The sequence below is a fragment of the Paramormyrops kingsleyae genome, chromosome 2 (assembly GCF_048594095.1).
Source record: "Paramormyrops kingsleyae isolate MSU_618 chromosome 2, PKINGS_0.4, whole genome shotgun sequence".
Classification (NCBI taxonomy): Eukaryota; Metazoa; Chordata; class Actinopteri; order Osteoglossiformes; family Mormyridae; genus Paramormyrops; species Paramormyrops kingsleyae.
This window is the reverse complement of record NC_132798.1, coordinates 26,933,881-27,077,052: the sequence shown is the minus strand read 5'-3', so window position 1 is coordinate 27,077,052 and position 143,172 is coordinate 26,933,881. Positions and strand designations below refer to the sequence as shown.

Here is a 143,172-nt window from a genome sequence, read left to right as displayed (position 1 = left end):
GAAAAGCCTCCATTATTCCCAAATAAGAAGAACATAAAAGGAAAAGCTAGAAATGGGTCTCCAGAAGTTGTGTCGTCACCAGAAGAGGAGCCAAATGATAAGCATGTTGATACTATGGATGAACTCCAGAACCTGGTTGAAACTGTATCTGAGTATCTTGCTGAGAAAGAAGAAGAAATCAACAGCTATGAGTCCCTGCATAAATCTGGGAAATTAGGGAATTCAAATCAGAGCAGCGCAAAAGCTGGTTCTGTTGAGACTGATAAAAGTGTTATGCATGAAGATGTTAATAAGGAATCAGCTGCAATAAACGAGGAGACTCAAATAGAACAGGGCATCACAGGGGTAAAGAATGTGATGAGTTCTCTCTTTAGTTCTCTCACAGAGAAGCTGGTTACTAACAAGGAGCCAGATACTCTGGAAATTCGGCCTGAGACTCCTAATACAACTTCAAGTGCAGAGTCTAGTCTATCCAAGTTGTTTTCTTTTATTCCCAAGTCCACTGGTGCTACACCAATAGCCGTGGTTCCACCAGCATCTCAGGAGCCCCTATCAGACAAATTCTCACTGCAGTCTCTTCTGCCTTTTCAATCATCTGAGGCTAGCAAAAAACTGGACAATGACAGTGAAGCTAGTCAAGCTGGAGGTGATGCTCATATTAAAAACAGCAGCAGTGATAGAGCTGCAGAATCCACTGCAAGCCAGACTTCTTCTATTGTGGAGTCCATGTTTGGAAGACTAAACTCCTTAAAGCTTTTCTCAGATAAGCTGTCTACAAATGATGAGGTCCAGTCCGAAGAGCAAAATAAAATGCAAGGAATTACTGCAGCAAAAATGGATGCTGTTCATCAGCTTACATGCAATGAAGGTACATCTGATGAAAAATCTGAAAACTTGGATCATAAGTATAAACCTAATATTTTTAACAGAGGTGAGAGTCTGTTAGGGGTGAGATATGGATCTCAGGATGAAAATGAAAAACAGTCTGAAAAGGAGTCTAATAGACAGAGGAAAGAAACGCTCTGGACAGAAGGTTCAAACAATGCTCCACAGGAAAGTAAACCAAAAACAGAAATAAAGTCAGCAAGACAAGAGGAAATGGAAGAAACTGGTTTCTTTAGCCCTTTAAAGAAAACAATCACTTCTTTGATTTCATCAGCGCCTAATGAAAAACCCACTAAAGACACACCTGCCCCTTCCATGTTTGCATTATTCAAATCTGCTGAGGACATTGGAGTGGAAAACAATGGAGAAGATGCTTTACCTTTTGGTGGAAAATTAAAACTCCCTTTCCTTTCCGATGAAAATGTTTCAGACCCACACGTAACAAAACCCAGTGGGGGAATAATCCAGGGGCTTTTAAAATTTGCATCTGGAGAAGATGGGAGTGTTCCTAATAACAGTGGATCAACATCCGTTTCAAGCACCACAAAGACATCTGATAGAATACCTGATGCTGTTAAAGGTCAATTACAAAACCAATCTACTGTTTCAGAAAGCATACCTAGAAGTAATGCAGAAACAGGATGGTTTTCAAATCTCTTTAAGGTGACTGTAGCTGAAGATCACACATCTCAAAGCCAACAGGTCTTGCATGACTTAACATGTCCAAAAAAAACCAGCCCTAGTGTTCAGCCACAAATGCCACTGGAACAAATGCCCAAAGATGGAAATTTTATGGAGCCAAGGGAGGAACATGTATTAGTAGCATCACTGAGTATTGAACAAAAGCCTAACACTGAGCCACAACTCCAAAAGCCGCCACATTCAGAACCAAAGCCACAAACAAAACCACCTCCTCAGAGTTTACTGGCAGGATTGTTTAAATTAGATAAAGATGTGTCTATTACCAACAAATCTCAATTAAATCAGCCTCAACAAGGAAGTTTGTTTTCTGGGCTGTTTTCTTCCTCTCAAAGTGGGAATCAGGTAAAGGGCTCGAGTCCATTGAGTCAGTGTGCATCACAACAAGGAGAAACACCTGCACAGTCAAGTGGTTTGTTCTCTGGGCTATTCAGGTTTGCGTCTGAAAATATAACTGGTAACCAGAAAATGTCCTTCAGTGCCCTCAGTAATAAAGCGGAAACCAACAAACAACAATTTCAGGGGCAAAATCAAAATCAAAGCCAGGCCTCATTGATTCAGGATTCACTGGAGCCTGTTGAAAAATTCACCGAACATGAAGAACACATGCAAAATCTGCTTGGGAAAAATTCAAAACTTTCCCAACAGTGCCACAATCAAGCTGGAAGTCATCTTAGTGGGATTTTAAAAGAGACTGTCCAACCTCATCCATGTCAACAGAAACTAGTGGATGTGGATCAGCAGCAGCAAACACAACAAACAACCTCCAATCAACCAGAAGGGATGTTATCAGGTTTGTTTAACAAGTTAGCTTCATCAGCAAATATATCCCTGCAGCTACAGGAACCCAATGAAACACAGACTTGTCAAAAGGAAGTTAACGAGATAGTTACCTGTGGCCAAAATCAATCCCAGCAGAAACCTAATGAACAAGGAGGGTTTCTTTCCGGGTTGTTTAACTCAGATAATGTTTCGGGTAACTCACCTCGGCAGCAATATCAGACTCCCCTCAGTCACCAGGAAACAAACAGCCAGAAGTTACAAAATCCTGTTCACCCTCAGCAAACACCCTCTAGCCAACCAACAGGAATGCTGTCTGGATTGTTTAGTAAATTAACTACTTTAGAAAACGTATCGCAAAAGCCTCAGCAATCATCTGGTCATCACCCTGGTCTGCAACAAGAAAACAGGACAAGGAAAAATCAAATCCCTTCCCTGCAAGGCTCTAGCCAGCAAGGAGGCTTTCTTTCTGGGCTGTTTAACCTAACATCTTCAGATAATACTTCATCCAGCCAGTGTACTGCTGCAGAACATAAATTAGAAGCTTCTGATATACAGCAGCAAGCAAGTAAACAGCCTTTGCAAAGACCAATCCAGGGTAACTCGCATCAAAATGTAGCTGTAGAACCAGCACAAGGAGGTTTCTTGTCAGGGTTTTTTATCAAGCTACCTGGTTCAGAGAATGTTTCCCATCAGCAGCAATCAACAGAAACCAGTGAACACAGTCAGCAAACTCTACACACAGCAAATGCGACAGGGAAAACTGAAACTACATCCCAGCATGCTGCATCACCTAGTCAGTCAGAGAAATTCCTGTCTGGACTGTTTAAGTCGGCTTCTTCAGATAATGTAACAACAACCCAATCTACTATACAAACCTTACCAGTACCATCTTCCATTCAAAAACCAAGCAAGTTAGATCAAAATGTCTCACAAAATCATGGAACACAGCATCCTAATCAACAGAGTGGTCTGTTTTCTGTTTTTTCCAAACTGACAACCTCAGACAATAAAACCCAGCAACAACAAGACCTATCTGATAAACAGGTGGATTCGCAGTCATCTAAGCCTGTAGAAAATCAAAATTCTCAACAAGATCAGGGAGGAATGATTTCTGGGTTATTTAATAGATTGGTAGCTTCCATTGACGATGCAAAAGTGAAGAGTCAAACTCATACTGGTCAAAACCAGCAACGACCACACTTTGACAGTATACTTGGCCATGGGCAGCCAGAAACTCAGAGAAATATGAAGCTGCAGATACAGTGCACTAAAGATAAGAAAACACCTGCTCAGCAAGGTTTTATGTCTGGACTCCTAGGCCAGACATTAATGGGGAAAGCCTCTTCGTCAGAGTTGGGGGTACCCATTGTACCACATGAAAACACTATACAGAAGCTAAGCAGTTGCAGCTCCCAAGGTATATTCTCCAGCATGTTATACACAGGACATAACAGAAGTAGCACATCAGCAGACACTCTAGAATCTAAAAAAGGCACCGTAGTTCTTGAACAACTTATTCCAAAGGACAATGAAAGGGGCCCCCAGAACACTATGATTTCAAGCAGCTTGGCAGGTTTTGTCTCAAGGACATCTGATGAAAATGTTACACCCTCATTCACACAGGTTTCTTACACATCTGATGGAAATGAGATTCCACCTTCACATTACAGCAACCAGCTATATCACCCATTGGCACCTGAAAACTTCAGTCCCTTCAGACAAGAAAATCATAATTCCGTTATGTTTTCTGATCTGTCAGAGGAGTATCAGGCACTGTGTGGCCTACCAAATGAGTATAATTATCAAGACCTGTTATATTCTTCTGCAGACTGCAGAGCAATTTATGGTGGAATTCGTGAGCAACAGTTTCTTGTAGATGATCTATGGCAACAGTTAAGTGAAAATTCTTTGCCTGAAGCCAGTGTTACACAGCAGCAAGGTTACTACTTAACAGATGGATCACTGCTATTGGAGACCCCTCAGTGGGACAACCTGAGACATTTGGATCCCGATCAGTATTACATTCCTTCATACCCAAGGATGACAGCATCCCAGTCCCCAGATCAAATTGTCTTCCATGAACCAGAAGAGGCGATTGTTTTGTATGATATGACTTTGAAAAAAAAGAAACTGTGGAATAGCTGTGATGATTTGAATAGTATCAAAAGCCAAAATATCAGAGCTGATTATGTGCCTGCCCTGGATCTTACCATAACAACAGGAAATGCAAAATTAAGCAGGTGTCAATCCCTTAACGAATGTACTATCTATAATCAGCATGATTCCTCACTCACTGATCATACTTCTAAGGATCATGGTTCTAAAGATGGATGGCCAGCAAAGGGAACGTTTGATTTGGATAAGTGTCTTAAACAACATTTAGATAAAAGAGGCCCAATTGATATGTCTCAGCGTGCTATAGACTTAAGCTCCTCTGCTGAAGTGAGCATCGACCTGGATGATGATGTGTACCTTGATGAATATGAGTGGTTTCACCAGTGGTTGGCTCTGTTGGAAGAAGGGATGTGGTGGCCAGCTGAAGCTGGTGACTGTGGGTATTATGTGTACACTCATGAGGGGTATATATGCTCTTTGTTAACTGATGGAGCTGGGAAACATTTATATGCAGCTCTGACAAAAAACTCTGACAAAGTGACCCCAGGATTATGGCAAGCCTCTTGTCAGAAAGAGAAAATCACTCTGTGTGGGTTCAAAATTCCTCTCTATAATGATGATGAGTTCCTTTGGTTTCCAGAACAACATCAGAGAGACTTACAGTTCTCCAGTACTCCCATGGACCTCACAGCAGCTTTCAAAACAGGTGACCAAATTATGAACATGAACCTGAAACACTTCACACAGATGTTTGAGGAGTCTGTCGTTGCACAAAAAGAGAAACCTGTAGACTTTAGCATGTATAAACTTAAGAAGATGAAAATTGAGTCTACGGCAGTTCATCTAACAACTAATCTTGAACCATGTGTGGAAGCAGCTGACCTGACAATAAAGAAGCGAAGGGAAAGCTACAGAGGTTCTTTTTGGAAACATCAAGAAATAAAGGATTCATGTACAATTGCTAGAAGCACAACTTTTGGTCTAACTGGACAATACTATCTGTCACAGGATCATAATCCAGTTCCTGAAATTAGAATTACCCAGGCTGATGAAAAACCAAGTGTGACAATGTGTTCTGAGCAGAAAGAATGCCAGATAATCCTGAAACCCCATCCCACTTCCTCAGAAGGACATTTCGTAGTTAAAGCTTCTGATTCTAAATTAAACAAACAATTTTTTTTCTCAAAGCCAGTTGCTGCAAAAGTCGATTTATCTGTTTCTAAACAGCTTCCAGATCTTACCACACACTTAAGAAAACTTTCAGAAACTCATTTATCCCCTAAGAACCTTTCTGGACCTTCTCAAGATAGTTTCACTATTAAGAAATCTGGTCTCATTCAAAAGGTACATAGAGTACAAGTTGAGAAGGGGGTGGTAGTTGACCAACAAGGGAACTGTAGTCAACCATTGCAATTTCAGGATATAAAGTCAAAGACAATCAAGGATGATATTCCATTTTTTGATAGCGTTCTTGAGCTTAAAGGGCAACAATTATCAAAACCAACAGCTGTTTCTTCTAAAACTTCTCCTGTGGTTGGATTAAAACCTTTGTCTAGTAATTATCCAGGACATTGCATGCCATCATTTCCTCATAGACAGAAAGAAGTAGATCATTCTACTGTGCAAAGACTAAACACTTTGAACCTGAACCAGTCTAAAAACACTCCAGTGAACTATTCTGTAAAAGAGATTCAGAAAATAAGCAATGATGTTGATATTTGTCAAGCTCCAATTTTATTGAAGAAATTTGCAGGAAAAAAAGTATTAGCATCAGCATTGCAGCCGGTCACTGTGGAGCCTCTCAAGGCCTCTGAGACTCAAATAGAAGCACCCAGGAATCATTCATTTGCTTCTAGTGTGGATGGTACCACCACTGAACTTAAAGATGACTGTAACTTCTATGAATTTGTTGATTATTCTTTTAAAGATGTACTGCCACAATGTGAAGAGAACTCTCCCAAATTAACCCTTTTATCATCTCAGTCAGTGACTCAAAAGCAGTTAGGAATATCAGAGATGAAAAATAAACAGAACATACACACATATACAGTGGACTCGTACCAGAACATGCTACTTATTCAGAATGATCAGTTTTGTTGGGTTCCAATGCAGCATGTGAAAGATTCCCAGCACAAAAGCAGTCCTCTGGACTTTTCTACAGTTAATGTTGATACAAGCATGACTCACAAAGGCTCTCCCAAAACATATGATGTAAATATATTACAGCAACCATTTGACTTCTCAAAGTATAAGCTAAAGAAAGTACGAATGGAGAAAAAAGGAGACAAAGATGATTCTAAAAGTTCAGCTGTAGATCTATCAGTAGATAGAGAAGATGATGATTGTCCTGAATGGACTAATCAACCATTGTTTTTTTCTACTAGACATATTCAACAAAATCATCCTTCCTGGTCAGTCAAACTTGGAGCAGTAAGCCACTGCGTGAGCCATGTCAACTATCTGGATACTAAGACAGTAGTCAAATTTAGTTACAGTCAGAAAGGTCCATTAAATTTGTCCAATACAAATGATACATTTGCAGTTGAAAAACTATCTGAATTGACTGCTGTTATGGACTTATCCAGTCCTAACAGAAGGATGGAAACACGTAGTCATACAACACGTTTGGAGAGAAATGAATCTGTTAAGCCAGCTGGCCTGATGAAAGATAATAAATACAACTCTTATCCCTTTGAATCAGTTATTAATTTAAAGTGCAAAATGGAGAAGCAGGTGCCTGAACAGTGCTCTCCTTGCTTAGTATTTACACAAATGCAGTCAATCATTCCCTTGCAGTTAAAAGCAGAACAACAAATGCATCCATCCAGCCAATTTCAAACCGCTTATCCTGCTCAGCGTCGTGGATCAGAACAACAAATGAAAAATGAAACTCAGAGTCGGCATACAAAAGATCCTGTAACACATCAGAAAATCTCCTTTGTTGATAAACATGTAAAAGATTCACGGCATAGCAATATTCCTTTGAATTTCTCTAAAACCTCTGCAAATACTGACAATCAAAATCCTAAAAGCTCTTTCCAAATGATGAAACATTTAAATTTACTGCAAAAAGGACAACCTATGGACTTCACAAAATATAAACCAAAGAAAAGTATGTTACAGATAAATCAGCAGGGAATGCGTGATATTCACAAATTAGGCACAGAGGCAGTAGATTTAACAGTGGAGAAAGAACATGAATATCACAAATTGACAAATCATGGAAAGCAAGAGGTTTTAACCCAGGAAGAAACTCCATTCTTATACTCCACAGCTAGAGGATCGTTGGAGTACTGTGGTCCACAACAATGTCAATATATAACTCCAGGTGAGGCAGTTCAAAGGAAACAATGTCCAGCAAGAGAGTCTGCCTGGTCAAATACAGCACAAATGCAACCCAGAGAACAAATCATTCAAACTAAGACAATACCTGTTATAGCTGGCAACTGTTTCAAAAGTCCAGAAACATCTAATGTATCACTGTCATCTCTCTATCCAGTCCATATGATTTCTCTATGTAAACCAGCAGAGAAAATGCTACATTCTACTACAGAATTTCTGACACAGTTGGAACAACCTAAGTCAGAACCTGCTAAGCCTCATCTAGTTGGAATGACATCAGTGGATAAAAATAGTTCTGTAGTTAATACAGATGTTGAGCTTCATGCTGCAAATACAAATTTTAACAAAGAGAGAGATAATCCCATTTTATCTGTTAATGATTCCTCCAGCACTAAACATCCATCATCTGAAAAACGATATGAAAAAATTTCCACCTCGCATATAAAATCCATGCATTTAGAGCAAAAGCAGGGCAGTCAGCATCGCAGAAGTGAAATAATCAGACAGTACAGTATTGCAAAACAAGAAAATATATCAGAAGACTATAATTATACAGTGCAAGTATCCTCAAGAGCTAGTGAACCTATTCTTTCTTCTCAGCCTGAAGTAGGGTCAACACCCGAAGACTCATTCACTAAAGTAGCTACTCCATCACAGCAAGAAACAACTTCCAGAAAAACTCAATTTAAAGGAACTGCTTCTATCTCTAATAAGATAAAATCACTGGAAAGTGAAGTTACTCTGTCTGAAGACTTTGCTTTACCTTCCACAATAGCTCCAAAAAGTGTGGTACCTCAAAAAACTGACAAAACTACCCTCATAGACATACATCAAAGTGAAAGTGAAATTGTTTTCAATGGGCACACTCTGAAAGTGGTTCAGTTTGATGAAAATGATTCCAAACTGTTTTGTTCTGCTGTCTCTGAACTACCTAAACCTTTGGAAATATCCCCGGCAACAGATGAAAAACGTGTTTCTGGTGAGATTTATATTGATCCAACTTTGCCCAATAAAATAACGATTGAAGCTACTCTTGGTAAATTAATGGACTCAAGTCAAATAGAAACAAATTGTATGCCCATCAAATCACAGAACAAAGTATCGTCACCTGAATATATATTGCCTGAAATAACGGCACCTTTAGAGATGATTTCGAATAAAGAAGTATCTATACCTATGTCACAGGCTGTCGTAAATGAAATTGTACAAACTTTTGAGGTGGCTCCTTCAAAAGCAGCAATTGACATTGAGGAACCTCCCAGTAAAGGACTTTCAATTTCATCAGTTATGCCTACCAATTCCTCAGCTTATAGCTTACCTTATGACAGGGCTGCATCCATAGTGGAATCTACAGCTGATGCAGATGTAACTGTATCTCACCAATTCATGGATAGAAACAAATCCAGCTCTGAGGTGACCTCTGAAGACCAAGCATTAATAGCAGAGAGAACTCAGCATGAAACATCTGTTCATTCTGGTAAAGATCTGAGTCTTTCCACTGAACCCCTGCGTGTTTCAGTTATCCATGGGTTGGATTCAGAAGAGCCAACAAATATACCACCAACAGGATTTCACCCTCAGTCTGTTTCACAGGAAAATGCATTCCTTGATGTTACTCTGCCTGAAGCAGCTACCATCTCTGAAGAAGTACTATTAAATAAGGTAAAAGAGTTGAGGACTTTTACTCCTCACCTGATTTCAAGTAAGGAAGAAATAACTTGTGAACCTCAGCCATTTACAGTTAAAAGTGAGTTGGCTTCAAAGGAGCCAATAGAAGTACCAGCAATGGAAGAGGGATCTGTATCTATAGAATTTCAGGCTCCGCCACAAAAAAACCTATCCTTTAAAATAACTCTCCCTGAAGCAGCTGTCCTCTCTGAAGAAGTGCTGCCAAATATGGTAAATGAGTCTATTTCAAAGGATTTTAGTCATTATCCAAATGTAGATGTAGATGGAATAACTCCTTTTGCGCCTACAGAAGCTTCTGCACCTAAAGACTGGCCAGAAAAAGGTTTATTGTCAATGTTCAGTGTGCCTCAACAAATTTCCTACCAGGCAGGAAATTCACTTCTTGGTGGTTTTCTGCCTGCATCACAAGTAACTAAAGAAACTTCTGGAAGTGGAGGTTTATTTTCTATTTTCAGTAGACCTAGCACCCAACAAACTCCTAGTCAAAAAGGAGCAAGTCTTGGAAGATCTCCAGGTGCATACAAAGAGCTACCAAACAAAGGGATATTTTCTGTGTTTGGGAGGCCTGCTTGCAAAGAAGTTCCTAGTCAAAGAGCTACAGTTCATGGGGGAAACACTGAGGGAGTATCTGTGCCAAAAGAGCCAGAAGGCAAAAGCTTGTTTTCTGTGTTTGTAGGAGGAAGTTCTCAACATTCTGCATTCTCATCAGAATCATTGGGTCTTAGTAGCATTCTCCCTGGATCAGCTGCATCCAAAGATACAACAGGAACAAGTTTATTTTCTATGTTTAGTGGTCTAAGCTCTCAGTCAGGTCCTGCTGAACCCAGTATGACTGTCAGGGTTGCTGCTTCAGGAACAAATGCATCTAATGAAGGCAAAGGTTTGTTTTCTGTGATCACTGGGTCCACTACTCAAACAAATGTAAATAAGGATCACTCAAACCTAGCAGGGAAACCAGCAGAGGTAAAAAACTCAAAGGAGACGGAGAGTGCTTTTACCAGGGCAGGTGATGTTGGCATCCTAAATATGCCCTTCATACAGGACCACAAATCAGAACTGTCTAAAGTTCAAAATATTAAAACTGGAACAGATGTACTTCAACCTCCAGAGACAAAACAAAACGCTGAAGATATTTTGCTCACTGAAAAAGGTATTGTACAGGAAAGCATTTTGGGAGAAAGTAATGAAAATCACTCAGAGATCATTCCAGTGATAGGCAGTGAAATGCTAGAGAATGATCCAGACTGGATTGCCAAATCCCCACATTTTGCAGAGCAGAAAGTTAACACTAGAGTACCTGTTAGTATTTTTAAAGAAAAACAGCACCAGACTGATGCTGAAAGGGAACTTGTTCTAAACAGTAAGGAAGTTTTGGTGACAGATAGATGTTCAGTAGGAGAACTATGCTTTGAAATAACAGAATCACACTCCACAGAACAGTCTACAATAACAGAATTCATAGCAACGGGAGTACTTCTAATACCAGAAGAAGATGTGACATCAGAACAAATGAAATGTGATGTAACTGAAAAATATACTATAAACGAAATTCCAAAAATGGAGCAAATTTTTGAAATAGAAGAATCTCCAAAAACAGAACAGATTCCAGCAATAGAGGTAATGGAGAAAACTTTGGCAACAGACCGGCCACCAGAAACAGAATCATCACTAGAAACACAGCCATTTTTAGAAAAAGAACAAGCAGCAATAATAGAGGTATCACTACAACTTGAGCCAAATCTAGAAGCAGAGTCATCAACAGAAATTTATTTACTACCAACTAATGAATCACTGTCATTGGATACAGAGCCAAAATTACTAAGAAATCCATTAACAGAAACAAATTCACAACCCAAAACTGATAAAACAATAACCACTATACAGCTGTTTGTAGAAGAGAAAATTCTTAGTACAGAGCAAATACCTACAACAGAACCAGAGAAATTGCTATTAAGAGAGTCACAGAGGTCCATTCAGCCGGAAAAGTCTGTCTTTGACTCGTCAGTAAATATATTTTCTGGTTTGATGTCTAAGATGTTCCCTGGACCGGGTGCACCCTCAAAGCCTCAGACCTCGTCTTCCTTCTTTAAATCCTCTGCAACATCTGCTGCTCAGTTACAACAAAAAAGCACTTTATTTAATCTTCCGAGTAGTCTGCCAACTGACTCCTTGAAAACTGAAATCTTTGGTATTTTTAAAGGACCTGAGCTAATTAAACCTGCAGAGAATATGTCATCTCTGGCAACTCAACCTCAAAATGGTGTCCATCACGGAAAAAAAGTAGTTAGAGATACAGCAGTTCCTTTAAGTACTTTCTCAGAGTATTCTAAAATAGCAACAGAAGATCAAGTGAAAAAAGTAAGTGAGAAATCAGCTCTGGAGGAAAATATCATTCCAGAAGAGATGAAATCATCAAAGACAAAAGGTCTTCCTGGTGTTTTAAAAGAGGAGTTAGTTAAATATGACCAGAAACCTATGTCAGAAGAACCTGACTTACATTTGGATACCTCACAGGATGAAGGAGAATCTGCAAGAGATAGTGAATCCATTATTGAAACAAATGAAGGATGTTTGCTTACTGAGGCTACATTGGAAGACAAAACACTTGAGGCAGAGGCCTTACTGAGAGATCCTATTTTCAGTATAGGAGAATGTGAAAATCTTCACAAAGCCAGTTCATTATTAGAAAATATTCAGCAGATACCTACATCCAGTAACCCATCTGTAGCAGAACCTCCCACTAAGTCTATGTTTGACATGCCTAGATTGTCTACGTCCAGATTTGGCTTCATTTCTGGAGGTAGTGACAGGGGTAAAACCTTTGCGACCTTTATTTCTTCTTCACCAACCATTGCTAAAGTACCTCAGGTATCTCAGGTAGGAGGAAGTTTCATCTCTGGTTTCAAGAGTTTCTCAGCAAGTTTATTTCAAGAAGAAAAACCAGCTCCTGCAAAAGAGGAACCACCAGAAGCCTCGATGAGGAATTCAGGCTTTCCAAGGCAGTCATCCCAGATTAGCAAACTACAATCTATTCCTGTCACCTGTGAACCTAGAACAGAGGATATTACACCTATTGCAGTTGATGCTCTTAGTGTCACTGAACCAGACAAAATAACAACAAATGACCCTGAAAGCACTGATAACACTGACACAAGTGAACCCAAGAAACCTCTAGAAATAGCCCAAAGTTTAGATGAGGTTCAGGATGGGATGCAAACTCCTGAAGAGATATCTATGGTTTCCATTGAGGCTAAATACACGTTGGCTTCTAAAGATGAATGTGAAGGATGCATCTCACAGCCAGAGCGTCCGCTACAGGACAGAAATGAGAATGCCATCTCTGAACCCTTTCCCTCATCAATACCCACTGCAGGGCCCTTGAAGATGGATGTTCCTCAAAGGCTAGTAAAAGCATAATAAATGGCAGATACATGCCATTTATATTATCCTGATGTTGTGAATAGATATTAGGAAGTAAAATCCTACCCCCTTTATACGGTGCAATTTCCTCCTTTTTGCTATGTGTTTTTTGTTGCTTTTATTGGTTGTAGTAAACCTTGCTATTTACCACACAGTTTTATATAGTGCCATGACATAGTATTTGCCCCCTTCTTAATTCCCTCTATTTTTGCTTATCCTTAACACTTATTAAATATCTCCAAATAAGTTTAATATAGTACAAATGGCAACTTGACTATATAACACACATGATAAACACAATGATTATTCGATTTATTGAAGGAATATAATTAATCAGCACCAATATCATCCATGTGACAAAGTAATTGCCACCTAAACTTAGTACTTTGTTGTGTCACTTTTAGCAGCAACAACTGCAATCAAAGGCTTGTGATAAGAGATCAGTCTTTGGAATTGCTGTGGATAAATTGTAGCCGACTTCACTCAACAGAATTGTTTTAATTTTGTCACATCAGAAGGGTTTTCGACTATGAACTGCCCATTTAAGTTTCCCACCACAACATCTCCACATCCCCCAGTATTCAAGTCAGGACTTTGAATGCTCTGCACACTCCACAACCTTAATTTTATTATTTTCCAGCCATTAAGTGGTGAACTTGCTCTTGTGCTTCGGATTGTTGTCCTGCTGCATAACCCAGTTGCACTTAAGTTTCAAATCACAAGGCATTCTTCTTCAGTACTTTCTGTTAGACTGCTGAATTCATGTGTCCCTCAGTTATGGCAAGTCACTCAGGTCCTAAAGCAGCAAAGCATTGCAACACCATCACATTACCTCAATCATGTGTGACTGTGGGCATGATGTTCTTTGTGTGGGAAGCTGTGTTAGCTTTACTCCAGATATAGCAAGACCCATGTCTTCCAAATAGTTTCATTTTTAACACATCAGTCGACAGAACATTCTCCTAATATTGTTGGGGGTGATCAAGGTACTTTTTTTCACAAATGTTAGATGAGCCTTCATGTTCCTCTTGTTTAGCAACAGTTTTCGCCTTGCAGCTCTCCAATGGACACCATTTTTTCCCAGTGTCTTTCTAATTGTGGAAACATGAACACAGACATTAACTGACTTGAGAAAGGCCTACAGCAGGGGTCATCAACATGGTGCCCATTGGCACCAGGATGCCCCCAAACACCATATGAGGTGCCCGCGGACCTGTTCTAAAAATAGCACAACTCATCAGCAAGCAGCGTTTAAAATTTAATTTTATAATTTTATTGATAAAATCATAAACGTGATCAGTGTCATCACATAGATGAGTATCATTAATCATTAATAATAAGCAAATTTGTTATTTAAGAAGAGCGTATCAAACTGGTAGCCCTTCGTATGGCTCAGTACCCATGAAGTAGCTCTCAGTTTCAAATAGGTTGGCGACCCCTGGCCTAAAGTTAGATGTTCATCTGGGGTCTGTTGTGACTTCCATGATGATGGGCTCTTGGAGTAATTCTGCTAGGTCAGCTACTCCTGAGAAGATTTGCCACTCTGCCAAGTTTTCTTCCTTTTGGAGATGAATCCTCTCACGGTAATTCACTGGAGTCCAAGGATTTTAGAGTGTGCTTTGTACTCCTTTTGTGACTGGGATATTTCAGTAACTATCTCAGGTCTTGAGGAGGTTCTTTTGATCGCGTTATAGTGTGCTGCGTCATGGTGTGCTGCCACATTGCTGGAAAGGTTCCATTTAAGTGATGTATAGATTCAACAGGGCTAGCAGCAATAAAGCTTGGGTGTGTTTAGTATGATTTAACCCTTTATCGTTTAGATTTGGTTCATTAGTTGATTGAGTAACTAAGGGGACAATTGCTTTGTCACATGGGTGATATGTGAGTGTTGGTGAATTTTTTTCCTTCAGTGAATTAAATGGTCATAAATGGTCAAACACTATGTGTTGTGTTTATTCAGGTTGTCCTTTGTATTATTCTGAATTTGTTTGGAGATCAAAAAATTTGCCAAAGTTTTTATATGTCAAATCAAGGAACACAGAAGACACATCGTAGTTGCCAGAGAAATGGCATGGAATTTTGCAGAATATAGAAGTGATAAAAAAAAAAAAAACGTTGACGTAGCAGCTGTCCCTCTTCTTCTCCCTGTTTTTGATATATTGATTTCTCTGTCAATTCAGCCCTGTGGACAGCAGCCATTTTGACTCCTCTGGGAACCTTAGTCAGACGAGTTCTCAGCTCTGCTCTGAGCCAGAGGATCACCATGACCGAAACTCCCATCAGGACTTTGAGAGGTCTATCAGCCACCATACCATCAAGAGGCAAGCTACTTTGGATGAAGAAGAGGAGAATGGGAGGGAGGCACAATTCCTGATGGAGCCATGCGTGAACCTCAGAAACAAGCAGATGGACAACATCTCTGTATCGCAAAGCACAAAAATGGAAGAAATGATGCCAGAGAATCCAAATGTCAGGTGAGAATGAAGCCAAAAGATCCTTCACTGCAAGCCAATGCAAATTGTTCCAGTACAATAGTATCTTGGCTGACTACTAATGTTTAAGATTTTTTATTCAGATTAAATAATAGCCATAATTCACATCACCCTGTTAATATATCTATTCCATATTTCCTGCCGATTTTCTCAGCATTTTTACCTCTCTGTTCTTTACCAGCTTTCTAGATGTGGGCCCACCCCTTTTCTCACCTTCCAGATTGCATTGGCTGAAGGCCATCAATAAAGTCAGAGTTCAGCTGCGAGAGGTAGGGGGGGGGGGCACTTCATGCTTTTTCCCCTGTTTTCATCCATTTCATCTCTCCTCTGTACTGTTGCCACTCCAGGTTTGGTGGAGTATCACTTCACGTTTCAGTGCCTATTGCTACTACGAGCTCATTGGGCAGTTTGTAGAAGAGGGAAAGCATAAGTTGTGTGGAAGCATTTCACATTAAATATGATAGTGGATTTGTGCCACTTAGCCTTTCAGAATAGCCTAGCCTGTGCTTGTCGTCACTTTGACTTAAATTATTTTGTTTCATTTACTTTCTATGTTTCCTGTTTGTTGAATCAATGCTAAAACAAAGGTCTGCCATGTTGCTTGGCTGCATCATTTTACAAAATACGGTACATAATAACCACATATTGTTAATTATTTTTTGTGAATGTATTGTGTGTTTTCGGGATGAATGAAAAAGTTCACATTACAATAGTTTTCACAATGTTTAGGAGCTGAAATTGAACTTTATAGATAAATAGTTCTTTTTACCTACCAACAAAGTCTGTTAATTAAGTTGGTGAGGTTGCCATGAGTTGTGTCAACTGGCACAAAGCATTGCTGACAAATCACTAGCTTGTGCTCAATATCGTCTCTATGGAGTACAAAACAGGGTGGTGTGGTGGCATAGTGGTTAGCACTGCTCCCTCGCATCAAGTAGGTCCTGGGTTTGGTCCCTGGATCAGGCATAGACCGTTTCTGTGTGGAGTTTGCATGCTCTCCCTATGTTTGTGTGGGTTTTCACCTGGGGCTCAAGTTTTTTCCCACGGTCCAATAGTGTGCTGAGTAGGTTAATTGGCCACTCTGAGTTGGCCCCATGAGTGTGTGTGTGCCCTGTGGTGTGTTGGCGACTGCTTAGGGTTGGTTCCTGCCTGTGCCCATTGTTCCTGGGATAGACTCCAGTGCCCCCACTTCGGATTAAGCGGTTACAGTGATGGATGAATGGAGTACAAAATATTTCCATACGGCAGCACAAGAATATAATTTTGTGACCATTTCTTGTTCGCTTTTCTCCTCTTCAGAAAAGAGGAGAATTTTTTTTTTTTCTCACACACGGTCTATGAGTGAGTCCTACAGCAAGGACAAGAGTGATTGTGATTGTCTTGGAGAGCGCACGCAGAGCTCGTGTAAAAGCAGCGGCAGTGAACTTTAGACGGATTTTTTGTTTTTTAACATTACTAGATAATGTTGAAAAGGAATCCTCATTAAAATTTGAAAACTTGCTAAGTTTTGTTCCTTTGATTCAGTAAAAATGTTTTAGCACTTTGGATGGTTTGAATCCAGCAGAGTATTGTGGTTCTTGCAATGTGACATTTGCATGTGCGTGAAATGCCATGTCAATATTAACATTGTGCAAGCCTAGAGGACAGCACAATGGCACAGTGGGTAGTGCCGTCACTGCACACTGCTGCTTTGTGTGTGTGGATTTTGCATGCTCACCTTGTGTGTGACTGACTTTTCAGTGAATCCTCTGGTTTCCTTCCACTGTACAAAAACATGCAATGTGAGTGAGCTGAAGTGCTAAATTGACCTTATGTGTGACTGAATGTGCACCATGCAATTGTTGACTGGTTCCTGCTACCCGCCAATTATGAAATACACACACACACACACACACACACACACATATTATATTTAAGCAATAACTCAATGAATTGTCAGATTAATCAGTAGATTACACGATTATTGGTATAATCCACAGTGACACCCCCCAACTATGGCATTTTTATTGAATATATGGATTTTTGCTAGTTGTGTGGATAAATATACTGAAGTAATTCTTTTCAATGAAGAAATCTATTCCTTTTCGAAGATGTGTCTGTGTTTGTGTGTGTGTGTATATATATATATATATATATATATATATATATATATATATATATATATATATATATATATATATATATATACCTACACTATGGCATGCCAAACAGGAAATATTTAATCATCTTTGATATATATGGAATGAAACCCGATATATATGGAATGAAACCTGATATAAATGGAATGAAACTCGGAATATATGGAATGAAACCCGATATATATGGAATGAAACTCGGAATATATGGAATGAAAGTCGATATATATATAATGAAAGCCGATATATATATATAATGAAAGCCGATATATATATAAGGAATGAATGTCGATATATACTGTATATAATGAAACTCGGAATATATTGAATGAATGTTGATATATATACAATGAAACTCGGAATATATGGAATGAAACCGGATATATATGGAATGAAACCTGATATATATAGAATGAAACTCGGAATATATTGAATGAATGTTGATATATATAGAATGAAACTCGGAATATATGGAATGAAACCGGATATATATGGAATGAAACCTGATATATATACAATGAAACTCGGAATATATTGAATGAATGTTGATATATATACAATGAAACTCGGAATATATGGAATGAAACCTGATATATATACACAATGAAACTCGGAATATATTGAATGAATGTTGATATATATACAATGAAACTCGGAATATATGGAATGAAACCTGATATATATACAATGAAACTCGGAATATATTGAATGAAACCCGATATATATGGAATGAAACCTGACATATATACAATGAAACTCTGAATATATGGAATGATCGAACCCGATATATATACAACGAAACTCGTAATATATGGAATGAAACCTGATATATATACAATGAAACTCGGAATATATGGAATGAAACCCGATATATATGGAATGAATGCCGATATATATACAATGAAACTCGGAATATATGGAATGAAAGCTAATGGTATCGCCCTTGGTGAACAGATCGAGTGAACGCTGAAAACTGCCTAAAAAGTTTTTTTTTATTATTATTATTATCTTTGTCGTTTATATGATGAACAATTTCTATCTTTACACCAAATCTCTGTAAAATTTATGTTTTTCAAAATGTTGAATGTACAGTTCTTCAAAATGTAAATTTTACAGACATTTGGTGTAAAGATAGAAATTGTTCATCATATAAACGACAAAGATAATAATAATAATAAAAAAAAACTTTTTAGGCAGTTTTCAGCGTTCACTCGATCTGTTCACCAAGGGCGATACCATTAGCTTTCATTCCATACAGTATATTCCGAGTTTCATTGTATATATATCGGCATTCATTCCATATATATCGGGTTTCATTCCATATATTCCGAGTTTCATTGTACATATATCAGGTTTCATTCCATATATTACGAGTTTCATTGTATATATATCAGGTTTCATTCCATATATATCGGGTTTCATTCCATATATACCAGGTTTCATTCCATATATATCAAAGATGATTAAATATTTCCTGTTTGGCATGCCATACTACACACACACACACACACACACACATATATATATATATATATATATATATATATATATATATATATATATACATGTATACATATATATAATGGTGTGGGTTGATTTTATGTGAACTACATGGTGTAAATGGTGACAGTTTTTTAAAGAAGCTAATGCAGTACCTTAGTCCCTTTGTTACTTGTCAAAAATGAGGTTGTTGAAATCCGATGAACCAAACAATACCTTGGTTTAGAATCTGCGACCCTGAACAGGGTAGGCATTCGGAAGACGGGTAATTGGATCTTTGTTTTCATACATAAGCAGAACCTGGCTTGGTGTTTGAGACTTACACTTTCCTATGCACTTGTAGTCATTCATGTACCAATAACAAATCAAGTTTCATTTATTTCAAAAGTTTGTGCGTGACAGTAAAATCTGAGCATATATTGCCTCTAGGGAGCAATTTCTATGAATTATGTACAAATCTACTTGTTACTTTGCTGAGATCCCCTATTTGCAATGACCCAGAAGGAGGTTGTGCCTCCAGAAATTATAATATGTGTCCCTTCCTTTCTAGCATCCATGTGGTACACAGAAAACTACATAAATTATCCTGCCCCAAACATTTTTTATTAATCGCATACTGTGCCAAGAATAAGGCTTACTTTATTCTTTATTCATCGTAATCATTCACTTATACAGTATATGTCAGTTTTGTCGTAATAAAAAATGAATTAATTTTTTTCCTAAAATTGTTATCCACTGGATAACAGAATAGATTAAATCTTTATGTCCTTAAAATGGTCAGACTGCCTGAAGCTCATCCTAATATGGTTACTCTGCCGTTTTTTAATGTTGTGGGCAAAAGCCATATTTTTTGGAATCAAACTGCATTGTATTTTTTTTAAATTACATCATCTTTAGTTACCCAAGATATATATTGCATAATGATGACAGGTGAGCAAGGAATGTTAATGTTTTTGGAAATTCATGATCCATCTTCATCATCGGGAGGAAAGACAGTGTGCAGAGCATATGTCTATCCAGAGAATATATGAAGTGAAATTTACGGTGGCGTGGAGGATACTTGTATTCTTGCAGTGGAATTGGGGTGTAGTGTTTTAGCTGAACATAACTTTGTGCTACTGCAGAAAAGTTGGTGCTATAGCAGAAAAAGATATATTACTGCAGGTCACGCTGAAGCATGGATGACGAAAATTGCTGTTCTAGTTTGTGCTCAGGAACAGACAGATGTGACCCAATTACAGTCTGCAATTCACCTCTGGATTTTGGTCTGGAACACATGTTATCCAAAGAATGAAATGATTGATAATGGAGGCCCTTTAGTCTTAGAATTAAAGGGTTAGTGCTGGATACGATAGTCATGGGAATTGTGTGACTTCATGATTAATTTTGCAGTTTTTAGGGTTGTGTTATTTGCTTTAAGGTCATGATTTAATTTGTTGGTATGCAGGTCTCTCGTGAGCAAAAAGGGGTTTTGGTTGTATGTAATTTACAGTAGTCTGCCTCTGTGGGTTGAGACACTGTGCCTGTGATTTGAAGGTTGCTGGTTCAAGTCTTGGGGCTGGCCAAATGATCAAATTAGTGGTGGGCATCCGAGATGCTGGCCCTTAACCCTGAAAACTTCTGAAGGGATGCCAGATGAATGACTGACTTAGTGCTGTGATTCCAGGCTTTGTTTTCACATAGGAGAGAAAGATGTGAAACAAAACTAAATTAAAACTTAATGTTCATCTACAAATGGAAAAATAAAGTATTGTAATTATTTATATTATATAGTTATCTGGAAAAAAAACATGATCCCAAGAATCAGACAGTTGTGGTTAATCAGTAGACCTAATTCAATATAACCAGAAAAAAGTTTCATTAAGTAGCAGTAATGTTGCATATTACTTTTATGCATAGGGTAAGTCACCTTCAGGAAGATGGAAAGTGCCGCAGCCAATTTAGTTTTGATATCATCAAGTGAGTGTGGCTATCTCTACTGTGGAAGTGGTAGAGATGATCAAAAGATAGCTCTGTCTGAATGAACCCTCTGTTTTTCTATTGTACTGTCTCTTTTTTATAAACATCATCTGCAAAAACTGATTCATGACACCATTGATTTTAATTTTGACAGTAATTATTATAAATAAAGGACCATTCTTCTTTAAAAATGCAATAGTCATTTTCCACTTCAGAAATGACGTTCCATGGCAACCAAGTTAGATTGCTATGGAAACACAATCTTGGAAAGGATTGAGATTATGGTAGCATTGCTATAGGTGTTTCTTAGCAAAAAGGTCTGAGTTAAACATGTAGTACCAGAATAGTATTAGTATTAATCTTTTTGAGTGTATTTTCATGATACATGCCTACACCGTTTTTTGCACAAACAAAGAATATTCATATTTATGGATATTCATGCATTTAATTAGATAAAATTAAACTGAATGAAATTTGTACTTAAAGGAGCCTAATAATCAATGTTTTGTAATTTAATGTTCTGTATTACACATCTTGGTTTTTCAAATTTGTTTTGTAAATTCTGTAAAAAACCATCATGTCTTTGGATAAAAAGAATTCACTGAACACCGAATGCAGCGTCTAACAGACTGTGTTGTAATGGAATGACTGCTGTGTTTAATATGTGATGTAGAAGAAAAGTTGTGTAAAGGTGGCTCAGTCAGTGGCATCATTGCCTTGGATTTCAATGCTGAAGATTCAAATCTCGCCCCCCATTCTGTGTGTGTGTGTGTGTGTGTGGTCCAGGGATACCTTTTAGTGTGTGGGACCAAATGTCCCCACAACGTAATAATAACCTGTTATTTTGACATTGTAGGGACCATTTTTAACCTCAATTTCATAAAAATCAGTGACTGCAATCAAAAAACTAATAATGCCAAAACACTTGTATTTTGTTTGGTTACTTACTGTATGGTTAAGGTTAAGGCTGGGTAGGGGTTAAGGGTGTCGTGATTGGGATTAGGGTTTTTCCCATAGAAATGAATGGACGGTCCCCATTTAGACCAACTTTGTTTGCTTTGGCTAACTGTGTGTGTGTATGTGTGTGTTTATGTGTTTCTGTTCTGGAATGGATTGGTATCACAGCAAGGATGTACAGCTGCTTTACGCCCCAAGCGACAGGCCCCCCTGTACTGCGTAGGTGGTTAGAAGATGGATAGACAGAAGTAAAAAAAAAAAATGTTTTGGTGAAAACACCGTAACACCCTGGTGTTAAGGATTGTTACGCCATTTTAATTACTTGAACAATACTTCAACACGAAAATGTTGGACTGCATGAATGAGTTAGTGGCTTGAAAAAAGAACAGATTCATTTTCATAACACTTATAGGGTAACTTTTCACTTAGTCCTTTTGTTATTGATTTTTCTTTTTCCCAACTTTTACCCCCTGGTTCCTCATTTTTAAATCCTGTGATGCTCATCCCAGGTCCACACAGTCCTCATAACCTCCCTAATCCTTGCATGGCTGCAGCTTTGCAGGTTACATTATCCCTCCCTGGTTTTGGGATTTTGACCTTAAGTAGCTGCTCCGCTCCCAAAGCTAGAAAGGGTCCGATGGCCCCTGAGAGCTGTGTGAAAGGCGCAGATATAAACTGGTAGTCAAAATGACAAGGTGCGGAAGCTGACCAAATTCTCCTGCGGCTTTGAAAATTTAATTGGAAGCACTGTGGAGCCTATTTCCGGTATTGGTCAAAGAAGCTACATGACTTATGGCTTGCAAACCGCTTAGAATTCAGTTCCTGCTGCGATAGACAACAAGCTAAAACAGTTAGCAAGTTATTCAACAGCATATAATGGAAATACATCAGTTCTTGATCTAGATATTTACTTAGATTTACTTCTGCATTTTTTATAAAGTACATTTTCATCTTCTAATTACTGTCGTATCTCCTAATTGCAACTCAACTTGGCATTCTTCCCTCTTAGTAACACTCTCCCTCATTAGTTACATGACTTGTATAAAGCCAGTAAAACATATTTGTTCTCTGAGATCCTGGCAGCTGAGAGTTTACCGTTTTATTTATCTTTGCAAATGCATGTCCTTTCTATTTTGAATATTTCCTAAACTGCACCAGATTTTCTTGATATAGAAGAAAATAAATAGCAGTCTAATTCATCTGTGAGTGTGTTTTTGTGTGTATGTGTGCATCTGTGAGAGGGAGTTGATGTGTCAGACTCGTTGTCAGCTGAGAAGAGGTTAAAGCAAGAGAGACAGAGACAGAGAGAGGGAGAGGCAGAGGAGAGCTTGTAAAATAAGAAATCTGCCGCTTGACAGTTTAAGCATTGTGCAACTAGCGGCACTCAAAAACAAAGTAATTTTAGGGGCGTCAGCTATATTTGCTATTCATATTGTGGTGGGGAGAGAGAGGGAGGGAGGGAGGGAGGGAGAGAGAGAGAGGCAAAAGAGCGAGAGAGCAGCAAAAAGAGAGAGATGTAGAGGGATGATGAGACTTGCTACATGTCTGATGCAGGACGTAGTTTGCTTTCTGCATGAAAAGAGTGGCTTCTTGCATCTCAGCCAGCTTTTTTTAAATTGGCAGTCTAAGGATTGCTTGCCACTTACCTTTACTGACCATGCTGATGGAGAAAATATGAAAGAGAGCCTTGTTCATTTTACCTGCCTTTCCATACAAGGCACCATGGCATTGTTGGTTAAGAGGATATAGTAAAGTTTTCTTATAAACTTTATTCAGTTAGGTGAATTTATTGTAATTGTTTTGCCATCATGAGGTAAGTTTGCATTTATTGATCATTTTCTTTATTTGCATACTTTACATGGTATATAGTATTTATACGATTAGTAGTAATGTTTAAACATAGTTGAGTTGGTGTGCTGTTTGTTATGGTTCAAAAATATGAATAGCATCCTTTTCCTCTCCTTATCAAAGCCTTTTTTGGTTTATATTATGTAGCTTTGTCGCAATAAATAAACAGTTTCAAATGACCCTTTATGAACATGTAAGTTTTGGCCGGAAAGCATATAGTATTTTCTTTACATGAATATATTTCAGTATTGGTACCTCTCAATCAAATATTCTCTTTGTTCTTGGGAAATTATTTAATACTTTATCGCAGATACTTTTAAAGCTTTAAAGTGATATAACACAGCTGATATTATTATGATACGTAATGTGTACTACATAGCCCTAATATTTTAATCATAATATAATAATTTAATTAAATTTTTTCTTCAGTTCTTCAATTATATAAAAAATCAATATTACTGTTACACAAATATAAATTATCATTGTTAATATAATTTTTGGACCATTATATAGTTTGTAAAATTTTTTGGCTATAGTGCTTGGTAGAAATTTAGATTCTTTGTTCCTTTCAGTGGTCACAAACAAAATCTTGTTGGTCCCCTGCATGTGCAGTTATTATATGAACAGAAGATGATGTGAGGTAATCAAAAGGTTGTACTGCCTGTTGTGAAGGAAATTGAGCCATGAGCCAACTGTTTCCAGGCTATAGAAATGTGTAAATGGAAATGGCCAAATTTCTCTCTAAGAGTTTTTCTACCAGCTATTTCCCTCCACTTTCTTCTGATTTCCTGGTGATTACTGACAATTCACCAGGCATTTGTTCCAAAAAAAGTATTTAGTTTGTTTATTGTCTTTTTAAAAAAATGTTTTGACAGAATGGTGAGTTCCAAAACAGCGGGAAATATGAAACGTCTGGCCAGTTGAAGTTCTGACTGTCATTTCATCCTTATCAGCTGTGACACATCAGCAGGAGTCCGACTCAGAAGTGGAATAAAAATGCTTCTTTAATCCATTTATCTTCATAAGCGTTTATCCAGTACAGGGTCACTATGAGCTTAGAACGTATCCTAAGATGCATGCAGAGTAAAGTCAAAGCCCATCACGCACTAAGGGCAATTTCGATGTACCTGTTCACTGTGTCTCGTTTGAGACGCACCCTAGCAGAAGTATAGGCCAACTCCTCACAAAGGGCACGGCATGTTTTTATTTATTCTTTGGTTTATACAAGTTATACATGTTTTTACTTACATTTAATTAGCTTAATTTGACAAGTTATAATGTTATATTTAGGAGAGCATGCCCCCTGGTTAGCACTGTAACCTCACACTTCAATGGTCAAGGAATTAGCGCTCTGCGTGTGTGGAATTAGCATGTTTGGTGTTGCAGGAGTGTGCGTCTGGGGCCATAAATTGCATATATTGTTTGCGGGTTGTGCTCTTTGATGAACTGGCATTCCCTGCCCCCTGTGTGGCATTGCCAGTCTGCTACCTACTGTCTGGGACAGGCTCCAGGCTCAACCTTACTCTGTACTAGATAAGAGGTATGGACATTGGTTTGATATACACTGATTTATTGTGTAAAACTTACCAATTGATTTAGCCTGTTCATTAAAAATGCAGTAAATTGTTACTTTTAAAAAGAAAAGACATAATAATTTATCACTTATTTTATTATGGTTGCCCAGGCAGGCAGCCAAAAATACCATTCCAAGAATTTCTCCCTAACTGGATTTTGCAGCACTAAAAATCAGCGATTACTGGCACATCCTATTGGATTTCGTTAACGGTTTCCTTTGACTCAGTAGGCTTCAGTAGTTCATAGCAGCATTTTTTTCAAGTGTCCAGAAATCTTACTGGAAAATGTGTTATAAAGCATTTCTTGCCAGTGACTCATAGTGTGTTTTCAAACAAGTGACTGCTTTGCAACATAAACAGAAGGAATTGCCCTGTAGCAAAGCCAGAACATTCATTTAGCTTTGAACACGGGGACAAAGGACATCTTTTTGGGAGAGAAAAAAAAATTCATTCATAAGTTTAAAGGAAATAGCTTATTCGGTGATTTTGTTAATGAATACAAGGAAAACTAAAGTTTTATTTCCTACAACTTGTCGCAATGGTGTGCAGGGATAGTTTTCCATAAGCAGCATCCTGATGTATTTTAGGAAGCATAATACTATATTAGTATTTTTTAAAGTAATTTAGAAAAGTTTCAGTCTGAAAAGTTATGTTTGATTTGAATTTGGTATTATTTATTTCAGTACATAGAAATATTGTGTTGAAGTGTATTATCTTTTGTTACTGGCTTAAAGAAAATTTGTGAAAACCTTTGCTTTAGTAGGTTGGTTTTACTGCAGTCTGTGGAGGAGAAAAAAATAACTGACTTCCGGAGATCATGGCAAGCAACATGGTAGAATATATCAACACTAATGGTTTCCTTAATGAGTGATATTTTACACTGTATGAAACATTATGGAACCAAAATAAAATACAACTCTCTTGTTCCCCAACCATTTCTTGACATCTTTTAGATCATTTATATGAATTTATGGTAACACTTTACTTGACGGGGCACAAATAATATATACTATTACTTATGTATTAATTAATCACAAAGTAACTCTTAGTTACATACTGATCTCATGTTAAATCATCATTAATGAATCATGACACATGTTTTATCAAGCAGTTACTGTATTTGTTACTATATCTGTTAATTCTGTAAGTTTTTGTGAATTACTGAAGGAACTATTGAAGGAAAAAGTCATGAATAACACAAGTGAAATACTGATATGTTTGTTCATTAATGAATCCTGATGCATCTTTTATCTGAAGTAGCAATTATATTTGTCCATGGCTCATTCATAATTTGTACTTCAGTAGTAAATAAGTTATTACTAAGTATTTGTGCCCTGTCAAGAAAAGTGTCACCAAATTTATTTTAAATCTTTTCTACATTTGGATGTTTATACTGTGTTCACTACAATGCAACACAGATACAAATATGCACTAATCAGCCATAACATTGAAACCACCAACCTAATATTGTGTAGGTCCCCCTCGTACCGCTAAATCAGTTCTGAGCCATTGAGGCATGGACTCCACAAGACCTCTGAAGATGTTCTATGGTACCTGGCACTATGACATTAGCAGCAGATCACTTAAGTCTTGTGAGTTGCGAAGTGGGGCCTCCATGGATTGGACTTACTTGTCCAGCACATCCCACAGATGCTCCATGTTTAGGTGGGTGGCACATATCAAAGCTACATCCACATGGTTTCCCAGCAGAGCATTGTATCACACTACTTCCACCGGTTTGCTGGGTAAATGATGCATACATGCTCATGCACCCGGCCGTCCACATAGACCAGGCCACCTTCTTCCATTGCTCTATTGTCTGGTTTTGACGCTCATTTGCCCCTTGTAGGCACTTTTGGTGGTGGACAGGGGTGAACATGGGCATTCTGGTTGGTCTGCGGCTACGCAGCCCTGTACGCAGCAAGCTGTAATGCATTTTGTGTTCTGACACCTTTCTATCATAGCCAATTTTTCAGGATTTTGTGGTGCAATAGCTCTCCTGTGGAATCAGAGCAGACGGGCTAGCCTTCACTCCATAACTCCAGTTCTGGTTTACCAGTTAGCCTTCCTTGGACCACTTTCAGTAGGTACTGGCCACTGCATGCCAGGAACTTTCCACAAGACAAAATTTAGTAGAAAAGCACCACCCGAATAAGGGTGTAGCAGTGCAAGCGATGAATCTGTTTAACGACAATGCAATTTCCACATTTCCGAAAAATCGAAAAGGAGGCAAAAGCGGCTGTCACTGGATAGGTTCCTTGTTAAAGTCACACAAAAAGAAAAAGATTCCAGTGAGCCAACATATAGCAGTGATTCCGTTAGTTATAGTGACAGTCATCGTACAAAAAAACCTTCCTCTTCTCTCTCTCGTCTCCCTCACACCATCCATGAAGTGCAGGTTAATTTGTTTTAATTAGTTTTTTGTATTTTACTTTATATTTTGTACTAATAATTTTTCTATGAATATGTTTGGGTTGTGGAACGAATCTTCTGAGTTTCCATTATCTCTAATGAGAAAATTCGCTTTGATATACGAGTGCTTTGGATTACGAGCACGTTTCCGGACCGAATTATGCTCGCAATCCGAGGTTTTACTGTGTGTGTGTGCGCGTGTGTACAGTATATATATATATATATATATATACAGTGGTACCTCGGTTCTCGAACTCACTAGAACTCGAATTTCTTGAAAGTCGAACAAACCAGTTTGACCTAGAACTCGATCTGAATATCAGAAGTCGAACCGTGAACGCTGACCTAATATAAATTGTACGCGCCAGGAAATTAGTCATACTACTGTACAATGCAATTCTTACTTGAATGCCATCTTCACAGACTGGACGATTAACCAAATAAAGCAGCGCAACATTACAGTAACTAACAATAAATAAACCACTAACTTACGTGTACTATTAGAGCATTTATGTCATTTATTTAAACTTTATTTTACCAGGTAAACTAATTGAACACCAGTTCTCACTGCTTTACGTGATATTCGGGAGAAATAGCAGATTACGTATACAACCGTCATGCATGTAACTAAACTCTTCAGCCAATAAGGGCAAAGGTGTGTCGTCACGGAGGCGGTTCCAGTTTGTGCAGCCGGGTGAGAGGTCGCAATGCATCTAACCATAATGCATTGCGTCAGGATCAGAATGCATTGCTTTAAGCCAGTGCTGTAAGCAAGTTGAACGCACCCAATGACCGGACTGGGGAAACAAACTGAAACGCGGACTTAATACAGAGGACTAATGACAACAACCAGAAACAGTGATTACATGGGGATCCCACACGAGGTTAACGAGGGGGCGTGGCACACGGAAGGAGCAGACGATCAGGGCAGGACAGGGGTAATGTTGGGATAAGATCTTTATCGTTTTGGAAGCCATTAAGAAAAAGATGTTCTTCTTGTTTTATCCTGTTCATTTTGTGTTTAAATGCTAAAAAAAAAAAAAAAAAAAACATATTTAGGTGTAATTTTGGGTGGCCGGGAACCAATTAATTGGTTTTCCATTATTTCTTATGGGAAAAATTCGATCAGAACTCGAACTTTTTAGGATTCGATCCGGAGTCCGGAACGGACTAAGTTCGAGAACCGAGGTACCACTGTGTGTGTGTGTGTGTGTGTGTGTATATATGTATATATATATATAATTATTTTTTTAAATAGACATACACACATATATACTGTGTGTGTGTGTGCGTGTGTGTGGGTGTGTGCGAGGATGTCCTGAGGATTGAGAAACACATGCCTCTTCTGTTTGTCAGAAAATAAGGAAGAAGCAAAGGCTAAACAATGTGGTGCATGTGAATTTAGTTAATGGAGCTTATAATTAAAATTTCAAGTACAATGTAAATAACTTTTTCCCTCTAAGACCTTCTTTAGTAAACCATACTGTATATGGTAATAAAAGCCAGGTAGTGAAAGGTTCCTTCTCCATTTACACTCCAAGCAGTGTTACTCTGTAGGAATCGACCATTCCGCTATCAATCTGCCAAACATAACAAAACAATTGTTTTTAGTGACCTTTGCCAGGAGTGTCTTTGTTGGAAGGTATGTGCTCCTAATTATTCTGCACTGTCTAAGGCTGTGTGGCCTGCATTTTTACTGTTTTTGGTGCATTGGATTTAGCTGTTTGCCTGCCTTTTTGGTACGTGGATGTCTGTGTATTTGAATCACACCCAGGAAAAACAGGAAGGAAACAATTGGCAGTTTAGAACTGCAGTAATTGCACAGTAACAACAGGCAAATGAATGGCCTGATTCTTGAAAATGCAGAGCTGCATCCGACATGCTCGTGCATTTGCATGCTTGATTGATTTTATTTTTAAACCAAAAATCTTATAAAATCTCATAATCTCCCAAAAGCTAAAATCTTTCCATGCTAGCACTTTTAACTCGTAATATATAGAAACTAATTTTTTTTATCCTTAAAATCAAATGCAGCTCCAAATGACAGACTTTTATTCCTAGTAGTAGTTGTCTTTGCTTTTCAGTCCAGGACAAAAGACAGCATTTCCCTTTTTTTTTTCTTTTTTTTTTTTACAAATTCATTGGTTAAAGTCATGTATTAAGAACATATTTGATATGACGTACTGTAGGGGAAAAAAGTTGAAAAAATACAAATCAAATTTTATCTTATATCACTTTTTGATTTGTTCTTTTCTTAATTTACTGAAACACTTATCTCATCATTTTGTTTTTCTTATCTTATAATATTCCAGTGTAACTAGAATGACATTATGGGTTTCAGCACATTAGTGGTTTAAGCCGTTTAATTATGAATATATGCGATACAGCTCTGTAAACAGGTGCCCTGTAGGGCCTAATGTGGGAATTACTGGCTAGATAATCATAAGAGACATTCTGTTCTAAAATACATTTTTATTAATTAAAGCATTTAATTTAAATTCATTTTCCGTAGCATTTGTCTTATACTGGCAACAACGGGCATAAGGCACGGAGTAACCCGTCGTAAGGCACCGTTCACACACACACAGTTTGGCAAGTCCAATTCTCCGTAGCATGTTTTTCAGTTGTGGGGGGCATCTAGGAAATGCCACGATGGCACAGGGAGTACATATGATCTCCAAACAAATACATGGAGAACCTGCTCACTCCAGACACAATGAGCCAGGGAACTGAACTCTGGTCTCTAGAGATGTGAGGCAATTTGAAATGTATGTTTTCTCATTTTAGCAGAATTATGCTTTTATTCTTTGTTGTTGAAGTATTTTTTATTATTTTTTGTATTTACTTCTGGGCTAAAATTATGAAAACCAATAACTAAAGTTCTATACAAACACAAGTATATGAAACATCAGAACAGAGCTGTATGAAATAAAGTCCTAAAAGCAATAGAGATGCCCATACTCCAAAATTATGTGAAACTTGTTTTGTTGCTTATCAAATAATTTGTGCTTTATTGGCTGTGTTCTGGAGCAATCAATGACTACAAACTAAAATAGTTCAGGTTGCTCATTTCTCCATAACATGTTTGCACACCACACATGTGATCTAGCCAGCTTGTGCTTCACAAAAATGCTAATAAATGAATGGAAGGCAATGGCACGGTGTTTTGACTTTAGTTTTTTCTTGTTACGCGCAGCTTGGCAAACCATCTGATGTGTTGTCCAGTTGAACATTTGCTTTGTGTTGTGCGTGTAACAAACAAAAGAATGAGGGGGTTTGTGTTGTATAAGGGAATATGTGAGGTGTATGCAATTTAGCTGCGATTGAGTCAGCTGAATTGCATTTAATGGCATTACATAAGGCACACCAGTAGACTACATACCGAACAGCTGGCTAGATTTTTATTCAAACAGAATGAATTATTCCTACTGAGAATCTGGCACAAATGTCATTTTTAACTATTTTATTTTATCCTTGCACTCTACACTTGTAATATAAAAAAGGTCTGCATGATAGGACCTTGAGCTCTTAATTATTTCAGTTACCTCTTTGAATGTAATTTCAGAACAAAATGTTCTTCATGCTTATACAGCATTTAATACCCTTTCTAAGTCCTCTCGTGGCACATTTTATAATATGGTGCATGTACTGCACAAAGAAGGCCTTGAGATTTTAACTATATTACTGACTTCTTTGGTCTGTCTTTTCTTATTCATCGTGATGTGGATTTGGTGATAATAAATTTTATAATACTTCCGTTCGGGAAACTTGCGGGTGACCAGCAAGTTTTGGTGTAACGGGTGAAAAATATCCTGCTTTGCAATTTGTGGGTATGGGTGCACTTGGAAATCAATAGTCCGTAGGTGGACTGCGAGTCTAAATAGCGATGCTTATTTAAAAAATATAATTTTTGAAAACGTAAAAAAAAAATGCTACATATTTATTTACACCGGCGTGAGCCTACATTTTAAACTGATGAAAATACGCTTGGTTAATTTACATGTCCTCCAATAACTCTGCTTGAAATCACATTGGGGGTTGTGAGTGCGGTTTATATCTCGGAATCTATTTGAAGCGGGTCGCAGCAGATATGTAATGAAATTAGGGCTGCTGTCGGCTAATGGGTCGATTGCAGTTTTAAGCACTGCAGGTTCATGCAGGTGCAGGTTTCCAAAACAGGACCCATGCAGGACTCAGGACAGGTTTGTTTTTCTACTATACCAGGAAGACTTGATGGGGAAAGGAAAGAAAATGCTATGCAGATCTTTTACTTTTTTATTTTTCAGTTGGCCAATAATATAACTGAAATTAACTTTAGTGCTAAAAGATTTTACTGTGTTGAACAGTTGAACAAGTAACGTATGATAATAATGGTCATGCTTTCTCTAAACATGCATTTTTTTCTGATTTGCAAGCCATCAGCCAGGGTTGGGCTCCAAAAGCTGTAATCTGCACCCCAACCATGAATTTTTTTACACAAATCATTAAAATACTAAGAGCAAGGATGCAGGTGTGTATTTGAGAGTGTCAGAGAAGCACATGGGCCACTGTTTGAAGGGATGTTCTCTGGAACCGACTTCAATGGACAGGATGGGGCGTGTATCACTCAACAGTCTGAGGGAAGTGCTTTCAATACGAAAGGTACACAGAATCTCAAAGCAACCCAGGATCCTTGGAGCAAGCATCACATCCAGGAAGGGGAGAAAGATACTGAACTGGACTTTGCATTATTAAATTCACAGACTGAGAAAAACGCTAGGGGGGTCGTCACCGGTGCTCAGTATTGTTCTCTACAGGGTTCCAAAGATCAGGCCCTGGGCACTCTTAGAAAATCTTGTGTAGGGATGGAGGTTCGGGTTATGGAGAACTATAACAAGATTCCTTGTTTTGTGCGCAATAATGGACCAAAAGTAGGTCATGCTTTTTCTGACTCAGTCAGCTCTAGTTGTTCTGGAGCCAAAGGTGAAAGATGGGCTGAGAGGGATGGAAACACCTTTCCCGGTGCTGGTCATGTTCCGGTCTGCTCCATAAATAATGATAAAACAGGCACAGTAAAGGAAGAAGAGAAGTGTGAGAATGAGGAAGAATCTAGTGCCGTCATTGAGCACATACTAAAAGAATTACGTGGCATAAATAAGATCCAGGAAGAGATTTCAGATTTGCGTGAGTATCTCACATCAGTATGGGGTTCTGTTGATGAAATATCCAGCTGTGTCGATGCCGTTCTCATGGAAATTGAAGGACTCCGTTCAGGATCAAGCACAGGAGCGGGGAGTAGTGGAGAAACTATCATATCCCAAAAACCCAATAGCCAAATAGGTTTTGAGGTACAGGAATCATGTCATGCAGTAACCCAGGAACTCATAAAACTGCAATCACAGTTTAGTGAAATGAATGAACATACAAAGAGTTCATCAACAGAGGGTAACTGGTTAGAACCTGCTGGGTCTACGTTTCGGACTTCCTCTGATGGTTATAACTTGATCAAGATTCCTGATCAAGATCCTTCAGAAAAAGCATTGGAATTACCATCTTGCTCGCTGTCTAGAAAAGTCAGCTTTAGTTTTCTAGAATTTCAAGAAGGCCAGAAATGCCCAAGCACCAGTTCCCTGTCTTCAAGCCATAGCTCAAAGTCAAATGAATATTACAAAGGGAAACATCATGTATCTACCATGAAACCTGACGACTGGAGAACTGTGGGTACGCAGCACAGTGTAATTAAGAAGACAGATGGCGACCTTCAACTTTCTTTTCCTCAAAAGAATATTACAGAACAAGAGGAGAATCTTGGAGAAATGGATACATGTGAACAATGTAAGCGCACAGAACCTGAAAACACCACAGATCAATCATCAGTATGTAGTCCTGAATACCTTGTGTTTGAGAGTGATCGTCACTATAATACCCCCGCTGATTCTCCCAGATCAGCAAATTGGCAGGAACTCGGATATTCTAACCATGACAATGGGGCATCCACTGACATGCAGATAGCAAGTTGTAGTTTTGAATATGATTATACTGCCAGCTGTATTTACTCTCCTACTTCTGGCTACCATTATCTAGAGACTTACAATCAAGGATATGTGACTGAGCCCTCCAGAATCCCCAATCACAACTCGACCATTTTAGAGTGTGTCGGCTGCCATGACTGTGATCTTACACCTGATGATCTGGAAGTGGGTATGGGGCAAACTGTGAACCCAGAGTGGGAAGGACAGTCAAACACCATTAACACAGTTGATGCAGCCTTACAAGGAGAGGAGGAAGAAGAAAGTGTCAACTACCTTCCTTGTATAAAGAATGAGGATGAGGAGGCTGATACAGGATTCAATGTGAAAAGGTTTGGAAAAGTGGTGCTAGATTTTAAAAGTGCCGTTCGTTGTGCTCTACATAAACTGGAGACCACGGGTCCTCAGTTCTCTGAGGAGGAAATTGAAAGCAAATTATCCGTAAGTCCAAGTAGAAGCCTGGCAGAAATAGACAGCACAGAAAGTATCCGAGAGGAGGAAGGAAATAGCTCCATAGAACATTTTCCAGAGGTGGACGGTGAAGCCTGTCATACGGATGCAAAGCCAAGCCAGCTGGACTCCCTGGAGGAGTGCCCTCATACATGTAGGACACAGGTTGGTCTGCAGGGATCTCCAGGTACTCTTATCTCTCATGAAATGACTGCCAAGAAGCTGGAAGGTACAGGAGAAGCCCAGGCCACTGAGGAACAGAACTCCACCAAAGCAAAACTTTCTGAGCTCTGCACTAGCGATACAGAACTCAGCCAGCAGGAGGCGCGGCGTCTTAAATGCATCAGTAACTTCCAGAAAATCCTGAAGGAGAAGAGGCAGATGCAGCAGAATCTTTCAAGGATGACCATGCACACCTTTTCTCAGGAGGAGAGCTTTCCAGGTACAATGAACTTTATTGACACTTTTCATTAATACTCATTCCTGCATTAGTATAAGTTGCACCATGATGTTACTATTTACAGTATAATGCAGATCGACATTTTACCAATACCTTGGCGACACAAATGGAGTCCTTCCATTTTATTTTCTAGCAGAGTAATAATCCATAAGCATTTACAAAACGTGCCCAAAATGTTTGTAAAAATGCACATTTGGGACTCATGTACATTTATATACAGTAACTCCTTTATATTTGCAAGGGTTAGGTGCAGAACATCCTGTGAATGTGAAAATTTGCCAATAACCCTAACCTCAACCCATAGCAGTCTGCTAACCTAAGCGATAACAGAGAAAGTCTATTTATTACCAGTTTTTAAACAAACAGTACTGTACTGTACAATTGCATGTGAGATTGCTTTGTCATTTTCAGTGTAGACCTTTTTATGCTAAAATACAATCCATCTAAATTATACCCCTGCATGAACAAAGTAACTATAGTGCTGTGTGCACTGGAAGCGCTACGTTTTGGACCTATTATTAAAAATACAAAATGTCAGCACTGAAAAGTTACTATGAGAAATGCTAGATTCACAATATGTATAGAAATTTCTGTTTTCTTCAAGTGCTCCCCCAGTCCATTAACATCATAAGGTGAATTCGAGTTACCAAATTGCATGTAGGTATGAACTTATGAGTTTGTGAGTGAACGGTGTGTGAGTGTGTGAGTGAACGGTGTGTGAGTGTGAACGGTGTGTGAGTGCCCTACGGTGGGTTGACACCCCATCCTGGGTTGTTCCCTGCCTTGTGCCGGTAGCCTTCAGGATAGGCTCCAGACCCTTCGTGACCCTGAATAGGATAAGCTGTTACAGAAAATGGATGGATTGATAGATGGATGATTTTACAGTATGTGATCCAGATCATTTTTAGTATTTTTTGGCTTACGCATTGTCTGCCAGTTTCCGCGATGTTTCTGCAAGCTCCAAAAATAACTCATTATTCACAAGCAGCTCCGGAATAACCAAAACTGCGAATGTCAAGTTTGCAAATGTGAAGGGGTTACTGTGTATGTGTGTGTATTTTTTTCCCAAAAAAACATGCTGGTCGTTCATTATGAATGCCTATTCTGTTTAGTGTAGATGTGACAAAATAGATGACGTTACATGGAAGAGCAAATTATCAAAAGGTAAAAAATGTATGAAATTGCTTTATAAAAGAGTAGGCCTATAAACTGCAGTACATTTCATTCACTGGTTTGTTCAGCTTGTTTTAATAATGTGCATAAAATATTTCTAAAAACAATATTTTGATATTTTAAAATAAAGTTGTTTTCTTACTCTGCTTTCTTGTTTTGCAGAAGGCAGTAGAGGAGTTGTCCAGCAGGTCACTGACCACCCTTAAACAGAAACATCTCTCATGTTCTTTAGTGACTGTACTTGTGCATGAGGTTTACCATGTCCTCATGTTTTTTGTTCTCTGTGTTTGTTTTGCTCTGCGGTCTGCTTGTATTTCTTTTGTTGTTTTTGCAGTCTGCTTAAAGGAAAACTTAATTTTTTCTCGAAAGGAGACATTGACTCATCAATAAAATGTTATGGTGCCTACTGTAATCCTTTGGAGATAATGAAGCTGCTTAATATGTTGTATTGCAGATGGAATCATTTTTGTTATTTTGATTTTTTTTTTTTTTTACATCGTGGTTTGTTTGCTGTTTTCAGATGAGGGAAAGAGATCCTTAGTAAATAATTTGGGAACAAATACAATTTTTTGCCAGATTTGTTGATACTTTGTATGTCTTTTGCAAAACCATAGCAGTGTAAATTATTCTAACAAGTTCAACCTTTAATCTGCAATTACTGCTGCATTCTAAGGTAAGCAGACATGTGAAGCATAGATACCAAAAGCCTTTCATCAGTGTGGAGTTTTCTTAATATCATCTTCTGACATTTTAAGAAACATTATTCCGAAACATAAATACTGCAATGTATGTTCATGCAGCTTTTTGTGATGAAGTTGCTGTAGTCTGTGTAACTGATCTATCTGCATTGCTGTGAAATATACATTGGAGCGTTCCTTTAAGACAGGGGTGTCAAACATACGGCCCGCGGGCCGAATACGGCCCACTATGGTGTCCAATACGGCCCGCGGGATGATTTGAACAATAGTATTAAATATCAAATCTTTTTTATTATCATCATTATTATTAGTAGTAGTAGTATTAAAAAGGAATAAGCGTGTTATTGAACAGTTTCTGAGGACTTGTTAAATGCAGTTTTACAGAATATAGTGCATTTGTTGTAATTTGATGCACTATGATTAAAAAAAAATAATAATAAATTCGGCACGCACATGGTCACATTTTCTTCTCATCCGGCCCTCACCCTAAAATGAGTTTGACACCCCTGCTTTAAGACATACAGTATGCAGAAATTCAGACCGCAGGTCAGTTTTATCTGTGCAGTTCTTGTGTGATTAAGCATGTAGAGAGATTATGTCCCTGATTACTACCTTGTCTCATTTGGCTTAGTGTTTTTCCACAGGCTCAATAGTGAAATTCTTTCTGGGCTTTAATGGAGAGTAATAAGCAGGATCTCTTCATGGCTATTTATGGATGAATGCTCTGGTTTCAGATACCCAGTATGACTTTATGCGTTATAGCGGAAGATCCCTGACAGGATGAGGTTAGCAGAGGGACAGCTGCAGTAATCAAATCCCCGCAGGCCGGAGTATCCACACGCCCAGACATCTCAAGCTGTCTTTTCATTTGCTGTGCTGTGACCATCACAAAACCTTTGTTTACGCTCTGGCACCTCTGTTAAGCATCCACTTTCTTATTGAGATGTTGTTTTTTATAGAAAAGAGAATACCAGTACTTTGTGGTTTGTGCTTTGAGCTTTTAATCATTGCAACTTTTTGATGTTTTCTTTTATGATGCCTGCGCACCATTACCTTCTGGACTATTACACTCCTCCTGCTGTTCCTTTACGTCCAGTCCTGCTTTCTTCCTTGTCCAATTACGTGTTAGTGTAGTTTTATACATATTTACATTTGGGTGACCTTATGTCTTAACAGACATCATTAAGTCACCTTTTAAGGACCGAATAAAAACTAAATTGTCTGTAGCACGCGATGCTAATGTAGTGGCAGTTATGGCTTCCACAAAGCTGAAATCTACCTGGTCTAATCTGTTCTGCTATCTTTGTGCTCCAGCATGCTTTTTATGAAGAAGACTTTCCTGACTTCATACCATGAGTCCATCATTGCTTTCTGGTCTGTCTTGTGTTAAACAGAACCGTGAAGGTAATGGCGGCATCAGCAAACACCCATGGCTCAAGTCTAGGTGAGTAATGAAGCATCTCTGTCCCCTCACAATGTTACCTACTTATTGCTAGCAAGAAACTTTATCATTTCTTATCTAAACAATGAATAATGGGAAGTGGAGCAAATTATTTTTTTCCCATAAGCCTTGAGCAAAAGTGAAATAATCCACTGTGCTTTTATTTGCTTAGCCGAAAACTAATTCAGATGAATTAAAATACTTTGTTCAGGAGACATACGAAGGAAATTTTTCCGTTTAAGAAATGTAAATGTGGGTCTGTATTGTATATCTGGATCCATAGTGGAGGGGATAACTTTGGGATTGACAGCATGCCTGATCTACGGAAGAAAAGGCCCATCCCACTGGTCAGCGACTTGGTGAGTGCTGGTCTCATCAAGGTCCTCCTGTGCAGTGGCGGCTGGTGAAAAAAATTCTTGGTGGGGCTGACGTACCAATAGATTTCCCCTAGTCCAGTATAAGCATTCAAATGAACAGTCAGAAAATGACAACAATTTCACAATCATAATTTAATTTCCTTCTCAAAATCAGCAGTTTCACAGATAAAGTAAAATAACAATTTACAGCTATTGTTTTATTTTGGGCTTGTCGGGTCCCAGCTCCTTAATGTGGATTTTTTCCACCATCGTTTTTCCACTTCTCGCAAAAGGGTAATTCAATAACGATCTCACCGAATTTAGTGGAAGCTGCCCCTCAACTGTGGTTGTCAACATCATCTCTCTCTGACTGACTGACCTGAGAGCAATCTAAAACTTTCCCTTTTTTTCTGTATTAGGGGCGAAATTTCCAGTGTCCCAAAACCACTTAATTCGGCAATGCTGATAGGCCAAATTTTTATTATTTTCGCCTAGCAACCATACACGATTGGCTATTTCGCTGTACTTCTGGGGTGCTTTGATGAGCGCCCAAGAAGAGAAATGATTGGTGGAAATCTGTCGGTGGAAATTCACTGTTGAATGAGAGTCAGTCGGTAGAAATGTTGTTTAAATAATTCAGATTGCATGTAGGCACACACTATTAAGTAAAACTGACATTAATAATATATATATTTTATATTCCTCCCACATCTGGGAGGGTGGTGCCTGAGCGCCCCCTATGGGCCAGCCGCCACTGCTCCAGTGTAATACATGCATGATTTCAAGGACAATCATCAATTATTATTATAATTAAATATCATGATTAGAGGTGTATTCACTGAATATGTCCATTGTTTCTGTATTAATAATCTAACATTTACCAGTACTGTGCATATGTTACTTAATGTCACATTAAATCATTGTGAAATAGGCAATTTTAACAATTGAGAATTGTTTATTAGAATGCTTAAATTAACTCTTTGTTATTCCCTTCATTGCACTCTTGTTTTATGTCCAGGCTATGGTAAGTGGATTCTTATCTTAGTAATTCAGTGCTCACGTGTTGGATTTTTACCTCATCCTTGTTTGTAATTTTCTTTACTTTTCATTACCGTATTGAAGAAAGAGATTTTTAAAGTCAATTTCATGCATAGTAAAAATCAACTAATTGTCAGTCATCTATAATGTGACCGAATAGCAGTTACTCTAAACTGGCCAGTATGGGAGGCCATCGATATAAAAAAATGGAATGGCTGCGATAAGCAGGCTAGAGCTTCGATTTTGATTTTCACCTGGCTTGACTCCTTGGCTGAGAAATAGATCTGAAATTGTCTAGTCTATTGCTGGATCGGCTGCACGACAAATAATGTGTAATGGAGAGTGGTAATGATTTTTTTGTTGTTGTAATAGATGCAACATGGAAGAAGAAAATTAAAGCTACCCACTCTGTACTTTATGTGCACCACTGATGCTTAAAAAAAGTTAATGTGTACTTTATGACTACTTAATGAAACTTTACACTCGATGAAAACCATTTTATGAAAACCATTCCCCTAAGACAACATTTTTTTTTTTACTATTTTCAAGTAAATTGCGCTGTTGTGATGCTAAGTTTACTACATAAACTGGGTTGTGTTTTGCATTGTCTGTGATTGGTGGAGGCTGACCTGTCATGTTGCTTGTCATGTGGCGTGCAGTCCCTTGTCCAGTCCAGGAAGGCTGGCATCACCTCTGCCCTGGCCACAAGGACCTCCCTGAAAGATGAGGACCTGGTGAATACATTGCATTTATTTCTTCTGCTACTGACTGACATGGAGCGAATATAAGTCCTCATGCATACTTTTCATGAACATTGATTTTTGCCCCCAATAATCGTAGGGCACAGTGAAATGTGTTGCTTTGAGCACTTGTTTTGTCTCTAATAATAATAATGATGATTCATGGGCTTGGAGGGGCAAACAATAGAATCTGTCTTATCTAAATACTAAACGGTGCTCCATATTTGTATGTTATTTTTCTTTATACCTAAAAAAAGTAATTCTTTCTTGCTCTTTATTTTCGTTCTCTTACATTCATCTCATGCCTCATGTCTGTCTGCCTGCCCTGCTGCAGAAGAACCATGTCTACAAGAAGACTCTGCAGGCTCTCGTTTACCCCATCTCCTGCACCACCCCCCACAACTTTGAGGTGTGGACGGCCACCACACCCACCTACTGCTACGAGTGTGAGGGGTTGTTATGGGGCATTGCACGGCAGGGCCTGAAGTGCTCGGAGTGTGGTGTCAAGTGCCACGAGAAATGCCAGGACCTGCTCAATGCAGACTGTCTGCAACGTGAGTCACGGTCTTACCATATATTGTCGTGGCTAGGGAATTCTGGGAAATCAGAAGAGTCCATCATCTATTCCATAGCGTAGTATCACACTGAAATCCAGTGTTTATAGCTATACTGAGAAGCATAAATATGTAAAACAAATAAGGGCAGTCAGATTGTTAATGCCGTATGTCAAGAATCATTTGTTTCTTCTGGATTTCTTATGTATAAATGTAAATCTCCGGAGCATTCTAGACTTGCCTAGAAGTAACTGCCAGAGGTTATTTGTTTGTAATATCGCAGGTTACACACTAATACAGAATAACTGATACTTAAATTCATTTGTGAATTTGTTTAAAAATTGTTTTATATGTCTGGATGAATCTGTTGTTAAATTACTTTTTTGAGAATGCAGTTTGTGTGTTTAATTTTCATAATGAATGTGTATTCATAATATTAAATATTAAGTAGTATTACAATTATAGCTACAATTTATAGTGTTTATTGTTTAAATGTCAAAATTGTTTTCTGTAGGCCTTGATTTGGATGGCATGCACAAACAATTGTCAGCTTCATTTGTCACAGATGCATTTATTTGTTTGTTTGTTTTTGTAGGTGCAGCAGAGAAAAGTTCCAAAATGGGAGCTGAGGATCGCACCCAGAGCATCATAATGGCCATGAAAGACCGCATGAAAATCCGTGAGAGAAACAAACCGGAGATCTTCGAGGAAATCCGAGACGTGTTTGGTGTTAGCAAACTTGCCCATGCCCAGCAGATGAAGGCTGTCAAGCAGAGTGTGTTGGACGGTACCTCAAAGTGGTCAGCCAAGATCACAATCACCGGTAAACTGATTTCACTAACAAAACTGAATATACACCATACATATGCAATGCTGTTGGATATACAATTTCATACAATCTGTAGACTTCTAAGGACATGATTTACCATTGCAGTTATAAACATACTGGGGGCCCAGGCATACATGTGGTACACACGTGTGGTTAGTCATGTTTGGGTACATGTTGTAATAGCGATTGCACTGTGCTTTAAGTCACAATGGTGAAACAGATGGCAATTAAAATCAATAACTAGAAAACATATGAAGTTTTATTGTGCTTGCCATAATTCATTATTGTTATGTCAACTGAAAAAAACATCATCATACATAAAAATGTGCAATTGCAGCTTAAGGTGTGCAGATAACATTTATTTTCACAGAAAAGGCAATATTCCAACTACAAGATCCTGAATTTTGCGGAGGAATAATGTAAAGATCTGGAACAAACAGTCCTGCTTTTGTCCTCATGACATTTCATAATGGTAGCTGTGTAGCATTTCCATGTATTCAGGCAAGGATTCAGCAAGCAAGACATTAAGTGCAATTTGTCATTTTGTCTTATTCTATACTTTCCCCCAGTCTTAATTTCCTATACGGTACTTTGTATTTTATCTTAATCGTTAGGTCATATTTACTAAACTTCAGGTATGCAGTGGATTTTAAAATATCTTTTCTGAAAAAAAAATCAAATTCCTATCATTAGTTTACAGGAATTAAGTAATATATAAGATATACTTATAATATTTAGGGTATGAATATACTAATATATGGGCTTGAACTACTACACTGTATAATGGGAAATGCTTCCTTTCTGTTGAATTGGAGTCCTTGCTGATATAAGTGAAACAACTTGTTTTCAACAGTGGTGTCTGCTCAGGGTCTGCAGGCCAAAGACAGAACGGGTTCGAGTGATCCCTATGTAACAGTGCAGGTGGGGAAGACTAAGAAGCGGACCAGGACTATTTACGGAAACCTTAACCCAGTCTGGGAGGAGAAATTTAACTTGTGAGTCACATCCTCCGTTGCCAACACATTGAGATTTCACGCCACAGAATAATGGTTAACCCTAACCTTTTAATATATGTCACACCTATTAGAGTACAGTACTGTTGCTAGTCTTGCAGTGATGATTTTTTCCAAACTTTCTTTAGCGAATGTCACAACTCCTCAGACCGGATCAAGGTTCGTGTGTGGGATGAAGATGATGACATCAAGTCTAGAGTGAAGCAACGACTCAAGCGAGAGTCTGACGACTTCCTGGGACAGAGCATCATCGAGGTCCGCACTTTATGTGGAGAGATGGATGTCTGGTACAACCTGGGTGAGTGTTCAGTCTACTCAGCTTCTAAATCAACTATGCCATATGTTTGATGAACACTGTGGCTTTCATGTGTCCACGTAGTTAGTTCAAGTTGAAAGTTCCTTCCATTGTATGGAGATACTTGTGGGATCCTTAGATGAATTGTGCTGGTTATTGGGAAAGATAGTCAGCCTCTTCTCATTAGGGCGTCACAGATGACAATGGAGATGGTGTGGGTTGGTGGCACTGATGCTAATGTCATGGTGTGGGTTGTTGATAGTGGATCCTTAGCTGAAAGACAGATAATTGGTGTTTTACAAGTATATCATTTTACAATGAATAATGTTAATGAAATTTGACGTATGTCATTTGTTTGATCTTAATGATAATCGTAAAAATTACTCTTTTTTTTCTGCTCAAACTTAGTAATTCTATTAGGATTTTATGTGCTGTTTGGTTTTATATTTATAAATAAATTTATAGCAGTGTTTAACTAGAAAGTTAGTATGATTGTGACTTGTCCTACCTTGTCATTTAATTAAAAGCAACATTGGAATTTAATTTTGCCGGGCACTTACTTGATTACTGGTGTAGCCTCATACCTGCAGAGGTTCAGCTTGGATTCCTGTCGCTGGGTCTGTGAGTGTAGACTTACAGTAGCATGTTCTCCCTGCATTCATTTCCTTTGGCTTCATTGTTTTCCTCCCATAGCTAAAGAACGTGTACTTAGGTGATATGGTGCAAATTGCCCAAAGCATTTGCCCTGTGATGGATAACTCTGTGTTCCTGGGGTTCATCTCCAGTGTCACGTGATCCGGTACTGGAGAAGTAGTTGGATGGATGGAATTTTGCCAGTTAAAATAGTAGCACATTTCACCGTGGCTATATAGGTCTCGAGTTATGTGTGTACTCAGTGTCTAAACACAGGAAGGAATCACCACATACTTAGAGGTGCCTTAGAGTAGGCATGACAATCATCATTATCAGTCAACCACTATGCTGTCTTTTTCTTTGCCTATTAACTCTGGAGGACAAAACACACTTTTTAAATATGCTCTCCTAAAACAAGCAGAGCAGAAAATGTTGATGTATTTACTAAATCTTTCTAGTCATTTCTAGTAAGTTCTATAACTTCCCAAAAGCCATGCAATTTTTTTCAGAATGTATTATTTAATAATTTTCTAGTTCAGGAAATGTGGCTCAGTTAATTAATTGTAGATGTTTATCAAGCATTCTAAATACTTTTCTATTTACAATTAATAAAACTAATCCTACTTTTTTGTGAAATTTAAATTTAAAGGAAGGTAACAGAATTCAGCCTATGTCAAAGATGGCACAGTAAAGGTCATTCAGAGCAGGTTAAATCAAACTGATCATCTATATAACTGGAATGTTAATTTGGAAAGCCAGTAAACATTAGTAGTACCTTTTATTTGATCACTTTATTAATTTATTAAGTTGCTTCATTTCCTAATATGGATAGTTTATACTTTGCACAAGCAGTGGTTGTGATATATGATTGGAAGAAGATATTCCTCAGCTTTCCATTAATATCAAAAAGGTACACTAGCTTTCCCCACCCACTGAAGCACAGTGAGAATGTAACATATTTTGCCATAGTATGGATTGCCAGAACCGGCTGTCTCAATGTGCTTCTGAAGTCCAAATCCCCTGTGAGGCTGGCTTTGGTACCTGCTGTCTTTTTCTGTCCCACACTCTCTTTCTCTTTTTTATTTCTCGTATTCCCCATAAGAGAAGCTCTTCCTTCAGCATCCTTGAGTCTGGCCTTTCGGTGTACTTTCTTCCCCCTACTCTCCTTGCTCTGTACCACACCTATGACTTAATGATCATTCATCCTTTCCATCGGTGCCCAATCTGCCGCCTTCCCTTCTACACAGGAGTAGCTCTCCGCACCTGTACATTTCTCTGGGTTGCTGCTCTCACAGTATTTTTTTTTCTTCTTTTTCTTCATTATTTGCGGTACTTACTATTACTATTTCTTGCCATTGTTGCTTTTTTTTTAATTTCATCCATCATCTTCTTCATGATTTTTCCGTCTCTTCCTTCTCCCTTTCATCGAGTGTACAGGGAATATTTACCAGTCATTGTGAAAATGTAACAAGCAAGGCAAAGACAGGTAAATATTGCAGTTTGGACGAGCGTGGGAATAAAAAGAACGATTACTGAGAAGGTATCATTGACTGATCATTTTTTAATGTGACTGTAAAGACACCGATCTCTAATTTAGCCTTAATTGAAGTCTGCTTCATTTTATCTGCAGAGAAAAGGACAGATAAGTCAGCCGTGTCAGGAGCCATCAGGCTGCAGATCAATGTGGAGATTAAAGGAGAGGAGAAGGTGGCTTCCTACCATGTTCAATACACTTGTCTACATGAGGTAAAACAATGTTCACCTATGGCACTGCCATGCCTAGTTTTCTGTTGTGCGCACACTGAAACACACACATACACAGGAGGGCATGGTATACCTAGTTCACTCAGTGCCATCTCTTAAGTACTGCTGTCTAGCCGAAATAAAGAACTGGACTTCTGTTTCTGCAATGACTGCATATATTATTTTTCTCACTCTCATCTAAAAACAATGTAGGTTGTTTTTTAAACTGTAAATCTAATAACATTTTTTTTTATAAAATCCACTTTCATACTGTATACACAGTATTATAAGGATATTTCATTTGTTGTTTCTGGTTGAGTATCAGTGAATAGTGCTTCCATTTGTGTCGCTCGGTGAGTTCTGTGTGCATTATGGGTAAATGGCACAGACTGTCTTTTATCCCAGAATATATTCCACCACTGCACTGCTGTCGAGGGCCAGGGTATGGTAAAGATTCCGGACGCTCATGGAGATGATGCCTGGAAGGTGTATTTCGATGAGGTGGCTCAAGAGATCGTGGACGAGTTTGCGATTCGTTACGGCATAGAGTCTATATACCAAGCTATGATGTAAGTTTTTGAAACATCCCATTGAACAAAGTTACGTCCGAAGTAGGTCTTTTAAATGTCTTTTTGAACATTGACAATGCATCCCCTGAGAAGCCAGAATGAAAGGTTTAAGCTCTTATGACGTCTTCAGAACGTGCAATATTCAGTCCTGCACCTGTCTTGCATGTTCCACAGACGTCCAAAAAATCTCCAAGCCAGACATTATAGACTATATAAATGCAAATGTGATTAAAGAAGAATAGCAACAGTATAAAATTAAATTTTAGATGCTGCTCACTGGTGAGTTGTGCTATTTTTAGAACAGGTCCGCGGGCAACTCATGTGGTCCTTGGGGGCATCGTGGTCCCCGCGGGCACCATGTTGGTGGCCCCTAATCTACGACATCTGGGACTAGGACCCCAAATGCTGTTTTTTGAGTCTAATGGTTCATCATATTTTCATCTATTTCACCTTTGTTTCTAAATACCCGGCTTTTACCTTGATTTTTCAAAATGAAGTATGTATTACTTGTATTGCCAGGTCAATCCAGCATTTATCATGTATTAATGCATTTATAAGTCAATGGATGAATCTGTTAAGGCGAGGTGCTTTAACAGCACCCTTTTCGTCCTTGCTTTCCACAGACATTATGCTTGCTTATCATCCAAGTACATGCTATCCGGTGTGCCTGCAGTGATGAGCACACTGCTGGCCAACATAAATGCCTTCTATGCCCACCCCACAGCCCCCACCAATGTATCAGCCTGTGACCGATTTGCTGCTTCCAACTTTGGGGTATGTCCTCTTACTTCTGGTCAAGACCACTGGAAATACACTTCATATAATTGGGTAAAAAAAGCAATTGGCTTGCTTCAGCCATGGATGTGTTTAGAGGGGTTGTTGTACCCACTCAATGTTTCAATTATGTAGTAACCAAATATGATTAGATAACTCACCTATTCTCTTGATTTTTTTTGTTATGTTTTGTTCCTAACCTATAGGTTCCAAACCTATACAAAAGTAGTTCATTTAGCAAGTTTTATGGGAATCTCATTATAACCTCTAGCTATATCTGTTCATTGAAGGGCACAGTATTTTCTGACTTAAAAACATTACAGCTGGCAATTAATACATTCCAGTGGTTTATCATGTAAAATTAGTGAGAGTAGCTGTAAAGGGAAGTGAGGGGGGGTGGTTATTTAAGTCCAAGCTTCGTATGTACATAGCATATAACACTGCTGGTTATGCAGTTTGTTTTCTGAGTTGAAGGCCGTTTTTCAGCCATAATTGTTTGCCATCAGTTGCAAAAAGGCTGTACCATGAGGGCCAGGGACCCATACCTCAAGCTCACTGCCTGTTTATCATCCTCCCTGCATTTTATTTCTGTCCTTATTTATTGACAGAAAGAACGGTTTGTCAAGCTTCTGGATCAGCTGCACAATTCTCTTCGTATTGACCTCTCATCATACCGTGTGAGTAAAGCACTGATGCTCATAACGATATTGATTGCCTGAATCCCCTTTAATGGGCAATCAAAAGAAGCATTTGATGAGAAGGTTGTCTACCAAGCAAAAAACAAATCTATATTAAAATATTAATAAATATAATGGGTTATTGTAATAAATGTATGTTTAGTGAGCTTATTATCAAATGTGCCTGGCCTGGTTTTTTGTTTGGTAACACAAAAAAATACTGTTTGCTTTAAATAATTTTTTCCTCCAACAGAATAATTTCCCTGTTAGCAGTAAGGAACGCCTGAAAGATCTGAAGTCCACAGTAGATCTTCTGACCAGCATAGCCTTCTTTAGGCTAAAGGTCCGTGTCACGTCCGAGTGTAAAGCAGCAACTATGATGACTAAGATGACTGATAATGAACTCTGTTTGCTATGTTTGTCTCTACAATGCTTGTATCTTTATCTATAATGTGTGTGTGTGTGTGTGTGTGTTCTACTACTGTTAAGATCAGAAGTGCTGTTCATTCTGTCTAATTAGGTGCTTGAGCTTCAAAGCCCACCACGGGCTGGACAGGTGGTAAAGGACTGTGTAAAAGCTTGCCTTAACTCCACCTATGAGTACATCTTCAATAACTGCCAAGAACTCTACAGTCGCGAGTATCAGACCCCAATAGACCCTGTGAGTACCATTGCAGTTATGTCTTTAGTCAGTATCTCTCTTCACTCAACTGTGTTTAACTGTGTATAACTTACGATATCGCCGACCAGTTACAGCCTCCCGCTTTTTTCACTATGCCACCATGTATCTATAGATCCATTGCTGTAGAATGTGTCTGCTTGTTCTTGTCAAGGCCATTGAATTTTTACAACGTTTCAAAATCTGTCTAATCTTTTTTATTTCATTTCAACCTTTATTTTTACTTGGAAATACATTGAGGGTAACCCTCATTTACAATGGAGCGACATGTTTACAGTGCAAAGGGATTGAATAAAAATGCAATTAAATGTGCCTGTTATATGGCAAAGTGGCTCAGCAGGCAGAACTATGACTTCACTGCTTCAGGCTGAAGATTTGATTTAAAGTCCAGTTTCCATATTCTTCCCTTGTACGTGCGGGATTTCTGTGGTATCCTGTGTGTGTGTGTGTGTGTGTGTGTGTGTGTGTGTGTGGACCCTATTATTGACTGACATCCCAGGGTGTCCTTTGCCATCTGCCCTTTGCTGTCATCCTGCTTTGCATCATGGGTTATGGAAGAGGAATGGAACTACCCACATACTTATATGTCAGTAACAGGTCTGACTGTTTTTGGGTCCTGTTTTTACATGGAAAATGTTTCATAAATATGTTTCCAGAAGAAAGAAGAAGAAACAGTAGAAGAGCAGGGCCCCAGCATCAAGAACCTGGACTTCTGGCCAAAACTCATAACCTTGATCGTGTCCATCATTGAAGAGGACAGGAACACCTATACTCCAGTGCTCAATCAGTCAGTGCACTTTCATTCAGCATTCTGCTGTTTGAAGTTGTGCAGTCACTTCTCACTTATACTGGTCTTTCTGCTCCAGGTTTCCCCAGGAACTAAACGTTGGGAAAGTCAGTGCAGAGGTTTTATGGACACTGTTTGCCCAGGACATGAAGTATGCCATGGAAGGTGAGGTCCTATGTTCAGTGATGTGTTTTGCTGTGCCTCTGAATTTGCTGCAGATGCAGACAGCCAAGGGCCCATGCAGGGTCACCAACCATCCACACAAACTGTTGAATCAATTTCATATTATTCTGCTAGGTGGAAGAAACCGCAAGTGCTTCGGTGTGTATACTTAGAGAACCATGAATATTTCTGTGCAGGTTTTGGTAAAAAGTCATATGAACCCCTTCATATCGCACTGGAAATCTTCCAGAATTCTTCATGGCTGTTATATATTTACCCTTGTACAGACTGTCCATGTCCACACTCTTCATTTTTTTTGTCGAGATTCAGATATTTCTGTCATTTTGCCTGTTGTTTTTCAGTTCTGGATAGCATTGACCGTTACCATGGAAAAAACGGTAAGGTGTTAGTTATTGTAAAAAAAATCCCATATAGCTGAGGACAGTGCAATCCATTTGTAGATAGGTTAATAACTACAATTTATAGTAGGTATGTATTAATAGCTGTAATGTAATTAGTGTGGTCATCATCAGGGTTCAATTGCTTATATATTAAGTTTCACAAATTTATTGGTAACCCGGGAAAACCTGCCGACAAAGCATCAGCAAGGTCTCTAAATCATACAAAACACTGAGAAAAGAAGATCTGTCACTGAAAATGCTGAGAAGCTGTGCTTCCAGCATCATAACACTAATCTGGGATTATTATAAGTATTACAGCTCCATGTCTACAGTCGATTCCTGAAAAAATGCTTGTATGGGTAGGTATGTGTATGTATGTATATATATATATATATATATGTATATGTGTATATATGTATATAGGTATATATAAAGAGGTTAGTCATGCTTGGCATGAGAGGCTGACAAGCAGTATTGGATGGATATTTTGCCAAAACAACCAACACAGACCAACATCTACATGTCCTACACCAAACAAAATGAAAGTGTGAAAAAAAGACACTACACTACACATAACTCCGTAAGTGACCCATCAACACGCACCAGGAGAGTTGAAAAGAAAAAGGTGAGCGGAGATTTACAGCAATGTACACAAGCAATGAACAGTGATACCCAAATACACCAAATCTAAATAGACTAGAATCAATGTGACTATAATCTAGAAAGGGTTAGGAAAACTCAAAGCCAGTAATTACACTACTACGTAACATAAAATAGTTGTTAGTGATTGAAATATTGAGAAATGCTGTATTATACCACGTTATGAAACAAACTATACTGGAAATCCCACTCCAGAAGTGATGTTATACATGTAGCCATCTTTAATAGATCATTATCAGCACTATTAAACAGTCTGCTGAATCCATTTTGGTTTATTTTCTTACTGCATTGTTGTTTTTTTCTGTTCTGATTTTCATTTTACTTGTCCCATCATAAGTTGTGTTGCCTTTTTTTCTCACTTCCATTTGCTTTGTCGATGTCTTTTTTTGTTTCTCCGTTGATGTGTGTGTTCTAGCCCCAGCCACATTCCGCATACGTAAACAAGAATTTTATGCTGGTAAGAGAATCGTGTGTGTATTTACTGTCCTTGTGTGTCCCACCCACCATCCATCCATTATCTATAGCTGCTTATATAATGCAATGTCACAGACAGCTTGCAGCTTATCCCAGGATGGACCAGGCATGCCATCCTGGTGGAGATTCCAGGGCATATGGCTAGATACTTCAAAGATCCACATTTACATAGAAATATCATCTGGAAGATCTGAAATATTTTTGTTAACTGTGCAAATGTAACATTTTGTATTCTGTTGTTGTATGTGCCATATGTGATACAAGTTCTAACTGAACAAAACCTTTCTTGGGGCACTGTGGACAGGAATGTCAGTCTCTTAGGATTTTAGGTGGGACAGAATAGTGAAAGAGGTGATGGCAAACAGCACAGAGATGCTCTTGGAGCTGGGCTTGTGCTTTGCAGTTAGGTGTTATTTCGTTTAGTTTGTACTTCCCCAATGTGAATTTCACAAACCAACTGCATACACGTAAGCAGAATCTCGGGATTTATCTCTGTGGGTGTCACTGACTGAATACTCTCATCTAATGTCAATCATTGCAAGTGATTTACCAAGAACATTGATTATTATGCATTGCCTTCACAGCTCATTTCCTCAAGCTGTTAATTCCCTCTCAGTTACAGGTCTAGATATATGCTTAGTGTAAAACAATCAGCCTAAGTCCCAAGGTTTTTGTTATCGCCAAAAGCAGCCTGTGAGAACTGCAAAAACCATTTTGATCTGGCTGGAACCCTTTGCTTCTTTCAAATTTACTGGCTTTTATGGAACATAATGTCTAGAAGCCTGACATATCAGTAAGATGGAAGCAAAAGGCTCTCTCCTCTCATATATATATATATTTTTTTAGCCTAATACCAGATATTCTCACGTCCTCTTCTGGGTTACCTTTAGGCACAGGGCTGGTGATCAGTCACCATGGAAACACCAAACAACACAAAAGATTCTGCAAGTGACAAGCTGTAGAGGGTAGCTGAAGAACATTTTGTAGTCCCTGTATTGCTCCTGCTGTTTCCTTCTTCGATATAGCGGTATCTGCGTTCTTATGAATGCTACAACCTAATCAAGGAAATAAGATACGAGCAGAAGTGAGAGAGGATCTTTTGTTTCCGTCTACAGAGCATGAAAAACACAAGCTGTGCAAAAGTGCTGACTACATGAACCTGCACTTCAAGGTGAAGTGGCTGTACAACGAGTACGTGAAAGGCCTGTCAGCTTTCCAAGGCATTGTCCCAGATTACCCATCGTGAGTGACCAGCGTACCGTCACCGCGCTCACAATATCTGACCTGTCACCCTCTGATTCAGGGTAATATGTGGGAGTTTGGATCGTGCTTCTACTATCTCTGCGTCACCTTCCCAACACACCGATTGTCATGCCTAAGGGACAGCCTTTCTCTCCCACTCCAAATCTCTTTTTCTCCTGTATTATTAGAATCTATTCTCCTCTCTCTCATTTTTCCACCCATATTATTCTTTTCAAACAAAATTCCAATATATTATATCGATTGGTTTTCGAATTTGCATGCATATATAAATAATATTAATGTTGGTATAAAAAGAAATCTTGAATGGATGTGTCATATGTGAGGATTGGAGGGGCCACCGCCATGGACTGGCCATCAGGAACTTCGGGAATTTTCACGGTGGGCCAGTTTTGTGGGGGCCAGTCTTCCTCACAACCCAGCATTGTTTAGCCTGCAAACCAGGGGTGGCCAACCTGTATATCAGTCTTGCTGTGTTTCCAGATCAATCACAGGAAATTAATTAATGGATAATGCTTTATTTTATTTGTGGCCGACTGGTTGATTGCAATCATGAATACATAACAAGCCCCCCCCCCAAGTTATCTGCAAATTCCTGGTCTGCTTTTTATATGATATACTGTATAAATATATACTCTTTTTGTTGCCAGTCTGCCCCAGGAGGGAGATATGGGTATTCAGAGGGTGAGGTGTACCCTGGGAAAATAATCCTCTCCACTCACCTGCAATCAGTTAATTTCTGTTTTTCCACCAGTGAATGAGAAACATTTCAGGTCTAGCATCCTACCATTCTGCTTTCTGCCTTTGATGTTACATCGGGATAAAATGCTGAATTTTCTGTCACTGGTTCAGCTGCACAAGTCTTTCGTGTGTTTTTTCTTCTTCTCCTCTTCTTCTCTCTGCAGGTGGTTCTTGCCCTTTGTGTTGCAGTGGCTGGCCGAGAATGAAGATGTGTCCATGGATTTTATGCGTGGGGCTCTAGAGAGGGACAAGAGGGAGGGAGTAAGTGACCTCATGAAAACTACTATTCTGAATGCTGAAAGCACTGATTTAGTTCTGATTGTTCTTATTGTGTTTGTGAAGAGAAATACTTCTGTTCTGACATTATTAGAACTTATTATGAATGGTGATTTCGGTCAAGTATCACACATTTCATTGCTTTTTGCATTCCTTGTCTTTTTTTATGTCTTGTACCACCCCTGTCAGTTCCAGAAGACTTCAGAGCATGCTTTGTTCTCCTGTTCTGTGGTGGACATTTTCACGCAGCTCAATCAGAGCTTTGAAATTATAAAAAAATTAGACTGTCCAGATGCCACAGTTGTGGCGCACTATAACAGACATTTCTCCAGGGTAAGTATATCTCTCACCTTCAAAGAGTTGGTGATTTCACCAGCACTGTCAGCTACTGGTCCCATTGTTCCAGCAGAGCTTGCAGATTAGTTACGTAAAATCCTAACTGCAGAAAGGACAATTTGATGAAAAGCGATAATGGCTTTCACATTAGCATTACAGGAAATTGAATTGTTCTCATTGAATAACAATAAGCAATAATAAAGACATCTGTGACACTGTTAAATGGCTCCACATAGGTATTAAACTTCAAGGAAAGTGTATTTTCAATTTATTTTTCAATGTGGGTCCATTAGTTCATAATTAATTTTGTAAAGCGGATCTACTGGATATCGCAAAGAATTATTGTTGGTTATGTCTGCAATTGCATTGACTGTCATCGCGTCGTTAACTATAAGTGTCACCTAGGTTAAGATGTATAATGATATTAGGTTCTTACCAATAGTATTTAGTATAATATGGAAGTGTCCTTTATAACGTTTTTTTCTACCTTAAAGACCATAAGTAAAGTGCTGCTACAATATTGTGAAGTCCTCACCAAGAGCTTCCCCTCCTACTGTGAAAAGGAGAAGATTGTAAGTCCTGAATCTCTGAGCAGAAAAGTTGTGAAAATGGTGAAATTTGATGGGATTTAAAAACTCACTGCTGTCACTTTTACTTTACAGCCCTGCATTCTTATGAACAACGTCCAGCAGCTGCGAGTCCTGCTGGAGAAGATGTTTGAAAGTATGGGTGGCAAACAGGTGAGCAAACACCTGCAATGCACTGTTACTGCTGAATGATAACAGTCCTTCTAGGCTTTGCTTATTTATACAATTTTTAACATCAGTTTTAATCATTTGTCCAGACTATGTGGAAATATATAAAATACAGCAAATTCAGTTTGTGGTTGTTAAGTTTTGTTACTTATGATGTGGTTACTTATAAAAGCACTTTGATTTAATCACTCCAGGAAGACCCTTACATGTACATTTACATTTAAATTTACAGTATTTGGTAGACGCCCTTAGCCAGAGCCCTTAGTCTTATCAGTGAATGCATTCTGATATTAATTCAATAGAACCCTGCTAATAATACTTGATGTCCCATTCCTTGTGGTTTGGGAATTTCAGGCTTTGCATATGCATTGTATACTGTACATATACTGATTTTGGATGTACTTGTTGGTGTACATTTCTTAGACGTTTAGGAGTTTCAGGAACAAAATTGCTGAGAATTTATCATAGGACTGAATTTGAAAATGTATCATTAATGAAAGTATTGTGGAGCATTTAGGAAGTAGTATGGTATAGAATCAAGAATACTTTTTACAGCAAGGCTTGTGAGTCAAAGAATCTTCATTTAAATGTAATTAAGACAACTTTTTTCCCCAAGGGGAGCCTGAATGGAACCAGCTGTAGTATATCCTCATCCAGAAGCTCGACATTATAATGCAAGCCTCACATTCAACATTCCCTTACATTTACTCCATTTGACACTCTTCCTCATTGAAAATAATGAGCCACTCAGAAAAATAACTGAGAAGCTCTTATCTAGAGGGGAAGGGAACCTTATTTGAGGTACGGTGTCAAGTCTGTGGTAGCTATATGACTGAGCTGGCTGGTGAAATATGGCCTTATATGCAGTCAGAGTCCCCACTGGAGCAGCGTACCTCTGGGTTTGTTTGGGATTACATGAGTAATAGGTTTTGTATTTGTTTTTGGTTTATTTATTTATTTTTGTAAATTTCTATTTTCAAAATTGAAATTGTCTTCTGTTTTTTACATATCATGGAGTGTACTGATATTGAATAGGAGCCAAGGGGATGTTTTGAATTCAGATTCGTTAAATCTTTGTTTATGCCTGATTTGCCTTCCCTGACAGTTCACTGCAGAGGTGGTAGGGGCAGGTATATAGCGGAAATGCACACATTGGAGTCTTTAGCACTGTCCTCATAATCACAGAGTTTTAAAGAATAAATCCCTGTCCAAATATGCACCCAAATATTTTGAGAATGCTCTCAGATATCGTACAGAGAATATCTTGCTATGAGACATATTTATTCCTATTATAGCTCAGCAGTTTTGCTATAGTCAAATGTTTGTATGTTCGGGGTGGGCTGGGAATTCAGTAAAGCCTTTAGGCTTGAGATTAACCTTAGAGTAGAGAAGTTGTAGTGTAGTACTATGTGGGTAGAATAAGAATTCTTGCTTGCAATAGCTGTTGTTTAATTAGAGTGTTTTTGTAAAACATAATGGCACTTTGCCTCACACTGTGCCCGCCTCCCCAGCTCAGCCAGTGTGTATGATTAATCAGTGCCAGTGCCATCACCTGCACTGGAGGAACCTTTGCAGCAGGGTTTCACTGCATCATCAAACAACAGTTTTGATGTGAGATTTTTGGTTTCTTGGCTTTCTTGAGTTGGAGGACGAAGAGGAACCAGAGGGATTTGAAGAAGAGGTGGGAGTGTGGGCATATCTTGTGCCAATGGATACCAGTGCACTCTGTATGCATTTAAAACTCTAGCTGTATTCTTACATTTAAAAAAGTTTTAACACTCGAGTGAGCAGCTTGAATAAATTTATAATTGAATATTGAATGGTTTATATGTTGTTAAATCCTACTGTGCTAGATACTACTGTAATGGAAGTCAATTGTTATTACCTAAGTCAGCTAAAGTCTTTTTTTCCTGGCCATTAGGGTGTCAGTGATGATGAAGGAAATAGTGGCACGGTAAGTATTTCTGCTTTCAAGCAAATGAATGCACATTAGGAAGTATGTGGTTGGCATTCAGCATTGGCATCAGGCATTGGCAATAGGTAAAAACATGCCTGGCGTGATCTAGAGGCAGGTGTAACGGGGCGTGAGTTGAACCACGCAATTTTATGTGCATGCCTTGAAGCAGAAAGGCAGATTTTATCGCATCTGACAGCTAATCTGCAATACTTAGCATACGTAGCATAGCCATAATGAAAAATTTGACTGGTGAATGATGGTTGAGCTTTGACGCTGCCTTGTTCCTGTTTATCTGAACAAGTAGTCGCGGTTTTTATGCAGGCTGATGTTTTTTTTTTTCAACAAAGCAACACAGCAGAGAAAATATATGGATATTCGGCCTTCTTATGGTGTGGTATAGGGAGATAACTTTTCCTCAGGTTATAAACACTCAGGGGGAGGGGTGACTGAAAGCGACTTAAAGCCATAGTACATTAAAAATCTTCATTGCCTGTTGTACACTAAACAGCATTAAAGCCATAGGTGCAATGAGAGCGTTTTAACAAGCTCTTGTTCACCCAGCCCCCCTGTCACAGCCATAGCAGACACCTTGAAGTGTCCTCTGCATTCTCTGTCATTATTATTAAGAGCAGCCCAGGAATAGGAAATAAAAGGCATCAAATGGGTGAATAATATGCAACCCAGCTGGACCAGATATTACACAAATGTCTGACAGTTTATGTATAATGAATAAATAACGAGGAATATGATGTTTTAGAATATGGAGTGCTTTTTTGTCCAGCAGTAATTCATTATCAACTCAGGCATGGATTATTAAAGCAGGTGGCATGTTCTACTCAGACGTTTAGGACCTGATTATAAATAGTGAGTAACTACTGCCCTCTAATTTAGTCCAGTCACACACAGTCTTAGCCATATGTAACAGGTAGGCTAATATTTAATAATTTCTTTTTATAAACAAAATTACAATCATGAGCTTTGGTCAGATTCAGCCTGTTCCTCTAGCCTGCGTGGTCTATGAACAGGTAGCGTCAGGAGCTGTGGGAGGGCTGCTACTCCTGAAAGCTACTCAGCATGACTCAAATGCTGTGAAAACTGAACCGATTTGGATTCAGCACTGGAAACCTAATTAGGCGTTAAAGCAGCTTGTTAAGTTGCAGTGATACAAACTTTGGGCTGAATGCCAACTGAAATGCATGACTTCTGGTAGTTATGCCAGTCAAAGGTCAAGACCAGTAGTCTACTAAGAATAAAAATAATAGTTTTAGGAGCATATCCCTGAGATAATAGGGGACAAACTGGGGTACACCCTCGATGGGGTGCCAGCTTAATATACTCAGTGACAAAAAAAGTTAAGCATCCAGACAGAGTGGTGGAAATGAAATGAATTTGCACGTGATGAAAGGTCATGTAACTGTATCGCAATGATTATATTATCAGATCAAATGGACAACAGAGTTGGCAGTATGGGCATACTGCTGGTCCCATGTCAGGAGGGAATGGCATCCCCCCGGGCCCGGATACATGCAGTGATACAATGCGGAAGGGAGGATACAGCCATTGTATCCTCTCCTGTGGCAAGTCGCCCACAGCTGTTGTAACTGGCCCTCGAGATCCTCCAGATTGGCACTAGGTCTGAGTTGACGTCTGAGCTGATGCCACACATGTTTGATTGGGGAAAGATCGGGGGACCTGGCTGGCTACAGGAGGACCTCAGCATGATGCAGACAGTCCATAGACACACGTGCCATGTGTGGATGGGTGTTGTCTTGTTGAAAGACTGTACCAGGGTGCTGTCTCAGGAGGGGTAAGTCAAGCGGACACAGGAAGTCACTGACGTAGCGCTGTGCCGTCAGGGTCCCCTGAATCACTACCAGAGATGACCTGAAGTCATACCATATGTCTCCCCACACCATGATGCCAGGAGTAACGCCGGTGTTTCTCTCCATAACATTGGCAGGATTGGGCCTCTTCCCGCGGTACCGCCATACGCACACGACAGTCATCTGTGGTAATGCAGAACCGAGATCCATCACTGTACATGGTACGACGCCACTCGTCATCAGTCCATATCTCCTGGTTACGGCACCACTCCAAACGCAGCCGTCTCGCTGCTGGTGTTAACGGCAGCCTATGTATGGGACGGTGAACTTGTAGTATGGCTGATGCCAGTCATCGAGACGCAGTACGGGATGACATGGGGTGTTGTATAAAGTGCAGTACCTACGTCTGGATGGCAGGCACAGATGTCCTGAGGTTCTGTAAAGCTTCTGTAAAGGTTCTGTTAGATTCTCCATTGGCGTGGTCTGTCTTGGGCGACTGGAACCTTCACGACGTGTCTGGATTCCCTCATGTGGCCATTGGTTCCAACGTCGGGCAACTGTGACATCTGCATACCCCACATGCCGGGCAACTGCACGATACGACCATCCGGCCTCATGCAAACCCACAATGCGACCCCTATCAAACTCCATCAAGTGCTGGTAATAGTGTCTAATGTGGCTACTGGGCATCCTCTGTGTCTGGTGACTAGATGTGCCAGCCCCCTGCAAATCGAATCATTTAAATACCCATCACTGGCTTGCACGTGTACCAAATTACATCCAAATCGGACCATTACTTCTCGGTGTTCAACTTTTTTTGTCGCTGAGTGTATTTATCACCATGCTAAATACAGGCAGTAGCTGGGTTAAGAATGTCCAATTTACGGACAACTTGCACTTACAAACAGAATGCCATGAAGTCTATTATATCAAAAATACAGATTAAATAATATAGTTTGTACTAAGGAACGCATACACTTCTTTGTGACACTCCTGAAAACATTGCTTGGTTTTAGCGGTGTGTCGGCTCGAGGTACGGTACAGTACAGTACTGTATGTAGTTAATTTTATTATTACTGAAAATAAGTATTGTTTGTCAGGGAAGATGACTGGATAAGGAGGGCACTTTTGCTGATACAGGTCAAGATAACAGTTCCCAAAGCAAAGTCCAAACCAGTGAAACTAAAACAGGATCCAAATCACAAATGAAGCCATGGTCGAAGTACGGATAAGTTGATGAGCGCCAGGCGATAGGACGGCGAGACAGAATCGGGAGTCGGTAGACGGGTGAAAGTCAGGCGATGTGCCTAATCTGGCAAGACAGGTCTCATGGTCTGAAGACAATGAGCGTGGTCAGAAAACGGGCAGGCAGGCTAGCAAAACAGAGAACTAGGGAAATGCTCAAACCCCAAAAGAATCAGGAAGATCTCGCATCTAAATGCAAGATGAATTAAATTAGACTCCACTGATAAGAAAAATTTGAATCAGCTGTGAGGGTGTAGCTACATAAATTTTCAATTTCGTTGTCCAAGTGACAATGACAATAAAGATTATCTTTATCTTTATAAAACTGGAAAAATTCCGGTGCAGCCACATGTAACCTGGGTGGGCACCGTATTCAGGAGGGCCAGACTGGTCGGGGTGTCCCTGGGGGCGTGGACTTTTTGACATCATCTTGGGATCCCCAGGGTCAGTTGTTATTATGTGATGTATAATTATTTTTCCGACTTGCCCGCAAATTCGACTTAATGACAGAGTTAGGAAATGGAACTCGTTCATAACCTATGGACTGTCTGTATAAGGGAAAGGCACTTTGGGACCATACGCTAAAAATGCTATATGGACAAAAGTATTGGGACACCCCAATCATTGAATTCAGGCATTTCATTCAAACTCAATGTCTGCAGGTGTATAAAATCAAGCAACAAGCCATGCAGTCAGGTTTACAAACATCTGTGAAAGAATGGGACATTCGGAAGAGCTCAGTGATTTCAAGAGTGGTGCTATCATAGGATGCCACCTTTGGAATAAGTCAATTCGTGAAATTTCTTCGCTGATAGATATTCCACGGTCAACTGTAAATGGTATTATTGCAAAGTGAAAGTGTTTAGGAGCTGAAACTCAGCCACATAAGTAACAGAGCAGGGTCACCGAGTGCTGAGGCGCATACCTGTAGTGCGCAAAAGTCACCAACGCTCTGCTGACTCAGTAACTGCAGAGTTACAAACTTCCTCTGTCCCCCTGGGGTCTGAGGCCTCTTTTCCACTTTCGGGGGAGTCTGACATGCCTTGACATTTTAAAATATTTCACCTATCTAAAAAACATTTATCCCAAAGTGTTACATTTGCTTTTATTCAGCACAAACTCAGCGCTAATAATCTGAGACCACTTAGAATGTTATTATTCTATTTTTATTATACTTTTCAAAAACCTATTTTCAGACATGCTGAGAAATTGTAAAAAATCACATTATAGACATTTCTAGGTAAGACTTTTCAGCTCTGAATTATAGACACAGGGGTTGGCTACACATAGGTGAAAGTGACATTCTGAAATTTTATGTGGTTTGATTACTAAAGTGTTAGCACTTTAGAGTGACACTCTTTTTCTCAAAGTCAGTGGTCTTCAGAATGAATATTGATGAGATAGGTGTCCTCACACCTGTAGTAGTTTGCATACTGTCAATGGCCCATCAGTCTGGAATGTCACTGCACCCCACACCCATCACTTTGGAAAGGCAGTTTGAAACGCAAGAAAAGTAGCAACAATAAAATCCCTTTCACAGTTTATTGGTAGATGGAATGTAAAATGAAAAACTGTGACTATATAAGTAGGCTATAGAAAGCGATAAATATGATGCAGTGACTATTATTAACTCTAGCATAAAAATGTGCGCTGGGAGCTTCATGGAATGGGCTTCCATGGCTGAGCAGCTGCATGCAAACCTCACATCACCAAGTACAAAAGCATGGGATGGGGTGGTGTAAAGCACACGGCCACTGGACTCTGGAGCAGTGGAAATGTGTTCTTTGGAGTGACGAATCACTCTTCTCTGTCTGGCCGTCTTATGGACGAGTTTGGGTTTGGTGGATGACAGGAGATCTTTACCTGCCTGACTGCATTATGCTAACTGTAAAGGTTGGTGGAGGAGAGATAATGGTATTGGGTTGTTTTTCAGGGGTTGGGCTAGGTCCCTTAGTTCCAGTGAAGGTCCAAAGCAGTTGAGTGAGTTTGGTGTGGAAGAACTTGACTGGCCTGCATACAGCCCTGACCTCCACCCCATCAGACACCTTTGGGATGAACTAAAACTAGATTGTGAGCCAAGCCTTCACATCCACCATCAGTGCTTGACCTTACAAATGCTCTTCTGGACGAATGGGGAAACATTCCCACAGACACACTCCAAAATCTTGTAGAAAACCTTCCCAGAAGAATGGCAGCTGTTAAAGGGGGGACCAACATCGATGCCTTTGGGTTTAGAATGGGATGCCATAAAAGTTCCTGTAGGTGTAATGGTCAGGTGTCCCAATACTTTTGTCCATATAGTGTACATTAGTTACATTTGTGCCATTCTCACCACTTTTAAACTTGTTTTGTAATTGATGGACCTCATACCTAATGATATAGAGGTGTAAAATTGACATTACATTGTTACGCTGAAACTATTTGCGTGCTGCAATTGATTATTTTTTAGTAGTTTTTTAACTCAAACACAGGGGCTGTTTATGTCCACCATAAGCTATGTTCAAACTTACGCTTAGTTGAGTCATTTAGACTTTAAATTTTATTATTTGTTGAGGACTAAAGAGAGGTACAGTACCACTCCCTCTACCCAGTGCCTCCACACTTTCAAAGCTAGCTTGAGGACTGATAGTACACAGTTACTTACTTCATAATATCTTAGTTGAAAATATTTTGTTTGAAAAAAATTGCAATGGGAGAACTAGGGGGTGTCTGTTACCAGTTAGAAAGTCTTACCTTTATCTCAAAGACCACCTCCTTCAAGGTTCAAGCTTCTTCATTGCCCATGTGCAACAGGTGCTTTCAAATACTTACTCTTTTGGCCTTTCTCAGTTACTAAAGACAAAAAAGACAAAATAATACGGATGGTGTAAAACAATTCAAGATCATGCAGGACTAAACACATTGTGCAAAACTGAATGATTCGTGATGAATTGCAGTATCATCTATGAAGTGCATGTGCCACGTATATGACCGTTACAAGAAAAGCGAATGTTGGAATTTCAGTTGGCTTCGGGAAAGAATCTGTTCTTGAATCTGTCAGCATTCTGATGATGTGAAATCTCCCAACAGACTGCTGAGGGGTACAGAGTTTGTAGCTGGGGTGGCTAGGATCCTGAATTATAGAATAATCCCTGTTACAGCTGCTATTGAACTCCACTACGAAGGAATGAGATTAATGTAAAAAAAAATCATTGATTAGAACAAATTCTTCAAATGGTGTAAGGCAGCTGGGTCACCCTAAGATGGTGCCTTAGCATGCCTGTGAGTCATGGCATTCGGTGGGTAGCTACTGAGCTGAAATTCCTTATGAAGCACCTATGGAAGCTCTGATTCCGAACATGTCTGGTAGCCCCTGACTGCAGAGTTAGCCATAGCCCATGGTGATACATAGTAAATAGAACAGTTGCATTCCAGCCACTTTCAGCCACTAGTGAGTGGAATTCCAGGGCGTAGTCCTCAGCAGTTATTATTGTTTTTTTATTAATATTTTTAATTTTTTTTTAATATTAAATAATATTACCTACTCATATTAAAATTCTACGATTGCTTAGCTACATTTCGTTGTGAAGGACTTGTCTTCTCCCCACTGCAATTGGCACAAATCCAAAACTTAAGTTTTTTTTTTTTTTTTTAATTCTTTTTTGCTCTGCTCAGTCAGTGGACGGTGAAGCAGAGAAGGTGTGTTTCAGATTTCAGATTTTTTTGTCGTGTGTGTTTGTTAGCTGTGCTGCCCTTTAGTCCTGAATTGACACTCCTTCCCTGCACCTGTAGAAACACCAGATCTTACATTAGAAAATTAGAAACTTCTGGTTTCTTGGTTTCATTTATTCAGATAGAATTTCACTGTTATATTTATGTAGCTTAGCTCTAATCTAACAAGGATCTTTCTTTCACTCTGCCTTCTTTAGACCCTCAAGGCTCAAAAGGAACAGGTGTGTGTCTCTTATTCCTTTGTCTACAGGACTAGCTATGATTAGCTATGTAGTGTAGCTGTATCAGTTAGAAGCCACACTTCATGTTTTTTAATTTATTTATTTTAATTATCTCATCACCCTAAGCTATTACCCCCATCTTTCATTCTTCCCTCTTCCTGAAGTTGATAGTAAGCAGTAATTAAACTTTCAGTTGCCACTTTCATGGCCTGTTATTCGCAAATTACACAATACATTTTCTTGACCATTAAACCTCTTCTTTGATATGAACTAAGGATAAATCCATAGATTATTTTTTCATTCTTAACAGACTATAAAGAAAGTCAGAGTCAAGCAGGTGGGATTTGTGGTTTTTCATGCATGTATAATCAAGGATATGAAATTACTTTTAATTGCTTTTTACAATTAAGAAAAAGATCAACTTATGGAATGAAGTTTTGATTTTTTTTACCTTCCATCTATTTCTTTATTAAGTCACTGTCAGATGGCAATTCTGGCGGTTAGTGAGAGTTGTTAATTACATAGAAAACACTGTTCTTATGGGGTGACAGGCCAGGTAAAAATCCTCTGCATGAGAGAATTACATCAACCCAAAGATGTGCAGAAAGACCTTTGCTAATAATAGACATCGATGAACCAAACAGGTCTGTGAAATGTTAACTCTCTCAGCCCCCACTCCACTACATCTCGCAAATCTTACAAAAATATCTCCAGAAATAATTAAGGTATTTAGAAGTACTTAAGAAGATTAGCATAACTAGAGTTTGTGATTCTGCAAGCCAATTAAATTAACTGATTCTGTTCTCTTTCTAAAGGAAAATTTTTCAATATGACCTTTGGTATCTTTGTTTTCTGATGCTTTAGGACAAAACTGAACTGGAAATCAACTTCTATATATGCAGTCTGGTTTTTATATGTCTTGTATGCAGCCTTGAGTGTGTGTGGGATTTGAGTTGTGTCTGAATGTACAGGCGTGTCATATCTCGGAGTATAATGATCATTCTGAATTGAGAATATAATGAGTAGGCAGTTTTTTGGTTTAGAAACTATAGCTCGAGTATAAATAGCAAAAAAGGCTTATGAAGGCTGTTGGCTGCACAATATAAAGTACTTAATAAATTAGATCCCCCTTGATTTTTTTTTTTCTGTTTTCTGTTTGTAAAACCGGAGATAAACTGGAAGCCTAGTTCACATAATCCCTGCATGTTTATACAGAAGGGAAAAGGCATTTTGTATTATTGCCTCCATGTATCTACGTATGCAGAAAAAGCAAGATTGCTGATGGCCATAAAGCGGGTGAGATGGTGGCTCAGTTTCTTCTTTATGAAGACGGATGGTGGCCTGTATCCCTATAGAGCTTTGAATGTCACTGTCAGATTCAGATGCTCACTCCCTTTGTTTTCAAAAATTTGAAAAGCAACCATCTTTTTTATTAAGCTGGACATAAGCAGTAAATATAATCTTATTTTTGATTGAGGAGGAGGCAAATGGAAGACTGCATTAATCACCACTAGGGGGCACCATGGCAATTTCTTTATTCCTTACGGCCTTATCCCCTGGGAAATGAAATATGGTGATGTACCAGTCGTAGACGAATGGTCTTGGGAGAGTGAACAGATATGTTCAAGTCCAGAAGGCTGTCAGGGTTTCCAGAATGCCGCGCTATGTTGTTCCATCCTGGACAGAGATGATGGCTCTTGGCACAGGATATTCAGCTCTGCCTACATCACTTGAACCGAGTCCTAAATATATTGGTCCCTTTACAAGCATGTATATTAAATCGTGTTGCTTACCAGCTGCTGTCACCTCCCAGGTAGCAGCTCTCACCCACCTTCCAGGGATCCTCCCAAAGAGCTGCTTTTTTAGCCTGATGAATCTGCCGGCGGTTCCCAATAAGCCTCCTCCACCGGGAGTTGTTGGTGTTGAACCAGCTTACTCCATCCACACCATTGTGGTGTCTCGTCACCGAGGGGGTTGAGGGGACTGTCACTGTAACACCTTCTTCTAATCAGCAATCCCCTCCGGCTCTTTGTGAGATACTGAGGCAGTTCATTACTGATCTCTTGACTCACTGTGCTTCTGATTGACTTGGGCTTTCTGAATTCTTTTGGACTTGGAGTCTTATTCTGGGTCAGTTTTAAAATTGGCTTGTGTGTTTTGACCCTGACTTCTGGGTGCCGATTCGCTGCTTGTCATTCCCTGTTGTGACTCATTAAACCTGTTTCTGCACTTGCCACTTGGACCTTGAATGTGCGCTTGGACCTCCGGTCTCTTACACAGTAGTGGGTATCCTCACCTCCCCAGGTTTGGGAGATCAAATTCTGTCCCTGCTCTGTCTTTTAATGTGTCCACGTAGATGTTCTCTGGGTACTCTGCTGTTCTTCCACAATCCAAAAACCTGTGGTTAAGCTAATTAGACTGTCTAAATGATACATAGTTCTCCCCTGCACTGTGCTGCCTGGGATAAACTCTAGGCTCACCCTGTACTGCATAAGAAATTATGGAAAATAGATGGTAAAACGAGCAGTAGATATTTTCATGTGCATCAAATGGGCTTGATGAGGTTTTTCCCATTGCTCAGTATTTCTGCAGTAAGAGATTTATGTACAGAGAGGTGCACTTTATCTCACTGCGAGGAGCCTGGCATTTCTGGTCAGCATGACATTTGTTTTACAACGGCTCTTAAAGTTGACTTTTTCATTTTATTTGACATCAGTGCTGATAAAATATGTTTCAAATGATGTTTAATACTTTCTCCGTATTGTGTTTTGTTAAATATTAAATAATTAAATTAGTGTTTGATATTTCTCAGTATTTTCTATACATTTGCTTCTTGTTCCCCCTTTTTACTTTCCTTTCTTAATGTGCCCTCTTTACAGTCAGATGAAGCAGAGAATCAGGTGAGTTTGACATGAGGTTGTTGTCTCTCATTCTCTGACAAGGTCTCCCTGCCCCAACCCTCTAAATACCCGTAATGATCTGATATATTCAGATGGTTGTAAAACTCATCCTTTCCTATAATGCATTCCCTGATTGCTGCTAGGCAGAGGTGTTGCAATTTGCCCTTTTAGGGTCATTTTGGGCCAGATCATACTGTAGTTATATATTTGCCTTTATCAGAAATGTATAAAATCTACATATATTCAACATGTACATTTCTTGCTGGGCTCCAACAGTATATGACTTGAAATTCTATTCATATTTGTCTTTTTTTCCATAATTTTACTTATTTATTATATCTGAATTATGTTTTCAGTTTTGTTGCATTTGTGTTGCTTGTACCTCTTTAACTGGATTCATCTTGGAGAAGATAAAGACCTGTTGCCATGGGAGACGGTGGCTGCTGATTGCAGTACAATGAGCAGTGTACACAGTCTATAGCCTATCTAGACCAATCTATCACATAACAATCTATCGTGTTTTTAGTTTCTTTTCTGCTTGTTTTCTTTTTAAAGATCAAAACAGAAATAAGGTTCTGAGTTATATGGCTGAGGTTAAGTTTTTTGGATTTTGCGTTCTATCTGCTAATTACTATCTATATGGTATAGAGTACTATATCTGGATGGTATAGAGTACTATATATGGATGGTATAGAGTACACTACGAGGAATAGTTCAGTTATTATTTCAAAGGTTTAAAGTGTCCTTAAGCGCATTTTATCGATCAAAAGTTGGCCAGTATTTTATTCATAATATCGTTTGAATAAATGCAAGTAGTGCAAAACGTCATTTAAGTTGATATTTTATGAAGGGCAGATTCTTCTTACCTTATACAATATTCTGATACTTTCACATTACTCACCTATGTTAATACATTTATGGTATGGTCTGAAGTGTTATGCATGTGTGGATTTAGCATTTGGTTCATTAAGGTTGCAGCTTTATTAGCCCCGTTCATTTACCATTTCTTGCTTTTGTTTTCACATCCTGCTTATAAAAATAAATGGTAGTGTAATCACTGTTTTATTGAAACATTTAAACTGGTATTGTCAACAGACATGGTAACATGATGTAGTTATTTTACATGGGAATTAGTTTCCAGTTCACTGATTTCCTTCTATTTAATCAATAAAAGTTGTTGGGGGAAGGATTGACATGACAAAACAGGATTCGGCTTATGCTGTCTGCTTATTTGTCAGGCGAACAAAAAGTTTGCCCTTGGGATGCTGTGTGGTTCTTGAGTCCGGTCCAAGTGTGTTATCAGACTGTGGAGAGAATAGCAAGTGAAAGCATTACCTTGTCACCATATTCAGCTGCCATTGAATTGTTTCATTGCATCCCCAGCTATAAGAAATATTTAATACATAACTAAATCAATCATTTAATAAGTCATTGAACAAGTAAACTAGATAAGGAACGCATGCAGAAAACGACGGTGCAGTAGCACAACCATTAAGCCCTATTTCAGCATGTCAGGCTGGACACCTTGAGCTAGGTAAACTACCATGTTAACTGATGAAAGATTTACCCATCTGTTTTCAATTAACATTGGTGACATTTACATTTGAAGCATTTAGTAGACATTCTTAGCCAGAGCTACTTACATAAGTGCTTAGAAGTCTCCATCAGTGAATACACATACTGTACATAATGATTATGCACATAGCAAGAACTCCGTGCTTTAAGTGAATTCCAGGTTCTTGATTGAATTGAAATGGTTGTTTACAAATTCTGTCCTTGCTCAAAGTGTCCTCCCTGACATAGATTATGTCACCCTACTCAATTTGACTGTCCTTGAATTGTTTAATTCATTTAACTAAATTAAGCAACCATTTTTTTATGGTAATGTGACTAGAAAGACCTTCCAAATAATCGCACCTCCTTTCTGTCTTTTGTCTTCCCTATGCATACCCTTTTGTGTGTTAACAGTTGGACCCAGAGGCTAGTAACTTGCTGACCGATCTGCAGGTGAAGTTGAGCAATGTTCTGGATGACCTGAGCATTATATTTGTCAACAGGTGAGTATTTGTTCCCTCCCATGAATCAGAATCTTTATTGCCACATGACCAAGGACAGTGGACATTTGTGTTGGCACAGCTTGCTTCAGCTGGAAACACCATGACAATAGACAATTAAGAACTAGAATATAAACAGACAGAGAATAAATAGAAGACAAGGCAATAAGTACAAAGGTTTGTGTAAATTCAGATGAAAATTGACATAGGTACAATACAGTATTGACATGGGAACAATAAAAGCAACACACACACACACATACTGTATATATATATATATATATATATATATATTATAATATCACATGCAATGTGATATTATAATGTGCAAATAGATCACTAGGGGTCTGTGCTGGTGAGAATGTAAACGTTGAAATGGTGCAAACGTTGCATTGTTGAATTACTACCTTATCTCAAAACTCCTCCTGCACACCATCAAACATATTGCATATTATAGGTTTGAACACTATGTAGGTTTTGGTCAGTCCCACACAATGCCTGTACCTTCCTATGACTGTCAATGACAGTGTTTTTTCAGGTCTTACCTAAGTAGGTCTTTGCATAAGTAGAAGTATTAAGACATTGTGTCCTCTCCACCAGTTTCCAGAGCCGGATCAATGGGTGTATAAGACAGATGGCAGAGCTGTTGTATCAAGTGAAGGGTCCCGCTAATGTCTCCAGCATGGTGGAGGCCGACTCTGACCACATACTGCGACCCCTCATGGAGTTCCTGGATAGCAAGTGAATGCCATGGCTGCTGAAGTTATCATAAAGGGCTTTATTTGAATTTACTGCTTTATTTTATTGTTATTTTTGCATATTGTCAAATTAACGTTTTTTTTTGTCTTTACCTCAACTCTTCATCTTGACTGTGTAATCTGCCTCCTGCTGTTTTAATGCACTCATAATTATTCTAACTGTGAATTGGGGAGGTTTCTTTGATATGTGCATGTGCACCTGTGTTCCATTTCCAATGTCTCTAACGTGTATGTCTCTGGTGCTCAGCCTCATGGTGTTTGCTGCTGAGTGTGACAAAACCGTGCTGAAGAGAGTCCTGAAAGACCTTTGGAGGACTGTCGTGATCGGTCTGGAGAAGATTATTGTGCTGCCACAGAGCAACGACAGCTTCGTGAGTCTCCACTTCCCTTCTCCCTTCTCTGCAGTTCCCCCTGTTCGCCTTCTGCGTTATACTGCCTCAGCTACCTGCCATTTGAAGACACAAAGGCAATTGTTTGAGTTCATAGTGCTCCTGCAGGCCAGGCATATCAATTCAGTTAGAAGTTGGTGCATGTCTCCATCTAGTGTCTATTTGTAGTCTTGCACTATTCTTATCTAATAAATGAATAGCTATGGTGGGGGCGGAATGGTGGTGCAGTGGTTAGCACTGTTGCCTCACACCTCTGGGACCTGGGTTCAAGTCTCCACCTGGGTCACGTGTGTGGAGTTTGCATGTTCTCCCTGTGTCATCATGGGGTTTCTTCCAGGTACTCCAGTTTCCCCCAAAAGTCCAAAGACATGCTGAGGAGTTACCCTCAGGTGTGCATGTATGAGTGAATGGTGTGTGTGAGTATGCCCTGCAATGGCACACTCATGCTCATTGCTTCTGGACCCCCCACAACCCAGTAGGATAAGTAGGTTGGAAAATGGATGAAACTCATGGCTCTGTGGTTCTGATTTGTGTAGGGTGCTCAGATCCTCAGTGCTGCCAAGGAGCTTGGACAGTTCTCAAAGCTGAAGGTGCGCTACCTGTGTTGCTGTTGCATAAGCATGCAAACTGCCTTCTGTATGACTGACTGTCTTGTGAAAAAGTGACATTATGTGAAGTACTGTTTTCAATAGGTTTTGTAAGTTTGGTTGCCCTCAATTATATACATTTAATCTGTTCTGTTTTAAGCTTGATTAGTTGTTAGTTTCTCTCACATAGTTTCACATATTCAGAGAAATTAAGTTCTTTCAGAATGTCAGAAACTTTCATACAATAGCATGGATGTACAGTACAGCGATTGGTGGGACTAGTGCTGATGGAAGGAAAACAGACTGAAGTTGAAGGTGGTAGTACCAACAGACTGTCGAAGAACAGCCAAACATCTACATAGAATCCTATTCTTTCAGCACATTCTAGGATATAAAATGAGAAGAATAGCATTCCCTTTGTTTCCTTTGAAGGGTTCAACTGAAGCCAAAACGCTGTCCTCGAAACAGTGTGCTGTAATGGATGTCACACTTGAGACCATCAAGGTGAGGAATCTGGTCATAATGGCCCATTATAGGATGCTGGATGAGTTAACACAGAAATTTATAACTGAGCATCTGCCTTTGTCCTCCAGCAATATTTCCATGCGGGTGGAAATGGGTTGAAGAAGGCCTTCCTGGAGAAGAGTACTGAGCTGTCCTCCTTGCGCTATGCCCTGTCCCTCTACACACAGCCAACGGACACTCTGATCCAAACCTTTGTTACCACACAACACACCCAGGGTAAGACATCTCAAATACAGCTTAATAAATAAAATAGCACCTAACAGCACACACACTAACAGAAAACTCTTCAGTTTTTTTTGATTCATTAAATTAGTAACTAGTGGTTTGCGGCTCTGCCAATCAGAACTCTGACCATTAAGGTCGCCAGTCCCAATCCCATGGCATGCGGAGTTATGCCACCACTGGGCCCTTAGCTTCAATTGCCCCAGGGGCACTGAACACAGGTCGACCCTGCTCCGTGACCCCCCAAGCACTGAACACGGGTCGACCCTGCTCCGTGAGCCCCAAGCACTGAACATGGGTCGACCCTGCTCCGTGAGCCCCAAGCACTGAACGTGGGTCGACCCTGCTCCGTGAGCTCCAAGCACTGAACACTTGGTCGACTCCTCTCTGTGACTCCCAAACTTGCTTTCACAGTATATTTCTGTAGGTGTCTCATGGAGAGCAAGCAAAATACAGTTTCCCCACAGGGATGAATAAAGTATCACAAATACGCTAGTGAAGGAATTTACCACTTTGTAATTAATTAATTTTCTATTTTCCCCTTCTTCACCAGTACATAATGGAATGGGCATCAGGATTACAGTCAATGAGAAAGTATGGCCTGACCCGGGTATGTCCTGAGCAATCGCTAGTGCATGACTGTATGCATGGAATAATGTCTGGACACTATAAAAAATGTAATATTTCATTTTTCTGTATACAATATGGCTTTTGGGTTTTCATGTAATTTTGAGACGATAAGTTTTAGAGATAAAGTATATATGGTTTCGGTTTGCTAAAATTCACTTGTAGATGATTTTCTGCTGGGCTCAGAACTGGTATTAATTTAGGTACGTGAATGTAGTTTTCATCATACGAAGGCATTTATAGTCTTATATGGCTGATCTTTATTGTGAGCTAGTTAAAATTCTTGTCTCCAACAAGACACTTCAGCTGGGAGTTAAACACCTGTCACACTTATATTTGGGCAGGGCCAGGGGTGGAGCGGGCAGTTGGTGAGCTGTCCATGCAGGTGGATATTGCTACTGGTCCCAAGGAACAAAAGGTCACAGTGAAAGGTAAACTCAAACAGGGAGGTTACCTAGCCTAAGATTACTGACTCATAATCATGATTACTCAAATGTTACAAAATAACGAGAGAACAATCAAGTTGTTTTACTGGATTGTTTAATCTTCAGAGAACAGACAGAAAAGTTTGAGTCCTCCTTGTCTGCTGCTTTTGCTGAGGTGTTGCCTTCCCTCCCCTCTAGTTCTCGCAGTGAATGACCTGAAGTGGCAGACCACTGGAATGTTCCGGCCCTTTGTGGACGTGACAATTATAGGCCCCCATATCAGTGAGAGGAAACGCAAGTTCACAACCAAGTCCAAGAACAACAGCTGGTCACCAAAGTATAATGAGTCCTTTTTCTTGTGAGTGCAGTCCCACAAACCTGCACAAATGGCTACACCCTTGCTTCAAGCAAAGTTTAAACTCCATGCACCTACAGATATTCATAACGTTTCAGTCCAATACAGACATGAAGTAACTTGCATGCCGGCGAACAGTAAAAGCAGCACTTCTAATTTTAAACTGTCTGCCTCTTCTTCCCCGTAGCACTCTGGGAAATGAAGTACGTTTGGACTGTTACGAGTTGCAGGTGTGCGTGAAGGACTACTGCTTTGGTCGGGCAGACCGGGTCGTGGGCATTGCTGTCATACAGCTGCGGGATGTGGCTGACAGACGCAGCTGCGTCTGCTGGTGCCCCCTGGGCTGTCGGATACAGACGGACGAGACGGGCCTGACGGTTCTGCGGATCCTCTCCCAGCGATCCAATGATGAGGTGGCCAAAGAGTTTGTCAGGCTCAAGGCGGAGACACGCTCAGCTGAGGAAGGCAGATGAAGAAGGAAGGTGGAGGGTACTTAGGCACCACATCTGGGCTGGTACACGATGAATGACAGGACTTTGCCCCACACCCCCCCTGCTGGTCTCAGCTTGTCTAAGAAGGGAAGGGATTATGGGTAAAAGCTCCTCCCACCTGGCCATATTTGCCTTATTCTCATTTTTCACTCTTTCTGAAGAAACAACGCGGAAGCTCAGAGTGAAAGCTGACATGAACTTTATGGCACTTTTCCACTGCCACCAGGAACCGAGCCGTACCCGATCTGTCCTCGAACTGATGGTGTTCGATTGCAAAGTATGTGAGCCATACCTGAGCCATACCTGTGCTGACATGGCCCTGCTTAGCGTGACCAAACCCGGCTAGTTGCGTCAGCACCTCCGATGGGTTGAAAGCACGGAGATACCACTGATCTGCGTTGATAGGCATGGATTTTCTGAAGGAAAAAAACAGCATATTTTATATATTATTTATTTGTGTCGCATATTGCAGTGTATTAATGCATTCCTGATAACTAATAAATTATAAATACATTTCCAACCTCCAACTTTAAAAAGTACTATAGAACAGCTGAATGAAATGGATTCCTAAAGAAAACTTACACAGGTGAATGCTAATTTTGTTAGCTTTTGTTGATAGCATAACACAGCAATTCTCATAGACATACTACTGAAAATTAGCAAGCAGTAAACAACAAAAAAAATCATGATGTACACCGTGTGGACAGTATATGTGCGGCTCTTCGGTTTTACGTCACTGTCGCACTCCAAACCCAGCAACACCTTTACCAAGCTGACCCTTTTGCAGTGGAAAACCGAAGCTAGCTGGAACTGCGCTGTAATTAGTCTCTCTTTGCAGCACGGCTCGGGTCAGTTCCAGTGTGCCAGTGGAAAAGCGCCATTAGAGTCATGGCCCCTGTAACAGTTCCCTGGTTTGTAGGGAACTGCATCTTCTCCTCCTAAGTCTCTCACACAAACACACACCTATCTGGGGTGTTTGTCAGAGCCTATGATATCAACATGGCCCCCGTTTTCCAGTAGCTGGTGTTACATCACGCTTATTTTTAAATCTAGCAGACACTGTATAAATAGGGGTCAGAGGGCGGGGTCAGTCGATGTCCTGGGAGCAATTGGGGCTAAGGGCCTTGCTCAAGGGCCCAGTAGTAACGTCACTCTGCCAACCACGGATTTCAGCTAGTGACTTTACAGTCATAGGCACAGAGTCCTTACCCACGGAGCCTCTCACCTCCCCAAAATGCATACAGTTTTTAATCATTCTCCATGAGAGTAACCTTAAAGGCCACATTCCTCATCCTCATGAGTGTGATGCATGTTCTGCACATCATTCTTACACTGAGTTTCCATGCAACTATAAGCAAGAGAAAAACCTATACACGCATATAATACATGAATGTAATGTGGATATGTTATTTATAAGGTATGTAAATTACAACAACACAAAGAATTTGGATTGCCAGGACATGAGTGTCTATATTTATTAACCAGACAGTTTTTATATCATTGACCATGTGTTACAAGCCCACTGGCTCAGTCTCTATAGCCTTAAGTAAACTAGCTTTTGGGGTTGGGTAGATGGAAGTAACGATGATTTTGAAGGAACATATGTCTTTAAGCAAAAGTAATTCCGTAAGCTGTAAAGATAATGTTCACAATTCTTTTAATTTTCAGTGAACTGGCATCTCATCCGGAATGTTCCCCTGCCTTGAGCTCAATGATTCCTGACATAGGCTCTAGGCCCTGTACAAGTATACATTACAGTGTATACATTATGGATGGATGCATGAATGGATGGATGGATGGATGGATGGAAGATGCTTTTAATTTCCCCCCCTGTCTTCCTGTTTCTTGGGTATGTGCGTTTCTGTTTTTCAGGTGGTCTGCTCAAGATAAAACCGAGTCCATTTATAAGAACAAAGACTTTGATCCGATCAGCAATCATAAGAGGTTCTTTGAAGTATCATTTCTGAACTTTTCTGATTAAGGGAAATATTGTTATTGACATTACTGATATTGTTAGGAATGTTTATTGACAAGAATGTCTCCTGATAGTTTATGCGGTATGTATTATTTATATTGTTGTGTGAAATGTTATGGACTTACATGTAAGTTTGCATATGTTAGTCTAAAGAGCTAGAAAGACAACAGGCTAATATAGTCAGACTGATAGGAGAGGCAGTCCCAAGTAGTGCAGTGGATGACATTTCAGTTTGTCTGCTTCCATCATCATCATTGTGGCCTTAATATTTTAGTTAAAAATTTAAGAACTCATTCAAACTTACTATTATGTGTAGTAGCACAGTCTCGCCCAGTCTCTTCTTCAAGTGGTGCAGGGGTGCAGGACAGCAGAGTGAGGATGTAAAAAGAAAAAGATCCTTAATACATTGTATATATTTTGTGACAAGCAGTGCAAAAATGTGTTTATATGTATTTTTATATGTGAAGCATATATCTTCATAAAATGTCTAATATTGCATGCACTGTATATTTTGATGTATTCCAGAGCTTGATTTGTGAATTTTTATGTATTCTCTAATGGTGACGAGTAATGTTAATGATAACATTAGAATTACACATCAAAATTACTTCAACAAAAACATGAGTTTTCTGGTTATTGGATCTTGTATTTATCACTCCGTTTCCCATTCTTATGCGCATGAATTTTTATTCTTGATGGTTTCACACTTTCAGTGCTTAAACACATGTTGAACTTGACCATGAGAAAGCACTAGAGTATTTATCCTGAGTGTCGAACCAGTAGTGGTTCGCTGATTCCTTCAGTTGGAACATGCAGAAAAATGAGCTGCACCATCCCAGTGTTTGCCGGGACATCCAATGTCAATGCAAATGCAACATCCCTCTGACCACTGATGCACTAAATATTTAAGAATGTAGCCAGCAGCTAGGTGGCATTCATGCTATAACAGGTGTTGAGTGCTGTTAGTTTTTATAGATCAGCGTTTCTCCTTATGTCACTGTAGTCCCAAGATCCTGCCACCCATCTTCTTCTTTTGTGCTCATAAACACCTTATGTTGATGCTGCAGATAATTTTACTCTTGCTCTCATTGAACCTGAAAATCAATGAGTTTCCTTGTCAGTCACATGCTCCTGACTGCTCTTTGATGACGATATTGTTTTTACTTGGTGTTCCCAGCACGGTCGGCTTGCGTTCCTCAAGTCTATAGGTCATTGTGACCTTAGAATTCCTGAATCATTTTCAAAATTGCTCCTCTCAGCAGTTGTCTTTCATGTGTTTTTGTCTTGAATAGGTTTGCAGGTTTGCATACCTTTAGCATACAAGCATCACTGGACTTAGCATCATAAATCACTTGAAAGAAAATGTACCTTGAAAGGATCTTATCTATCAATATTAATCTTTTAAATGAACTGGTAAAATGATTGACTAAACATTAGTCTTTTGAATAACGAAATGATGGAATGAGAAGGTTGCAGTTGTTCAGGTACATAGGAAGGTGTTCAAAGTCTGTAACTTCCCATTCATGTTTTATTTTCAGAATGAGAACTATTTCAGGGTGGTAATTCTGCATCTTCTGTTATTATTTCATGACTAATGTCCTTAAATCGGTCCAAGAGGGAAGAAAAAAATTGTGATGTCTATGAATGTGGCTGCTTATTACGGTAACATGATTGCATAATCATTGTTTACTTCTTTAGTTCTTTCTGAACATTTCCTCCTTAAAGGACAACATGACGCACTCAACTTTCCATATAGAGCCACAACCTGTCGCCTTTATTGCACTAATGTGACATCAAAAGCGACATTTACCTGAGGAGGCCATCGGGTCCAAAGATCATGTCACTGTTTGTTTAGCTTGGGGTCTGGTGTGCCAGTGCATTTACAGCCTGCCATAGATTCATGCATAGTCTCTGCTGCTGATGTTCTCCTGGAAACGTTCAGGGGCTTTTGACATTGCTCTGCCTCTGTGAATAAATGTGAACAGAAGAAAGGTCTAGAAGAAGTGTATGTGAGTACATTGGAACACACCATGTACTGGACGTACCTGAACACACGTGCATCCGTGTTTGAGAGAGAGAGAGAAAGACAGAGGGGTGAGGTTAAGTTGATAATATCTTAAAAAATAGGTGCCATAATCTGTTCAGCACCACCTCTATTGTTCTTCTGGGTGGCTATTTCCTGTTGACCACTTTTCATGAAAGAATGACTTGCATGTCACTACGGTACGGTAAGTTCCTGTCTTGTGTGGTTTAAAAGTTCCACTTTTGATTGTAATGGTTTAAGGAAGTGCATTTTAGTTTCACAAACGAGTGTAACAAAACTGTTTCAGTCCTTATGTATCACGTCACATGATAAATAGAAAGATGCTTTTTGTGTCCTTAACTGAAGCAGTAAAAAAAATAAACTGCACTTGTGTCAATTTTTAAATGAGTTTCAATAATATACAAGTTCAATAAAACGGTGAGTGAAATTAAGGGTTGGCTAAGGCTGGCTTTATAATTAAAGTATAAACATTTATGAAATGCAAGTTGCTAAATGACTTTATTGAATGAAATTATTGAAAGTTAATTAGTAAGTACGGGAAATGTTTCCATCTGAATTCGAGGCTTGCTTTAATTTTGTCTATGTAGTTTCGATGAAATCTGCTTCACACTATTAATCTAATTTAATGACGAAAACCTACTAGTTTCCATTTCTTAATTTCTTAATCACTTTAGTCATTGTGGCATTCACTGGATATTTTGCTATACAATGAACTTCTAATCAGAAATTACATAAGATAAATTGTTCTAAGTCTAGGAGTTAGCAAAACATACACGTACTGTGTGGGGGAAGCATTTCTAATAACACCAACAAATTCTTCATTAGGTAAAATTAGTATGTTTACTGTAGTTTTTCATTGTTTTACAATTATTTTATTTATGCTAGATACAAATGACAATTTTACTTTTGAACTTAATAGTTTACCACATGTAGGAGATTGAGTGGTATTGTAGGCAAGTGGATAGTGTTCCTGCCTCACACCAGCAGGACTGGGGGCTTAAATGTGGCTTCCTTCATATGTCTTTCCTACTGCAGAAAGATGCTGTTAGGTGAAGCGGTGTCTCTAAATTGACCCTAGTGTGAGTGTGGGTCTGTGCATCGTAGGATATTATCTGTGACCCGGTTCTGGAGGTAGGAAAGATGGATGACTGTATCAGGTGCTAAAGATATTTTCCAGAACTTCTTTGTATCAAAGTCAGAGTTTGAGGATGTGTAATTGAGTTTTCAACAAGTAATGGAGAATAGAATGGTTTCCCTTATTGAGGTAGAAACTGATTGGTGTGTAAATAAATTATAAGTACAGTTAAAGGTGGATAAAGAGGGGCTGAGCATTAAGGCAGGAGAGGGTGAGAGAGAGAGAGAGAGAGAGAGAGGGCCCGCCTTACTCTGTTTATCTTCTGTGTGAGAGCCTGATTTGGTCCTGGGCCCCGGTGCCACTTCCTTCTGAGCGGCTCTGGTGACTGCCAGCTTTATGTGTGGACTGACGAGAAGAGGTACTGGAAAGCAGACGACTAGGGAATGTCTGCAGAGCGCTTGCAGCTCCATTGCCGAAGCATGCAGATGCTGCCTGACACACACTGAGGGAACCAGAACAGTTTGCAGCAGACGGTAAGGGGTTTGTCTAGTTTCTCTATCCTGGAGTACAGGGAAGGGCAAGATGTTGGGATTGGGGAGGGGGTGTCTGTTTGATGTACTGGGGTGTAACTAGCTTCCATGTCCTCTGGCCAACATTCTTATGTGGTTCTGTAAGCAGGAAGGCTGAAGTGTTGGTGCCGAGTTAAAAACTCTGTAGGAAAAAAAATTGTGAATGGAACTTGGTGTTCCCCTGGTTCCAGCAGAACACTACATTTTTCCACTGTTATTTGGGGTTTAAGACTGAATACGCCTGGCTTAGGAAAAACACGGACCCTGGAAAAGTGAAGGGAAATAAAATTAAAATTTGGGTTTTAAATCCATGCTTGCTTCTAATGCATGATCTGAATGGGCTGAAACCGAACTTTCTAACTGCATTGTTAAAGGAAACTGGCTGCTGATTGCATTATTGTACAGATATACATGTAAAAATGTTGTTTAGCTTTGTTTCTTGAAATTAATGTGGCTTATAAATCCAAACCAATGTTTTGGGAGTGAAAATTATGAATGCTTGGTAATGACAACTAAAGGAGTTAGTGAATTAAAAAGGAAGGGAAGCCACCATTGATCAATATATAATGGCTGGCTGAGATTTGGACAGTTGGGACTCGCTGGTCTTGAGCTACAACAGACGCCTTGTTGACTTTGTGTGCCATCATGAAAAGTACAGAAAAATAGCAAGCATTGCCTAAGGATACTGACAGGTATCATTTTGTCATTCAACCTCACAATTTCATGATAGATGCCAGTTAAATACATTGTACCTAGGTCACTCCATGGTTGTTATTTGACTGCATTGTTTCTTCTTTTCTCGTCCTGCCTCTCTCTTTTAAATAGAAAAATCCTTTTACAGGCAGGGAATACATATAGCAGATTTTACTAAGTTGTGTATCTACCGTTATATGCAATTTTATAAACATTTTCTAAAATAACTCACTCTTTGCAAGTTTCTTTATAGTTTAAACTTCACATCAATATGCAGTGTGTTCAAACACAATAAAGTAATGCCGACTCAGGGTATTCATTGTGCAGGTCTTCGTAACGCTCGACAACCTCAGTAAACCATTGTGTCTCTCACCTGGTCAGCTCATTGACGGAACCCTCAACTCTTTCATTCTTGAATAATAATATCAATTATTCAATAATTACATACAATGTTCTTTTCAGAATTACGTAGTGGAATTATTATACGGATGAGCTGATACGTGTTTTATCAATTGGTAATGTAGTATCCAATCTAACTGGTATAAATGTATCTTGTAAGCTGAGAAAGGATAACACTCTCACGCTTTGAGATATTGAATTCAGGTTGTAAAAGGTTGCTTGAATAATTTATCACACTTTTGTCCTTTTTGGCTTTTGAGGTCTCTCTTCGAAGGAATGTGCTAAATTGTGACAAAGGTACTGAAGTGCTTTACTAGAGAGGAAGCCATGATGTGCTGGAAAATATTATTTCTCCTATGTATTTTCTCACTGCTAGTAGCTTTAGAGATGCATATTGGGCAGCTTAATACTATTGTATGGGATTGTACTGTTGAATGGGGCTGGGTTCGGTTTCGTTTGGCTTTGTCAGGATATGAACTTGTCCCCAGTCTATTGATATAGGTAAGGCTGTGTTATAATCTAATCCATCTAAGACAGAAGCTTTTAAATTTGTGCAGTGCTTTGCCAACTTACTGTGTATTACTTTTGGCTACTGTGATGAAAAATACACTAAAAGTATATGATGTGTCTAGCTTTAGCTCAGTTTTGTGGAATTTGCATGATTGTGTGTGCTTGTTCAGAGACTTTTCTTGGCTCATACTTACTCCATGGTGTCTGCAAATTGCACTGGGTTAAAATTCACTCTTATCTTTTTGTTTAGAATGGTTTGCAGGAAACATTGAACAGTATATCCAGAATACTAATAGAAGCATCCATATAAGGCTGGTGGGGTCTGTGGTGGGGGAGTTGGAATTTTTGGGTAGTGGGGGTGCTTATCATATTTCCTTAGTGGTCTCTTGAAACTGTCTAGTCCAGCTAGACTTGGCCCTCTATTGCACCCCTAGAGTCCTACTGTAGCACAGTCTTTGGAGTAGTGCTGTATAGTCTGGCTTACATTTCCTGCATCACTGGGGATTCAAATGAGAGTATCCTACAGTACAACACATAACCATTCCTGGTTTAGTGACCCAGTTCCAGGAGAAAGTGAAAATCACGGTAGCTTAGGCATGACCGTGACTGTGCTAACCACTTAACTCCAGCCTTCCTTACTCAATATCTTTTATCCTTCACGAAGTGGACATTTTTAACATCATTTTGTAAATGATACCTCAAAGATCTTTTTCACTCAGGTGTGCGTTGTTGTCAGCCGTATGAAATTTGTGTAGCATTTTACTTAAGGTCTTGTTTTTAGTAATTTATAAACATATTCATAATGCATTATAATTAATTCATAAAGCATTATCAACATGGCTAAATATTTATAAAAAGACATAACACATATACCCATGATTATAATGCATTATGACTGCCTTATGAAGCTCTCGCCTATAATGCACTATAGATACCTTTATAATGCAGTACAAAGCACCCTTAATTCTTATACCAACCATTATAATGTATTTTAAAGGTATCTATAGTGCATTATAGAGGACAGCTTCATAAAACATTCATAATCCATAATACACAAGGTTATAATGTATTATGATTTTTGAAAAATATGTATAGCCATATTTATAATGCTTTATGAATGCATCATTATTTGTCATAAATATGTTTATAAATGACTAAAAACATGACCTTAAGCAAAGTGGTACCCAAATTTGGTCGTAAATGTGTGCATTAGTCAGAAAACATTTTTTTTATGCTCATATTTGCAAATTGTCTCTAAACCGAAGTAGTCACTAAACAAGGAATGGGTGTACTGACATAATGCCATTCACAAGTAAGCATGGTTCTCAGAGGAGAGAAGCATGTACTTTTTAATCCGATTTCCTCAAGAAAGTTTTTCAAAGGAAAAATGTGCAATTTGAAACTCAATATTTGAAATGTATTCATTATTTTGCCTGGTAGTTTGAGTATATGCAGGTTGTATTTTTAATGTTGATTTTTAGGTGAACAGAGTGATAAGATATGAGACAAGGCCTTTTAACCAAATTTTAGAGAATGACGTATTTATAACTAGATAGCTCTGAATATCTGTTTCATAAAATCTAAAGTCACAGAAGTCTTCAAATGAACAAAAATCCATTTGCGCTCATGTCTTTATATTGGCATATAATTATTTGTTTTTTTCTTCAATGTCTTTCATACAACCTTGTTTGGCCTTTAAGCAAAAGATGATAGAACTGCAGCCAGTACGATTTTCTTTCAGGGAGCATTTTACAAAGAATGAGCAAGACTCTATGCATGGAATAATAAAAAAAATTGTCAGCTAGATGAAGTAATCCTTCTTCATGAGGGCTAACATAAAAGCGCAAAAAAACGGGCATTCAGTAGGAGCAACAGGAAACAGACCTTGAGTATCTATGTAAATAGCAACCATATGTGACTCATTTACGAGTTAAGCATTAACATTTGCTTAAAGCCACCAGCTGTTATTTTCCAAGCCAATGCCACAGGAGGGAAGGTGTATTTTATTTCACCTTGGACCACTTCATACGTACATACAGCATATTCTAGTTTTATACTTTGAAACTTTTGAAACTTATGGATTGGCTAGAACACAGAACTGTACAGGAAAAAATTTACATGGCTAGAATTTTCTGGAAAATTCTGAAAACAACGGGGTGCTACTATTTACCCACAGCAAACGTGCTATGTATGACACAGTAGGAAGGAATTTAGGGTCTTTTGTTGAGTTTTTTTTTAAGACTAAAAACTAATTTGATGATATTGACATGTAAATCATTGCTGATTACAATAAACTGCCAATTCTAACATAACTTTCTTTTTAAAAAATTATTGAAAGGTTTCTCAGAATGAATAAAATCTTTGGTGCAGTTTAAACTTACGTGACTTATACACAAATAAGCACACATACACACACAATTTAAAGTACATCTAAGTATGACAGAAGGAAATTAAAGTATTTATTTCTCCTTTTTTTCTCAGTTCTTCCATTAGAGCCGGGTAGAAAATCTTATCCAGAATGTGTCGTTGTGTTTGTGGGTTTTCGCTGCAACCCCCTAATTAGAGGACTGATTTGGCTGAAGAGTTCTTACACCTGAGTTTGATCAGCTGGGTGAACGGTTATCCAAAAAAGCTGCACACACACTCTCTCGGAAGATAAGATTGCCTCCCCCTACCATAGAGCAAAGATGCATTGCGTTTATTAATATGAAAACCATCAGCAACATACTACATGAATTACAGGTATACATATTCTGAAGGCCAATGATTTACATGATGTAATCACTTCTGTGATTGTCTGGTAATAATGTTGCTTAGATTTTACATCTCAGGGGTGAGACTTTCCAGCTGGCTGAGAGGTTGGAAACCATCAAAGGTTTAAAAATGAAGAGTTTTAACAGGACATTACAGAAGGAATTACTATTTAGTATATAACTACTTCCAATAACCTGGGCTTATGTTTCCACAATTTAAATATTTTTTTTACAATCCCTATAGGGACGTGTGAATGTTTTTCATTTGTTTTTAATATCTAGATTTAATTTTTTTTTATTTCTCTGTTTTTTAATTTCCCTGTTTCCTACACAGGATAAGCAGTTAAAAGATGGGTGGTGAGCTAATTTTTTGAGGAAATTTCAGTTTTGTTAAATATTTCATTACTCATCAGTCCATGCATCCACCCACCTTCTAACTACATATGCTGGTCAGGACCTTTCCCAGACAGCACAGGACACCTGGCCAGAGGTCCAGAAGGGTGTTTTCTTTAATATAATCAACGATATATATAATCAGACTACAAATAACTGCTAACTAGCAGACTTCAAAAATAAATAATATTTTGCACAATTTTCTTTCCCTCTCTAAAATGTGTCTTTATGGACAAAAAGAGTTGGGTAGCAGGGATTCCTGCTTAGTTTGTGCTATTAAAAGTGTTTTAGCACATGTGTGGGTCCTACTATAAATAGCAATGGCTGAAGTCATTATAAAATAGGAACCAGATGGGTGATGCAAACAGCCGCTTCATGTACTACAACATTACTGAAAGCACCATATCATTCATGTAAAAAGTAATGATTCATATTATTTCTGTTAGTATTCAGTGGAATAACTGAATTCATGCTTTGTCTTCTGACGTATCAAAGTCTTAATCTTTCAAAGATGAACTCTATTCACTCTGAAAATTGTTCAAAAAAGGCACTTAAAACATAAATAAATAATACTCAGCAGTCTTCAAGAAACTAGAATTGTTTTACACCAATATCCAGTAACTATCCATCCACGGGGGGTCCGGAGCCTATCCCGGAAACTACAGGCACGAGGCGGGGAACGACCCAGGATGGGGGGCCAGCCCATCGCAGGGCACCAACCCATCACAGGGCACCAGCCCATCGCAGGGCACACCAGTCACTCACACACCATACACACCTATGGGCAATTCAGTAACTCCAATTAGCCTCAGCATGTCTTTGGACTGTGGGGGGAAACCGGAGTACCCAGAGGACACCCCACGATGACATGGGGAGAACATGCAAACTCCACACACATGTAACCCAGGCAGAGACTCGAACCCAGGTCCCGGAGGTACAGTATGAGGCAACACTGCTAACCACTGCAAAACCATGCTGCCCCATCCAGTAACTAATAAATGCAAAAGATTATAGAGTGGGGAACACAGCATTAGGTATAATTCAACTACTGAGGTAATTACATTTTTTGACAGAAACCTTAATATTTACAGTATGATGCAAAACAGTCATGTATTGTGAATTAGATTAGCCAATTCACTTGACTGCAATATCATTTTGTGTGGTGCTTTGTTTTGACTGATATTTTTTCAGTGTGATTCCTGTTAGTAATGGCATATTAGCAGGAACAACAGTGGTGATATTCTTTTGGACTGATTTATAGATCCATTGTAAGTGAACTAAATTGCTCACAGAATCAAAGATCAGAAAAAAAATGATCAGCACATGTCCACAAGCTTGAATAAGATTTTAGTGTCATAAAGAAGATAAACAAACCTGTAGCAATTAGGACATTTTTTAAAATCCCATTCAAGTCCCCATATCCTTCAGGTCTGAGACACAAGTGCTACCCACTGAGTCACTGTACCATACTGCCGGTAGATTTATGTATGTGGATAAATGCTGCTGTTTTTTCATCTCTTTTTTATAGAAAAACTATGGATGCACAGCAGTAAAACATGGGCTCAGTAATGTCGTTTGGCTTGAATTGTTTTAAAGGGAAAGAAAAAGGTAAGTCAGCCATTACCTACCTTATGCATCACATGATTTGCCTTATAATTAAAGTTAATATTATTACCCTTTTCGTAGAAATATGTCACTCAGTGTCCACGTTTGTGTGTTTGGATATAAAGGTTAATAGTTCATGCTCCAGCTTGAAGGCTAGTCCTTGAGCTGGGCCAATCCAGTAAAATATCCCACTGTATGAAATCTCTTTATACTTTACACTTTCACAAACTCAGCAGCTGTTGCAGCACATCACGTAGCCCCATGAAGTCCATGGTAGAGGAAAGTTCAGTCCTTAGCCATCGTTCTGTATTCCATAAGTAACAACTCATGTTATCTTCTAGAGGAGACACGACGGCTCAAGGCGAATGACAGGGAATTTAACCAACAGTATAATTATGCAGTGAGTATGAAGCATGATGAGCAGTTTTAATTAAGCAGCCTTTCAGTAAGACTGTCACAATGGTGAACTTAAAGCGTGGTGATATTTTTTGTAGCTGTTTATATTTATAAATCTTCTTCAAATAGTCCTGACAGGATTTTATCAATAAGCATATTTTTAACCAAAAATGCTTAAGAAACCTTCACCGGAAGTGTATACACGCATGCTGTAAATATCTTCTAACGCAGTGTTTCCCAATCTGATCCTTGGGGACCCGCAGACAGTCCATGTTTTCGCCTTCCCAGTTGGGAGCTGGGAGGGAGAAAAAACATGGACCGGCTGTGCGTCCCTGAGGACCAGAGTGGGAAACACTGCTCTAACAGGACATATGTGGCACACTAATAGTAGCCAGTAGCATTAATGTGATACTGTTTTGTCTTTTCAACCAGACTAATGCAATCAAAACCTCCAAGTACAATGTGTTTACCTTCCTGCCACTCAATCTATTTGAGCAGTTTCAGAGGATAGCCAATGCCTACTTTCTCTTCCTGCTCATCTTACAGGTGATTGGCCTCAGCTCCTACACAATTAGTGTGATAGATTATCATATAAAGTAACATTTCCTATTTCCTATTTCCCCTTCAATTAGTTCCTGTTTTATTGTTCCCACAAATACAAATAACGATATCTGGGAAATGATATATTTCTGCACAATTTAGCATACAAACTGTTTATTTATACTTTGAGAATGGTCAGATGAATGTACACTGTTTGTTTTAGGTGATTCCACAAATTTCCTCTCTCTCGTGGTTCACCACAGTCGTGCCTTTGGTCCTGGTGCTTGCAATCACAGCAGCCAAAGATGCCAGTGATGACATTGTGAGTCATCTACGACTACAACCAAATGTTAGCCTTTCAATGGAGTGAACGTTGCCACGTGTTTTGCTATAAGAAGTTCTCTCCACTTTACTTACTACTTACTACTATGGTCATTTTATGTTTTGCTAACATGAAGATATACTAAAGATATGTTGGCATCAGTGTAGCTTTGATTCAGTGGGTAGTTACTCAGTTGCTGCTTTTCATGTACCATTGTGTTAAACTGGTTATTCTGCCTCTTTGTAACTGTCAAATGTAACAAAATTCCCAGGTCTTAGGTCATATCTTCACAAAAATCACCCTGCATTAAATGTATTATAGTTTTGAATTGCATCAATTATTAAAAGCGTCAAATTTATATGTTAAGTTGTAATTGGATCATTTAACTTATTATGCTTGAGAAAAACACAAATATGTGTTAAATCTATCCATTCTTCTTTTTTCAGAACCGACACAGAAGTGACCGAAAAGTCAACAATCGTAAAGTTGTATTACTCAGCAATGGAGAGTGAGCTAATCTTTTTAATCATGAACATTGTCTGCTTCTAGAAATGATATGTGGTCCACTGAAACTATCACTACCTCAATTAGTATATCAACAAAATATCTGATTTGTACTTAATTACTCTTCTGTAATCTTACAATGTAACAACAATAATGTAATGTAATATTTGATAGTAACATATCTGTTTCACTGAGTTTCAGATTATTGGGCAGAGATGCTCAGTCTTGATGCTCAGAGGCCATAGAATATGTGTTAATCGTGTTTAACTAACTGCATATATCATTTAAATAATCTGGAAATCAAAACCTCAAAAATTCCGACCCTTAAAGGACCAATTAATGCAAGTATATTACAATTCTACAAGCATGTGCAATATGAGAGTTGAATATCCATATTTTACATGATCACTTGTTTAAATCACCCCATGCCTCAGTGCTTTCCAGTGTCTTTGATAAAAGGCTGCTAGCTGATTTGTTTCAGCATTCATCATTAGAATTTACTGGAAAAGCTTTTTGCGCCACAAAACTGAAACTCCTCAAATAGCAATGGCAAACTTGTCTGCTCTGCATACAAGTTTGTTGATTGTTAGATGGCCTCAAATTATATTGATGGTCTTGCTAACAGAATATATTCAATATACAATACGATAAAATGCAATACAATATATAATGTACTCTATATAATAAATAATTTTATTATGTTGAATGAATGTAAATATGACTTATCAAAGCCATATCTGTTAACAGTGTGCTTGATTCTTTCTCCATAGACTAAAGGATGAAAAATGGATGAATGTTCAAGTTGGTGACATCATCAAGCTAGAAAACAATAAGTTTGTCACGGTACAAATTCCAGTATTTCTGAAAAATCTTGGATGTCAAACCATTGAGAGAGATCTTTTATTTCTTTATGGTTGTTCTCTCCAAGTCATATGCAATTATTTACTGTTTGATTTCAGGCCGACTTGCTGTTGCTTTCCAGTAGTGAATCCCTTAATTTGGTGTACATTGAGACAGCCGAACTAGATGGGTAAATGTGTATGTTGTGTTGTGTGTTTTTGTCAGTGTACCTTAAATGGTGGTAAGAGAGCTAAAATAGGGGCATTTTCCAAGGATTTATGAGGCACTTAAATGACTTGAATGAATCCATCTATTGTTTAGTTACTTATCCAGTACAGAGGTACAAGTAAATTAATGAATATGATTAAATGTGCCACAGTCTGTTACAAAGTAATAAAAACACTTAGGTAAAACTGACAAGGGCAGTAGTGGGAGATTATGCTGAATAATACTACTGGCTGTTACATATTTTCATTTTAATCTAATTCCATTTTTGGTTTCCTTCCATTTGTCTTTCTCTAGGCTAAATTAGCTGTGTCTATGAATAAATGGTAAACACTTATAAAAGCCTCTATATCCTTCTGTGCCCACAGGGAGACAAACCTGAAGGTGAGACAGGCCCTTACTATAACTGGAGACATGGGGGGCGACAAAGACACACTGGCTGCCTTTGATGGTGAGACAGGAGACGTGCTTGTAGGGAAGAATTTACTGATTTACTGATCATGTGTTAGATTATAGTACAGCATGAAATAAGTGTTTATGATTATGGCTGTGATTACAGCAGATTGTGGAGATGTAGTGATTATGGCTGTGATTACAGCAGACTGTGGAGATGTAGTGATTATGGCTGTGATTACAGTAGACTGTGGAGATGTAAATAACACCACATTGTACATTTTTCCAGGTGTGGTTGACTGTGAAGCTCCAAACAACCGACTGGATCGATTCACAGGGACACTGACATATAACGGGCAAAAGTATTCATTGGACAATGAGAAGATTCTGTTGCGGGGGTGCACACTTAGGAACACGGAGTGGTGCTTTGGTCTGGTTATCTTTGCAGGTAAGACGTGCAGCGCCATGCCCTTGATCCCCATTGACCCCTGAAGTATTGAATGTATGGATCAGCAATGGAATGTCAGTTGCTGATTCCTGGTTAAGGTTTAATCTCTATTAATAATGTATGTATTTCTGCATGGACGACAGTTTGTATAGATTATGTTTATATATCTACATAAATAACACAACCCCAACTATGACAACCCAACCCTAACCTGACCCTAAGTAAACAATCAGAAAACAAGATCTTTGGCTAGTTAGTTTTTGTTTGTTGTGTGTATATTTGGTCCACACACACACACACAAACACACACACACACACATACATACATTAAGTTTAGTTCTAATGTTACTGATTTGGTTTGCAGGTCAGGATACCAAGCTGATGATGAACTGTGGGAAAGCTACTTTCAAACGTACCAGTGTTGACCGTATGATGAACATATTGGTGCTTTGTGTGAGTAGTAAAATGAGAATGCCAATGAAACCTGACCAATCAAACTGCTGTTTTGTCCTTGATTAATTTTTTTTCTTATTGTTGTGGTAGATTTTTGTTCTCTTGGCCATCATGTGCATCATCCTGGCTGTTGGAAATGGCATCTGGGAGCAGCAGGAGGAGAACTTTACCACGTTTCTTCCTAGACAAGATGGGGTCAATGCTGCCTTTTCCGGCTTCCTTACCTTCTGGTCCTACATCATCATTCTGAACACTGTGGTTCCAATCTCCCTTTACGTCAGGTAATATGTTCATTTTGGAAAATTGGAACACTTGGAGTAATTGCTTGGTAAGATCGTAATACCTGGGGCAGGGCATATTGATTTATTTCCATTTTAATAAAAACCACTCTCACTCAAGTACAGGAGATAGCAGGTGCAGGGAACACGGCCCGTTCAGCCCTTGATACATGACCGTGTGTTTCTCTGTGGCAGTGTGGAGATCATTCGCCTGGGAAACAGCTTCTACATAGACTGGGACAGGAAGATGTACTACGCCCGCAGTGACACACCTGCGGAGGCACGCACCACCACCCTCAACGAGGAACTGGGCCAGATCAAATATATCTTCTCTGACAAGACCGGAACCCTCACCCAGAACATCATGACATTCAACAAGTGCTCCATCAATGGAAAGTCCTACGGTACAGTGCAGTTTCAGTAGCTATGTAACAAAAACCAACAGTAATAAATTTAAATGCTACATCGTTGGCGGAAATGACTATATAATTTATATAATAATATAATTCTTACTTGGATAACTAGGCTGTTTTGCTGAGAAGATGTTTGAGATCCGGTGACCTGACTAGTACAGTACTTATAAACAGATAGCCGTATAAATCAGTACAAATGCAGAACCATGAGATGCGTAATGACAGAGCACTAATCCACTTGCTTGTTCTCCAGGGGATGTTTTTGACATTGATGGTCAGAGACTCGAAATTACTGAGGTAAAGAGGTCTCGTATTTTTCTTTCCTTATTCCTGCTTTCATGGACCTTTTTTGTATAAATGATGTATTTATGGAGTGCCTTGGGGTTACTGTGTTGTGAAAGGCGCTATGTAAAATAAATTGAATTGCAATTGAATTACATTTGTACCTTTTTTAATGTGTGATTACAGTGACAATTACTTGATGGCTGTTTTGGCCTTATTTTACTTAATATGTAATATGATAATTTATGACACCTGCATGTCTTCGGTGGTCTGCAGCTTTTACAGTAATGATGCTTCTGACCTGAATGACAGGAGACAGAGAAAGTGGATTTCTCCTACAACCCGCTGGCAGACCCCAAGTTCTCATTCTGTGATCACAGCCTGGTGGAGGCAGTGAAGTTGGGAAAGCCAGAGGTGCACAATTTCTTTCGACTGTTGTCTCTCTGCCACACTGCCATGGCTGAAGAGAAGAGTGAAGGTGAGGACTTAACGGTCTGTTTAAATACTTAGTCCAATTTACTGGAGTACAGCTATGTGGACATTTTAACATTGTTACAGGTGACCTAAGTGCTGTATTTTTCACTAGATGAAAAAAGAAGTTTTAGATATCTTTCATTATTTGACTGCCAGTTTTGTTTAATGATAGTATGGTAACTTTTACTGTGTTATTGGTGTAAAGTAATGTAGACATTTGGGAACAGAATATTTTATGCAGGCCAATATCAACAACATAGGAAGGCATTTGGCATTAAAAACGCGATACAACTTGCACCAGATCATATTTAAGAAAATCTCAAATAAAATGGGGAAAAAAATAATGAAAGAGGGCGACGCCCCTTCAACCCCCAACAGGAAACCTACTATACCAGGCCCAGTCCCCAGATGAGGGCGCTCTGGTCACAGCCACTCGAAACTTTGGTTTTGTGTTCCGCTCCCGTACGCCCGAGATGATCACTGTTATGGAAATGGGGATCCAAAGGAACTATGACTTACTAGCCATCCTGGATTTCAACAACGTCCGAAAGAGGATGTCTGTCATAGGTAAAGGGTCGTACCTTTCGTAATCCATTTGACATTTAATTATATTCCTACATTTTCAGTGTTACTGTCAGCCACAAGTCACATCCAAGTCCATAATTACACATATACGTTTACGAATACAAACTGAATCGACACACGTGGTGTAACCTCTTCCCCTGTCACCTGATCTCACGATTGACAGTGCGCAGTCCAGAGGGAAAGTTGTCACTGTATTGTAAGGGAGCTGACACCATCGTGTATGAGAGACTGCATGAATCCTGCAAAAGGCTTATGGATGTCACCACCGAACACCTCAATGTGAGCATTTAAAGAGCACTGTGTGTCTGTTTCTCTTCATGCGCGTTTATATGCGACTGTGTTTCTGAATGCGAGTGTGTGAGAGTGCTGTTGCGATGTTCACATGTGCATGTGTCTCGAAGTAGTGATATACATCACAGCTGAAGGTTAAAAAAGAATCATACGTATGAATTTATTTGTGACTGCGTTTGCCGTTAAGTATTGAATGCTGGTGACAGGAATTTGCAGGAGATGGACTACGGACACTGGTGATGGCGTACAGAGACCTGGAGGAAGGGTACATTGAAGACTGGAAGCAGCGCTACGATGAGGCCAGCACTGCTTTGGATGACAGGGAGGAGAAGCTGGATGAGCTCTATGAAGAAATCGAGAAAGACATGCTGGTATGTTCAGCATTCTGCTCTATGAACACATCACGTGCATGTGGCTCAGTGGGCTAAGCCTGTGTGCCTGTAATCAGAAGGTTCAAATTGAGCCTCAGCACATCTGTGGGTCCTTCAGCAAGGCCCTTAACCCCCAGCTCCCTGGGCGCACCAATAGGTGGCTGCCCTTCACAGACAGCTTACTCTGCAAAGAGCAAGTTGAGGGAGACCTAAAAAAGGCAATTTCTCCATGAAGATCAATAAAGTATCTAATATTATTACATGTACGGGCATTCCGCGGGTTATGAACAAGATCCATTCCCTAAGTCTGTTTTTAAGCCGCATTTGTAGCTAAGTTGAAAAAATAATGACACAGTACATAATAACAATAATAATTACATAGTTATAATAAAAGTAACTACATACAGTACTGTATTGTACCTCAAGCCAAAAAACAGCTGAAGCCACGTAGTGCTGTATTTAGCATCTCAAAGTAGTGCGTGCATTCCTTATTATGAACCAGTGTATATAACCCAAATTTTTTATATAATAGTCTTAGTGGTAGTCAGTTTGTAAGTACAGTACAAGGGGGGAACCGCCTGTACAAGTTGTATTGAAATAATAGATGTGATTTACCCTAAATCTTGAGTATTAGACGTAAAATATGAGTGATATGCTGGTAGATATAAAGACTTATTGTACTTCCCTGCTCTATATATATATATATATATATATATATATGGTAAAGTGCAAAATGTCAATATGCATTTCTTTGTTCAGCTTTTAGGGGCCACTGGTATTGAAGACAAATTGCAGGACGGAGTTTCTCAGACCATTGAGCAGCTCTCTAAGGCAGACATCAAGATCTGGGTCCTGACTGGTGACAAGCAAGGTGAACCAGCTGACTATGATCTCATCAGACCAGCAGATTCAATTTTCAGCGACCATATGAAGGCAGAGAAATGTTACCTGAAACTGCATATTTGTTTACAGCAAGCTGTGGTTTTAGGAGTAACGTTACCTGTTGATTGACTTATTTTCCATTCTTTGGTTATTCCAGAGACGGCAGAAAACATTGGCTATGCGTGCAATATGCTTCGAGAGGAGATGAACGACATTTTCATAGTAGCAGGAAATTCGGCTGAAGAAGTAAAGGAGGAACTCAGGTGAGGGGATTGTGAAAAATTCTTCATCATAAGGATATTTGACTATTCATAGGACCCCTATCAGAAGCAACCTTTTAAATGCTCTGTAGTATCTATAAAGGTGCACTGCATTGCTTCGGAAGGAATTATGAAGGCTTTATGAAGGCATTATGAAGGCCTTGAGTAGAACTCTTTATAGAATGTGTTACACAGCAATTTACAGCCATTGCAATAACATTATATGAATGTTCACCACCAAGGTATGACACATATACTGTGAACATGTAATAAAACTCTTATGTTGAAGTTTTTATATATCACTTTTCATCCATATTTTAATCAGCGAAACTGCCTGTTTTGAACACTTCCGCTTAGATATTTCCGGTCATAAAAATGTGTAAAAATTCAAAATAATCAAAATAATAAATTTGGATCCATTTTCAAACAGAGCAGCTTGTTTGAAGATGAAGCCAGACTCAAACAATGATGATGTCACCATTGCAAAGGGGATTCTGGGTAAAAAACTGAAGGTGGTCGAAGATGAACCTGTGAATGGGGAATATGGCCTTGTAATCAATGGACACAGTCTGGTAAAGTGCAAAATGTCAATTTATTTTCCGTATAAATTCATTGAATACAAATATGAAGGTATAAATATTACAATGTGCACATAATGATGTGATGTCAATTTTTCAATGTGCTCTTTCTGGTACCTACTGGCCTTGCCCTGTTACTCACCGTATGCCCGTCTACTAAGGCCTATGCTCTGGAGAAGCCCATGGAGCTGGAGCTGCTGAGGACGGCCTGCATGTGCAAGACAGTCATCTGCTGCCGGGTGACACCTTTGCAGAAAGCCCAGGTAGTGCAGTTGGTGAAGAAATATAAGAGGGCTGTTACATTAGCCATTGGGGATGGTGCCAATGATGTCAGCATGATCAGAGGTAGGCCTGCTGAGGATATTACACCATTTCTCAACGTAGATACTGAAAGGAACACATTCTTCTAGTATTGTGTCTAAAACCTGTTTAAAAAATCTGGTTGGGTAGGACAAATTGTTTTAAGATAATATTTGTCGTTAGAATATTTACTAAAAGGAGGTACTGTACAGCATATTGCATTATCTCTGGGCTTTGTCTGAAAATAAATGACCCTTAGTATTACTCCGATAATAGGTACAGGTAGTTTGCTGCATATCTGTGTGAAGCCATGCTACTTTGTAAGATTAATGTGCAAATCTGCTTTCTCTCTGTCTCTCTCCCTCTGTGTCTCTGCCACTTCCACTCTTTTACCTGAATTTTCCCGTTTTCCTACATGACTTCCTCTTATTTCTGCATTATTTGTTTCTTCGCTGCCCCTGTCTCACTTTCCCATCCGTACTTGTTCTCCCATCTTTCTCCTGCTGCCAATCCACTCTACAGCAGCTCACATCGGTGTGGGCATTAGTGGCCAGGAGGGCATGCAGGCAGTGCTGTCCAGTGACTTCTCCTTTGCCCAGTTCCGTTTTCTGCAGCGCCTCCTGCTGGTACACGGCCGCTGGTCGTACCTACGCATGTGCAAGTTTCTACGCTATTTCTTCTACAAAAATTTCACCTTCACCTTCGTTCACTTCTGGTACGCATTCTTCTGTGGATTCTCCGCACAGGTGAGAGAGCTTATTGTCCGACGTCCTGCTTATGTATACCAAGTTCAGCAGTGCAATTCTCAGACATATTTTTTATTTTTAGTTTAATCTCTCTGAACATTTTGCATTATCAGATTTGATTGTCCCTTAATTGTGTATTATATCATTTTTCCTAGATAAAAAAAAAATGTTCTTCATTTGGTCATACATGTTTATTAATGTTAACTGGTAATAATCGCAATGGATACTTCTACGTAATACACATTTGCGTCCAGCTTTTGTTCTTACAAACTTTGGGAGGCTCTTAAAAATATGCTTTGTGGATGATTAATTACGTCTAGTGTTATAGTCTGGCTTGTAAGCAATGTATGAAGAAAGATTCACTAACTTTTGTTGGGCCACTTTGCAGACGGTATATGACGAATGGTTCATCACCCTGTACAACCTAGTGTACACTGCATTACCAGTGCTAGGAATGAGTCTCTTTGACCAGGTAAGGTTTTTTTTTATTTTACTGGGATCTGACATGTGTTTTGGTGTTTCTGTGAGTCTCTGCCTCTTTCCCCAGGATGTGAACGACCGGTGGAGCTTCCAGTACCCACAGCTCTATGTTCCCGGTCAGAGGAACATGTACTTCAGCAAGGGCACTTTTGCAGCGTGCGTCGTCCATAGCATCTACAGCTCGCTGGTGGTCTTTTTCATCCCCTATGCCGCCATGTACAACACGGTGCGGAACGACGGAAAGGACGTTGCAGACTACCAGTCTTTCGCTCTCCTGGCACAGACATGTCTACTCATTGCCGTCTGCATTCAGGTCTCATTTATTTTTCCTGCTGAAATATAGTAGTCAACAATAGTGACTCCTAAAGCACTGCTTTCTGAATCGTACGCCGCTTTGAATAAAAGCATCCGCTAAATGAACTGAAATGTACAGGAATTAGAATGTACTGCCTTATTAGTGATGCATTTTAAAACATTAGGTGGAAAATCAGCTCCCAGCTCAGCCTGGTCCCACACTGGATAAGAGATTGTAAGACTGATGGGTGAATTAATGTTGTTTTTATTGCATCGCGTAACGGCTAGCTAGCGCAAGGTTCCCCAGGTCTGGTCCTTGAGGGAGAGATTCTAAAGCAATTTACAGATTTCCCTTCTTGGACATACCTACTAAACCTGGTCAGTAGCCGATTAAGACGTTTTTTAGCAGGGAAATCTGTCAATTGCATTTGATTCTGGCCCTCCAGGACGGGAATCAGGAAACACTGAGCTGGAGCCTGAACACCATCGACTTATCTGCTGTCTCTCTGTTATCCTGCAAATACAATTAGCTGGGCCTGGAAATGAACTACTGGACTGCAGTGACCCATTTTTTTGTGTGGGGAAGCCTGGCGATATACTTTGCCATTACCTTCACCATGTACAGCAATGGTATGTTCCTCATCTTCACCAGCGCCTTCCCATTTATTGGTGAGTGATTCCTTATTCTATTCGCAGTACGCCTTGTTCCCTGGGATGTTAATGGGATGTGTTGTAATGCCGTGTGACCGTATTTATCATGGCGTCTCATGTATACTTCTAAAATTAGTAACACAGTTCAATACACATGAAGTACTGATGTCTCCGTTTTCAGATGTATCCAAAGAGACAAGGCAATTTTGCGTACAGTATTTGTTAGCTGTACTATACAACACGTGCTCTGTGTCTTTAAATGGTAGGCGTGGCCAGGAACACCCTGAACCAGGCCAACGTGTGGCTCACCATCCTGCTGACCACCATTCTGTGCGTGCTGCCAGTGGTGGCCTACCGCTTCCTTCTCATGCAACTGCAACCAACTATTAACGACAAGGTGGGTGAGACCTCCACGACCAGCATATCCCTTAAGCAACACAAGTGCAGCTGCAATTAAGCAGGAGAATAAACTGTACTGCTGAACAGGCAAGAATCTTGCTGAAATATTCTATAAAAAACAACCAGCAGGAAGCAGAGTTACTAAGTACATGTTTCTCTAATTAGAAGCCATAAAAACCTGTTATTAATGGATAAACAAAACCTTTTTAATGGAAATCCCTTAAATGAAGTTAAATAATCTTATAAATTAATCAGCCAGTGTTTTCTACCTTCTCCAGGTTAGGTTCAAAGTGAGACAGACCAAGGCCTCGCCGCCCCCTCCTCCCAGACGGACCCGAATACGACGCACCAGCACTCGGCGCTCTGGTTACGCCTTCTCGCATGCGCAGGGCTACGGGGACCTGATGACCTCCAAGAGGTTCCTGCGGCGCCCCCCCGCTGGCAGAACGGCAGCATTCAGCCCACCGAGCCGCTCCACTGGATTCCTTCCCACCAGCCGCTCAGCCGGGTACAGCCCCACTGGTCGCCAACCAAACCACGCGCAGGCGGAGACCTCGCTGGAGATGTACCGTGCTGTCAGGGAGGCGTGATTCTAAGGCCAACAGTGGAAGCACCAGCGAAACTCTGTTTACACAGGCAGGACCGTGGGACACACAGAGCCTCACACCATGACACATTCCACTTCATTCCTCAGCACACATACCATGCATACCACAAATGCCTCTTTTGCCAGCTGTTTGTGTGCCTCTTCAGCCATGTCAACTTAAACCCCTGTTTGTCAGTTGGTCAGACTCAAACCAAAGTCAATGTTCCATCAGTACAACCTTGTTGGTGTTTTTTTTAAATACAGTGCCTTTCCGGTAATGAATTGTATATGCAAAGGACCAGTTTTTAAACAGTGTGTAGATTTTCGCATTGATTTACAGAGTTACATAAAAAACTCTAGCTTTGTTTACCGTTTTCTTCATACGCCTTGCTAAACACTGTCTGGGGGGGGGGGGGGGGGGGTCGGGGGAGTCTCCGTACTGTCCGTCCTCTCAGCGCCACTATGAAAGGTTAAGTCAGTCCCGAATCCGTTGAAACATTTCCCTTTTTGTTTTGACTTTTCCGTGAGAACTTTCAAGTGGCAGCACGCCAGTAAAGAAGCAGCACACTGTCCTCCGTGCCCCTCCCCCCCTTCGGTTTGTATTTGGTTCGAAATGAACCATAGATTCCAGCGCCAAGCTGTCACAGAAGGGGCTGCGCGCGACGCTTTTGTGCAAACTAGTCACGTGGATTTGTCATGTGTCACTAATTGTATTTTTTTCCACGTGTAACACAGCCTATGATTTCTAAGGATAAAGCTTCGTATCTTGCTGTTCTATGTCCATCCAGCTATTTCATTCCATCGTACCGCTTGGATCTAAATGGCTGACAACGTGTTGCAGGTTAACTCGTTTGTAAAGCTCGACAGCCGTCCAAACTGCTTTAAGAAGGAATCGAGTTTCTTAACCGGCGTTTTTAATATTATATTTGGTAGGGTGACCAGATAATCCATGTCAGGGAGGACACTTTGAGCTACTTCGGGTTTTACAAACTACTTTCAAATTGAAAGGCTCCTGTGCTCGGCTAAATAGTTCAGCTCTTCTTGTGCTTTGACTGGTTTGTTTCGTTGACTGAAAGACTCATCCAGCTGTTTCACATTAGCATTAGTGACACATGCATGATTATAGGAGACTGACCAATCAGCACAAAGCAAGAGCTCAGTGCTCAAGTGAAATTCGGGTCCTTTTAATTGAAATGGTAATTTACAATTCCTGTCCTAGCTCAGAGTGTCCTCCCTGACATGGATTATCTGGTCACCCTAATATTTGGCATGTGTTAAAAAAAGAATCGCATAACACATTTCTGAACTCGTTTAATAAAATTTTATATGAATTGACTCGTGTTAGATTCTCTGTGACTCCCAAGTTAGCAAACTATATATCTCTCATAGTTATTCTAGTTACAGACATCGGAAAATAAGTGCAGACTGATGATGTTGCTACAGGCTTATCATTGTTTGACTGTTTATACACCAAACAAGAAATCACCCAGTCCCGTATATCTGTAAGCTATTAGGTTAATAAAATGTTTTTGATTCAGATTCTACCCACCACCAGCCCTACACCAACACACACACAAACACACACCTTATAGAGAAACATAAAGAGCTCCACACTAACATACAATATGGTAGATTACATATAGACCTAAACAGCTGGGGCACTATTAGGAAACACCGGGAATAGGCAGAGCTGTATGATCGGGTAGTCCCCGTCATTTCACCGGGACCTGTCCCTCTGCCTGGCTTCTGAGCAAGTGGTACCTCAGAACTTGAAATTAATCCATTCAGAACTCGGGTTCGAATCCTAAAAAGTTTGAGTTCTGATCGAATTTTCCCCCTAAAAAATAATGGAAAACTAATTAATTGGTTCCATGCAGTCCATTGTTTATTTTTATTATTACGCTGTATTCGTTAATTTGTTCGTAAATTGCAAACTTTTAGGTTGTAACATTTGTTCAACTATTGCGTAACTTTTTGGTGAGCAATGGCTACCAAAATGATATAAAGTACAATGTATTACCTGATATTTTCAATAAAAAGCACTATCACCAACAAATGATGCTATCATAGCGAATGTGAGGCTGAGACTGAAGCGTTACCCTTTGCTTCTGCTGAGAGACGTGCCACGTGACTCATTTCCCCGTGCGTACAAGTTAATCTTAGGTCAGCGTTCACGGTTCGACTTCTGAGATTCAGATCGAATTCTAGGTCATTTTTTTTTTTCAAACTGGTTGATTCGACTTCTAAGAAATTAGAGTTCTAATGAGTTTGAGTACTGAGGTACCACTATAAGCAAACAAATAACAACTGTAGCTTAGCCATATGATAGTTTTTAATGTTTCATTATGTGACAAGTTTGAATCATTACAGCAGTGTTACAGTTTTGCATGTTATTAAGAAACCAAAAGCTCGCTGCAAGTGCAAAAAAAGTTGTTTCCACTACTTACACGATTTTACGATTCCCTTTATATTTAGAAGTGTGTATGTGTTCAATAAAACCAAAAATTTGTCTGCTTATGATTGTCAATACAAAGAGAGGAGGAGGTGGGAGTGTGTGCACAGGTGAAATGAGAGAGAGAGCAAGATGGAGGCCCCACCAGAGAGAGAGAGAAAGCACCAAGTGGGAGTGAGCAGGTAGTCAAGAGAGCTGAAATGCCAAGAGCAACTATAAATAGTCCCATAAGTACCAGTAGTACCATATTGCCCAGCAGCTGCTGCCCACATTGATTGCATCGCTTCCCAACTAATTTTCTCAAAAACATTGATTATACTTTACTCCTGAACGGTATTCTTCATGTTACATTTTCGTTTTGCTTTGTTCATGATGACTCTGTGCCTTGTGAAAAAAATATTAGTTGTTTCACAGTCTTTGGTTGGCACTTTCTTGGACCTTCACCATCACATTTTAAATTCCCTTTAGACGTGTCTTTTCATGGCAAATTGTAAATGATTGTTGTTTGAGAGTTTTCACCCTTGTGGTGATTTTGTTAAGGAGAATGCAAAAGTAACTAATTAATTAATGTTAATATCAGTCTGCACTGCAAACTAATCCAAACCGCTCATTTCTGCGGTTGTCAAACTTTCTGCACCCAAACATGCAAACTGGAGCATTTAAAATGTGAAAATGGCCTTTTATGTTAAGTCGCATAAGTGTTTCTAGTTAGTTATGCCTTTCACTTGCAATCTCTAAGGGTCAAATCCTATAATCACCCTTACCTGTATGTTAACTTGAATATTTCCTGTATTGATTTTAAATACGTATACTTTATAGACCTTCATTAAAATATTTCAATAAGCACTTATGATAATATGGACTTTTTAAAACCCCACATTTTTTTTTGCAAGATTATTAAACGTATACTTTTTCTGGGAAAGCTGATACCACCAAAAATCCTGATATGGGTTTGTCTCTACTCAGTGTATTAGATTTAAAAATCCAGTTGCTTTTTTTAAAATGTGGATATGTTTTACAATGTTGTGTCTCATTAAACCTTAATGGAATTGCCTCTGCATTCGTGTTTTTAACCGCAAAACTACCGTAGTCTGACACATAAAGGCTTTTTATGCACTTTTTTGCCATGTAACTATGTATTTATATACATCAGTCCTATGTTTCCCCGAAATTGCGGTTGATGTCATCGCAATAATGCAAAAACAATGTAGCTAGCAATTACAGAACTGTTTTGTAAATATATCCATTGTGTATGTAATGTATTTATACAAAATTTGCTCATGATACATTTTCGGATGCATTATTGTGTTTCCAATGGTCTTACTATTCTTAGTATTTTGACATTAAAATGCAATAGCTGTATGCTTTATTTTGGTTTACTGTACATGTGATGCAGAGGGGCGCTGCGCTTACAGCTCTGGGAGGCTCGGCCCCGTGACGCAGCCGCACTTCGGCCGGCCCTCTGTGGACGGCGCTCCGGCGGATGCTACGATTTTCGGTGGAAAAGCAAACTTGAAACGCTAAGGATTACACCCTTGCATTGTGGGCTTGTACTGTATGAACGGTACAATTACAGATATATATAAAATGTAACACCAAAATAAATGTAAGTCCTGTTTTATATATTAATGCGTTATATGTTATGCGGTGTAAGCGATGAAATCGCCTATGGCTGTTTTTACCGTAATCTTTGCACAGACAAGTGTTTTGATCGCAATGCCATGTTTTTGGTAACGGGTCGCTAAATTCTTATGGTTGTTTTGCTCAAAGCGTAAACGCTACTTAATTCACTTTTGATCTATTCATATATTTTTTTCTGTCGTCGATGATCCAGGGTTTAATTACCAAGATTAGCAAAATGAAAAGGCGTGTCCAACAAAACCAGTGTAAATGTTCATATTTTAAAAGCACTTGAAATAAAACCTAAATGTATATATTAATATGGGTTCTATATGTTTGTTATTCATTCTGACGGCGATACGCAATGATGTCAGGGATGGAAAATCGATTTTATGTCGCCTTTCATTACATCACATCACGAGTATGTTAGTATCGCCATTTGTTAGGATGACATTTATTTTTTGGCACGATAATGCTTTTATTTACTAACGCGTTATCGATGGTGGAAGATGCATATGGTGGAAGATGCATTAGCGGATCGGTCGCTGGTCACAGCTAGAGCCGGTTTGCATGACCGAATATTCTCGGTGCTGTCAGAAATCCCTGACGCACTGAAACACTCCCAGCATCCAGGCGCTTTGTACCAAGTGGTTTCATGTAGCATCGTGTAACGCCACATTATTCGATGTAATTTGAAGATTGAATTTCCTATTACAGTTGTGCCTAGAATCCTAGCTCCCTTCTGGCGTCTGCATGTTTCCTGTTTGTGTTATGTAACACCATGCAGTTTCCTGTGTTTGTTGTGAGAAATACAATAAGCTGTTCAATATCCAGCATGGATCTTCCTGGTGGTGCGGCGCCTATAGCCGTAATGATACTGATAATCCTGACGACGCTCTTTTTGCAGACTGACATCTGTGCTATCTTACTATTCTTGTGTTTTCTTTCCTTGAATTTTGGGCTGTGTTTTTGGATACAAGATATGGACACTATGTAAAACTTTTTTGTACACTTCAAATTTATATGGGCCTTGTGATAAAATAATGGTTAACTTCATCATTGGGCATTTTAAACAGCGGACATAGCAACTTGTCTTAGAGTCGCGTCAGTCAAACTTGGTGACTCTCATACAGTATGAGTGTGTCTACAACAACAGTTTGTTAAGCACTTGTCTCAGGGAAAGTTGGTGCTTAGTACATTAATTCTAGTGAGGGATTACTGAGAAACCCAGTTTTTTTGCATAGCTGTTACAGTTAGGGAGCTGGAATCATTACTGTATGTGTTGTGCATTTGGTTTGTGTGACACATTCACCCTGAAACACTGTAACACTGAAGACAATATCACATTAAATTACCCATCTTTTCCCACATTGACTTCCATTGATGATTTTCACTCATTAACTACAGTATATTTCTAATAGAAATCTCTCAGACCAGTAATACACTGATGCATATCTATTTATGCTATGCATTCAAAATGAAAATGAAAAGAAAAACCTTGAATCTACATTTAAATCACAAGTGCGGGTTATGATGGGGTTACGTTCCGATAAACCTATCGTAAGGTGAAAATTTTGTAAGGAGGAAATCCATTTTAATATAGTACACCTAACCTAGCAAACATCATAGCCTAGCCTACCTTAAACATACTTAGAAAACTTGTATTAGCCTACAGTTGGGTAAAATCATTAACACAAAGCCTATTTTATAGTAAAGTGTTGAATATCCTATACGATTTATTGAATAATGTACTGAAAGTGAAAAACAGAATGGAAATGGAAGACCCATCGTAAAGTTGAAGTATCTTAACATGGGACATCGTAACCCAGGAAGCAACTGCACTAATTCGGGAATAGAGAAGTTAAGATTTTTTCATATTGTTCCAGTTTACAGCTGGAGATGTTTAACCGTTATCTGAGTACAGAGGCTACAAAGCTCACTGCACACCCCACATGCTTTGGAAGCTGTTGGGCTGCAATGTGGTTTGCATCTTTCTTTCTTTTTTTTTACCTTTCATTGTTGAAACTCCTGTCGGTTAATGCAGTTGTGCTGGACACACGTGAGTTGTGTTGAAATAGATGATCTAATACTCTAGAAAACAAAAGGGAACTTAACCTGCTGACATTAAGACTCCTGAGACATTGTAGAATCAATCATCCATATGAGCTTTTCCTTCTCTCCTACTTTCTCTTAGTTGTGCTTTTTCTGTCGTTCTCTCCCTGTCAGTCACTTTTGACTGTTGTTCTCTTGCCAACCTTTTCTCTTGAGAGCTCCTACTTATTTCTAAAAATGCTTACAAAGTGTTGTAATGTAGGTGTTAACATCATCAATAGTTTTGAAGCCCTGTTGACAATTGTAGCACAGTGCCTCATCTCAGTTTTGTTTAGAAAATGGGTAAGTCCACCTTTGACCCCATCGCCTCCCGGGTTCTAGGGTGAAACCCTAAACGGGCTGGCTATTATGATTTGCCCTTATGTAAAGAATTTTTGGTAAGTGCTTGGGGTTCTCTATCTCACTTTCTGTATCTACCTAGGTAGATCTTTCTAAATACTACTGCTCACGTGGGGCATTTTAAAATTCATATATTCTTCATATATTTGTAAATATTTCTCATGTCTTCTGTGTATTTAATTGGCACTTTTTTGATTGTATATGAGGTAACAGTGAGCAGATTGAAGGCACACAATAATTAAAATGCCTAATTGTTGTCAGTCCCTTCCATGTTTCCAACAAATGATGTAGACTATTGTAGAGGGTCTATAAATGAGTGAGCGGGGTTGATGAAGGGATTGTTTGGGGTGAAATTAAATGCTTAATTTTTAAATGTGTTTTTTTTTTTTTTTATTAGAGCTGCAAAAAAATGATTATTATGATAATTGATTCATTAGAAACATGCCGACAAATTGAAACTGGATGGTGATTAGTTGGGGTAAAGGGGACCCCGAAGGCAGAGCTTGACTATAGTGCTACATTGGCTTCCAGCAGAGCAGGATCTCTGCCAGGGCAGCAGAGGCAAACGTCAGGTTGTTTTATTTAACATATACTAGATCATCTTGAAATGGAACAATCATTAAAATTGCAAAGCTCGCTAAATTTTGTTTTAATCTTCCGCTTCTTATCACCACGATTTCAAAATGCCAGAACTACATTGCTTTTGAAAATACTGTATACTGCAGTATAATGTCCAGATGGTATGAAAAATTAGACATTATTATAGAATTATTATTGCCAATTATATAGTTTGTGTTTTATCTAATCATTGCGATTTCCATCTGTAATTAAAGACCAGGGGTGTTTCTGTGGATATTTTAAGGTTTTAAGCTTTAATTGAAATGGTTTGTTCTCATTTATTTTCATTAAAACCAGCCCCTCTCCCCCAGTAAAGGCCTAGCCCCTCCTTTTCATCATTCTCTAGTGACGCTCCTGCTGCTATTGGCTGTATAGCTAACAGTATGTTGGCAGCATGAACCTCGGCTTTGCTCTCTGTTACGCCTGGAATTGGCATCAGGCCCCTCAGCCTCCCTGATCAGGAAAAGCGGTGAGAGGATGAATGTATGGATGGAACATTAATATCACTAACTGCTCTGCATTTAAATGGACCTAAAAAATGAAATGGTAAGGAAAAATAGCATTGAGGAGTGTAGTTTGAGTGGCGTCTCATTCAGCAAATTGCTGAGAACACAAAAGTGAACTTAAGGGTCTTGGCTTTCGCTTATTTCTGGGAAAGTGGTGAGACTCTGGAACAGGAAGCTCACCAGAATAATGTCGTCATGAGCCCCTTTTCCGAGTAAGAAATGCCAGAGGAAATGGATTCAAATTCTCTAGTTCTAGAGTCATTGCTCATACAGTAGGTTTAAAATAAAATGTATTATTTAGTCATTTAAAATTCATTTATTTTGCAAAAATATTTAAGCACTATGCTCACTATTGCTATACACAAGGATATGAAAAGATTATTTTAATATTTTTACTTTAAAACGATGCAGCCAATGGGAGCTGTTTAATGATGCAGGTCCTCTGATGCATAGCTGTAGCAAGACTCTCAAGGAGCCTTACGGATGTCATAGAGAGCGATTATGGTATTATAGGCAACAGCAAAAGGTAATGGAGGCATACAAACCTAATTACTGATTACTGTTGGTTATTCCACTGTTAATCCACTGAGAAATGGCAGTTTTCTTTAAGAGGGGTCTTCTGAAGTGGCCTGTTTTAAGATTTTTTTGTTCATCCTTATTTATATATTGTTATATATATTATTATTAATTTTACAAGATACAAGGGTTTCAAAAATAGTCATAAATATTAAAAATTTCAGTTTCGATTTTCATTTTATTATCATTATATTGACTGTTTTATCTCTCTGGCCCGACAAAGGGTCCTTTAAATCCGGCCCGGCAGTCACATGACGGTGCCTTTGTGGTTGCTAATTGTTGGAATTCGAAATGCCTGTCACGTCTTTGCTGCCATCCTCTGTGAGCTGCTGTCTTCTCTTTCGGCACATGTTTCATCATCCCGGGCAGACAAAAGACTGCTTACTAAGAGCATAAATGGCAAAACGCTTTTAAAAATTTCTGGTAGGAAAAATGCTTGTCATTTGTCAAAAAAGTTGTAGTAGCAGTAGTGCATTTTAGTTTTCTTTCTATAATTTCCTTTTCTTTCAACAGGGGAAATGAATACTATTGTGTAGTATGTGAGTGATTGTTCGATTGGTAAATCTGATTACAATGTGAACTGGAATTTACATGCATTGTTTTACACTTTAGTATATATTCGGTGTCAGGAGTATAAGATGAATAAAGAAACCTTTAGAGGAACAGGAAGCTATTTGTCTTGCCAGGCCAACCCTACAGTTTTTTGAGATGGAGTCACGGTGACTTAAGCTATCATTCTTTCATATCATTTGAATGGCCGTATGTGTCGCACTATGGCACCCACAGCCATTTCTGAGTATGATGTCATTGTGTTAATTTCAGCACCCTGGACATTTCCTGGAGTCTGGGGCAGAATCAAGGATAGGTGCTTCTTGGCCTTGTTTGGAGCACTTTCAGATGTCCCCTCTCCTATCAGAAGAACCATCTGTTATCCTGTAGCATCTGTTATTCTGCTGCAAAATGCTTATATGTGCCATGGCAGGTATACAGGACACCTGAGGATGGTCGCATGCCTTTATCTTCCCAGTGTTTCATCAGTCTTGGGGATTCAAGGTTACATCACTGGTTTTGCATGCAGGTATAATTGCATTAGGAAGTGGTAACTCAGACTAAACTAGTGGCATGTTCAGCTTCATCTGGTACGAATGTGTAATCCAGGGATCTGAAGGCCGTACTTGCACTACTTACCTGTAGTGTTGAATTCATGGTTTTCTAAGTACTCCTTACAAGTTTTGGTAACACTTTCTTTGAATGTCATGTCTATAAGAATCTATGAACACTTTCATAGCACGTTATAATGCAGTATAAACATGGCCATAAATATTTATAAAAATGCACAAGACATTATAACCATGTTTATTATGCTTTATGAATGCTTTATGAAGCTCTCATCTATAATGAAATATAAATACCTGCATAATACGGTACAAAGCATCCTTAATTCTTATACCAAAAATTGTAATGCATTATGAAGGTATCTATAGTACATTGTAAATGACAGCTTTTTTGGAGCTCATGAATTATTATAATTAACATTATAATACTTTTTATCTGAAGATGCTGTCATGTTTTATTAATTCTTATACCGACCATTACAATGTATTATAGATGGCAGTTTAAAGTAAAGAGTCTTGTAATGTGCTATTTCATTAATCCCTCCAGGAATGCCTTAGGGTATCTGCCTGTGTGTGTGTGCTGGATCAGACATTTGTTTCTTTATATTGTGCTCAATAGCTGTTTCCTCAGTACTGGCTTTCAGGCAGAGAGGTGCTAGTGCTCAGGCCGGCCATTTCCAATCAGCCGGCAGGGCTGGCCTGGCTTCCCCTTTCCCAGACCACAGACATTGAAATATCCCCACCCCCATCCCATGGATACAATAAAAGAGAGGGCGCAATCACACCTCTTCCTTCCCTTCTGCTGATTCCCAGAATTTCTGTGCTTTTTTCCTGATGGGAAATGGTACTGCAGCACTGTGAATAATTTAACCATGTGTGGGTAAAATTAGACAATTAGGGCAATGAGAGTGAATGAATTCCAGTTTGAGATCTGTTGGTTCTTACAAATCCTTTCTGAATGAATGCGGCATGGCTCGATACATTTTTACAGTGTGTCAGCTGATGTATTATTATATTATACTTATTTCAGATCTGAAGCTGATGCATGACGTCTATTGTATCATTCTGGTATTTCTAAATTATTACACTGAGTTCTTAGTGAATTAAGCTTAATGATCTACAGACACACTTCCATGTATTATAGCGTATTTTCATGAAAAGTATGTTATTTTCACATGCTGGGCTCACAGTGTAAATTGCAGAGTGAATAGCTTGATTCTATTAGTTTTTTTCATCATACTGTAGTTTAGGGGAGTATATAAAATGTCATTCACCATGCAGATCATAGCACAAGTGGTTATTATTGGCAATATTTGCATTATACTGTGTATGGCAGGGCTATTTAACTCGGGCCCTCGATTCCAAATCCAGGCCTTGTTTTCAGTTCCCCCAGGTAGTTAGTTTAATAATTACTGATTCTGATTGGTCAGAGGCTTCACACCTGAATCAGCAGGGCTCGGCCCTTGAGGACCGTGAGTTGAATAGCCCTGGTGTATGGAATACCCAAAACTTAAATCCTTCCAGGTAGACTTGTGTTTATTTCTTAGCCTGATCACCACTGCTTTCTGCTTTGCTAAAGGTGTGCCTGACGTTAGGTATATCCCATCATTTTAACTTGGTTTCTCACTATATACTCAAAGAAATGGGACAGAATTCTATATGAGAGAGAGCATGTGTCAGGATCGGTCCCTGTCCTTCCCTGTCGGTATGTCTGTTCCCGGTTTGGCCAGGAGGTGTCGCTGCCCATCCCGCTGGCCACACAGGAAATGGACATAACTACAGTATGCGGCAGGACAGGGACTGATCCTGACAGCATCAAACTGTTAGGCTGAGGTAACATGACAAGGTTTGGATAGCCTAAAATGCTGTTCTGGAGTAGAAGACCTATTAGCCATTATGTTTAAAATGCTTTTTAAGATCATGATTTTCTGATTGTTAAAACTTTTCATTTAGATTCAGCTGCAAAATGTATTTCTTGTAACCTTGTAACCTAGTTTACGCTACAGCAATGGAGTAGACTTGAAAATGAATTTAACATGTTTTGAAGTGTTCTACTTTCGAAGTAGAAACATATTCAAAATTTAAAAAGACCATTTATTTTGCACTGTGAAACCACCTAAGACACTGGTAAAATGATACTTCACATAGAAAAATTGCAGCAATATGCAGTAATAGAGATACAACGGGTGAATCAACTTTATTGATATTCTTTAAAAAAAAATCTTATTTCTTTACACTTCAAGAAATTAGCACTTTCAAAACGAAGCATGTGGGCTTAACTGAGCTATGAGCTCTAAGTATGATGTGTGTTCCTCCGAATCCAGCATGTTACTCTGCTATTCGAAAAGTAAACATGTCAGGGACGAAATCTTATGTAAACCGTCAGGAGACCCGTGGTATTTTGGAGACGTGCAATAGCAGAAACTGTCTGTACAAATGAAAAGCTGGATGCTGAGCATCTGTGAAGGAATGCAGTGGTATAGCTAGATGTTAATTAAAACAAATTTCAACCAAGCAAGAAAAAAAATATTGTAGTAATACATTTCGGTTTAGCAGAGTATTCCAAATTCAGATAAACTGATAAATCATCTAACTTTTTTTTTCTTTTTTTTAGATGTCTACCTTCCAGTGGAGAACCTCTTCCGATTTGACCATTGAGATGTCATTTCCCCCAGGGCCCAATAGCTATGGTCCTGGTATGACATGTCCAATCTAAAGCCCTGTACTGCTCTCAGTCAGTTTTGCTCTCTCAGCTTCTGCCTCCTACATGGCACACATGAACACTTCCTCCAAGTTGTCCGGGGAGACCATCATAGTGCATCATATCCCGCTGGTGCACTGCCAAGTCCCTGGACGCCAATGCTGCGGGCCGGTCAAACATCCCAACCCCTTCTGTCCACCTGACAACCTGGGACTGACACGCACCACCTCTCTACCTGAGCGGGATATCCTCCACCAGGAGGCGCTGGTCTACAGCAGCCTGATCCAGACCTCCAGCAGTGGCGGCTCCACCGAATCAGCAGGCCGGACGGGGGCCCTGGGAAGCAGTTCCTGTGAGGCTTCTCCCCAGCCACCTGTGTCTTGCAAGTCGAGATACAAGGGTAACCCCCTCCGCCACAATCCCTTCCTCCTTCATGCAGATGAGGATGAAGAAGAGGATGATGCATATGGGGATGAGGATGGGGGTAACCTGAATGGCTACCTAGAGGATTCCTCTTTTCACTTGCATGGGAATCCCGAAGGCTCTGCACCGGGCTTGTCCTCTTTCCGGCTGCATGATGCAGATTATAGCCCAGATCCCATCCAAAGTTCAGCCCTCATGGAAGATCTCGAGCTTGCCAAGCTTGGTAGAGAGCGACGCCATGGGAGCGGCAGCTCTCCCCTGTCTATGGACTGCGGTGAGCAGGACTGGGCTGAGGATGAGGACGAGAAGGATGAAGATCTTCACACGATCAATGGACAGTGCAGCCAGGCCTGGAGCTGCTGCTCCTCCCCAGATGTTGACCTGCCACCCACCCACCGCTACTGCTACAGCCTCTCCGAGCTGCTTCCCGAGAGCCGGCTGGCCTACGGCCAGGACTCGTCCCGTCAAGGCTGGGAGGGACCCTTCCTGAACATTAGTGCCATGTACGACAATACAAGTAACGTAGCCCCTGCCAAACCACTGAACCTCAACATGGCCGCCACCCAGTCCGTCAGTTCCTCCAGTTCGGATTCAGGAGGCGCCTTTTACCTTGATCTGCACACCTCGTCCTCCGAGCCGCGGCACGACAGAAACAGCTGCAAGCCGGACGCTGACATAAATGCTCTGTACTGCTGCAAAGCCTCACAGGCTGTGGATGCCAACTGCAACACGTATCCCATCTGCCTGTCATCATCAGAGAGGGCAGACCTGAGCTCCTGTGCCCAGAGCCCAGTCAGGCTTGGGGGAGCCACACAGAACTACTATAAGCTGGTGACCTGCGACCTGTCCTCCCAGTCCTCCCCCAGTCCGGCCGGCTCCTCAGCCACGAGCTGCTCTGAGGCACAGGGCAGCCCAAACCAGCCCACCGAGTACTTCCTCTTCAGGCAAGCTGCCGGAGAAATGGAAACCGAGGAGGAGGAGGAGGAGGAGAAAGAGGACGACCTGTTAAGGGTAGGAGATATGTGAGACTGAAAGTCATTTGTTTTAGGGAATTATACTTTTTGATAGAATCAACATTCTATATATATATATGTGTGTGTGTTATATTAATATGCTGCAGATACAACTCGTTTTTTGTGATAATGTGGTTGATACGTTTTAGGTTTCACCATTCATGATATTCACTTTCAAAAACAATACGGTATGTACAGTTAACTAAGGTCCATTTTTAAGCTGGGGAATAGATGCAAACCCCCCCCCCCCCACCCCCCGAGCACATAATTGTTTTTTTTTTTGGTTCTTTTTCTCTCTGTTAAGAAAGCAGTGTCTTTTTCTCCCAAAAACCTAAAACAAATGACTCTTTCAGTAGCAATGTGCTTACCTGGAATTCAGACTGTGCTGGATATCCCAGAACCTCGTGGGTTTGAATGCAGGCCATATTCTTAGCCAGCTTTACACTGCTGGTGGCTCCAGGACAGTGAGGCTGGTTGGCGGCTCCTGTGATCTGTGCAGTGCTGTGAAAAAGGGCCACCAGCTGGCCAGACTGTGTATTTCACACTGTCGTCTTCATAACCCCCTCTGTGGGGGGAGCGTACATTGAGGACAGTAATACACAATACAAACTGTAAAAATAGTGAACTGTGGAGAGAAAAACAAGACTGAGGCTTTGACCTAATTTATTTTATGTATTTACTTCATTGTAAATTAAAATTTTTGACTATGTCTCAGTGAGTGGAAGCTTTTAAGTTATTCACTAGTTTTATGTTGCAAAATCAGAATCCAAAAATTTTTAAATTTTGCATGCAAACTTGTGGATGTGCCCTAAAAGTGGAGATGTAATTATCAGGCTTATTTGTTTCAAATGCCTTGATTTCTTTTTTCTTCACATAGCACCAAATCTTAGTGATGACCAGTGAAGCAGAGGAGGAGGAGAGGAGCTGTGAGCAAGGAGATCCTGACGCTCCTGTGAGCATGGAGGGGCAGCTGTATGTCAACGTCTCCCCTCTGATTGGCAGTCACAGCCAGTGTGCCCCGGAGGCCGCGGGAAGGCCCCGTTCCCGCAGCTATGATCGCAGCCTAGACGCATCACTCTCCCTGGAGCGCATGCTGAGCTGCCCCATGCGCCTGAGCGAGGGAAGTCCCCACTGCCCCCCCCGTGTCACCTCCTTCGCAGAGATCGCCCGCAGCAAGAAACGGGGTTCAGCGAACCACAGGGAGATCTCATCTACTCGCTCTCACTCCGCTCTGGAGTTCCCTCCTGTCCTGGAGCTCAAGCAGTCAGCCAAGGACGACGGCCTGCAGCCGCAGCTCCTCACACGCTGCTACAGCCAAGGCAGCTGCTACGCGGCAACGCCGCTCCACCCACATTCCCAGCTAGGTGGTTTGCCCAGTGCGGAATCCTGTGAGATGTGTACCAGCGCTGAAGGTATGAATTAGCAACAAAGCCTGTTTCTTGTGTGTGTATGTGCGTATATGCATGTGCGTGTGACATGACATAATTTCGGAAGAATGCTTGAGGATATGTGTTGTTATTTTACAATGTACATCTATCTGGAAGGTAGTATATTTGCTCAGAAAACAGAATTCAGCATTAGAAGATATCCCAATTAAGGGTAACACATTATAAACTAAAATGAATTCTCCAAAAGTTACTGATATCTTGCTGGATGGTTAGAACACGAAACTTTTCCTTGAGGGTACCTTAGCCATTCCATGTGTTCCTTAAATTTCACCAACAGCTAAATTAATTAATTAATTAAATGGTAACTTTCCATGAATGCCATGTGTATTAGTATCTATGAACACATTCATAGCACATTATAATGCATTCAGAAAGCTTTATAAGCATAGCTATATTTATATAAAAAAGGCATAAAACATTATAACGTGTTTTTTTATGCATTACGAATGCTGTCATCTATTATGCACTGTAGATATCTCTATAATACAGTACAAAGCATCTTTAATGCTTATACCGACCTTTAAAATGCAATAACATGGTATATGTCATAGGGCTGGGCAATAATAATGATAATTATTATTATTATTATTATTGTTGTTATTATTATTATTGCCCTCTTAGTTTACTGATAAGGTTTGTACTGTGAATATGCTCGACTATTAAAGCTGGGATATCTCTAATGAAAGAGTGTATATCTTATCTTCATGATTTTAAAATAACTGATTTACAGGTCATTTATTGAATATTTCAAACAACTGAAATCAAAACACACTTCGCTTGAAATGAAGATGTCTTCTAAATTTTAGTTCTAATGTAAAAAGCATATTCCCAGACAAGCGGGAAAATAAATAGTGTGCATTTTTTGCAAATAAAATTAATTATTTTAGATATTTTTAGTGTTGAAACCAATTGGTGGTATTACCTTTGGTCACCAAAACTATTTTTCCGCAGTCTTTACGTTTGACTTCTTTTTGTTCATCTTCACTAAAGCCACAATGTGTCCATTTGGGCATTTTTCTTTGGTATAAGCTGCTGGAGTTGCTCATTCAGCTGAGTTTCTCTACATGTTGTTTCCATGTCACAGGCTGGATGGGGTCACTTGAAAACAAGGTTATAGTATGTTTTTAAGGGGACAGTACATGAACTCACACTGGGGTGACAATAAAAAGATATTAACAGAATAGAAACAAATACAAAATAACGAACATGAGCAAGATTAAATTGATTACAGGTTATTAATGTTGGTTTTGATTAATTTTCAATTAACTACCCAGCCCTAATCTACAATGCGTTACAGATAAGAGCATCAACTTATGAAGTATTATAATTAACATTATAATGCCTTATGAGTGTCAAAAGGAGATTCTGTAGTGCTTTATTAATTCTTATATTGACCACTATGAAGGTATCTATAATGCATGATTGATGACAGCTTTATGTGTTTCCAGTTCAATTACCTCAAAAACTCAGAGGTACTGATTTGCCATACAAGGCGTGTTAGTGCTTGTGTCAAAAAATACACGGATGTTTTGCAGGGGTGGGGAACCTGATCCTTAGAGTGTCGGTGTGGGTGCGGTTTTTCGGGATTACCTCTCAATCAGCCAATAACAGTGGGTCCCCAGGACTGGAGTTGAGAGCCACTGTTTTATTATTGGCTGATTGAGAGGTCATCCCAAAAACCTGCACCCACAGCAGCCCTCCATGGAACAGGTTCCCCAACTGTGGTGTAGTAACTGCACATATTGAGGTAAATTTAGCAGATGTTTTGAAATGGCTAAGCTAACACACTTTAACAGACATAGTATCATAGTTTTACACCACCATCTACACACCATTTGCTGTGACTACCTAACACTTTAGCTCAGTACTGTAGATCTCTATAAACCTTAGACAACAGAGTGTTTGGAAATCCCTGTTTCTGAGATGCTGGAGCCACCACAAATGGCACCAACAATCATACCACCTTCAAAACCACTCACATCACACATGTTAGTCATTCCAATGCCTAGTCAGAGTGTAAGTGAATTTGTCCACCCTTTGCAGTAGGCATTCGTTTGCAGCCGCATGATTAGCTGTTTGGAGAAGAAGGATGTTTGTGCTAACAAGTGGGTGTATGTAAAAAACAGGCCTCTGAGTGTGTACTTGTATATTCATTCTTCAAATTAGGTCAATGTCTGTACAGCCCCATCTTATTTTTGAAGTCATTTGCCTTAATTATTCAGTCATTCTACCAGCTCAGTCTGTTTGAAGGGATCAAAGTCCAGGGTCCGCACCGTGATTAGAATGACGGATAGACAGGTACCCCAGACTGCTGTGGTGAACTGGTGGACCTGTGGTTGGTCTGGGCACACACAGCACTTATGGCATTTCTTACTTGTATGTTTCAGTGAGGTGAATTTGGCCAGCCCTCAGATATGCTCTCCACCATAAAGTAAAGGCTGAGTCTTCCTTAGCCTAGATTAGATTTTAATGACACAATAACGGATATGTAAACTTTCAGGTGCCTTCTGAGCCATTACGTAGACCTACAAGGCAATGCAATGCATATATACAAATATATACATATATGTATATGTGTATATACATGCGTGCACACACACAAATAGCTGTGTTAAGGGAGCACTTTATATTTTTAAATGGATATGTATTTTTAAATTCTGGTTTAATGGTGGTTCTGCTGGCAGGAGGCTACGCTGAGCAGCAGGTTGCTTCCAGGTTCAAAATTTCTAAAACAGCAGCACACAAGAACAAGGTGAAGCAGGAGACACTGGGAATGACCAGAAACCAGTCAGGTAGCGGGTGGAAGCGACATTCTAATGCCAGAGATGATTGTTAACTTATCTGACCGTTTCTCATGAATTGGAGGATAACATCAAGTGACCTTCAGAAGGAATGGGACACATTAAGTGCAGGTGTGAAGTGCACTGCTAGGACAGTTCGTATCAGACTCCTAGAAGCAGGACTGAAGTCCCGTAAAGCAAGAAGAAGCCCTTCATCACTGAGAAACAGGGAACAACCAGGCTGAAAAATGCTAAATAGTAAGCAAATGCATCTGTGACTTCACATAATAGGAAAACAAAACCGTTATGCTAACTAACTGGATTATTGTTAGCTTCCCCTGTAAAAATATAGCAACATAAATGTGTACCAGTCATCTAGATAAATATGACCAGAATCCTGAGACAGTTACGCTACGGTCTGTGTGTAAAGTCTGGCTGACATATGAAGTAATATCTAATAATCATAAATATATGAATGTACTTTACCTTGAATTTTATAAAAAACATTTGAATCTACTGTTTCAAAATGTTAAATGAAGGCTTTCATTCATGTAGTTAAAAGTGCAGTGTCAGAATTTGGTAGCCTTCACCTTTGTCCAGCTGATATGTCGTCACACCCAGTCACCATGAGCACTATCAATGGGAACAGATTCCTCAAGGTGCTGCTTACAGCACAGCAGGGCTTGTGCTGATAGGCCCAGCCCGATGACCGTGTCATACAGGAAGGCGGGGCCTCACTGCAGAATGTGTCATCAGAGCCCAGTGCTGCTGTTTACTGTCAGCACAGTACCTCAGGAGCTGCTAAGTTACCAATCAGGGCTGACAAACAAGAAGCTCAGAGACTCAGGGTTTCTTATACAGGAAATGTTCACACATCAGGAAGAAATAATGAAACCTGTGTTCTGTGGGGAAGTCAGATAGGATGAGAAAATTTGTGTAGAGAATTTTTAGGAATGGGCAGTATTTTTGCAAGGTGCTCTTCATAGTCTAGCACACGAGCTGTGTGTGTTATGAAGGCGTCTGCTGTTTTGGTGGCTCAACACTTCCCCTTGTGGACAAGAGGCCATATTAAGAAACCGGAGGTGACATTTAAGGGAAAGAGCATGTGAGACAAACAGATTGTGCAATCCCTGCGTCTGGTTTGTATTGAAGTCTGAGCACACAAGGAAGGGAATACACAGAAACGGTTTGTGTGCTCTTTTTGATTCAGGTTTTACTGTGATCATTACCGTATGCTGTGGAACTATTGTTTTTTGTTTAGTAGACTAACATCATCTTACTGTTAGCTTAGCGTTAGTAGTTTATTTTACTTCCTGTTTTAGAATTCTGTATTGTTTACTAGTACACTATTATTTTTCCATGAATTTCTATGATTTCAATTCCTATATTTATTGTGAGTCAGTAATAGCGAAAATTGATGTGAGTGTAAAGTCTTTATTCAAGAATGGGTTTGGAGAACATTAATCCAGAATAAAAATAATAGCCGCAATGTGACTCTGGGAGGACTGTAGACTCACACCTCCAGGGTGCTGGGTTTGATACGTGGCCCAGCTCTGTGTGGGCGGAGCTTGCATCTTCTCCTGTGTTTGCATTGGTTTCCTCTGCGTACTCCTGTTTCCTCCCATATTCTAAAAACCAGGTTTTGTGAATTGCCATTTCTAAATTGCCCGTGTGTGTGAGAGTGTATGTCCTATGAAGGGCTGATGTCTCATCCAGGGTGTTTCTTTTGCTTTGGATAAGCTCCAAAGCTCAACAAGTACAGTGTTGCATTTGAATTATAACTCTAGATTTGGATAAATGCAAAAGGAAATGAAACCCTGTATTGCTTAAGTGCTTATGAAATTGACTGGGCAAAGTTGCGCTCTTTTAGTCTCCATCTTTTCTTTCTGGTAACAGTCTTATTCTCTGTCCTTTCTGTCCCATGTCAGTCGGCTGGTCCCCATCATCCGATGGTTCTCCTTCAGTGGTACGTTACAGCAAGGACAAGCGGCCCAACACCCTTCCCATCCAGCCCTTTATGTTCCAGCACCAGGTGGGCAAGTCCCACAGCCAGCTGCTGCGGCCACTGCTGAGCGAGTACGTCAGCCAGATGCAGACCCGAGCCAGGGGCAAGCGGACCACCCAAGGGGGCGAGGAGCCCGTGGAAGGCCCGGCGAGGAGACAGGTCATGGCCCCGGGCTCCGTCCGGCCCTCCCCACTTGGAAGTTACTCCCCAGTCCGCCAGCAAGGGAATCCCAGCTTGGAGACCTGCTCCGCTTGCAGCCTGAGCCCAGAGAGTGGCCAAGGAAGCTCAAGAGCCCCACTCAGTCTCTCCTTCCCAGACACTACTGACCCTCTGCCCCTCTTGGCCACCCCCTGGTGCCCGCTGCAGTCGAGCCAGGCTCAGGGGCACAGCCTTGTTCACGGACAGCCTCCCGCCACCCCAGCTCCCCCTCCCTTGAAGAACGCTTTGTCATCTCCGCTACTGCCTGTCGCTTCAGTTAGCTGCATCCAGCAGACCTCCCCGGCCACCAAGCCCAATCCTCTGGAACCAACCCACACGTATGGCAGCAGCCAACGGATGAAAGCCTCTGTTGCTGACTGCTCAGGGCCCACACTGTCCAAAAGTATGTGTCTCCAACTCTGTTTGCTTTTGAAAAAACTTATTCTCGCTAATAACAGGGTTCAGTCATACTTTTTGGCAACAGAATGCCATTATTCTCTTCAGATGGTACCTGACAACGCCTGTTTCCCTCAGACTGTCGCCATCAGTCCCATCCGTCATTTCCTTTTGTCTTTTCTCCTGTTATTCCCGTTTCTGTGCTTTGTTATGAGTTTTGTCAGCAAATGACCAGACTTAAATTTTGACATCTAGATTTAATTCATGGTTAACATACGTTTTTGTTTGTTTGTTTTGTACAAGGCGACCTACAAACCAGGCAGATTCGTCAGCATTATTTTGTCAATTTATTCTAAACCAAAAAGTTAAACGCATAGCCACAAGAATAATTAGTTTTTTTATTATTTACAAAATTATAAGCAGAATATATAATTTAACAGGACAAAATGTTGGTGTGATGGTTGGATCAACAAACAATACGACTTGTGCGACTATAAAAATAGCAGAAATTGGCAGAGCTTTTGCTTTCATTATATAGAGTTCATGACCTCAGAGATTATCTTCATAAGTGATTTACTGTGATGGTCACACTGCATGCACAGAATTTATAGTGATTCGACAGCATTAGTTAACTGCCTTGTTTGACTGCCAACAACATATCCTTCATTTTACTTCAGATGCAGATTGTATCTAACGTAACATTGGTGTTACTAAAGATCTTTTGTTGACTTTACCCTTAGAATATTATAATCTTAATGGCTCCATGTAGCCATTTCTAGTTTAGGGCCAGCTCTCCATCCTCCAGCCCCAGATGGAGACAGGCCATATCTGCTCTGGCGTTCTCACATTTGCTGAATCCTACTTCAAATGTGTGTGTGGCTCTGCAGGTTGGGTCAGTGTGTCTGTGATCAGAAGGTAACCCTGGTTCAAATCCCAGGTTCGGCAGAATAGTTTCACATTTTTATGGCCTTGAGCAAGGCCCTTAATCCCCAGTCGCTCCAGGGTCTATTTGACTCTGCTCTCTGTGTGTCCTTTTGGATAAAAACGTCTGCTAGAAAAATAAGTAAAACTGCCATGAAAGGTGACCACAAGCCAAGCTTTCAGGTAGCTGAAAGGCACAGAGTAAGAGGGACCATTGCAAAGGTTACACCAAGCTGTGTGGACCTGCTAACCTCATCACACTTCACTTTTTCCTTTTACAAGCTATTGCAGTGCTGTTGCAGTGTTGTTGCAGTGCTGTTTTGTGTGTGTGCTCTTTGATAGGCCCCCATCCTCTTTGCCCTGCCTTGTGCTCTGTCCAGGATGGCTGGATGAATTGCAGTCATCAGAATGCAGGCCATTAGCATGAATTGCACTTTTTTGTAACATTTAATACTGAATATCCCTTGGATCTAATAACTCTGGATCTAACTTCGTTCCTGTCCTAATTACACTTTCTTCATTGTTTTCATAACTGCACTTGTGTATTCTCTCTGTCCTTTCCCATCGTTCATGTTGGTCCTTCCTTCTCTTTCTGCGATGTTTCCCCGCATTCTGTCCTTCTGTCTGTGTGTCTGGTCGACCTTCCGCGCCCAACCCCCCCCCCGCCCCCAGTCTACCGCTTCTCCCCACAGGCTCTTAAGTGGCGGGAATATCGTCGTCTGAACCCGCTGGGGGTGGAGAAAGACTCTGAACTTCCGCCCGATGGCTGTCTCAGAGGAAAAAAGGGCGGGGGAATTCTAGCTTGGCGTAATGACTTTAATTTCCCAGCATCCTCCAGTCTTACTCAATCACTGCTCCATGTTGCTGTTTCTCATATTGGCTTGGGATGGAGGGGGTGCTTAGCTTAAAAGTTCCCTTCAGTGTTTCCATTTCAATCCAACCAACCTACCAGGCAGTTCTCAACTGACGTTAGTATTCCGTTCCAGAAACCCTTCCATAAGTCAAATTTTACTTAAGTCGGATTTACTATTCAGTACCATTCAGGACACCTTATAGCAAAAAAACACAAGCTAAAATATATGACTAATAAGACAAAGGTCAAATTTACAGGCATATGTTGCCTTTTTTTTGTTAATGCTTCTGTAAACTCTGTTTCTTGTATAATATTTGTGTAAGTCTGGATTTACTTAAACCGCTGTTACATAAATTGAGAGCTGCCTGTTTAGTCTTATTCTCTTTTTAGAAATAAGATTAACTGCAACTCCTGGTGAGAAGTGTATCTCTGAGAAGGCTTTCAGGAGACATGTTTCCCTGTATGTGTGTGTTTTAGAGGTGCACCAGCACATAAAATTCACGGTTCGGTGAAATATGTAAAATACATTTTTTAAATCAAAAATAAATCATCATAACAATCATAATGAACTAAATCCTGTGTAAACCCATTGTACCCTCCTACCCAGTATGGTGGCATATCCGTAGTGATAAACACCCCTGTAGCCATAATTCTTTTTTTTTTTTTTTTTAGCTCGGTCTGAATTTCCTGACAAAAGCACCTTAGTGGGCACAGGGAGACGAATTTGAGGCTCTTTCTGCCTTCCTCTTGTTTTGGTTGTACACACTCTCGGATGACGTCACCTCAGATGTGATCGCACACCGGACGTGTTTCCAGCAACATATCCGAGTTTGGTATAACGTACCCGATAGCCAGTCTCAGTCTCATCAACTACACTCTCTCCAGTTCTGGTGTAATTTATTGGGAAACCAAAATGTTCCCGATTATTACTGACTGTAACCAGTATCAGCATAGTCTTTTCTGTCTTGAACATCCGCTTGTGAATTTAGGTTCCACCTGTATTCATCCATATCATTGTGCATACCGAACCAAACAGTACCTGAGGAGTATGTGTACCGTTACAGCCCTAGTATGTGTGTACGCTCATGGGGTGCGACTTTCCCCTCTGAAGGTCAGCCTCTGAAGCTGCTGCCACACCAGCACAGCGAGTCCGTACCTGATTATGTCTCCGAGAGGCCACCGGACGAATTCTGCCCGTCGCCCGATGGGACGTCCGAGTCTCTGTCCATTGACCTGCTGCAGAAGAAGGGTGAGCTGTCCTGTTGGGGATGGGGGGTGGGGACAGATCTAGCCAAACCAAGGTCTTCTTTGTGGAAAGACTGTAATACCTCCAATAGCAGCCCCACTGTCTGAGGTCTGTGTTCTTTGGTGATCACTGTTCTTTTTGATGAGATAAACTTTCCTTGAGTCAACTTATCACTTATGTTGTTTCATTATATTGTTTTACTTCTGCATGATTTGTTGCATTATCTTCATCCTTTGCAAATAAAAAGCTTTCATAATATTTTTATAACGTTTTTTTTCTCTTCCCCTATGAATCTTAGATCTGGTGAAAGCTCTGAACATTGCAGTGGATTTCATAGTGACTTATTTTGGTACAAGCCGGGATCCTGGAGTGAAGGTAGAATTGTTAACACTTTGTAGAGATACCACCAGTCTGTAAGGCAAAATTGTGTGAATCAGATAATAGTGCAGACTGCGGAATTATGCCTAAATGCATAGATCTGTTTCTTCGAAGGGGACCTATTGTTGCATGAGCCATGTACTATCAGGTGGTAAATTAATGTCAAAGCTAATAATAATAATAATAATGGTCTACCCATCTCTTTTCTCTTCAGGCAAAATTGGGAAACAGTTCCATCAGCCCCAATATCGGACACCTGATTCTGAAGTACCTGTGTCCTGCCATTCGGGATGTCCTGCAAGATGGACTGCGAGGTTATGTCCTGGATTTAATCATCGGGCAGCGGCGGAACGTGCCCTGGGGTGTAGTGGAGGCCTCTGCACAGCTAGGTTCGTCGCTATGGAGAAAGGATTATGACGATACCATTGATGATCATTTTCCATAGTGATCCTGCATTTGAAAGGAGTGAAAATGGCAGTGCTGTTTTGCCATAACTAAGGTAGTAGATGATGGTGCTATACCACAGATGAAGTTGAACTTGCTGACTCTGAATTCTTTCCCACCCATCTATCTCCTTCCCCCCCCTCCCAGGACCCTCCACACGTGTCATTCACGGTCTGTTCTCCAAAGTGAGCCAGTACTCTGAGCTGACTAATCACAGCATGAGGCTAAATGCCTTCATCTTTGGCTTGCTCAAGTAAGTAGCATTATCTCTTCTTATCAGTTTCTCTTGTTTCATTGTTTTTTCACTGTAGAAAATTATGGTAAGCGTGTAGCTTAGCACTGACTACTTGTGGCCTTATTTTGAACATTAAAAATTACTCTGCACTGTCAGAAAAAAAGAAAGCAAGTTGCCTTCTTGTCACTGGAGCTGTACCCTCAAGGGTAAATGTACCTTTTAAGGTACAGAATTGGATTATGAGGAACCCTTTTGTACCATTGGGGGCACATTAATGTTGTTTGTACCTAGGGGATGTTCCTCCATTTCTGCACCTTAAATTACAGTAAAAGGGGAACGCATTACATTAAGTGTGCTTTACATTAAGTGCAAGGGATTCATTATGCATTCATAGAACATTCAGTGCACCTTCATAATGCATTCATAATACATTCATACGCAACATGCAAGTACTCCTAACATCCCTTAACAGCTTTAATATACTTTAATAACAAACGTTACATGATTATACAATTATAATGTTTGTTATTATTATATAATGTTTGTTATTAATGTCTATTGCAGCTGTTAAGGGATGTTAGGATGTTAAGGTATACATACATGATGTTTATGAATGTTTTATGAATAGTTACTGAATACATTATGAAGGTGCACTGAACGTTTTATGAATGCAATATAAAAGAATTATGAAGGTGCAGTTAATGTAAAGCATTTCTCTAAAACAGGAGTAACCAACCTTTTTGAAACTGAGAGCTACTTCACAGGTACTGAGCCATACGAAGGGCTACCAGTTTGAAACGCCCTCCTAAACTTATCTAAACTTCATGTACAATAATCATGTTTTAAATGCTTTTTTTTTAGATATTGTCATTTTCAAATGTAAATGTGATTAAAGAAGAATAGCAACAGGATAAAATTAAATGGTAACACTTTAATTGAAGCAGTCTACATAAAGGTGACATGTAACCGTCATAAGAATGACATGACACATGTCATGCACATTAATGACATATTATTGATGTTTATGACTGTTGTCATAAACATTACTGTTGTCATAATGTGTCATTCGGTTTTTGGAACTGAATGACACATTTATGACAGTTGGCAGACCCTACACTGGGGTACAGCCCCACTGACAAGCAAAGGTACAAATCAGTACTTTGTCTTTCTGACAGAGTAGATTCGAAACCAAAGAGAAGTATAGAAAAAATAAGCATTGATTAGCAAAAGGAATAATAGGGTTGAACTTTTCCTGTTTTTCATTTAGTAACAATGCTAACCTATTGAAGATAAATGGTTGTAATTCATTAAATCAGTAAAGAGTATTGTGACTAAAATAAAAACATTTCTGTCAAGTTCTGTTCCAAGGTCTCTTTAGTGCTAATTATTAATCATGTTCATTCTTTAACAGCTTACAATCACTGGAATTTTGGTTCAATCATCTCTTTACTCATGAGGGTATGTATGTATGTATGAGAAAAGCAGAACAGCCTGCATATTTTGGTTCTCTACTCTCCCAGCTTCCCAGTGCTAATGGTGCTTCCCCTCTCCCTCTTCTCAGACATCATCACAATGCATTACCACCCCTGGGGCTTCTTACCACTATCGCAAGGCATCTGTCAGCCACTGTTCCAGGAGCTACTTCTGCTTCTGCAGCCGCTGTCCCTGCTGCCCTTTGACCTGGACCTTCTGTTTGAGCCCCAACTTCTGCAGAAGGGCCAAGACCATATCCGGAACAAAGAGCAGTTATGTTCTACTGGCCTGGGGCTGGAGCGGTCTGCGCGCTCCACCTTCCAGTTAATGAAGGCCTGGGGTAAAGCTGGAGTGGAGACCAAGAGTGCGAGAACAGAGGCCAGAAGAGAAGAGCAGGGGGTAGAAAAAGAAGTGATGGAGTTGAACCGGAAGGGTCCATCGCGCAATACTGGGGGCGTTGAGCCAAAAAAAGATGGAACTGAACAACAGAGAGGGAGCAGTTTTGAGACCCAGAAAGAGGGAATGGAGTCAGATATTATAAAGCCAGTAAGAGAAGGAGGTTGGAGGCTGGCACAAAATGAGACGGACTATTCACACAAATATTGTGGAGATAGGGGAGCAGAAGAAGGAAAGGCAGTGCAGAAAGTGAAAGGTTTTGAGGTAGAGGCTTGGTCAGAGCGACCTGCAGAGGGCGAGAAGGACAAGAAGATCAATGCGGACAGACAGAGAGACAGGCAAGCAGGCTGGTGGTACCAGCTGATGCAGAGCTCTCAGGTCTATATTGAAAACTCTACAGAAGGGTCAAAATTTGTGAAATGGGAAAAGAGGAAGAAGCGAAGTGGAACTGGGGAGGCAGAGGCGGGGCATGGACAGAGCCGGCCCCCTCCTAGAGAGGGCGTGGTGGAAGGGGCCGAGGCCAATGATAGGGATGGAGCGGTGAAGGACCTGAGCAGTGAAAGCAGCTGTAGAGCGAATGACATCCACGGCAAAGGGAGGCCTTTCGGGATGGGTAGCATTCCGGAGTCAGGGCTGAATGAGCAGAGGAAGACTACAGAGAAAGAGGCATGCATGGCTGTGGCCCCTGGGGGGGGACAGGAGAGCACGATGTGGTGGAGCAGGCTCTTTGGGTCAGGGGCGAGGAACCCTGCACCAGCAGACAGGGAAGATCAGGGCCTCGTCAAATCTCAGAAAAACAGGTAAAAAAAAATCTCACTTTACTAAGTGCCAACGCGGTGTGTATTCAGATAACACAAACATTAAAATAACCCCTGCTATGTTTGTACCTCTAAGGCTGCCATCAGGATGGCTCAGTCTGGACAAATCAGTGCTAGACTTTGTGGCTCAGGCAGTGGGAGTGGGAAAGCGTCCAGACGCCGCTGTTCCTTCCCAGGGCCCTGGCCTGACTACAGCGCAGCAATGCAGTAATGCGGTAATGGAGACCAGCAAGCAGCCAGCGTCATGGTACCTTACTGCGTTTCTCACTCAAGTGATAGATTTTATGTGTTTATCTAAGTTTAACGTACCAGATTTTTATGTATATCTATAAGTACGATATAAGTGATGGCTATATACATATATACTGTGATATGTATGTAGTGTACAGTGCTACCTCGGTATAATGTAATATAAACCAGGCTTCAAAGCTAGATCATCAGTATAACAACGCTTATTAAAACAATAAACGTAGTGTTTGTTCATAGTCAATGCAAAGTAATGTGAGAACCCTTTTCTTGAGAATCTCTTGGGCATTCTTCAAATTCTTCAAACCAAGTGGTTTCTATTGAGCAATTTACACTGATTTTTGGGAGCCGTGATGATAATAAGCACATCGTGCATGAAGTGGTGTCATATCGGGGAATGTCATACCGACGTTGTGCTGCTACTCCTTCCCCTCTCTCTTCATGTGTTTCCCTGTGACGGGCTCCTCTTCGCTCATACTTTTTTGTTACTGATGCTCTGTTTCCCAGGAAGGTCCGGGCCTTGTGTCACCACCTTGCCACCGAGCCGGGACACCTGAGCTTCAAGAAGGGAGACCTGCTGCAGGTGCAGACCCGCGCTGACCCCGACTGGCTGCGCTGTGTTCTGGGCGACAGTGTGGGCCTCGTCCCCATCATCTACGTCACCCTGACGGAGGAGTCGCAGGAGTCTCAATAAACTCCTCGGCGTCTCAGCTGAGGAGAGCAGACTTGGGGGTGGGTGATGGTCACTAAATACCATGATGTGATTTTAAAAATTACAGTGCTGTCAACTTTATAGACAGGGATGGGCATGACTGGTGCACAAGTAAGCATTAATGGCATTAAACAAGTACACATTTGCGCTGCTATGACAAGAAATTACCGTTCATTTTAACCTTTATATTGCGAATGGGGACTGTACCAGTAATGTAAATCCCTGTATATAAATAAATTTAGTCTGGAGCCGATGTTGAACTAACTCTAAACCTAATATCCTACAGTCACTAGGGAATCTACAGTATTCTGACAGGCATAAACTTACCTATAAACTTGTTACTTATAAATGAAGTTGGTTCCACACAAAGACAGTGGTACGACTCACCTTCTGTCTAGGTCTGAGTCTATGTTGCTGCAGTGAAGGAATGAGATAAAACTGAGTGTAAGAAAAGATGAGAAAGGGATTATAAAACACAGTATAGCCCTGCTGCTTAGTTTGAGGAGTACAGGTTAACCAGACGGGAGACGTCGGAAGCTTCTTGTCATGGTTTGGCATTCATACTGCTGAAGCCAGTTTCTGAAGCAAATTTCTTAAGTGAAGCATAATACCCACCACTTCTTCTAAGAACAAACTAAGACTAAACCACCAGTTTCTTCAACGCTTGTGTGTAAGACACTTGTACAGTATTATTGTCTGTGGAATCTCACATTTTACATGGATCTGCTGATTAAGAATAACAATGAAGACTATGAATATGAGGCAATTATTAGATATTTATTTTTAAGTATATATTAATTAGCAACATTTAGCTTATGTATAGTAATTTTAGAGTCATCCAAAATGCAACATTTTTCTTGTTGAAACATTCGTCTCTCAGATGGGCTTTTAAAGCTCTTTACAGGGTAGCTGTTTATTCATTTATTTATTCCAAACAGTTTCATTTGGATTTTTGATAAGAAATGTTCGGGTAAACCAGAGAACATGAATCGCACAGCTCAATTTCAGTTACTGTCTTTGCCAGGGATTCAAGAAACACGATGATTCATAAAACTGCAGTATGTCAAAAGAAACCTTTGCCAAGTCTGTGAAAAAGAAATGGTAAAGACTGGTTTACCCTGTTTACCATTTACCATTGTTTTAAATACACATTTTTACAATTGGTACGGTTATGGATAAATCCAGTCAGAATACGGCCTGCTGTAAATAAAAGACACTCTTCATACTGTACATGCCTTGGAATGGCAGCAGCTTCCAAATAGCTGCATTTTTGCGTATGGAAAGTAGGAATATCTCCATTATTCCTATAATATCCCTACCAAGATTGTGGGAGACCTGTGTGTGTTTAGGGGGGTGTGGATTAGGGGTTGATTTGCTCCCTACCGATGTTGAAACCAAACATACACCCTTGATGTTTCCACACCTTATAATCGTGTCTTTTCTGTGGTATGAAAATAAGTGTCTTATTATGCCTATAGTGAATAGACAAAGACATTTCCTCTGGATAACAATCGTGACATGGTTATATGGGACACTGTGGCCCAGTGTCCAAGTCTAAACTCTGCTGCCTCAGCCTTAATCCTGGCAGTCCAGCCAGGAGGGATCAGTCCTGACAAGGAAGAGGCACCAATATCTTGTGCATGTACCTCATTAAGCAGTCGATGTTTTGTTCCCTTTCCCTGTGCCACTTAATTTCAGGGGCTGCCTATCCCTAGGGCAAGGGATGAAAATGCAATAAAAAAATGACAATAGGGCTTATATTTTTAATTATTTATGGCATCAGTCAACCTGTGTCCTATTTTCTTCTGAGGTTAATCTGTCATCTTTCTGTTGAAATCTTTCTTTTTATGAGCTGAGAAATGATGGTGGATGTTGATCCTTGGGCAAGTAAAGGGCAAAGGGTAAGATTTACAGCAGCAGCATGTTTCTAAGCTTATAAACCAGCATTTAACATCTGCGATGATGCATTGTTCATGCCCCAAATCTCCACCTGTGCATGAACTAAACGAGAAAGTAAAATAGTGTAGTTTGCAGTGCCAAATTTTTGTGAGCTTTTTGTAGATTTGGATTCCTCGGCAGGAACATGGGAAGTGGCCTTAATGATGAAATATATCTCTGCTGGCATTGCCAACAGGTTTTCAGTCATATCTTTGCATGGAGATTCATGGCAGTCCCCATTCAATTAGAGACAATTTATTGCCATTATTTTAGACCAAGGGTGGGACTGAAATGCGTTGGGCCTCCCTAGTGATTCTGGAACTCTCAGTGGTGAACAGGTACAATATTTAGAAGAGGATATACTGATAGCTAAGTATATGTAGGATATACTTAGCTTTAAACATTGTAAATAATAACAATAAAATAATAATAATAATAATAATAATAATAATAGTAATTAAAACAGAAACACTGAGTCTAATATACTCAAAAACTACATTTTTACTTTGGATGGGTAATACTGAGTACATTTTTTATTTTTAACATTTCATTTTCACCTGGATGTACAATTACATTATTTTTATATCATTTGTTGTAAAAACTAAATAATTTAATATTTTATTAACATAGAATTGTATATACATTTAGTTTATTTAATTGCACTTTTGAGGAAAAAACGTTCTAAAGGGAAATACGTTAATGTTCCACAGTTATTTAAAAAAGCATAAAATACAAACAAAAATACAGTACATGTTTGCATTACTCATTGTACTGGCTCACAATGCATCTTGTAAGTCCCAGCGAGTACCTTAATGGGGACAGGGTGATAAGAGAAGCGGTATGACACCTCTCCAGACACTGGATACCATTTCTGTTTGTTACCAAGACACACTATGTATATTGTATATATTTTTGTGAATGCTTTTGGCAGGAAGAATCAAAACTGGACCAATACTGTTGTTTATTACCCGAGCCTGCATGCAGAGTTAGGGGGAGTATGTAGAGAGAGTTTCTGTGCATGGCTCTTTAGCTAAAAGGAGAGTGTGAACTGGTGCTTCTCAGCAAGTTTCTCATGTTCAGCCTTCAGAATTCTCTAAGGAAGGCCCAGACAATTTCCTGCCATTTTTCTCCAAATTCACTTGCAGTTATGCTTACTCCTGCTTGTTGTTCAGGTGGTACAAATGTCTTACTATATCCATGCTCTGTAATGCGAATGGCCGTACAGTCATTTTCAACAAGGTGCTTATGTGAACATCTTTTATGGTATCATTTGCAAACATTTATAAAAATACATAAAATTCATTATAAAAATTGCTTGAGTTGTGTGTTGTTTGTCTGCCTACTTCTTGAAGAGTAATGTATGCTTTAGTCTGATGGACAAACAAGGATGCAGACTGTAGTGTGAAGCAATTTGGTCATCAGGCTTCTGCATCAAGCATAACTTTGAGTATGAATTCATCAGCGTTTCCGTTAACAAATTGCCCATGTTCTCTACTAAAAGGCAGTGCTTATACAGTATAAGCACCAAATGAAACTGCTTGTCAATGAACTTTTTAAACGCAGAACAGCTATCTCAGAACTCTAAACTGGGTTTTCATTTATTTTCTTGAAATGAACGTTTTACTTAAACTACTGGTTGTTTCTAATGATATACATAGTAAACAAATGAATAAATTAATTATTTTTGTTAGAAACCAATAAAAAAATTTTTTTTGCTAAATTAAGCAAGTGTCCACTGAGCTGCTAAAACTGCATAAATTTTCCACATTGTCGGTCCAATATCAAAGTGTAAGTCCGTATGGATTGTAAGACTCATTGACATTTACATTCTAAGTAACTTACTGTATGTGTGTGTTTATATATTATATTATATTATATTATATTATATTATATTATATTATATTATATACTGATGGAACAAATAATAAGTGAAATTCTCATCTCATGTTGGTTCATCGTGTATTAATCTTGACCCATCGTTTATCTCAAGTAGCTACTATATTTGTTCATGATTTGTACTTCTGTAGTAACTGAGTTAATAAGTATTGGTGCCCTCTCAGGTAAAGTGGAAAAGTTATGGAAGAGACTGGGCAAATGAAGTTCAGAAGCACAGCAGGTCTGCCTCCCTAAATGTGCATAAGGGTTAATTTCATTAAGAAAAGCGTCATGAGAGATGTATCTAAGAATGAATATCCAAAAGAAGCAATTTTACTGGTGGAGTTGCTGAGAAAAATGACCTAGATAAAATGCACTAGCCTGCTGTAATTCAGAACAGTGGTTCAGTACAGTAGGTAGCACTGATACCTCACTATTTAAGGTTGGGGTATTGAATCCCACCTCTTCTGTGTTTGTGTAGAGTTTGCATGTTCTCCCTGTTTCCTCTATAAACTGTAGTATCCTTCTTGATTTCTGTTGCGACATTTAGATGTTAGGATTTGGTGTAAACAACATGAAAGCGTGGATCCGTCTTGCCTTGTATCAAAAACTCAGGTTAGGGTTGGTGGTATAATGGTGTGGAAAATATTTTCTTGGCAGACATTGGGCTCCGTAGTACCAGCTGAGCGTTGTTTAAAGCCTACCTGAGTATTGTTGTTGACAAGCAAATAAAATCAAATTTACATTTAAAGCACATTTAAACAGTAGCTGACCAATGTGCTGGACAGATAAGAATCACAGTAGAGGCATTTACAGGTTAGAAGCATGCACTGAGCCGCAGCCACCACACGACAAACCACCTCAGGGATGAGAACCTGAGTGCAGCCATGTGGCAGGTGATACCTCAGCACCACACTAGTACAAATGGATCAGTGTGAGGTTTTTTTCCAGTGGCTGGGGTGCCAATCCTGCCACCAACCCCCAAGTTATTCCTCCTTACAGGGCTGGATGTAGATTAACATCATACCCATGACAAAGCAACTGCAGGTTAAGGGCCTTGCTCAAGGGCCCAATGGAGTAGAATCACTCTGGGAATTCACAGGATTTGAACCAACAACTTTCCAGTTACTGGTATAGATCTCTAGCCTCAGAGCCACCACTCTAGAGGTGTTTACATAAACAACAAATTTTGTTGTTTACATAAACAACAAAATTACAGCTTCAAAAACCAGTAGGTTTTCAGATGTGATTGAAAAACAGTCAGCTTTAGGCCAGATCTGATGCAAAAAGGTAAGGCATTCCATATTCTTGGGGCTGCCACTGCAAAACCTTAATTGGCTCTTGTCTTTAGACTTGCCCTAGGTGTGGCTAGCAGAAGCTGGTTGGCAGATCTGAGAGATCTAGTAGGTGTGTGATAGTATAGCAAAAAAAAATTATTTTAGCTGATAGAAACTAGTTTTCAAAATTGAGTTTATCTGTTTCTTCAGCTTTAGTGAGTCCTCAAATAACACTCCCAAATTTTTCATATGAGGTTTAGCAGACTACCTTGCGAGCTAACGTGTGACAAGACGAACAGCACAATTTCAATATTGTTGTCATTAAGTTTGAGAAGTTGTGTGACATCCATTGTTTAATATCATCTAAGTACAGTAGCCTAGTTTGTGCTTTTCTGGACTAGCAGACATAATCAAAGGGAAGATAAATTTGTGTATCACGATAGACAACCAAAATTAATTTGTGTATCAAAGGTAGAAAAATACTAGGATGGATCAATACAGTATATGAGTCTTTTTTATTCAAGACATATAATAAAACCAATTAATACACATATAATGGAAATCAATCATTTTAATATTACCATAAATACTATTTTGGTATGTGATATTTCTTATGATTGTACAATACCTTGACACAAAAAAAATCTCAGTGCAAAATTTAGAACAATATGAATCTGTTGTGAACCAACAAAATAGCATTCCAAGTCTGTAATTTGCAGTTTCAGCACGATGATGGCAAAAAAAAAATGAACAGGTTGATGAGTTAACAGGAGATTCATTAGTCAAAGTCTGTTTCCAGTATTTAAGGTCTGTTCCTCTAATTTCACCGATAATCTACTGATGAATGTGTTATATAAAAGTAAAGCATAGCATGAAGCATGAAGACATGGAAAAGGAACAAAAAGGGGAGTCTGGTATCTGGACTGTTGAGTCTCCGTCAGCTAGAAGAGGGCATGACCTTCACTGCCTTTTGGGTAAGCCACGGGCTCTCAGCCTCTTGCAGATTCTGTCCTGTAATGATGAGAATATCACCGATGAGTATTCATCAAACAGGGATTAATTGTACTCCAAAAAGGAGTGTACCACTATAAAGTCACCTGTGATTTTAAAAGTCTTTTACCTTTCCCGATTGAAGCCTTTGCTGATTGTTCTTAAAACTTGGCCTGACAGGCTAGACTAGAGTCTGCGCGGTGTTTCCAAAGATGTTTAAAATACCAATAATTTAACAAATTGTAATAATTTGTTGAATTGAGAAAGTTTATGAATAGCTGCAAAGTCTCTAGGAATACAGTGTACACAACATTCCAAAGGCAGCAAGGAGGGGGTGTGTGTGTGTGTGTGTGTGTGTGTGTGTGTGTGTATGTGTATGTGTGTGTGTGTGTGTGTGTGTGTGTGTGTGTGTGTGTGTATGTGTGTGTGGGTGTGTGTGTGTGTGTGTGTGTGTGTGTGTGTGGGTGGGTGTGTGTGTATGTGTGTGGGTGTGTGTGTGTGTGTGTGTGTGGGTGTGTGTGTGTGTGTGTGGGTGTGTGTGTGTGTGTGTGTGTGTGTGTGTGAGTGTGTGTGTGTGTGTGTGTGTGTGTGTGTGTGTGTTTCCAAATAATAAAATCAGAGCGATGGAGTTACCTGGAATGAATTGGATTTGCATCTCTCAGTCTCTTTATCAATTCTGGCTACGACCTTCTTCACCCACTCGTCTGTGGCTGCTACACAGAGTTTCAAGCCTTTTCTGGTAATCAGGCTGAAACAAGTTAAAAATAACAACATATATTTATGTTCTGTTTTCAGCTTGTTTAAAAATGCATCATATTCCTTTTGCTATTTGAAGATGCACTCTGCACTTCTTTTGCTATTGTATCACAGCAAGCTGAGAAGCTAAACTATTTAAAATGTAATAAACTATGATCCAAAGTATAGGTTATCAGCAAAGATTGTGAAGTCTTCAACCTCTTGAAACAGCTGCTGTTAATTCTGCTTTATGTGTACCTTACAGGCAGTGAGATACATACACCACAGCATTGATCGCACATCCCTTGGCTATGTCCTGGATTTCATAGCCTGTCAAAAAGGAAAAGGCTATTTCCTTCTTGCCAACACTCAAACAGCAGTCATTGGCTAGCCCAGCCTGGGTCACTGTGAGAAAATAGACAGAGAAAAAGGGAAAATCTTCATTGGGTGAGAGTGAATCAAGAAGATTACTAGTTCACATCCTAAATAGGACACATTGCAAGCTACATCTGTCCGTCTATCCATCCATCCATAATCACTTTTTCAATGTAAAATCACAGTAAGCCTGTAGCTTCTTCCAGGAAGCACAGGGCACAATACACCTTTCGGGTTAATTGCAGGGAATGCAATTTGGACAATTCTGAGATGCCAGTTCTCCTAACAGGCCACTTTTGGTCCCCAGGAATGAAATACCTGGATGGAACCCATACAGACATATGGAGAACATTCAAGTTGTAAACCTTAAGAGCTGGAAGCAGGATTCACACACCCATCACTGAAGGTGTGAGGCTCCAGTGCTACCCAGTGAAATGCCATAAACATGTATCCATCTTCCAGGGTCGCAAAGAGCCTGGACCTTATTCTGCAGAGGACAGTGCATATTTCAAGGGAATACCCTAAGTGGGATGTCAGTTTTTAAAATTAATTTAGAAATCTTGCAAGTCACCAATGATTCTAACAAACCATGCATTTGTGTGGGCCTCATGATAAATCTGGCATGAATCCCCCCCCCCCCCCCCCCCCCCGGCTCCCCTCTTGGCAAGTTTGACTGCACACTGATTAGTTTTGTTAATTCTGTGTCATTTGTCCTGTGTCTCTGAAAATGGCCCCAGTCAGTTGTCCACAAATAATCAGTACACTAGGGGGGGCTAATCGACTTTCTGAGTGAGCAGCAGACACAACAAACCCATTCCTGCAAGTGACATGTCTACAGTAACGAACAACAAAACTTTACATGCTTTATTTTGTGAAATGCATCTGGGAGTGGTTTTTATGGTGTCTGACCTGCACCATTTATTTTACTGTTTAATGTTACATGAATGTGGAACTTGCATAACCATTGCATGCCTTCGGGGTGCGAGAAAAGCTTCGCAATGCAAGAGGATGGATTGGTGCAGCAACCTGGAATGTTACTCCCTCTTGTGGAAATCATACACTATTGCAGGATGATCCGTTTGGCAGAAACACACACTAGCTATCAAATTCCCAAATTCAAATGTAGCTGTTTGCTTGCTCAAGAGAAGCATGACTTGTTAATATACCATTGCCATTAATTTTAATAAAATTTCAGTATCCTATGCAAAGGTAGCCACTGAAGAATTCTTTATTTCAAATTTAGACAAATATTAAAACAATGACTTTTAGGTAAATAAATAAGAGCAGTGGTGTTATTGTGCTATTTTGCAATTTGTGCTTTATTACACACACACACATATAATTATGTCTGTGCATGTGTATGAAACAGAGAGAGAGAGAGACAGACAGACACACAGAGTTTTCCTACTGATATAGTAACAAAGTAAGTGTAACTTACCCATGCAGAAGGAGAAAAGGACACAGATCCACAGGAAAATGGCAGGAATGCACCGGGAGGTCATAGCTGTGCTCTGGTAAGTCATGCCTCTGTTAATGCTGCTTCCTTGTCAGGATAGAACACTTTGACTGCTGTTCCTCTGTTCTGCCTCCAGCCCAACTTGGGTCTCTGTAACTCCATGTGGTCTTTTATAGCTTTGTCCACTTTCAGTTTTAGTCACAAATGCATGCTGGCACAAAGCCCATAGTCTGACATTTTCTGTTTGGATGTGTGTGTGATATTACGTAACCTCTGGATTGCCTCCAGGAGTCCAAAGGCAAGCATTTAGGTGAAAGCTCTGCAAGTTCTCCCTGTGTAGCGTGAAATACCACACACAGTCTAAAGACATGACTAACTGACAGCTCTAAATTTATACAAGTTATCTATTGTAGGAGATTATAGGAGAAACAGACAGCATCTATAGTAGAAAAACTGATCAGATCTTCGGCTGAAACAGATCTAATCTTATTGTTACACCCCAACAATGTAAGATTATAATTAATGTCACATTCTCATGAGTGGATTAATGTGGTAAATGCGAGCAGCTATAAGTTATGTTTTTGCAATAGATTTACCATTTCCTGCTTATTCCTGAGTTGCAGAGCCCCAAAGCTAAAAATGACCATAACCTTCAACTTCAGTATTACCGTAAGTGATGTTTAGTGAAATGCCCCTATTGTGGATTCATAACATGTAATAATTTACATTGAAAAGTGGGGGTTCAGTCTCCAAAGAGGTGCTGATTGCAGTTTCAATGTCTCCCCCAACTCGAAAATTCCCTCTTGCGTCAATGTTAGGAAATTGTAAAAACATGTGCCAGGGATTTTCCGTCACACTTCTTTATTTTATTTTTTTTATTATTAGTTGCAAGCATGTTATCATAGTACTCCTGACAAGAGCAGTACGCTGGGGGGAGGGGGGGTGCCACCAATAAAGTATGTAGTTCTGTAGTTCATATACTGCAGTTTTATCATTTGTACAGCACTTATAAAAGCTAAGGAGTCACTGACTGAAGATAAGAGTGCACATATTTTTAATCATTAGAGGCATATTTAAGACTTCAGGAAGTCCAGTGTAGCACACTCTCTGTTAGTGATCAACAGCTGCACTGTGGAAGCAGCGAAAGGCACCAAGTTCCTTGGGGTGCACATAGCAGATGATCTCACCTGGGCCAACAACATCACCTCCCAAATCAACAAGGTACAGCAGGGCCTACACTTCCTCCGCCGACGGAAAAGAGCACTGCTCCCCTAAAATGTGCTTGCAGCTTTCTACAGGGGAGCCGTAGAGAGCATCCTAACCAGCTGCATCGCTTTTGCAAAGCTTCAGACCACAAGTTCCTCCAGCAAATAATAGTGTGGACATCAGGAAAGATCATAGGACCCTCTCTACAATCACCAAGGACATCTACAACAAGCACTGCAGAAACAAGGCCCGCTATATGAAACAGTACCACTCGCATCCATCCAGCAGCCCGTTCATCCCATTTCATCTGGATTTAAGGTTCTTGTGTCTGGTCCACAAGGTCCTGGTTTCCCCCAGACTATCAGACTCCTCAGCTCTCATCTACCTCATACACACTAATGGACAAGGGTTCCACTTGCATATTAGCACTCTGAAGTTAGTTTGCACTGTCTACTCTCTATATGCACTGTCTAGTTCTACTGTTTACTTTCTCATTAAAGTCATTGTTGTGTATTCTTGTGTATTGATTTTCTTTATCCAGTATTTGTTGTTCAGTATTTAATGTTCAACTCTTCTTTGGTCAGTCCAACATTCTGTCAAAACACAGCTTTGTTGAATGTGAGTGAAATAACAATAATGTGACTTGACTAGTACATATATATATATATATATATATATATATATATATATATATATACACACTCACCTAAAGGATTATTAGGAACACCTGTTCAATTTCTCATTAATGCAATTATCTAATCAACCAATCACATGGCAGTTGCTTCAATGCATTTAGGGGTGTGGTCCTGGTCAAGACAATCTCCTGAACTCCAAACTGAATGTCAGAATGGGAAAGAAAGGTGATTTAAGCAATTTTGAGCGTGGCATGGTTGTTGGTGCCAGACGGGCTGGTCTGAGTATTTCACAATCAGCTCAGTTACTGGGATTTTCACGCACAACCATTTCTAGGGTTTACAAAGAGTGGTGTGCAAAGGGAAAAACATCCAGTATGCGGCAGTCCTGTGGGCGAAAATGCCTTGTTGATGCTAGAGGTCAGAGGAGAATGGGCCGACTGATTCAAGCTGATAGAAGAGCAACTTTGACTGAAATAACCACTCGTTACAACCGAGGTATGCAGCAAAGCATTTGTGAAGCCACAACACGCACAACCTTGAGGCGGATGGGCTACAACAGCGGAAGACCCCGCCGTGTACCACTCATCTCCACTACAGATAGGAACAAGAGGCTACAATTTGCACAAGCTCACCAAAATTGGACAGTTGAAGACTGGAAAAATGTTGCCTGGTCTGATGAGTCTCGATTTCTGTTGAGACATTCAAATGGCAGAGTCAGAATTTGGCGTAAACAGAATGAGAACATGGATCCATCATGCCTTGTTACCACTGTGCAGGCTGGTGGTGGCGGTGTAATGGTGTGGGGGATGTTTTCTTGGCACACTTTGGGCCCCTTAGTGCCAATTGGGCATCGTTTAAATGCCACGGCCTACCTGAGCATTGTTTCTGACCATGTCCATCCCTTTATGACCACCATGTACCCATCCTCTGATGGCTACTTCCAGCAGGATAATGCACCATGTCACAAAGCTCGAATCATTTCAAATTGGTTTCTTGAACATGACAATGAGTTCACTGTACTAAAATGGCCCCCACAGTTACCAGATCTCAAAGCAATAGAGCATCTTTGGGATGTGGTGGAACGGGAGCTTCGTGCCCTGGATGTGCATCCCACAAATCTCCATCAACTGCAAGATGCTATCCTATCAATATGGGCCAACATTTCTAAAGAATGCTTTCAGCACCTTGTTGAATCAATGCCACGTAGAATTAAGGCAGTTCTGAAGGCGAAAGGGGGTCAAACACCGTATTAGTATGGTGTTCCTAATAATCCTTTAGGTGAGTGTATATATATATATATATATATATATATATATATATATAAATTTATATATATGTATGTGTGTGTGCGTGTGTGTGTAGTCATTATTTCATAAATAAATACATATATTAAATAATTTCCCAGACAAACATGGAAGCATGAACATTTTCCAATTTGTTTTAATTGATTTGCATGTATACTAATTGCTGGAATACAGTGCTTTCAAATACAGATTTTGATACATTTTAATTTGGCATCTAAATACAATGCTATAATAGTTTGAAGATAACATACATTGACATTTTTAAAAATGTCCAAAATGATTTTTATAGACAATTCAAAATACCATACTTTACTGGTAAAAGTGTTTCAGCAACAAACTTGACTATCACTGGATGTTCATTTTATTCCATTACTTTTTTCTATAGACCTTTTCCAATGTTGACGAGTTTCAGTCTTGTCCAAATCAAGGTCCTTGAATTATCTGTGATAGTCTGCAGGGTGGAATTGCTCAGACAGTTGTTAGGTGGCTCCTTTTATTCTGTAAAACAGAAAGTGAAGACCACTGACAAAATTGCCTGGATAGGGGACAATACACAAACTACTGGGATGGGCTGGACGTGGCCTATAGACTAAGGTGAATCTTACCACAGCTCATTTTCTTTGCTGTTTTCGGTCCAGTAGATCCATGAGTCTGGCTGCCCAGTTATAATCTTCTGGAACTGGTGCACAAAGTTTCTTATTTTTTTTTGTGATGAATCTGAAGACGACAAGACTTTAATCATCAACTTGTGAAATCACTTGCGAGATTCCCATCCAAGATGTACTCCCAGCCCACCATTGCCTGGATTAGGCTCCAGGGTCCCCACAACCCTGACTAGGATAGGCGGCTAGAGGATGGATGGATGGATGGATGGATGTACTTGCATTTTATCCGTGGTCTTCTAGAATTTTTTCTCTATTTCACCATTTTAGTACTTAGTTGAAGTAACACTTTTTTAAGCAGTTCAACCAACAAGCTAACCAGTGGCCACTTTCCACACCTACTGATCTCTCCTGTCTCAGACTTGGACCAATCTGCATGACTTGCTTCTTTTATTGTATCACACTAGATCAGCACTTAGTCTCCTACTTATACAGAAAAAAACCCAAAACTAACCAAGAAAAAGACAAAACCAAACAAACTCCATTCTAGTTTAGAGGTAGCAGGTCATGTTAGGTATAGCTTGCCTGCAGCAGGGTTGTCATGGGTGGGACACTGTCCTGGGGTCTGCCGTGCCTCTCCCATGGTGCACTGCGGGCCCGGAATGCCTCTCCCATGGTGCACTGCGGGCCCGGAATGCCTCTCCCATGGTGCACTGCGGGCCCGGAATGCCTCTCCCATGGTGCACTGCGGGCCCGGAATGCCTCTCCCATGGTGCACTGCGGGCCCGGCCTGCCTTGGCTTGCCTCACGACAACCGTCCCCCCATTCAGTCCCCCTTTTTACTTCTACCTCTCCTCTCTTCCATCTGTACCTCCTAATGAATCGCTTTTATCTTCACCAAAGCAAACACACGCTTGTTCATCCACAACACATGCCCACCATCAAGGGGGAAGTATTGCATTTAACCCAAACAGTTCACACATTCACTAGATGATATCATATAATGGTTATGTCATTGTGTCATTATTATTACTATTATTATTATTAGCTTGCTTTTTTGAGTTGATTTTGTTGTATGTCTTTGACCCGTTAATAAAAACGCAAAAAACAGCTAACCAGAAATTCAGTACAGTCGTGAAGATAGGTAGCTAATAATTACTGAATTAATATGTGACAAATACTTACTGAATTGCAGGTATTTGACAGCCACCGTTCACCGTCTGCTTGACGTATGACTTTACTGTTCTGGCAGGAATCATCTTGCTGCTGGTGCTTAAACAGCAGTCCAGTGCTTGACTGGTGAACGCTTCAAAACACATCACAGTTTGAGTGGTTCTTATACATAAAAAATGGTCAAATGCAGACCTGACATCTATTATTCATCTTAACTTTACAGTTCAAAATCAAATGTGTTTAGTGGGCAGTAGTAAATGTACTGTAATTAAATGTTTTGTAATAATTATAATCAATTTGTGTGACTGATCGACATTTTATCATAAGCAATGCATATATGTTTTTTATTTTATGTTTTGAAAATAATTCATATCTATAGACTATATGCATATGCAGTCTGAATTCTGTTGTAAAGTTTAATTTATTGGACAAAATGTTTTACTACAGTAAAATCTGTGCTAAACATGCATAATTGTTTAAAATTTTAGATCTGATGCTCTATATAAATCCTCATATGGTGCCAGTTTAGACTGATCCCTAGTGCAACGTTTCTTAAACCAGTCCTTGGGGACCCCTAGAGAGCCCCCTTTTTCGGAGCAAAAATGTGGATTGTCTGGCTGGGAGCTGGGAGGGAGCAAAAACATGGTTCCTCTGGGGTCCCTAAGTGCCAGATTGAGAAAGACTGTCCCAGGAAGCATAAATAGATGCTAATAGTTCTTCAGCGTACCAAACCCTCTTACCCCTCTTACTTCTGAACTTTTTAACACAGGAAGATCTTGCATTTCTGTGCAATTGTAATATAAGCATGAGCACTGTTGCAGGTGCCATCTAAGGCTCCCTTTCTGCGACTTACCTTCTGCGTAGACAAAGGCAACCAAAGCCAGCAGGAGAAGAGCTGCAGATTTGAGTGCCATGTCGTTTCGCTGCTCTGCTTTGGATTTCCTTCCAAGTGAGAAGCTGATCCTCAGTCCTGCTGAGTTCTGGGGCCAAATCAGGTATATATATTTTCAGGTGTTACTCCTTTCACTTTCATTCTGAATCATTTTATACTTAGGTAAGCTGGTAAAACCCACACATCAATAATTCATGATATGTTAATGAAGAAAATGCAGGTTTTCTCAAAATGCTTCAGTATATTGAAAATATATCTGTTGCAATTTTAAGATTTTCAGCTGCCATTGTGTAAATACTACTGAACAACCATTTATAAAGGTTACACACTATGACACACCATTGGCTTTATTTACTAATATTTCCCCCATATTTCTTAGCTGTCACTTTCATTTACAGCAATTTTTCAAATACTAGCTTATTTATAAAGACACTATACTTGAGTTATCCAAATTAGAGCCTTAACCAGGATATAACTACTGGGTTGATTACTGGCCTTAATAAATGCACGCATCCATAAATAGTAGCATATCTGCTTTCCCTATTTACCTTGTCTGATGAATTGTAGTATTACGAGCATTTACATTACAGTTATTTATACAGCCTATGCGTTGTCTAATGTGAGATACTAGTGATGCAGATAGAAAATGCACATCACAAGCTTTTAACTGTCAAGAAGTCAATTAAGCTTAAGTGCAGCTAGGCTGAACTTCCAATAAATGCCCAGTAACAAGTGAAAGTCAGCAATGGAGCAAGAGCAACACAATAAATTATAAAACAGATCCCAACAGAAGAGCTATTCAAATCAAAACAACATGAAAAATAGGTTCAACTAGACAAGGACAAATTGTAAAAGTACAAAAAGTTCTCTGTTTTCTAACTGCCCGTTTGTGCAGTCCTAGAACCCTTCCACCTCTGAGTAGCTTTTAATTATGTTCTCCTTTGAATCAAACTTTGTGTTCGCACTATGTTGTCAATATAATAGTAAAAATGAGTTTCTTTATAACCACACAATACAAGAAGACAGTAAATCACTTGTTTTTGTAAAATAACTTTTTCTTCCCTCTTGCTACAGTACGGGAAACAACTGCTATTATGCAAGTCTTAAAAACTATCGTCAGATCTGAAACAGGTCACTTGTAAACTCACTTGTCACGTTACCTGCTGACTGACGAATCCTGCCAGGACATTCCAGGTGTTTATTTAATATCGTCCGGAGCACGGGTTACATATACAGGCAATACTCACCCACACTTTCAGACACTATGAACAGTTTAAAGATGCCAATCAGCTTAACTGCATGTCTTTAGACCACCGGAGGAAGCCTAATCAGTAAGAAAGTAATGTTTAAATGCTAAGCAATTAGTTATTGATGAGTTCATCTGTATGCACTGAGAGAATAAGTAGCCATAATAACAATTAGAAAAATTGCCGCATTTCCTTTTTATGTGCTTTCTTGCATGTGTACACATCATATGAACTTCTGCCCTCAAGTTACATGTGAGGAAGTGGCAGATTTTATTGCTGTGGTTTATTGACATAATTCAGATTCTGTGGCAAGTGACTTTAAAGTGTTTTTTGTAAGGGATTCTCTCACCATCTATCCCACAGAGAGTAACAAGCATGTACACATGGCTAGAGTAAAAACAGGTCACGTGATGCAAAGTTGTACAAGGCTGAACAGGGCTAACCGAAGACACAACTGGGCCCCTGAATGCTACCAAATTTATCCCTGTCAGGGCATTAAGGTAATATTTGAATTGTGGTCACTTGCCAGGGAGAGATTAAATTTACCTGGGGGGGGTGGGTTTCGGCCCTTGGAAGTCTTGCCTTTTCTGTCCCTTTATGAGTAGTCTTAAATATAAAAGCCTCTTGCCTGAAATCATACCATTTAGATAGGCACTGATGAACTGATGAGCATAGATAGTTAAGTTGCACAGAATCCAATGGATTTATTACATTATAATAACAGCCCTGGTTTAAAGAAAGACGGGAGATGAAATGCAGGAAATCAAAATTACTGTGGAAATCAGAAAAGAGCATTTTCAGTCTAAATGGTCTTTCATATGCCATATGACAATTTCCCCACAGAGATCAATAAAAGTATCAATTATTATTACTATTATTATTATTATTATTATTATTATTGTTGTTGTTAAAGGCTTAACTGCCCTGTCTTGTTGGGCTTCTGCTGGGGGCCTTTATGGGACATGCTGTTTACTGGAAAATTTATTCTGAACTAGTTGGGTGTCAAGACACTGATCTATAATCACTGTAAAGATCGCCAGCGCACTGAGCAATGATGGCTGTGGGCCTGAACTCAGTGCTTGGAATTTCCCTCTTTTCTGTCACACAAAATAACTTTTGTAGCATTTCACTATTCATAAATTGCACGTTTCAGAGGTTAACTGCTGAAGTCCTGTGAGGACCCTGACCTAGTGGGGTGTCAGAAAGCTGGGAAATAGCCATAGAAGAGGTCTGGAAAGTCCCTAAGGGAACGAGTTCTGGGAAGTCGCAGATACGCTGGAAACATACTTTATTTTTCCCAGAATATATATAGTAAATGTTCCAACTTCACAAGCAGTATATACTCAAAGTAGGAATTATTGCAATACAAAAATCCCTTTATGATCACTGTATAAATGGCAGCTAGCTTTATGTGCGTGTATTTTTTCATACATTATAAGCAGTAACATTATGCCAAATTTAGTAAATACTGAAAGTCATGTCATATATATATATGTGTATGCTTGTGTGTGTGTGTGGATTATGTTTATATTACATAGTGGGGACCAAATGTTCCCCAGGATGTAATAAAACCCTGTTAATTTGACATTGTATGGGTCATTTTTCAGGACCTCACAAAGATCTGTGAATGGAATCAAAAAAGTAAAAATCCCAAAATTCTATTTTGTTTGGTTACTTACAGTATGGTTAGGGTTAGGGCTCAATAGAGGTTTTTTGCCTAGAAATGAATGGTGTCCCCACAACGATATAATTACAATTACAAACTTGTCTGATGAATTGTCTGATTGAATCGTGTGTGTGTGTGTGTGTGTGTGTGCGTATATATATATCTATATACTGTATATTCATTAAATGATACAATTTTATTATGTCCCAAAAAAAAAAAACTTGCAGCGAGTGTCAAGTAGGACTTCCCACTTCCCTCAGGGACCTTGGACAGAAATTGATGACATGTTTGTTCATGTCTAAGAGTGGTTTACAGGAAACATTTTAAATTTGTTTGTTTGAACTGATTGTTTTATACACATTATATTCCTAACCTAGTCATAACCTCTATTATTTATGGACTATGCAAATGCAATTTGACATGTTTTATTTTCTGCATTTTATGTAAGACTGGGAAGGCAGTTTAACATGGCAATTGATATCATATATCTAAAGTATGTCATCAGAAGATTCTTACAAAACAGAGAACATTCATCATTTAAGGATATGTGTGTATTTATTTTGGCTTGGGATAACCAATAGGGGCAAAAATGATTTAAAAATCTGTTTATTTCATTGACAAACAAGGCAATTATATTCTTGACCTGGGAAATTTCCCATGGAATATGAAGCAGCTGTATACACTCATGCATAAGTTGCTGGAAGATGTATCTACATCCAAGAAATGATGGTCGATATATCTTTATCTCTACTTACAGTAAGTTCTCTTTCCTTGCCTAAACAGGCCCAGTTGGAATGAAAAAAGTGCAAGTGTGCAGTGTGTAAACTGGGAATTCCCCATCGAAAGTTATGGTCACAGTGCTGCCACTCAAGAAATGAAACACAGAGTTTCTCTCTGTAAGCTACGCAGGAACAATATTAAGCATATCAACTTTTAAAGCAACTTTCCAAACCTTATATTAAATGTAATGCTACCATAACTATAAATGTTATAAGCATTGATCTAGGTATTCTGGTGTACCCTGTAATGATCCTATATACCAGAATTTAACTCTCAGAAATTACACAGTGATTCTTAGTGTCCAAATCTCTCCAAACAACCCTCGAAATTATATGAAAAGGTTTACACATATTAGATTCATTCCACATAGATATATAATATGTGTAATGAATTTTTCACAAGGAAAAATATACTTTGAAGTATTTCAAACTCAATACCCCTGTAATACATATAACAATTATAAGCATTCATGTCATACTGTTAGTCAGAAAGCAAATCACATGAGAGTCAGACTACAAGACTGACACCTTGTTCATTTCTTGTTCAAGTGAATGGAACACTGTGCTCCTCATCACCAATACATGCATTTGCATGAACAAACATACTACATTCCTCATCTACTGGAAACAAAGCTCCCACATCTGTTTCGTTTCTTGAGTTCAGAAACTGATCTCTCAGCACTCCCCCAGCTTGTGGGTAATCTCGCGGTTTAGACTCAGCTTTCAAAGAGCTGTCCCCTGGCTCAGTGGGATGACTCTAATGTGTTCCATCTGAGACCTCATTAACAATTTTAGCATTTGCCATCCTAAGCATACACCAGGGACTAATGGAGCGACAGCAGCAATGAATGTCTTGATTAAGCTCCACTGAGAAAGGATGGTGCATCCTGCCGTGGTGATTGACAGCAC

General features: G+C 39.6%; 4 protein-coding genes across 10 annotated transcripts; 3 read left to right on the top strand and 1 right to left on the bottom strand.

Moving 5' to 3' along the window:
- The first annotated feature begins 23,462 nt into the window (after nucleotides 1-23,462).
- Nucleotides 23,463-74,664, top strand: LOC111850305 (protein unc-13 homolog B-like). 5 transcript variants are annotated; one of them, XM_072708855.1, is made up of 37 exons: nucleotides 23,463-23,789; nucleotides 32,226-34,710; nucleotides 36,064-36,089; nucleotides 37,994-38,043; nucleotides 38,324-38,399; nucleotides 40,094-40,168; nucleotides 40,509-40,728; nucleotides 41,324-41,551; nucleotides 42,411-42,552; nucleotides 42,699-42,868; nucleotides 45,129-45,244; nucleotides 45,647-45,810; nucleotides 46,434-46,584; nucleotides 47,193-47,261; nucleotides 47,515-47,604; nucleotides 47,782-47,922; nucleotides 48,597-48,727; nucleotides 48,807-48,892; nucleotides 49,252-49,287; nucleotides 50,366-50,407; nucleotides 51,540-51,666; nucleotides 52,590-52,686; nucleotides 52,891-53,034; nucleotides 53,532-53,609; nucleotides 53,700-53,777; nucleotides 55,714-55,746; nucleotides 65,629-65,649; nucleotides 67,618-67,706; nucleotides 68,304-68,444; nucleotides 68,709-68,832; nucleotides 69,387-69,440; nucleotides 69,870-69,941; nucleotides 70,031-70,178; nucleotides 70,738-70,794; nucleotides 71,156-71,242; nucleotides 71,435-71,594; nucleotides 71,779-74,664. In XM_072708855.1, exons 2-37 carry the CDS (start codon nucleotides 32,370-32,372, stop codon nucleotides 72,062-72,064), a joined length of 6,150 nt encoding a protein of 2,049 aa, XP_072564956.1. In that variant the 5' UTR covers nucleotides 23,463-23,789; nucleotides 32,226-32,369; the 3' UTR covers nucleotides 72,065-74,664. The 5 variants fall into 5 exon arrangements, with proteins under 5 accessions (XP_072564956.1, XP_072564957.1, XP_072564958.1 ...); XM_072708856.1 differs by lacking the exon at nucleotides 65,629-65,649; XM_072708857.1 differs by lacking the exons at nucleotides 55,714-55,746; nucleotides 65,629-65,649.
- Nucleotides 74,665-76,677: 2,013 nt separating this feature from the next.
- LOC111850315 (probable phospholipid-transporting ATPase IM) lies at nucleotides 76,678-97,017 on the top strand. 3 transcript variants are annotated; one of them, XM_023824075.2, is made up of 28 exons: nucleotides 76,678-77,709; nucleotides 84,022-84,101; nucleotides 84,440-84,498; nucleotides 84,927-85,040; nucleotides 85,258-85,356; nucleotides 85,803-85,864; nucleotides 86,631-86,703; nucleotides 86,820-86,890; nucleotides 87,294-87,376; nucleotides 87,608-87,766; nucleotides 88,131-88,219; nucleotides 88,310-88,500; nucleotides 88,693-88,901; nucleotides 89,164-89,207; nucleotides 89,505-89,670; nucleotides 90,045-90,233; nucleotides 90,415-90,530; nucleotides 90,749-90,913; nucleotides 91,673-91,784; nucleotides 91,953-92,058; nucleotides 92,486-92,627; nucleotides 92,795-92,978; nucleotides 93,459-93,679; nucleotides 94,068-94,151; nucleotides 94,227-94,472; nucleotides 94,984-95,122; nucleotides 95,371-95,501; nucleotides 95,782-97,017. In XM_023824075.2, the coding sequence occupies exons 2-28, from the start codon at nucleotides 84,050-84,052 to the stop codon at nucleotides 96,091-96,093; spliced, it is 3,618 nt and encodes a 1,205-aa protein (XP_023679843.1). In that variant the 5' UTR covers nucleotides 76,678-77,709; nucleotides 84,022-84,049; the 3' UTR covers nucleotides 96,094-97,017. The 3 variants fall into 3 exon arrangements, with proteins under 3 accessions (XP_023679843.1, XP_023679841.1, XP_023679845.1); XM_023824073.2 differs by having other exon boundaries at nucleotides 76,683-77,709; nucleotides 93,456-93,679; XM_023824077.2 differs by lacking the exons at nucleotides 76,678-77,709; nucleotides 84,022-84,101; nucleotides 84,440-84,498; ... (2 more) ...; nucleotides 85,803-85,864; nucleotides 86,820-86,890 and having other exon boundaries at nucleotides 86,644-86,703; nucleotides 93,456-93,679.
- Nucleotides 97,018-97,355: 338 nt separating this feature from the next.
- LOC111850304 (AP-4 complex accessory subunit RUSC2-like) lies at nucleotides 97,356-127,362 on the top strand. Its single transcript, XM_072708854.1, has 12 exons — nucleotides 97,356-100,147; nucleotides 108,042-109,562; nucleotides 110,442-110,976; nucleotides 115,721-116,398; nucleotides 119,277-119,414; nucleotides 119,710-119,786; nucleotides 120,004-120,178; nucleotides 120,381-120,486; nucleotides 121,880-121,926; nucleotides 122,030-123,137; nucleotides 123,232-123,402; nucleotides 123,909-127,362. Exons 2-12 carry the CDS (start codon nucleotides 108,195-108,197, stop codon nucleotides 124,093-124,095), a joined length of 4,590 nt encoding a protein of 1,529 aa, XP_072564955.1. The 5' UTR covers nucleotides 97,356-100,147; nucleotides 108,042-108,194; the 3' UTR covers nucleotides 124,096-127,362.
- Nucleotides 127,363-129,699: 2,337 nt separating this feature from the next.
- Nucleotides 129,700-132,926, bottom strand: LOC111850296 (C-C motif chemokine 19-like). The gene is made up of 4 exons (XM_023824035.2): nucleotides 132,742-132,926; nucleotides 131,210-131,333; nucleotides 130,827-130,941; nucleotides 129,700-130,214 (listed from the first exon to the last, which is right to left on the bottom strand). Exons 1-4 carry the CDS (start codon nucleotides 132,824-132,826, stop codon nucleotides 130,164-130,166), a joined length of 375 nt encoding a protein of 124 aa, XP_023679803.1. The 5' UTR covers nucleotides 132,827-132,926; the 3' UTR covers nucleotides 129,700-130,163.
- Between the last annotated feature and the right edge of the window lie 10,246 nt (nucleotides 132,927-143,172).

What these genes read in the sequence shown, in the direction of transcription:
- LOC111850305 (XM_072708855.1), top strand. Translation starts at nt 32,370, where the DNA reads ATGTTCTCTGGAACCGACTTCAATGGACAGGATGGGGCGTGTATCACT. An exon ending in AGAGGGACAAGAGGGAGGGA is followed by an intron (nt 52,687 to 52,890) that starts GTAAGTGACCTC and finishes CACCCCTGTCAG; the next exon opens with TTCCAGAAGACTTCAGAGCA. An exon ending in ATGAAGGAAATAGTGGCACG is followed by an intron (nt 55,747 to 65,628) that starts GTAAGTATTTCT and finishes CCCTCTTTACAG; the next exon opens with TCAGATGAAGCAGAGAATCA.
- LOC111850315 (XM_023824073.2), top strand. Translation starts at nt 84,050, where the DNA reads ATGGGCTCAGTAATGTCGTTTGGCTTGAATTGTTTTAAAGGGAAAGAA. An exon ending in GAGACAGCCGAACTAGATGG is followed by an intron (nt 86,891 to 87,293) that starts GTAAATGTGTAT and finishes CTGTGCCCACAG; the next exon opens with GGAGACAAACCTGAAGGTGA. An exon ending in AAATCGAGAAAGACATGCTG is followed by an intron (nt 90,914 to 91,672) that starts GTATGTTCAGCA and finishes TTCTTTGTTCAG; the next exon opens with CTTTTAGGGGCCACTGGTAT.
- LOC111850304 (XM_072708854.1), top strand. Translation starts at nt 108,195, where the DNA reads ATGGCACACATGAACACTTCCTCCAAGTTGTCCGGGGAGACCATCATA. An exon ending in AAGAGGACGACCTGTTAAGG is followed by an intron (nt 109,563 to 110,441) that starts GTAGGAGATATG and finishes TTCTTCACATAG; the next exon opens with CACCAAATCTTAGTGATGAC. An exon ending in TTCATCTTTGGCTTGCTCAA is followed by an intron (nt 120,487 to 121,879) that starts GTAAGTAGCATT and finishes ATTCTTTAACAG; the next exon opens with CTTACAATCACTGGAATTTT.
- LOC111850296 (XM_023824035.2), bottom strand. Translation starts at nt 132,826, where the DNA reads ATGACTTACCAGAGCACAGCTATGACCTCCCGGTGCATTCCTGCCATT. An exon ending in CCTTTTCTCCTTCTGCATGG is followed by an intron (nt 131,334 to 132,741) that starts GTAAGTTACACT and finishes ATTTTCTCACAG; the next exon opens with TGACCCAGGCTGGGCTAGCC. An exon ending in TGTGCGATCAATGCTGTGGT is followed by an intron (nt 130,942 to 131,209) that starts GTATGTATCTCA and finishes AACTTGTTTCAG; the next exon opens with CCTGATTACCAGAAAAGGCT.